The 112,807-nt window shown below is 40.2% G+C and overlaps 3 protein-coding genes across 4 annotated transcripts; 1 reads left to right on the top strand and 2 right to left on the bottom strand.

The window, feature by feature from the left end:
• The first annotated feature begins 7,040 nt into the window (after window positions 1-7,040).
• Window positions 7,041-70,138, top strand: GFM1 (G elongation factor mitochondrial 1). Of its 2 annotated transcripts, XM_064585781.1 has the most exons (20): window positions 7,041-7,252; window positions 8,491-8,643; window positions 9,556-9,688; window positions 10,128-10,332; window positions 12,276-12,392; window positions 14,664-14,814; window positions 18,640-18,797; window positions 19,404-19,488; window positions 22,197-22,334; window positions 23,877-23,978; window positions 25,772-25,828; window positions 28,711-28,848; window positions 30,167-30,249; window positions 40,500-40,662; window positions 42,671-42,815; window positions 47,935-48,095; window positions 48,858-48,911; window positions 49,057-55,712; window positions 61,302-61,451; window positions 61,978-70,138. In XM_064585781.1, the coding sequence occupies exons 1-18, from the start codon at window positions 7,163-7,165 to the stop codon at window positions 49,186-49,188; spliced, it is 2,265 nt and encodes a 754-aa protein (XP_064441851.1). In that variant the 5' UTR covers window positions 7,041-7,162; the 3' UTR covers window positions 49,189-55,712; window positions 61,302-61,451; window positions 61,978-70,138. The 2 variants fall into 2 exon arrangements, with proteins under 2 accessions (XP_064441851.1, XP_045759432.1); XM_045903476.3 differs by having other exon boundaries at window positions 61,302-70,138.
• LXN (latexin) lies at window positions 30,285-36,443 on the bottom strand. The gene is made up of 6 exons (XM_045903477.3): window positions 36,116-36,443; window positions 34,698-34,760; window positions 33,415-33,592; window positions 33,002-33,138; window positions 30,848-30,910; window positions 30,285-30,572 (listed from the first exon to the last, which is right to left on the bottom strand). Exons 1-6 carry the CDS (start codon window positions 36,242-36,244, stop codon window positions 30,456-30,458), a joined length of 687 nt encoding a protein of 228 aa, XP_045759433.1. The 5' UTR covers window positions 36,245-36,443; the 3' UTR covers window positions 30,285-30,455.
• RARRES1 (retinoic acid receptor responder 1) lies at window positions 63,546-112,089 on the bottom strand. The gene is made up of 6 exons (XM_045903474.3): window positions 111,630-112,089; window positions 95,896-95,958; window positions 93,259-93,442; window positions 90,069-90,205; window positions 64,503-64,565; window positions 63,546-63,967 (listed from the first exon to the last, which is right to left on the bottom strand). Exons 1-6 carry the CDS (start codon window positions 111,906-111,908, stop codon window positions 63,821-63,823), a joined length of 873 nt encoding a protein of 290 aa, XP_045759430.1. The 5' UTR covers window positions 111,909-112,089; the 3' UTR covers window positions 63,546-63,820.
• Window positions 112,090-112,807: the final 718 nt, after the last annotated feature.

Here is a 112,807-nt window from a genome sequence, read left to right as displayed (position 1 = left end):
GCCTGTAATTAGTTACCAAAGTAAGATACATACATATCAATTTATTTTTATAAGAAAAAGTAATTGAGCACGTATTAATTAAAGATGTTAACATTTTCCTCTTATTCATACTTTAGTATAATAATAACATATTGGGAAGTTGTCATAAGGCATAAATTCTAAATAATACTTTTGCATAAATTTACTTGATAGAGCAAAATCCCAATAGACAATATTCTTCTTCTGCCTAAATCGTTACACTGATGATAATTTGAATCATTATATTCAAATATGAAAACATACTTTAATAAATAATTGTATTTAAAACAGTATAACTTCGGGGCGCCTGGGTGGCTCAGATGGTTAAGCGTCTGCCTTCGGCTCAGGTCATGATCTCAGGGTCCTGGGATCGAGTCCCGCATCGGGCTCCCTGCTCCTTGGGAGCCTGCTTCTCCCTCTGCCTCTCTCTGTCTCTAATGAATAAATAAATAAAATCTTTAAAAAAAAAAAAACAAAAAAAACCCAGTATAACTTCTACTCATCATATAGCAGTTAGAGCATTTACAGCTATTTTTTCTCCCAATTTATTTACCATAGAAAGTAAATAAAAATTGAATTAAATATATATTTCTTCTTATTCCACAGTGCTTCATAAGGGGACACTCATAAAACTGTGACATAGAGAGATTAAATGTCAATTCTTCATATTCAGTGTTGCTGAAATTGCCTCTTTTCAGAATTATTTTTACCATACTGCTGAAGTCAACCATATAAGAAAGAAGGTTCTCTGTAGCTTGTATACAGTTCATATTATTTTTCCTTTGTGGACAACCGTTGATCTTTCTGGAACCCTGGATCTTTTGGGAATGGGAAGATAGTAACAATTTGGGGAATGTGGCCTTGGCAATGAGGCCAAGTTGCATACTTAACACTCCTTGCTACATTAGAGATTTTCCTGGTACCTGGCAGTCTCAGTGATAGGTTTCCATTACTCTACCTTTATGACTCCATTATCCCTTACGTCACAAGGCAAGGGCAGGAGCACATTGGAACTGAGGGTTGCTGGAGGGAGGGGGGTGGGGGGATGGGGTGGCTGGGTGATGGACATTGGGGAGGGTGTGTGTTGTGAGCGCTGTGTGTTGTGGAAGACTGATGAATCACAGACCTGTACCTCTGAAACAAATAATACATTATATGTTAATTTTTTAAAAAAGAATCAGATGGTGCCCTAAATGTGGTAATATAATGATGATGGTATTTGGAGATGTTGCTTTGGGGAGGTGGTTAGGTCGTGAGGGTGGAGCCCTCCTGAGTAGGATTAGTACCTTTATAACAGAGACACTAGAGAGAGCTCCCTTACCTTTTTTTTTTTTTTTTAGGATTTTATTTATTAGGGAGAGACAGCACAAGCAGGGGGAGTGGCAGCACAAGGAGGGGGAGCAGCATGAAGAGGGAGAGGGAGAAGCAGGCTCCCCCACAGAGCAGGGAGCCTGACATGGGGCTTGATCTCAGGACCCTGGGATCATGACCTGAGCCGAAGGCAGATGCTTAACCAGCTGAGCTACCCAGGTGTCCCCCCCCTTACCCTTTCTATTCCTATTGTTTATAAGCCATTATATTGTTTATGGTTTTTTTGCTATAGCAGCCTGAATGGACTAAGACAGTGGTCTTAGGCTGATAGGGCTAGGAAAATTTAGAGATTCTACTGAAGTGTGACATAGACCCTCACGGCAGTGAATTAGGATCTTCAATTTAGTAATAATGTACATATCTGAGACCTCTTGAGTCCCCTCTGTCCCTGATTACATGGAATTTGCAGTAAATCTGCATTCTGATGATTTCTTTGTCCCCAGCATCATGCTTATTTTCTCTTGGGGATTAGGAGTTCTGATCAGACTTTGGTGCCCTCTGGTGAATTTGACTTTAAGCACCATCTCCCATCTTCTGACTACTTGCCCAACATCTTATATTATTTGTCTGTGAAAACTTCCCTCAGTCTTGTCACTTGTATGAGAAGTTTGCTTTGGGAGAGACCTTCTATCTACCCATGTTGCCTTCTAACCACATGTGTCTCAGGTCAGTAGTCATGTGGCTTAATGTTAAAGCCTGAGACAGACATAAGCAGTCAGTGTTTTACATTTGATGGAACATCAGGCAGTTTTTCATGGGTTTGTCAGCTGATAGACTTGTACTACCTCCTGGCACAACTTTAGCAAGGAATTGTAGTGACCATTTTGGGGAACTTGGATGTGAAAAAAACTTGCACTTGAACAAGGCACTTGCCTTGAGAGGCACCTTGGAAGAACAACACCAAAAAACAACAAACAAAACCTCAGGAGAGCCTTTGTGTTATTTGTCTAAAAGAGACCACTTTGTTTATGTAAAAGACTCTCTGTCTTTTATTTCCATACTTCAGAGCTTTTTAGAATTTTTTTTAAGTAGGCTCCATGCTTAGCGTGTAGACCAATGCAGACCTTGAACTCAGGCCTGAGATCAAGACCTGAGTTGAGATTGAGAGTCGGACACTTAACCAACTGAAGCACCCAAGTGCCCCCATGCTTTAGAGCTTTGTAACTGTATGGTTTATATTTAAACTTTCTCCTCCCTTCTTGAAAGGGGGAAGGTAATTAGCCTTTTACAGGAATACTTTAATATTTGTATAATTAATTAAGGAAGCCATTAGACTGAGATGGCTTTAATGTCTTAGTAGCCCATGTAAACAAACCAAAACAAGCCTGTTATGCCTCAAGGTTAAGAAATTGAAACCTAGGGCGCCTGGGTGGCTCAGTTGGTTAAGCGACTGCCTTCGGCTCAGGTCATGATCCTGGAGTCCCGGAATCAAGTCCCGCATCGGGCTCCCTGCTCAGCAGGGGGTCTGCTTCTCCCTCTGACCCTCTTCCCTCTCGTGCTCTCTGTCTCTCATTCTCTCTCTCAAATAAATAAATCTTAAAAAAAAAAAAAAGAAAGAAATTGAAACCTAAAGACGTCAATCACAAACAGCCAACTAGGCTTTCCCATATAAGGCAACCATTTAAGCTATAGCCAGCCAATCAAATAAATAATTTCCTTGCTTTGCTTCTGCCTCTTCTTTATAAAAGTCTCCCTTAGCTCTAGTTGGTGGAGACCCCCTAACCACCACTTCCTGTTTGGCCACTGCCTGATTGCAATCGATTTTTCCTCAAACTGGAATTTTTTTTATAAAGATTTTAATTTTTTTCAGTAATCTCTACACCCAATGTGGGGCTCAAACCCACAACCCTGAGATCGAATCACATGTGCTACTGATTGGGCCAGCCAAGTACCCCCTCAAACTCAAAATTTTTAATATGCAATCTAGCTCACTGTTTTTCCTGTTCCTCCCAATTTTTTCCTCCCACTTGAAAATTTTTAAAGATTTTATTTATTTGTTCGTTTATTTAAGAGAGAGCATGTGTGAGTCGGAGGAGGAACAGAGGGAGAGGGATGAGCAGACTCTGCCGAGCTGAGCACAGAACCCAACATGGGGCTTATCCCAAGACTGTAAGATCATGACCCGAGCAGAAATCAAGAGTCAGATGCTCAACCCACTCAGCCACCCAGGCACCCCGCACTTGAAAAATTTTAAAGATGAATTAAGAAAAAAGTCATTTGGCATATGTGTAATCTAGGAATATCTAGTCCAAATAGTCTAAAATGTCTAAGAGAAAAAGTCAAACTATTTGTGCTGTTTTGCATAAAATTGTGGACAAGTGCATTTAAATAATAGCTTTTGTGAGTATGATTATAAGAAGAAAGGTTTCAAGATAAAAGGAGCTTTTAAATATGATTTAATGATTATGAATATAAAGTTTATGAAGTATGTTTTAAAAAGTTTTATGAAATACTTCTGATAAATAGGTGGATTTGGGTACAGGAATGAATATATAACTATATGTCTTCTTCCAGGTTTTATTATATAAATTTAATGGTAATAAAATCTTCTAGTTTATATAAAACTAAGATTGAACTCATGATTTAAACTTTCCAAATTTCCTATATCTTATGGGTCAAATAATTTATTATTGACTCCATCAATTGTGTAAGATTACAGAATATAAAATGGTGTTTATCTAAATAAAATTGAAATACAGATGTCTTTTAAAGAGGTTTTAATCTGGGTGCCTGGGTGGCTCAGTCAGTTAAGCACCTGTCTTTGGCTCAGGTCATGATCCCAGGGTCCTGGGATCAAGTCATGCATTGGGCTCCCTGCTCATCGAGGAGCCTGCTTCTCTCTTGCCCCACCCCCACTCATTCTCTCTCTCTCTCTCTCTCTCTCTCTCTGTCTCTCAAAAGAAAAAAAAGGGGTTTTAATCTTATAAGATTATGATAATACTACTAATTATAAGGACTAAATGTGTTAGCTAAAATTGTAATTTTTCAAATCCTTAGTTAACTTTCTCAGAGCTTAGAAAATATTAAATTAGTCCTTGGATACTTGGACAGTTTCTAAGTAAAAACTGGTACAAGATTTTGGTCACCGAAGATAGTTCCAATTTTCTTAGAGATTATAAAATGACTGACTATGAATTAACAGTGTGGAAATGTTTTGGATGATACTGTATATGTGTATTTTGCCACTTAACAGATTTAGGGGTACCTGAGTGGCTCAGTTGGTTGGGTGTTTGACTCTTGATTTTGGCTCAGGTCATGATCTCAGTGTTGTGAGATCCAGCCCACACAGGGTTTCTGCACTGGGCATGGAGCCTGTTTAAGATTCTCTCTTTCCCTCTGCTCTGTGCCCCCAGCAAGCTCTCTCTAAAAACACACACACACAAAACCTTAACAGAGATAATCTATAATATGTACTCATAAAAATTTAGCTAGACAGTTCTTGGTTTTCTGTCTTCCAGTTTTTTTTGGAGTAAAGAAAAATGGATTACTTAAGTTAAAAGTGATTAATAAAAATAATATATTCATAATAATTACAGAAAAATATGAATATATACACACAAGATAATGAGCATGAATTTTTAATTAAGGAAACTATTTGTTAAAGTGATTTTAGGGGTGCCTGGGTGGCTCAGTTCATTAAGCATCTGCCTTTGGCTCAGGTCATGATCCCAGGGTCCTGGGACTGAGCCCCGCGTCAGGATCCCTGCTCCGCAGGAAGCCTGCTTCTCCCTCTCCCACTCCCCTCGCTTGTGTTCCCTCTCTCGCTGTGTCTCTCTCTGTCAAATAAATAAATAAAATCTTTTAAAAAAGTGGTGATTTTAGTGTAGTAGATATACTGTTTTATTTGACATAATTATATCTTAAAATTAAAGTAACCTTAATTTTATTATCATTTGCATAATCATATTTATATATTTTAAACAAATACATAAAAGGCTTATAAAGATGAAATTTTTGAAAGTCTATTAGCAAAAAAGCTTATTGGGTATATTCAACATTAATGGCTTTATTCTTCAAATCAGTTTACAAATCGTTTATTGCAAATTAATACATGGATGACATACAAAAAGTAAATTTGAAATTCATCATTAAACTTTTATTTTTCTTTCTTGTCCCTTGTACTTTGATTTCTATTAATTTGTACTCATTCGTACATTCATTTAATACTTATTGAGCACCTAGCACATGCAAAGGGATACAGAAATTAACAAAACCAAATCAGTCTCCTTATGCAACTTACATTGCCATTGGGAAAGCCTGACAATAAACAGGTATGTGAAATGTCTGGATATATCTAAGAAGTGTTCTGAAGGAAAATGAAACAGCATGAGAAGATAGAAAGGGAGGAACCTGCTGGTTTAGAAAAGTTGTTTAGGGAACATCTCATTGATGAAGCTATTGAAAATAAAGGAAATAGATGGCAGTGTTGAGAGGCGAGGAGAAGGGCAGGTCCTGATCTATTTTTGAAGGTGGTGCCTATAACATATGCCGACAGATTAGACCAGAGGTGTCCAAGAGTGGTGTTGAAGTGACTAACATTTTTGGTCTGGGCAACTTGAACGGAGTTTCCATTTTCAAAATAAAGACTGCAGAAGAAGGTTTTGGGAGGAAGATGAGAAGCTCCATTTTGGACATACTGAGTTCCAAAGACTTTGAGATCTAACTGGAATTCTCAAGGTTGCTGTCTTCCATATGGACTGAATATGTTACGTTTAACATCGAACAATGAACTTTTTTGAAATGAGAAAAAACACTTATAATTGATCATTTTTCCATATTCTTTTCATGTCTTTTTTTTTCTTTTTCTTTTTAAAGATTTTATTTGAGAGAGAGAGAACATGAGCGGGGCACGGGGGCTGGGGTGTTGGTGAGGGGCAGAGGGCAGAGCAGAGGGAGAAGCAGGCTCTCCACTGAGCAGGGATCCGGACGCGGGGTTCCATCCCTGGAACCTGGGATCATGACCTGAGCTGAAGGAGTTGCTTAACCAACTGAAACACCCAGGCGCCCTTCGGGTCATGTCTTATAATTATTTTTTTCCTATTTGTAATAACACAGATAACCATTTTTCTTTTTCTTTTTTTTTTTTTTTTAAGATTTTATTTATTTATTTGACAGAGAGAGACACAGCGAGAGAGGGAACACAAGCGGCGGGAGTGGGAGAGGGAGAAGCAGGCTCCCCGCGGAGCAGGGAGCCTGATGTGGGGCTCGATCCCAGGACCCTGGGATCATGACCTGAGCTGAAGGCAGTCGCTTAACCAACTGAGCCACCCAGGCGCCCTCTTTTTTTTTTTTTTTTTTTTTTTTTTTTACTTAAATTCTGCTATAAACATTTCTCTACATTGCTATAGTGGTGTGGCTGTTCAAGTAGGGCCTTGTATGCACTTTGAAGGGGAGAGGAAGCCATTTCAGATTTTTTAAAAGTTATGAAAAAATTTTAAACCTACACAAAAGTAGACATGACGGCAACAATGAATACGCAAAATAACCACGTTTAAAAGGTTGCATCTTTCCGGGAGCATACGAATGATTAGCTCGCCAAAGCGACTGCACTTTCTCTTCCAAGTCCACAGACGGCGCTAGAGCAGCGGACGGGGCTGCTCTGCTCTGAGGTCCGGAAGTCCCTCCTCTTTCCTCTCCCCTCTCCCGCGTCCTTCGACTCGGAAGCGCTCTTCCCGCACTGATTGCCGGCGTGACTCTGAGCGGTTCGAGGGGTGGGTCGGGTTGCTGAGCAGAACCACAGCTACCGGACCTTGACGCCCGTTCTGCGCTTGCCATGAGGCTGCTGGGAGCAGCCGCCGCCGCAGCTTTGGGGCGCGGGCCGCTGCCGCGGGTCCCCGCCGCCCTGGGCTGGCCGGGGAAGCAGGTACTAGAGCCCGGCGAGGCGAGACGAACCAGGGACTGCATGCGGGACCTTGCTGTCCCTCCAGGGCTAGGGAACAGTGATGCTTTCCGTGGGACCTCCTGACAGCTCCGGATGCGAGATGTCGTTCCTCAGTGCTGAAAAGTTTTTCGGTACCTGCCCATCCTCTCGTTATTCATGAGCTGCGTCGCGGTGCCTTGGGAGAGTGGACGGGCCAGCCGTTTATGGTTCAGCGTCTTTTTGGGGGAAGTGACTGGAGTGACGGTCAGAACAGCTGAAAAATTAGTGTGTTCAGGGTTTGTACCCAGGGCTTCTGACTCATTATCAAGTGCTCTTTTTACTGCACAGTGTCCTTGGGCTTTGGACAGCCCTCTTTGGGCAAACCCTGGGTTGTTTTGGCGTTCGAACTTCTCTGTACTGTACTTTGATCGTATTTCTCCTTTTGCGGGGGTTGCAGAGTGGAGTAGGTTTGGGTAGGAGTTGAGCCTTTGCTAGTATGCAGGCATCGTTTGCTTGCTGGTATTCATGGAATTTCATCTAAGTGCCTGTCCGCTAGAATCCATTTAGTATTTGCCTACCTTTTCCAAGTTCTTCTGTGTCCCTTTCCCCCGAAGTGCTGCAGTACATTTTGGATGTGCAGTCCAATAGAGAGAAGTTTATAATGTGTCTTGATTCCGTAAAATGCAAGATTCTCCCACCTCCACCAAAATGAAATAGTTTTTTAAAAAGTAATTGTTTTTGTGCAGAAGGAATTGGAAACCTTTTGTAGGCTACCTCGGAGCTATCCGCACCACAGCACAGAGCATAAGTGTTTGAAAACATCCTTGCTAGCTGTGAACTACAGTAAGGGGGGGGAGTGAAATTTAAACAAAAACTGTGTTTCCTATTAAAGTAGTTTTTGGAAGTTGTCTTTCTGGTTTTATCAGCCTCAGCATATATTTTCAAACCTGTGACATTCGGAGAAGTATCTGTTCCCTTTTATTTAACTAGCTTATTTGAATATATTTTTCTGATTTATTTATTTTTAAGATTGTGTATGTCCTTTCTGCCCTCGCTTGCAGTTTCTGCTTTAGTTACAGGAATTGCAGGTTGAGGCATTCCCTCTTTTGCCTTTCCAGGCTATTTTACATGATGTTTTGTGTCCATTGAGATTCGTTGGTGGAAGGATACCAACCAAACCAATTCTAGTTGCCTGTTATCTCTTATAAAAAATGCATTGATTTGATCTCTTATTTTTTCAGGTTAATTGGAAAGTTCACCGATGGTGTTCATCAGGAGTGATTCCGAATGAAAAGATACGAAATATTGGAATCTCAGCTCACATTGATTCTGGGAAAACCACATTAACAGAACGAGTGCTTTACTACACTGGCAGAATTGCAAAGATGCATGAGGTATGAGGTTCATGGTTGATTCCGAGCTAGTTAGAGCTTGGTTTTAATTGTTTAGTAGTTATGATTTAATAAACATCACAAAACCTGAAAGATTAAAAGAATGGTTACAGTGGATCTTTATCAAAGTCATATCACAAAGGGGGTAGATAGCTCAAATTGGCTTGCAGTGTTGTTGTGAGGAATCTTTCTAGAAACCATCCCTATGAGTATCCTCAGCAGATTGTCTTTTAGGAATGTTAAGTCTACTCCTGAAACTAATATAACATTGTCAATTATACTTCAATTAGAAAGTTAATTCATATGATATATTCTTAAGCAGCTGTTAAAGTATTATTTACATATTTTTTAATATTATGTAGAGATGTTTATAATGTTAAGTGGAAAAGGGTTTTAAAACTATAGTATGATGTTAATAGTCACAAAATACATGTATCAGGAAAAAAATTTTTTAACTTGAAAGTCTTCTAAAGAAATTACCATTATCATTGAGTAACTTAACTCTTCAGATGAAGGTCATCTTGCTAAATCACATATTTTGAAAGCTGAATCCTTCCCACCCAGGCCTCAAAATCCACATGTCGTAGAGCAGGGAAAATCTGTTCTTTGAGCTTCTGCTCATGGACTACCACAAGGCTGGTGGACAGGAACAGTGCAGAGGAAACAAGACTGAGATGATTGCTCCATGTTAGCTGTTGCTGGGAACAGCAATGGAAAGAGGGCTAGACAGTAAATAGAGGGCAAAACTTGTAATCACTTTTCTGTTTCACAGGATGATATGGTATGGTCTGACGATAGCCTTCTCTGAAAATTGCATCAGTTAACTATCTGTGTTCTAGTTCCATCTCAGTAAAGATTTCTTTCCTTCTTGGGATGCAGGGACGGGGGACTGTGAATTGCTGTGCTTGTGTTTAGGTGAAAGGTAAAGATGGAGTTGGTGCTGTCATGGATTCCATGGAACTAGAGAGACAAAGAGGAATCACTATTCAGTCAGCAGCCACCTACACCATGTGGAAAGATGTCAATATCAACATTATAGATACTCCTGGTGAGTTGAATTCTTGGTTTTATTGTTGCAGCTTGTTTTGACAAAAGCACATTTAGTTCTTTACTATGACCCAGCTCATTTTTGAGTGTCAAATGATACTCAAAAGTGTGACTGTGAATTCCTTTTGGAGAAATCTGACTTGGGACCTAGAGCACTTCATCATTATGTGGTTTCCTTAAAAAATAGTGTAAAGAAATTGTGAGTTGGAAGGTTCTTGCCTCTTGAAAACTGTCGCTGGTTTAAAGGTGCCCATGCTGTCATAGTTTTTTGAAGAGATGGGCCCCTGGACCTTGTGGTGAGTAAACAGTATGGTGTTTTAAGAAATCCGCATTCTAATTAGAAGACTTAATGTCATGAGCAGAGATACAGAAGCTTGTAATCGTGCATGTTATAAAAATTCATACTTTGAGACCCTCACACACTTCTTTGTCTCATTTAGGACACGTGGACTTCACAATAGAAGTGGAAAGGGCCCTGAGAGTGTTGGATGGTGCAGTCCTTGTTCTGTGTGCTGTTGGAGGGGTGCAGTGCCAGACCATGACTGTTAATCGTCAGATGAAGCGCTACAACGTTCCTTTTCTAACTTTCATTAACAAATTGGACCGAATGGGCTCCAATCCCGCCAGGGCCCTGCAGCAAATGAGGTACTGAGCCTTAGAAAGAACATGAGGGGCTGTGATGATTTGGATAAGAAACCTTAATACAGAAGGACAATTAACTCAGTGTCATTAATTTTATTCCTAAAAAAAATTTTTTTCTCTAAAAAATTTATTTATGTGAGTGGCTTATCTTAGCAAAAGGAGCATTGAGGTCAGTATTTGGTTTGTGGTGAGATCTCATCAGCTACCTTCTCTGTAAAATGGGGAAAATGTGACTGAAATTGTAGGGAGGTTTGAGGTGAGTTCAGAAAACAATCTGGCAGTTCACTGCTTTGCTGTGATTAGAGAAGTAATAATCTAGTGTGGATTCTAAAAGTACTTTATATGTTTAGACAAACCTAGAGGATCACCTTCTGTTTTAACCTTTACTTAAGGAATTTTTAATTAATGCCCTTAAGGAGTATGGTGTATTCCCTTGAGTTCATATGGTAACATACTTGCTAAGACAACAGCAACACTCCCTTTCTGTACTAGATGTAACTAAGTCTGGTTGTAGCATTTTACACTTTGCCCAATACTGTATATTTTACATAGCCTTTGAAAAGAGTGGAAGTTTCACTTTTTACCTTTGGTAGATGTGTAAATGGAGCTGTCAGGTCCCTATTCACATTTCCCAGGGCAGAGCTGATGAAAATTGTAAAGTTTGTGGTAGTGGAGAGACCAAGAGTGATGTGCCCGATGACGAAGGATATGGTGTTGAAGAACTTCAAGCGACAGTATTGCTGTGTGCACTGATGGAAGTGATGTATTTGGGAATATAAGCATGAAAGTTAGCTTTATTGGGTGCTTTTAATAATTTCTTGGCAAAACAAAACCTTTTCAGTTTTTGTCCTTTTTATTTATATTTTACTTGTACTTGGCAGTGGATGGACTGTTTTCACCAAGTCTTTGACTGAATTCCAGGAAAATTCTCTTTTAGCATTTATTTGACTACTGCAGTTCTCTCTTTGCTCTACTCCCTTTTATCCACATTCTGTAACTCCTATTAAACAGATTTTAGAACTTCTGGATCTCATCTCCATGTATTAACTTTTCTACCATACACTCTCATACATTTTGTTTCTTCTCATTTTGGGCTGGGTAATGAAAGAATGCTTGAGGTCGGTCTTCCAGCTCACTAATCTGAGTTACCTGTGTCCCTTCTATTAATTTAGCCTGTTTTTTTTTCTTTTTAATTTCTGCAATTATGTAATTGCTTTCCTAAACTTTCTCTTTTATTGCAACGTCTTCATTAATAGAGAGGTAGTTACTTCTCAGATCTTTACTTTTTTTTTTTTTTTTTTTATAACTCTCTACTTGGAAGTTAATACAGTTTCTGGAGCTCGCACCTCTCTTTCAGGCTATTGGTAACCTTCAAATATTTGGTGATTCTTCGTTATCTATCCATAGTTATAGATGGAGGCCTAGAGTCTAGACTAAACAGTGGTAGCCAGAGCATATTTCTTTTTGAGTGAGAATTCTTGCCAGTGAATCCCTTCACTGATTGTGCCTGATTGAGGGAACAGGCTGATAATGAGTGTCTGATTTTTAACGTGCGTGCTAAGAGTTCTCCTGTAAGAACTTCCTCTTCAGATAGCTGTACTCAGCTTTGCTAGAGTTGGCTGATCTAAGAAAGAGAGATGGCCAAGGTGATCCCACTGTCCTTTAAAAATTTTCTGACCAACCACCATTGATTTGTTCTTCCCCCTTATGTTTTGATCCAGGATATTCTGGGGATCTGATGGGAAAACACTAATTTTAGAGTTCTTTTGTTGCCTAAATAGGGTTTTGGCTTCCTGAGCATGGTGAGTTTGGTTGTTCCCAGCTGTTTTATGTTTTCTGTTTGGAGTTCTTGATTATACCCCTCTCAGTTCCACAACATCTGCCATTGATTTATTTTTGTCATTTCAAAGGGATTTAGGGAGGACATATGTATTTTTATTTTTCAGGTCTAAACTGCGTCATAATGCAGCATTTATGCAGATACCCATTGGTTTGGAGGGTGATTTTAGAGGTATAATAGATCTTATTGAGGAACGAGCCATCTATTTTGATGGAGACTTTGGGTAAGTTAAAAATATATTTTTAATATCTTACATTTTAAAAAGCATCAAAGAGAAGAAAAAGGATGATTTCTTTAAATATAGAGAAAACATCTTTTTAAAATGTGGCTGGAGAAATATACTTCAAAATGATTTTGTTTTAATGCCTTTAATGCTAGTTGCTTCCCATTTTGCTTGGTATTCATTCCAAGGGAGAGTGTGTTACTTTTTGGGTAATTTATATCATGTTATGATATGCATGGTATGGTAAAAGGCCATCAGCTTGGGCTAATAATGCATCTCTTTTTCCTTGTTCATTTGATTCATTCTGTAGACTTTTATGGAGCCGCTACTATGTCCTGGGTATGGTGATAAAAACTTGGAAGAAAATATGGATCATGAATATTTGCTCTATCTACTTTGAGATTACAGAGATAAAACAATAATATGTAAAAGCAGTTAAATAGTACAAATGTGGTTTCGATAATATAAGAAGCAAATTGGTAATTTTATGACATGATATTTGATCCATCAATCAATTCTGAGTGACCTCTACATACAAAACACTGTAATTTCCCAGTGGTTATCAAACTTTGACATTCAGAAAGATTACGTGAAAGCTTGTTAAAACACATTCCTGGATCCACCTCCAGAAGAGTCTGATTCAGTACATCTGGAGCCTGGAATTTGCATTTCTGGAAAACTCCCGGGTGATGCTGGCCACTGTAGATCTACAGACCGTATTTTGAGTGGCACTGTTTTAGACAGTGTGGGAAGTCATAAATGACCCTTCCTTATGAGGAGTGGCCTCAATAGCCTAGCTGTTTCTCCAGAGGCAATTCCTCAGAGGTTTCCTTTCTCTGCTGTGAAACTGGGATTGCTAGTCTGGCAGGTGGGTGAAGGGTGTTGTGTTCAATTAACCATCATTTATCCTCATCAGCTGTCTTTTTTTTTTTTTTAAAGATTTTATTTATTTGACAGAGACACAGCGAGAGAGGGAACACAAGCAGGGGGAGAAGCAGGCCTCCCGAGCAGCAGGGAACCCAATGCGGTGTGGGGCTCGATCCCAGGACCCTGGGATCATGACCTGAGCCAAAGGCAGACGCTTAACGACTGAGCCACCCAGGCGCCCCTCATCAGCTGTCTTGTAGGCAGGGAAAGGATGTAGGCTGTCTAGTGGATGAGGTGTTTCTCTCACTTTTTGTGTGACAATAGTGACTATAGCTTATCTACTGTTTCTTAGAATGTAAGGCCCAAGAGGATATGGATATTTTACCAAGTTTATTCAGTGCTGTCCCCAGCCCTAGAAATTGCTGGTACACAATACGGACTCAAAAAATATTTGTAAATGAATGAATAAATCCACTTTCCCAAAGTTACCAGGGCACACATTTGTCTTCTAAAGGAAAGACTCTCAAACTTTGTTGTATGCCCCAACCACAGATGAAATTTCTTAATATACCTGCCCCCTTTCCCAGCCCTAGACCGCTGGGTATATAAATTTCGAAAGGACCCACAGCTGATTCTGACATAAAAGGCTAAGAACCAGGGAGCCTGACAAGAAGGATGAAATTATGATCTGAAGGCTGTGAAGAGCATTTTTGGGGATAATAAGAATTATTTTCTGAATATGTGCAGTTGGCTTCTTTTACTTTTTTAATTTAGGAACGTGTTTTCTGGGAAGCTTATTTTTTTGATATTAGTTTCCATTTTTAAAGAAATACTTTGAAACCTTTAAGACTGATGTTTTTAAATATCAAGTATACCCATTTCTCAGTTGTGTATATTTTATTTGTAACTCTTACCTATCTAGCCCCTAGAGAAATGGAGCCCTGGGGTTAAGGTTGAAGAGTGTGTCATATTTAGTAACCTTTTTTACTATTAAGTATTCTGTGTTAAAATTGTGTAATTGGGTTTGTTATTAATGGAAAGGAATAAAGTCAGGTCTCTATTCCTCCTTGTTAGTGACTGTGATATTCTGATTAATTTGGTTAATAGAATGTTCAAGAGTCATATGAGCTTTGGAGTCAGACTGGCTTTGACTCTTGGCTCTTACATTTACTAGTAGTATAACCTTGGCAGTTTGCTTTGCCTGTTTAAGTATTTTTGCCCGCTATTCTTGTCTACATTTTAAAGATCTACCTTAGTCTCACTTGCCATTTTAATGCAAATATATCAGAGCTTCTTCTCATCTAAAAAAAAATTTAGCCATTAGGGATTATCTTTTTCATTGGTGCTTTATACTGTGTAACTGGATATCCTTACAGTAGTAAAATAAAGCATTTCTTTTCTTAGTCAGGTTGTTCGATATGGGGAAATTCCAGCAGAATTCAGGGCAGCGGCAGCTGAGCACCGGCAAGAGCTGATTGAATGTGTTGCCAATTCAGATGAGCAGCTTGGTGAGATGTTCCTGGAGGAAAAAATCCCCTCAGTTTCTGATTTAAAGGCAAGTACAAAATAAGTCTTACATAACAAGAAAAGAGGGTGGGGTTTTTTGTTGTTTGCTTTTTTTGTGGGTAAGAGATATGATGCTTTTATGCATGGGTTTTATTAATGAAATCTGAGTAAATTTATTTAACGTTGTTTTTTTCAAAAAATACTTGCTATGGCATATTACTTTTTAAGTATGGGAAAGGAGTTATAGTTTGCACTAAGAAAAAAAAAGATATTTAAATATCCAACCTCTTGGGTGTATCTTCTTAAGAAGAAAGAAAATAAATACACAAGTGTTAGAGCAGTAAGACAGATTAAATGACGAGGCTGCTAAATGTTTACAGACTAAATGTTGATACTTGTACTGTTTAGAAGCCTGTATAGATTTCTTCACTTTTTCATTTAGCTCCTTTTTTTTTTTTTTTTAAGATTTTATTTATTTGACAGAGAGAGACACAGCGAGAGAGGGAACACAAGCGAGGGGAGTGGGAGAGGGAGAAGCAGGCTTCCCACGGAGCAGGGAGCCCGCTGCAGGGCTGGATCCCAGGACCCTGGGACCATGACCTAAGCCGAAGGCAGACGCTTAACGACTGAGCCATCCAGGCGCCCCTGTTCATTTAGCTCCTTAAAAATAAAAAAACCTCTGCTTAAGACTGGTATTTATTTTTCAAATAGATAATTTTTCCATGGGAGACGTACAGATGGCCAATAAGCACACGAAAAGATGCTCAGCATCACTAATTATTAGGGAAGGCAAGTCAAAATCATGAGATTTCACCTTATCCATTAGGATAGCTATTATTTAAAAAAAAAACAATTTTTTCCTGTTGATAGTAAAATAACAAGTGTTGGTGAAGATGTAGAGAAATTGGAACTCTTGTGCATTGCTAATGGGTATGTGAAATGAGGCAGTCACTGTGGAAGAAGTATGGCCATTCCTCAGAAAAATTAAACCTAGAACTACCATATGGATCCAGCAATTCCACTTCAGGATAATATCCAAAAGAATTAACTCAAATAGGTATTTGTATACCTGTGTTGATAGCAGCACTCTTCACAGTAGCAAAAAGCTGGAAACAACTTAAATGCCCATCAGTGGATGAATGGATAAACAAAATTAGTACACACACACACACTGGACTGTGTTTTAGCCTTAAAAAGGAAGATTCTGTTGCATGCTGTAGCGTGGATGAACCATGAAGACATGCTAAATGACATGAACCAGACACGAAGGGACAAATACTGTATGATTCCACTTACATGAGGTACCCAGAATGGTCATAATTCTTACAGACAGAAATAGTGGTTACCAGGGGTGGTGGCAGAGGGGTGGGTTCCAGAATAGAGAGTTTAAGGAGTACAGAGTTTCCATTTGAGATGATGAAAAAGTTCTGGAGATGGATAGTGGTAACTGTAGCATAGTAGTGTGAGTGTACCTAATGCCACTGAACTGTATACTTAACGATGGTTAAAATGATAAATTTTATGTTCATTTTACCATTAAAAAAACTGATATTTTGCCAAACCATGTGGTACACTTAGCAGAGATCAGATAAATGATTACTGTGTGTAAGACCTTGCGCAATGGAGTCTATAGTAGGTCAAATGCACAAGGAAAGAACCCTGTCCAAGCTGAGGATGCTTACTAATATTATCTCATAACTTGAGTCCTTTAGTTTTCACAAACTATGTAGGAGGGTATTGGTCAAGCATTGTGTCCTGGGAACCACAACAAGGGTTAGGTTTTTAACCTATTAAAGGTCTTATGTCAGAGGTCCCCTAGACCATTCCCAGGTTCAGTGATTCACAAGGATCACTCAGAGTTCTCAACACCTTTTCATACTCTTGACTATGATTTATTACAGTGAAAGGATACAAAGCAAAATCAAAGGGAAAAGGCACATGAGGTGCAGTCTGGAAGAAACCATGTATACGCTTCCAAGCGTCCTCTCCCAGTGGAGTCATGGCAGGGCATGCCTCATTCCTCCAGCAGTGAGTTGTGACTGTACCTGTGAATCTCATCTATTAGAAACTCAGTGCCCTTGGTTCTGTCAGGGGCTAGTCACAGACATCCCCTGCCTAGCATGTACCCAGATTCCAGACTCCCAGGAGGAAAGTGGGTGTTAGCATCCACCTCATTGTGTAGACTGTAGGCACAGTGAACCATTCTCAGTTCTGGGAATGCTGGGAACCTTCCTGAAATCCAGGTTCCCAGACACCAGCCAGAGGGCCAACCTTGTAAACAGGCGTTTCTGAGCATAGCCGATTCAGTGCTGCTGTGTTTACTGTTTTCTGCAGAGGATACATGGGTGTACTTTCTGTACTGTTGGATATATCATTAGGGACAGTGGAAAGGCGACACCTTTGAAGTGTGAAAATGATTCTTAGGAAAACAAGGGAAATTTTTGGGAAAATAAAGCTTTTGTTAGGCTGGTATTAGGATAGTTGTAATTTTTTTTTTTTTCTGTTTATCTACCACCCTCCTGTTTTTCTACTGTAAAGTAAGTGTGGTAGGATTCTTTTATGTCCCTACCTGCATATAAGGGAGGGGTGGTAAGGCAGAGTTGCTGTCCTATGGCTTAAGGTAGCTTATTAAGTGGTTGGTGACCTAGCCATTTCTGGATCCTAGCAACAGCAAGCTTTCGGGATAATTTCAAATAGTAATTGCTTTCTTGCCATGCACATTTTCCCCCTTTTTATCCTCCCTTTATTGTGTGCAGCTGTTATTCTACTTTTCATCGTGGTGATGTTTCGAAATTGTGGTTGTCAGTTTTTGCTTTAAGCTTTTTTAAGGAGAACTAGTTTTCTAGAGAACTAATTGTCCACTGCTTCCCTACTGCTGCTGTGGCAGGTTGTGGCCACGGCACTGCTGTTGACCTCTGCCCGCTGCGAAGGCCTGAAGTGCCGCTGCTTGCTCTCGGACCTGCTGAGCCAGGAGGAGCACCTGTGGCCCGCAGCTGGGACGCATTCATAGCGCTTGCACCGGGGTTGGGGTGGGGCCTGGAGGTCGGTATTTTAGAGCCTGTTACTCTCATGGCTCTTAATTTATGAGTGATTTGTACTCCTTGGCTCCTGTATGTGTGTTGTTTAAAAAAAGAAAACATCCGTTAATGTGTTTTTTTAATAGATGATATTTTCATAGGTTTTAAACATTTAAAAGTATTCGAAGGTACACAATAAAGAAAAAAAACGCCTGTGTGCCTCCTCCCTAAAACAGGTTACCAGTTAATAGTTTTTGGTGTATCTTTCCAGACATTTTGTGTGTGTGTGTGTGTGTGTGTGTGAGTGTTACTTTTCCTTATGTTTTACGTAATTGTTAGCCTACTGTTTACACATTTCTATGTGTGTGCCTATTTTCTATGTGTATATATATTCTTTGTCATATTGAAAATTAGTGACATTCTAAGAGTGTCGAGAGCAGTTATATAGTAAATAGCTTCCTAGCCCTGAAGAAGGAACCGATTTTTTTCTTGTATTTTGACCTTAAGTTATAGAGGACCTGGTTCTAGTCTCCACTATAGGCTGTACTCCAAAGAGTGTCAATTCCTGGGGCGCCTGGGTGGCTCAGCCGTTAAGCGTCTGCCTTCGGCTCAGGTCATGATCCCAGGGTCCTGGGATCGAGCCCCGCACCCACATGAGGCTCCCTGCTCCGCGGGAGTACTGCTTCTCCCTCTCGCCCTGCTGTGTTCCCTCTCTCACTGTGTCTCTCTCTGTCAAATAAATAAATGAAAGCTTTAAAAAGTGTGAATTCCTTTTATTCACTTATTGGTTTGTAATTGATCTCAAATAGAAAACTTTTTTTAAGGTTAAGTAATTATTAAATTTTTTTCTTTTGTAGTGTGCAATCCGAAGAGCTACTCTAAATAGGTCATTTACTCCTGTCCTTTTGGGAAGTGCGTTGAAGAACAAAGGAGTTCAGCCTCTTTTAGATGCTGTTTTAGAATACCTCCCAAATCCATCTGAAGTCCAAAATTATGCTATTCTCAATCAGGAGGAGTAAGTCTTGGAAATTGAATCTTAGTTTACGCTGAAATATTTTAACATTTATGCACTATGAAAGAACTTAAGAATGGTTCTTTTGATTAAGTTGTGTTTGTGGGGTTCCCCCCCCCCATAATTTACGAAAATCAGTTGCCAGTTTCTGTTTGGGTAACACTTTTGACATATAGAAAACTATTTATTATACCACTTGCCATATCATATTCTGTTTGTAAGTTAGAAGTATGATTTATTATCTACCAAGGTTTACATCATTAGTAAATTTTTTCATTTGGGACCAGCTGTTTTCAGCCACACCAAAAAAAACAAAAACAAAAAAACCCTTAAGCTTTGAAACACAGACTTTTTTTTAAGTTCTCATTGATTATTTTTCTTTTCTTTCTCTGCCATTTTTGTGTTTTTAGTCTGCTCTGGTCCTGTCCTAATGTAGTAACTAAGCCCTGAGAAGTTATTCTTACTAATCTCTTTCAGTGAAATTTCATTTATGTGAGGTCAGAAATGTTTAGCATGTATATGCTTTTTCTCAGATAATACTCTGATGAAACAAATTGCTATAAAAGAAATATCAAATAATGTGTCTCACAGATTTATATTTCTTTTAAGTGACTCAAAAGAGAAAAACAAAATCTTAATGAACTCCGAGAGAAGCAGTTCCCACCCATTTGTAGGCCTGGCTTTTAAACTGGAGGTAAGTTGCTTTCTAATGTATTTAATTGCTGTACATGGAAATTTTCTTTTACGGTGTTCTTCCTGTTACAAAATGACTTTGTTACAAATTTCTCTGCTGAAAGTTACTCCCCCTTTTCCTCTTTCCATACTGCCTCTTTAGAAGGAAGTTACTGTATGCAGCCCACACTTAAGGTGTGGGGAATTATGTTCCACCCCCTTGAGGGAGCAGTATCTACTATTCAGTTATTTGGGATTCTTCTATATGGGAGAGTTGTCTTCTCTCCCCCATTTATCTTTTTATTCAGTCATTTCTTTATATCAGCCTGGCCTCATGGATATTTATTTTGTTATAATGAGTAGTATGTTATTTATTTTGTTGTGCATGTTGGCCAGGTTTGGCCATTGGAGCTCTTTTAGTTGCTCCTGGGTCCTTTTGACATTCTGCAATGTTTTGTTCTTTTGAATCCTTCCTGACTTTGTGGCACTGCAGGATCCTCCACGCTAGAACCTAGAACCAGTCACTTCTCTAGGTGCCTTGGTTCCATTCCTCTTAATCAAGAATGGTATTAGAAACCAAGATTTGGGTACCTGGGAGTATTTTTTGTTAGGTTGTTGCTGCTGCTGTTCATACTATTTTAAGGGGGAAAGAAGGTGGTTAAGTTTGAAGTGTTAAAAGTGGTTATTTCTGGGGCACCTGGGTGGCTCAGTCATTAAGCGTCTGCCTTTGGCTTAGGTCATGATCCCAGGGTCCTGGGATCGAGCCCCACATCAGGCTCCCTGCTCAGCGGGAAGCCTGCTTCTCCCTCTCCCACTCCCCCTGCTTGTGTTCCCTCTCTCGCTGTCTCTATCAAATAAATAAAATCTTTAAAAAAAAAAAAAAAAGTGGTTATTTCTGGGATGGGATTATATTTGGGGGGCTTTTAGTTTTAAAAATTTTTACAATATACTTATTCTAAAAAACGTAATTTTAAGTTAAAAAGTACAAATAACATTGTGGTGACAGTTTTTATGGGTAAAGCTTTTAAAAGTATACATTTAGGAATATCTTCTTAGGATTCCTTGAATGGTGATTACTGAATTAAAGGAATAGAATATTTTAATATTTAATGGGTTTATTGCCAGATTTCTTTCATACTCTCAGAGTTAATGTATTAAATTATTTCAATGAATCTTTATCAGCATTGAGTATTACTTAAAAATTACTACCAGTTTTATAAGTGAAAGTTAATAATTCTTCTTGCTTTAGTTCCTTTTTTGTAAATTTTATTTTATATCTTGCTTTAATTCCTAATGGTAGAGAACATTTTTCCATATATTGATTATGCAGTTATAATTCCTTTTTTGCAATTGTCTCATTTCTTATTTTAAAAATTAGTGTCAAAGTGTTTATTTATTTAAATGATCTTTCTCTAATCTTATTTTTTTTAAACAATCAACAGTTTAAATTTATAGTCAAATGTATCAGTCTTTTTTAGTTCTCTCATTTTTTAACCTTAGAAATCCTCTTTGTATATATTTCATAAATGTTTTCTACTTTTTCTATGGTGATTTTTTTTTTCCATTGTTAATCCAGCTGGAATTTGTTTTGCTGTGTGCTGTGAGGTGGACTCTAAATGTATCTCCTCTGCCTCCAAATAGAGGACCAGTTGTCCAGCTCCCAGTTTTTGAACAATGCTGTACTTTTTCATTGTCATGTCTTTTGTCAGCATTGTCTGTTGACAAATGTATTCTGCATTTTAGATATTTTTTTACTCTGTGTGCTATTCAGTTTAATTTGTCCTACTTCTTTACTTTTTAAGTTTCGAGTATTTAATGTTTTTATATCAGTCATGGTTAGCTTCTTCTCATTGCCATAATAGTTCAGAAATTTCTATTTTTATCCATTCTTCTAAATGAACTTTAAAATCATTAATTATATGTTTAAAAATTCCTCTTGGGATTTTTATTGCTATTGTGTTAAACCTATAAATTAATATGGGAAGAATTGGCAACTTTTGAAACATACCCAGTTGGTTAGTGTTAGTATTGAGGAGGAATTGATCCTTGGTTATTTATTTTATATTCAGTTACTTTAAAGAATGCTTATTTATATAGCTTTCCAGGTGCTTATCAAAGGTTTTTTTTTTTAGATGTACATTCTTACCATTTCTAATTATATTTTTGTTGTCTTTCCAATAATTATAATTTATTTGTGTTTTATATCTTAATTGTATTAAACCAAACTTACGAAATAATAATAGAAGGCAAAAGGATATTTCCTTATTGCATACACAGTTTAAAATTATTTTCTAATTTTTATTTCAGAGGAATCAGAAGTAGTACCAGAAAGATCAAAAACAACCATTTAACTCATATATATTCAAAGCTAGTATTTAAGTATTTTAGACCGTCAACCAAAACGTGTATAAACTGTACTACTAAAATTGATAGGGAATGATTGGAGGATGTTGTGAAGTTTTTCTCTCTCTCTTTTTTTTTTAAAGATTTTATTTATTTGACAAGAGAGCACAAGCAGGAAGAGTGGCAGGCAGAGGGAGAGGGAGAAGCAGGCTTTCTGCTGAGCAGAGAGCCCGATGCGGGGCTCGATCCCAGGACCCCGGGATCATGACCTGAGCCGAAGGCAGATGCTTAACAACTGAGCCACCCAGGCACCCTGATGTTTTTCTCTTAATTTTGATTCTTATGTTTCTTTTTCATCTTTCCGCCTTACCCCATCTTGACTTCTAGGCTGGGCGATTTGGACAGTTAACTTATGTCCGCAATTATCAAGGAGAGCTGAAGAAGGGTGACACCATCTATAACACGAGGACAGGAAAGAAAGTGCGGGTGCAGCGGCTGGTTCGCCTGCATGCCGACATGATGGAGGCAAGTATGGGTCCTTCCTGGCAGATCAGAAATTTCTCTAATGCAGGTGAGATAGATCTACCTTCTTGGTACCCCGAGCCCCACAAGAAAATCACTTCTATTTGAATGTTTCACTAGCTTCTTCCTTTTTACTTAGATGTGCTATAATTTTGATGTAGCTCTTTGGTATGGGCTAAATTAGCAGATGTTAAGGACACATTTTATATACTATTTGTGATTAGCTGTATTTCCTCAATGGCCAAGGTTAAGGAGAAGAGACAGTTCCTTGACTTAGAACCCAAGATTCAGCACCTTTCTCAAGAGCTGTCATTACAAAGAGTATAACAGGTGTTGGGACAGTGGAACTGTGGTTCTCAAAGGTAATTGAGAGTAATCAATTCACACACAGTGTCCCACATTATTCAGTGAATTTACTTTCACAGGTATGGCCCCATGTGAAAGCCCTGTTTAACCTAGAGTTTTTTATTCCTGTTATAGAACCAGTGCCCTCCCCCACCCCCCAAAGGACCATATTGGTGCTAGAATCCATGTGAAGATTAGAACCTTTCAAGGTCATATCTGGGAAATAAACTTTGGCTTATGGCTTGAATTTTTGAATTGGCTCTGAATCCCTTCTAGCCTTCTATATGGCCTTTCAGGGTTAGGCCTTAGTAGAAATGCCACACGTGTGGTATTATCTCCCACTCCCGCTCTTTCCCCAGTCAGCTCTATGTTCCTAGAGACATTTATTAGTCTGAGCAAAATCTTACAACATTCAGAAATTTGTGGTCTCTTCTGGAAGATGAATAAGCAGTCTTTCAAAATTGGATCTTATTGCTGTTTTGTGAGATAGGCAGCAGGGGGCATAATACAGGGATTAGTGATTGTCACAGATGTTTTTATGGGCCAGAGGCTACAAGATGTTTACATCTGTGGAACTGTTAAAGACTCAGGCACACTTGGTCATTCACAGCCACAGCTGTTATGAATGAACTGTCAGTATAAATGGACAAAACCTAGGAAGCTTAAGAGGCACCAGTGCTTTGTTCTTAGATTTCCTGTGTTTATTTGACTGCTTGCACTGTGAGCAATTAAGATTATTTTAAGTACAATGGGCTGAATTCTCCTGCCTTTGTTTTCAAAACTTCCTTTGCAGTTTTTCCTTGTACATCTTTGCCATACATATCTCATTGTTGGACTGTGGCAGCACATATAATATATCCTTTTTAATCCATAGAAATAACTTTAGAAGTGTGAGGCTCTGTGTTCTGTCAGTACTCCAGATCTTCCAACTTAATGATGCCATAGCTCTGAGTTTCCATACAAAGTAAAATCTCGTCAGTTGAGATGTGGTTTAAATAAAGGCCCTATTCAAGGTATATCTTGCCTTGGTTGATTATTGGTATTACATTTGTTCTAGCTAATTCATTCTCTGTAGAATTCACGGTGAGATTCTGCCATGTTCATTTATGTACAACGTGCTCATTGTGTGATTACTTTTCAGTTAGCGTGTCCTGATTTGTATTATTTGCAAGTATTATTTTGTGTGCTTTCTTTCTTTAGGATGTTGAGGAAGTGTACGCTGGAGACATCTGTGCATTGTTTGGCATTGACTGTGCTAGTGGAGACACATTCACAAACAAAAATAGTAGTGGCCTTTCTATGGTACGTCATTTATAGCACTTGGGTTTTAGAAGTCTGTTTTTATGTAGTATATTTAGGACTTCAGAAAAACAGTCACAGTTTTCATTTATTGCCACAGGCATCAGTATAGATTTGTCGTGGCTTTTTGGATGTCAGTTAGACAAGCACGCTGTGTGACCTAACTTACCTGGTTTCTCTTAGTAAGATAATTCCACAGTCCTCTAAGATTGAGCATAGAGGGAAAAATCTTCACTAGATACACCTGAACTGTGTAGCTCTGACTCTACTCTGAGATCTTCTTCCCCATTGCCAATTCCTCTCTAATTCCTGTCACCAGAATCAGGCTAATCCCGGTGGACGGCCACTTACTTAACAGCCAGAGTGGGCCCTTGCCTCAATCCCCCAGAGAACTGTAACATGTAGACTAGGGGATAACAGAATGGAACCTTGCTCGAAGGCAAGGTGCAACTAGACAGTCTGACTTAGCGCACACAGCCTGCCCTGTGGAACTCAGAGGTCCCTTTTCATGACGGAGGGATCCGAAAGGGAAGAGCATGCTTGGGCACTTCCTGCCTTTGAATCCCCTTCATTCACTTCCCTTTTTTGCCCCTGTAGGAGAATAGGCTCTCCGACAGTATGACATCTGTTCATGAGGGTGGTCCCTCTCCTGACTTCAGTAAAGAAAGAATATGAGTACATAGGGGGATGGGTAATTTGAGGTGAAGGAATTTACAGTGGGTCATTTACGTAAGAACTGGTCCAATCCTAACAGATGAGCACTGTAGTAGTCCCTGTATTATGTGGTGAATTTATAATTTTACAATTTAGCTTTTCTGTATAAGATATTCTCTAATTAGTCTATGGGTTTTTTTTGTTGTTTTTTTTTTTTTAAGATTTATTTATTTATTTGAGAGAGCAAGAATGAGAGAGAGAGAGAGTACATGAGAGGGGGGAGGGTTAGAGGGAGAAGCAGACTCCCTGCCGAGCAGGGAGCCCAATGCGGGACTCGATCCCGGGACTCCAGGATCATGACCTGAGCCGAAGGCAGTCGCTTAACCAACTGAGCCACCCAGGCGCCCCTAGTCTATGGTTTTACATGTTGCTTTAAGATACTACAAAAAATCAAAATCTATACAGGTCTTTGGGGGGTCTAGAGAAGGGGCATGGTTTATAAAATATTATTGATAAGGCCTTCTCTAAATACTTGTAATTAGTATATGAGGGACTGGAGGTTGTGGGAAGTGCTTAGGCTTTGAAGCAAATAGACCTTGATTACAGTCTCACCTCTGCCAAGTTATTTTGTCTTTCCAAGACTTTAATGATTTTATTTGTAAAATGGGGATAATAATAACTGCTTGTCAGAGCTGTGACTGATTAAATGAGGTATCGTATGTATAAAGAATCTAGTGTCCTTTCTCTGTTTTATCAGTCATGGCATATTTTGATTAAATAGCTTATCAAAAGACAGCAATAGCACATGTCGCCACTAGCCAATAAGAATTCAAATCTTGGCATTTGGGTTCATTACGATTATGTTTAAAATGAATGTGTCAATCAACTTGAGGGTCTTAAACAGTTAATAAACAGTTTATTTTTGTTATTTTGGGAGAGAAGAGATCATGTAAGTGTATGCATTTATTAATGTATTAATATATTTAATACAAAACAGACCAAGATATATACTGTCTAGCCTAAATGTGTTGACTAGTATTTGTCCTTTGTTCTTTTGTAAGTACCACATTAAAAGTAATCCATCCCTGACCCAAACAGTACTGTATTTGAATTCCTCTCTGTTCTTTTAAAAAATATTTTAGGAGTCAATTCATGTTCCTGATCCTGTCATTTCAATAGCAATGAAGCCTTCTAACAAGGTAGGAGTTTGGTTTCAATCCAAATAAAAACTTGAGCTCTTTTTCATCTTTCTGCACAATGCACATAGTATCTTGTGGTAACCAGCAATCTTAACGGTCTCTATTTCTTCTTTTGGTATTGAGATCACCTTCTAAAACTACCAGTCTCTTGGTAGTAATTAGTTCTCACTATACCTGAAAAAATTGATGGTATTAAAATGGGCACAAGACTGTGCTTTCTAACTCTTTCTAATATCATTGGCTCCAAAGTGGTAAGAATATTTTCCTGTGTTCAGATCATAAAGGAGTGGAAAAGGGGAAACAGGGACATTTATCCTAAGTTGTAGTAAAACCTCACTGAGGTACATTAGATTACTACATAGATTAATTGCCTCATGGATTATATTACATCTCTGGATTTGTGGTAGTTATGAAGTATATGTCTGGTTATAACATGGAAAGCCTGCAAACAAGACTTTTTCTACAAGATTTTATTTATTGATTTGAGAGGGAGAGGGAGCACGAGCAGGGGGGAGAAGCAGGCTCCCCGCCAAGCAGGGAGCCCGATGCGAGGCCGATCCCAGGGCCCCGGGACCATGACCCGAGCCGAAGGCAGACACTTAACGACTGAGCCACCCAGGCGCCCCTCCACTTTTTTTTTTCTTTTAAAGTAGGCTCCATGCTGTGTGTGGATGTGGGGCTTGAACTCACAACCCTGAGATCAAGAGTCGGACACTTAACCACCTGAGCCACCCAGGCACCCCTTTCTCAGTTTCAAATATAATAGTTTTATGGTTGGATTTGATGTCATTTCGCTTTTTATGAAACCAGAATTCCTTGAATAGGTTCTTACTCTCATTACTGCCATTAGAATTAGTTTGTATTAATGCCATATTGTTTGAGTTCTTAAATTGCTTTGACATTCATAACAGTCATGTTAGTATGGTAAATTGAAATGGACTCATTCATGCATCGAGTGAATATTTTATGACCTCTTGTCATCTGGGAACTACTGTTTAGAGAACATACTCTGATGTATTGTCTTGTGGATACATTAACAGGTACTTCTTCCTCTGTTTTGAGGAAATGAGCTTTTCCAGACCCTTCTCAGTATAGAAAAGAGAATGTTTAGGGAGCAAGAAACATTATGTCATACCATCTCAAATTTGAGGAAAGGCAAACCTTGCATCTTACCACACAGCGAAATGCCACAGTTTCAGGTGCTTTGCTAAATTGCTTGCTTTTCCCTTCTGAATAATCAGGGAAAGAAGTTAAAGATACTGTGCTTCTTCATTCCTAATTCAGAGTTTATGTAAGGTATTTAACTCTTGATAGTTCACAACAGTGGAGGAAAATCAAAGGCATCAGTATCTAAAAGGTTTTTTTGGTGTTTCAGGCTTGTCTGTTTGCTGGAGTAAATTAATTTAAATCAAATAATGAAGTCACTGCATAAAGCTGTGAATCTCGATAGTGGGGGCAGGGATGATCTTCTAGTAAGTTGGGAGTACCTGGCTAATGTAGGGAAAAGGCAAAAACTTAGAGATAGACTAACCGAGGTTTCAGTCCCAGCTTTGCCATGCACTAGCTCTGTGGCCTTGAGCAGGTCAGTCAGCCTTTCTAGACCTAGTTTCCTCACCTGTGAAATGTGGATAATTCTGTCTTGCAGCATTGTGGTTAGAATCTGAGGTACATATTCAAAACATGAATATAGCACAGTTCCATGCACACGTGATAACTTAAATACTGGTGATTCAGGGTGTGTTCGTTTTTTTCTGTTGCTGCCATAAGAAAGTACCACACACTTGGTGGCTTAAAGTAGCACAAATGTATTATTTTACAGTGTAAGAAATCTGACATAGTTCTTAATCGACTAAAATGAAGATACTGACAGGACTGACAGGACTGTTCCTTTCTGGAGGCTCTAGGGGACATTTTATTTTTGCTTACTCAGATTGTTGGCAAAATTCAGCTCCTTGTGGCTGTTGGGACTGGGGTCCCCATTTCTTTGATGACTGTCACCTGGGGCCTGTTTTTAGCTTCTAGAAGCTGTCCATTTTCGTAGGCTTTGGCCACTCCTCTTGTCTTCAGTGCTGTCAACCACGCAGTCAACTCCTTTTGTGCTTCATATATCTTCTGCCTCTTCTTCCCTCGTTCCATCTTTCTAACTTAACCCTTCTGTTTTCCTCTTCCTTTTTAAAGGCCCATGTGATTACATTGGGCCAACCCAGATTCTTCATGGTATCTTCCCATCGCAGAGTCTGTAAATTTAATCGTATCTCCACAATCCCCTTCATCATATGAAGTAACATTCATGGGTTTGGGGGGATTAGGGCTTATCCTTAGAGGACCATAATTCTACTTACCACGTATGGAATTATATCTGAGGAGAATAAAGGTGCATGCAATCAAATCCAAGCAGGGAAAAGTCTCAGTGTGACATTTGCCTTACTCTTGGTCTTAACTGTCCTGCTTGAATCTACAATCAAATCTTGGTAAACGTGCTGATTCCTTTGATTATGTATAGAATTTCTAAAATGTAATAGAGTGACAAGGATGCTTTTTCTTCACTGGAGAAAGTTTTCCACAAATGGATAGTTTTCCACAAATGGACAGTTTCTATGTATATCCAAGAATAAAATAGGAAAGGGCATAGTTAAGCCTTAGACTCTTGTTTTGTATCTTGTTGTGGACAGAAAATTCTGTCAGCCAACCATTCCCTGCTCTCTTGATTGTGTGTTGTCCAGGCTCACATACTGAAAGGGTATGTATGGCCTAGGAACTAGATGGGGATCATTGTTACTTCCTAACTGTTAATGTACTTGATTTCATTTAGTAAAGTTCTTTCAACAATCCCATTGCTTACCATGCTTACTAAAATGTGTAATGACTTTCTTTTTTTAAAGAATGATCTGGAAAAATTTTCAAAAGGTATTGGCAGGTTTACAAGAGAAGATCCCACATTTAAAGTCCACTTCGACACTGAGAGCAAAGAGACAATTGTATCTGGAATGGGAGAATTACACCTAGAAATCTATGCTCAGGTAATGAATAACAAGGAAGTTAACTTAAATTCATTTTATTTATGTCTGTGTTTTGTTACAAGTCAGTAATTCTCAGTCTAATGACTGTAAACTAATAGTGGTTCTTCAGACTTCATTCTGGCTTATATCCAGCTGTGGCATACTGTGTTACAAATGTTACTCTCTTACAAATTAATTATTTTTGATTTCTAAATCCTTTTATTTGTAAAACATTTGCAGATTCCTAGAATCAAGACTCCCAAGTATTTGCAATAAGATCATCCATCCATCCCTAGGTAGTGGTTAGTTGGGTCAAGCAAATCCTGGTCTCAACCTTAGGGAGAGAACCTGCAGGGAGAGACCTGCTGAGGAAGTTGGCCCACCAGTGCCCACTCTTGAGGCCATTTCTTGCCTGTTTTCTTCTCAAGTCAGTACTTGAAGATCATTAGAATTTAGATAATAGAAAGAGTAGATGGGCTGTATTTTCCCTAGGAAAGGTCTTCTGTATCTCTGAATGAAAACAAAAGCTATTTGACTTATGATTAAAAATTCTGGTTGTGATCATATTTTTGAAGTTGATAGTAGAAAACTTATTCCAGAGAATATGTAATAATATGAAATAAAGGTGAAGTTTTAGTGGATAGATAAATTAGAGGTAAGTGTAAATTAAACAGTCTAAATTAGAATTCATTTATATAAAATCTCTAAAAGTCATTTATATTACTTAATATCATGTATCTAACCTTTGTAAGGTACTTTGTAAGATACTTAAATGATTGAAGATTTATCATTTTTTTTCTTTTTTTTTTTATTTGAGAGAGAGAGAATGAGAGACAGAGAGCATAAGAGGGAGGAGGGTCAGAGGGAGAAGCAGACTCCCTGCCGAGCAGGGAGCCCAATGCGGGACTCGATCCCGGGACTCCAGGATCATGACCTGAGCCGAAGGCAGTCGCTTAACCAACTGAGCCACCCAGGCACCCGAAGATTTATCATTTTTTATCATATTTATTTTATTTTTATTAAAGGTTTTATTTATTTATTTATTTGAGAGAGAGAGACTGAGAGAGAGAGCACATGAGAGGGGGGAGGGTCGGGAGGGTCAGAGGGAGAAGCAGACTCCCTGCCGAGCAGGGAGCCCGATGCGGGACTCGATCCCGGGACTCCAGGATCATGACCTGAGCCGAAGGCAGTCGCTTAACCAACTGAGCCACCCAGGCGCCCTCATTTTTTATCATATTTAAATGAGTGCTTCAAAGGTAGTTAAGATTCTTATGATTTTTCTTCTTTCAGTTTATTTTTTTTAAGTATACCAAAAAATTATCTCCCCTCTTCTTTTTAGAGGATGGAAAGAGAATATGGTTGTCCTTGTGTCACAGGAAAGCCAAAAGTTGCTTTCAGAGAGACCATTACTGCCCCCGTCCCGTAAGTATGCAACACAATTAAATATACTGTGAGGCCGGAATTGAAGCTTTTTATTATGGGATATACACACCACTTTTACATCATGATAGTGTCTATTAGGGAATCTGTATCGTTCTATACTGTAATGAAGACATTTATACAAAGTGACATTTTGGGATTTGCTCGGCCCCATAAACTAGGTATTGATGAAGATTGGCATACACACATCATTGACAAGCATGTTGACTCGTCAGCTGTGCCTCCTTTGGCAGACGGCTATTATATTTGACTTTAGTACCATATTGTGGATGCCAGAGAACTTGCATTCGCCAAGGAATCATCTCCTGCAAGTAAAGGAAACTAACTAATGCTGTGATAAAATTCAGAAAACATTTAAGAAAACAATGTTGGGTTTAGATTTTGTTAGTGACAAAACAGTCTTACAAAGAACAGCAAAAAAGAAGTTAAATGGCTATCAGTATAATACACTTCAACCTGGTGTCTGTATTAATTTATATGAATTCTGATTTAGAGTCAAAATTAATAAGGCATACACTGTGGCTATAAAATACGTCTCAGTTTTCAAAGTGTCATCAAATAAAGGTAAATGATACTTTACCTGAGAAGCAATGTCATGAAGTAGAATGGTGTAGTCTAACTCAATGAAGTCATCATTTCTTTGCTATCATAAAAAATAAAAACCTGGTGTTTGAAACTTAGTATCTTTGGCAAAAATGATATGTTCATTTTAAAATTCAACTTTCATTACTAGATGATAATACTTCCAATTAATAAGTAAAAACAAAAATTGAATGTTATAATTTATTTAGCCTGATCAGAAAAACTGTGTTCTTGGGGCGCCTGGGTGGCTTAGTCAGTTAAGTGTCCAACTCTTGGTTTTGGCTCAGGTCATGATCTCAGGGTCATGAGATGGAGCCTGCTTGAGATTCCCTCTCCCTCCCTCTGCCCTTCCTACCTCCCCAAAAAAGAAAAACTATGTTCTTATAAAAAAGTTTTCTTTCAAACTACATTTTAAAATCGTGATTTTTTTCACCTGTTACTCTAAAAGTTGTGTACCCTTTTTAGGTTCTGAGTTGTGATAGCTGCTTCAGAGCATTATGATCTAAAGTTTGTCATTTAAGATTCCTGAATGTTTCCATTATTCGGAAAAGCATCATTTTAAGGGATAAACTACTGAAATGAGTGTTTACATTAAAGGAACCAATTTTATAATAGAAATTCTCTTTTTAAAAACAAAGTAGGAAAACAATGAGTGTAGTTATATGGTTTTGCAATTAAAGCTTTCATCTGTGCTGCTTATTGTTTTGGGCATATAAAGTATTTATACCACCAGCTCCACAGAAATACTGCATCCACATAGTTTAAAACTACATTCACCAGAGATTTGCTGTACAAGGTTTTTTAAGGTTTCTAATCAATGTGTTGCAACAAGCCCTGGCCTCCAAGGGGCAGCATGAGCTGCTGTGGCCCTTTTGGTTAACAGCAGTAAACCTTTCCGCTGAAATTTTAATAATGCTTTAAAACTTTGATGAAGGGTTATAGGAGTTTTCTGTCATAAAACTTCTAGCACTGTCTTGAGCATATTTTGCTACAAAGTCATGCCTTGAAAACCATGATTATGATTGTATAACCTCTGTAGTCTGGCCCTGTTACTCAATTATTTGAGCCTCAGTACCCCAACAGGAATTTGTAACCAAAGTTGATGTCTACAGAAATGCATTTAAAAAATCCTCTGTTGGGATACCTGGGTGGCTCAGACTGTTAAGCATCTGACTCTTGATCTCAGCTCAGGTCTTGATCTCAGGGTTGTGAGTTCAAGCCCTGTGTTGGGTTCCATGCTGGGTGCAGAGCCTACTTAAAAATTTAAAAAACAAAAAAAGGGCTCTGTTTCTTAAAATGTTGTTATGGTATTTATGTTAGGTATTGGCATCATATTCTAACTATTGTGATTGGGTATCCTGCCCTCCAGTGCCCGTAGGTGTCTAATAAGCGGTTGCAAAAAAGCCTGTGGAGTAAAGGTGCTCCAGCTTGCAGTTTGTTTCCAGCAAGCTGAAACAAGTCATTTGGAAAGTCCTTTCCTCTGATAGAACTAAAACTGTTTGTTGTGGTTTCTTTGCACTGTTTTTCTACGTATCCATTAGATATCAACGGTTGACTTTTTTTTTTTCTTTCTAACCTCTTAATAAAGCTAAAATGTGAAGTTGACTTTGTCTTTAAAGACTAGAAAGAGGCGGTTCTAAACAGTCGTATCAGACTTAAAAGAATAGGCTAGCAGTGAGATACGAGGTTGTAGATTATGACTAAATGGGTTATAAAAGAAAATAATATACAGCAGGCTTCACAAAGATTAAAAGATGCTAAGATATTTGTTCTAGCTGATCCTTGGGGCAAAAAAATGCCAGCCCCGTCTCTGAGTAGCTCTGGCACCACCATTTCAATAGAGGCAAAAAAGCATAGGTAGTTTCATTCGCATAGCTGTAGAAACTTGAATACAAAATTTAGATCACCAAAGGATATAATCTGTATTAAGCTGAGCACAAAAACGGAATGCCAAATTGTTTATAACTCAATACTCTACTCTCTTGAAACTGCAGCTTCAACTTTTTTAGCCTTGGGAACTGACCTCTCCTTCAAAATACCAGGTTCACTATTTTAAGTGTAAAATGACTAAAGGGGCACTATTTATCCAATTATGAATTATACTTTCAGTAAAATAAAACCGTTAATAGTGTATTTTATAGAAATCACTTACCACTTGCTTGACAGTTTGAATTTTTACCATTTTATACCATGTGTTTTCGGTAGAATTCTGCCATATTATATAACCACAGGCAATCCAGGCTAAGTGTCGAATTGGCTTCATTTCTGGAGATACATTTCCAAAACTGTCTGGTGAGGGAAACATTTATATGGTGAATGGAATTATTTTATACATAGTGTTAACCTTTGAGAAATCTAAATTCTAAGTCCTGTTTTTGTTTCCTTCAAATGTGTACAGAATATAATTTAAGTAAGGCCCTTTTTTGTTGACTTAGACTAGTAATGAATATTTTTGCAAAAACCATTGTATTTCCAACATATTGTTAACATCTAATAGTTTTGAGCACAGATAATTAATATTGATCTTAAAGTTGAAAAAATGTTTTCCATGCCATATTTATATACCTGGAATATTTTGTGCTTCAAGTGGTTCCTTCATGGACTTGAGTCTTTGATAAAATGTGTTATCTTCTTTATCTGGGTTCTTTCCAATTTCTCCTTCAAATGTGAAGTTGACTTCTGGTGCAGTATCTTGTCCCATTAGAGGGTAAAGTACTTCAGCTGTGCAGTTCAGTGTAACTTGCTGTTTGAAACATTTTCCAAAATACCTTTACATGTAAATGGCCATCCATTCCTAATTATCATTCTTGAGATAGAACATTTAAAGTGCTGGCCCCCTAATGGTGTTTCAAACTTGACTTCAGAGTGTCTATTACAGAGGTATCTAATTGGGTGTGGCCTACAGTTTTCTTGAAGGTATCTAAAATAGGTAACTTATTTTATAACTTATAAAGTATCATAATCTTATATTTCATCTCAAAACTTTATTATTTCAGTGTTAATGGGGTGTCCCATTTGTAAGGCCAGATTTTAGTCTGACTTTATGTACTACCTCTGGACTTTGGTTATTTTTAAGTCTATTACTCTACCGTCTGCTTCTGAAATAACAGAAATATTCTCAAGCCTGGATAAATTAATCTGTATCTAGATGTAAAATTAGAAAATAGTAGCATTGGTTCTTCTTTGAAAGATGGCTGTCTACTAGCTCAGATAATCTTTTAATAAATCTCTTGTTAGCCTTGTGTGTCTTCTGAATTATGCTCAACAAAAGGCAAGCTTTTTTTTAAATTTTAAGATGGTTATGGTACAGACTGCAGTTCCTTTTTTTTCAAAGTTTGTCTCGCTAATAATTTGGCAAGTATATAATATTTAAAAATTTCCCTGCCCCATTACTGAAAGATTCCTGTGAACATGTTGGTATCATTTGGTCATTTTATTGCTCATAAATATCTAAAAGCACTGGCTTTCTTTAAATGAAAGAAATCAAAAACAGAATGAGAAAGGCAGACCTAAGAAAGTAATGATGACTGGAGAGTAAATTTTACTTCATTTGTCATATTAGGCATAAGTTCAGACTGCCCTAAGAATATATAACATTTTTAAGGGAATTTATTTGAACTGAAATGTGTAGTCTCTTCTAAATAGCTCAATAGAATTACTTCATGTATCTCAATATATTTTTAAAAGCATATAATCTGACCCTTGTATGTTCATTATTTTTTTTCAAGGCAGGGATTTCACAACTTTAAAAAAAAAAATACAAGTTAATCCTATGACTTGATCAGCAAAGGTGATCTAAAATATTTATAGAGTCAGATTTTATTTCATAATAAAGACATTTCACTTACTTTTTGGATAATTTCTTCCACAGAAAATTTAAGGCAGTACTTGTGTCCTCTTCCCGGAATATCCTGTTAAGAAAATGTGGTGAGTTATTACAAGAATAACTCGGTTCTTTGTGTTAGAAAAATACACTGTCATTTGGTTGGGGGAGAGGGCTGACTGGTGAGGATAAATGATTAAAGCCTTAGACCTTGAAAAAGGCATGTCACCATGTATGTAACATCTAATTCAAGAAGTCCTTTATGAGATTTATTTTGGATGAGAACAGAAGAGTGGGATAAAAGCATATATAAAATGGGTTATAATTCACTTTCAATCATTAGAGGACTTCAACTTCTGGATCTGTGATCCTGAATTCTCTACAAAAGAAATTGAGAAACACCTTTTGATTCTAAGACGAAAAACAGGATATACCTTTGAAAACATTTTCAAAAAGCCCTTTGTACCTTCCAAACCCTGTTCAATGAAGGTGAATTCCATTTGGGGGCAGATTACTGCGAAGTGGTTAGAGATGTTAAGTACTGTTTTTACTTGTCCATTAGCAGACCTGCAAAATGATACTTTAACAAATTTTATAACTGTAAGACAATTGTTTAGGTATTTCACTTTTGAATCAAGATAAAATTAAGAGTGTATACCTAATTATCTGGTGCAGTTTTGAAGTAACATCTACTCCCTGTCAGCTCTTACAGACTGTTAGTTAAATTTATGTCAGATAACTAAGCCACAATCTCAAATCTTAGATTTTAGTAAAACGGAAACAAGCCTGGTTAGTGACAGCTGTAGCCTTAAGCATTTAATTTAACCCTTTGCCAGAGGGAGCATATCTTTTACAGGAGGAGTCAGTGGCCATGGTGTTTGGGTAGTTAAGGCAGAGCTTCAGCCCACAATGCTTTTGTTCTCTGACTTTGGTTGTCAGTTTGTCTGTTTGCTTCCCCCTTCATTTTGGTCAAAGGGTCTGATAAAGATTGTTCCTAAAATTTAGGCAAAGAAGTATTGTTTGGAAGACGGGAGGTTTTGTTGGTTCAGACGGGAGGTTTGTTTCTCATCTACTACTGGAGTAGATGAGAAACGTAGTAGCAGTTTTGAGATTCTTTTGAATGGTTCTACAGGGTTCACTCAGAAAAGGGTAAAATGCCGGCCCACATTTAGAACATTTTCCCGTTTCTTTGTAATAGTGCCCATTAAAAACTGTGTCTATGTCTCTGCCTTTCCAAGAAAAAACAAACAGCCCTGGCTGTCCCGGAGTGTCAGCTATCCCCAGAAATGTTAACTTCCCTAGACCTGACGTCAGCAGCGAGTCCCAAAACAGGCAAGGGTGGAGTGGAAGGGAAGTCGCGCTGAGAACGAGGCTGAGACCCTCGGGAGTGGAGGGCAAGCAAGGAGATGCCGGCTCCCGCCCACTGCCCTCTGCCGGACTCACCTCCATGCTGGCTTGTTTGATAGTCTGCACCAGAAACACCTTGTGGGGGGTCCCCTGCTGGTAGTTGATGCAGTTCTCCGCCACCGAGGCTGCCCTGGAGGCTGGGAAGTGGGTCGGGGGGATTTCCATTCCTGGTGGGAGCTTACGGCTGCTCACGTTGGAAGGGACTAGAAGGTAGCAGTGCGCCGCCGGTTCAGCCTCCTCCTGGGTGGCTGAGACGGAAGAGTCGGAAGAGTCGGCACGCCTAGGTCGGGCTGGGTGTAGGCGGGATCGCCGGCTCGCACCCGCCTCTCTTCCTCCTTCCCTCCTTCCCTCCTTCCCTCCTTCCGAATCAGGAAGCTGCCGCAGGGGCGCTGGCTCCCGCGGCTGCTCCTGTGGCCCCGCCCTGCTGCCGCCCACTTTACCGACTGGTTCCTGCGAGGGGTGAGTCCTGGCCTTTCCGGCAGGCGGGGGTGGAGGTGTAGGGAGGGAGTCGGTGGGTTAGGTTGGCTGGGACTTCATCCATCCTTCCATTAACCTTTACTGAAGTGCAGGGAGGGGCTTTCTGGCTTTTTCCTTTTGGAGTGCCTCTGGGGCCTGCAGTTTGCTCTCCGTGGAAGAAATCTGGTTGCTTCACCTGCAGTCTGCAGCACACCTTCCTTACACCCCGCGCAGTGTCAGGCACAGGGCAAAGTGCAAAGGAGCTCTAGATAGTGAGTCGGTCGGTTGGTTACTTCTTTCTCCTTCCCATTGTGAGGTGCAGAAACGCGCTTGGTTAATGCCCCTTTCTGTGGGATTGGACCAATGCTGCCCAAATCAGGGTATGAGAAACTTCAAAGGATAGCATTAATTTGGAGGATTATGTAATTTGGACCGGGAGAAATAAATACACCTCATCCCCTCTCGCTTTACTAATCTTAGAAAAATGAGGTTTTGCTGTAAAAACCAAGCTTCTAACCTTCTGAATCACTTTGAAAGTTTTACTTTAAGAGTTAAAACATATTTAAGAACTGAACTTCAAGCACTACATGAAGTAACTTCTAACAAAGACAAGAGTTTTTAAAGCTGCTCAAAGCAAGCACAAACTTTTAGTGGGCAGTGCATTTCCATTCTGCAGGTTTCTTAATTGTCTTCTCGTTTTACCTTTGAAGGGACTATAATTTAGGCATTGGATTTGCTCTAGATCAGGAAGCTAAGGTTCCTTTTTATCTGTATGGCCAAACCTTCCCTTTAGCTCTTTGGCTTGGAAAAATAGAGCTGCTTAGCTTTTTTTTTTTTTTTTTTTTTCTCAAAATGGATTTTTGAAAGTTCTTTGGGTGGGCATATGTGTTGTGATTTAAAAAATAAAATGTATTTATAATGTGTTCTCTTCCCCAAATACCCTTCTTAATTTACTAATAAAGTCTTTATTTGGAGTAAGTATATTTTTTAAAAATGTAAGGAATAAGGCATTTCTGTCTTTTCTAGTTATATTAGCCAACCAGCTGTCAAGTAAGAGGATGAAGGGGTTAGTTTCTCCCCTTAAGGCTTTTCTTTAAAAAAAAGGGGGGGGGGGTAGATTTTTCTTTTGGGGCGTGAGAGGGTGAGTCATTCATGTATCAGCCAACCTCTTAGGTTGTCATTGTGTGTGTGTGTGTGTGTGTGTGTGTGAATTGTTCGAATCACGTGTTTCTTTGATAGTGTCCAGGAAAGAGTGGCTGAGTACATTCTGATGATGCTGAAAGAGCTTTTTGCTGATAATGAAATTTTAAGTTTCACAAATAGCTAGTTAACATCTCCTGGTTATTTCCAGTTAGAGTTGTTAGAAATACAATATGTGAGCTTCCTAGATAAAGTCACTGAAGCTTTATGAATACCATCGCTGTAGGTCAAAGCTAGTTAATAGGTTGTGACATATTAGGCATTTACTAAAAGCACACATATTAATTTATATTCTTTTCAAAGTATAATTATTACATTAAAACATTTAACTGCCTATCTAGTTGTTAAGTAAACTGCATTAAGAGAATCTTTTTTTTTAAGAGAATCTTATTCCTATACTTGAGTCCTTGAAATCTTATCTACTAAAGCTTTATGAATGGTTAGTCTAAAGTCTGTTATCCTCAAATTTGAATAATGTATGGGTTACTGTTAAAGTAACAAAATTATTACGGGTCTCTGGGATCAGGTAAATTATTATAATTTTATAAACTTGCATGAACATAAAATTAAAAAGGTCTGGGCTTGCAACTTTGGTACAACTACAGAATCAAAATAAATCTACAAAATAGAGATAAAACCAATAGAGTTATGGGGTGCCGGGGTGGCTCAGTCAGTTAAGTGTCTGCCTAGGGCTCAGGTCATGATCTTGGGGTCCTGGGAACAAGCCCCACATGGGGCTCCCCGCTGGGCAGGGAGTCTGCTTCTCCTTTTCCCCCTGCCCCTCCCCACCATTCGTGCTCTCTCGCACTCTCTCTCTTAAATTTTAAAAATCTAAAAAAAAAACCAACAACCCAACACCATTTTAATTAACATTAGTTTTATCGTGAGAGGTGATATTTTTTCAAAATGAAATTGCCTTTCCAACATGCTAGTGGTCTGATGACCGGGGCATGGGTCCTTTTACCTCCAGCACTCCTGTTCGCTGCCTACCAAGCCATGTCTTAGTTCTTCTACCTTTTGTCTAAGCGACTGTAAAATCTATCTTCATGTACCGCCCTCTAACAGCTTTTCCAGTGAAATCATCATTTTCAGGTTGCATCAGCTTATGTTCTTATTAGCCTTCTAGAAAAATGTTTGATGAAGAGCATTAGTTTTGGTGCAAATCGTGGCTCCGCCACTTACCTGCATCATGTTTGGCCAGTTACTCTCTCATCTGTAAAATGGTGATAGAAATAGTACACACATCATAGTTTGTGGTGAAGAACAAACAAAACGATCCATAAAAACTGCTTAGCACAAGCCTGGCACCTACGTGTTTCATTATTCAGCATCCACTTGATTATGACTCAGACGTGGCCCCTGAAACTTACTGGTCTGTGAACTGGTCCTACCGGGCAGTGCTGGAAATGTTCTCTGTGCTGCCCTGTCCTGTAGCCGCTTCCCCCATTTGACTGTTGACCACTTAAAATGTGACCAGTGCAACTGAGGAACTGAATTTTAAATTTTTTCAAAATTTTAACTTAAATGTAAACATCCCTGGTTAGTGACTACCCTAGAGATAGCACAGATGGAGCGTGTATTTGTATCAATGTTATATTCTTGTCAAATTGAAAACAAAACTGTAAATGTCTTGGAGACCTTGCGCGTACCCACGACTTGGTCACCAGACACGGTTGTGGAGCCCCTGCAGTCGTTCTGTGGTGCTTTGCCAGTTGTTTCCCTTCTACTTTTGTTCTCTTAGTTCCGAGAGAAAGTTCTCCTTTCAGCGGTTGTTTTCCTCAGCCTGTCCTGAATCTCTTGGCAGCTGGAAGATTATTTAAAGGCAGCTCATCAGGCACATTCACACTTAGGCTTTTTATGAAATCCACATATTCCAAGCTGGCATCTCCTACCAAAATGAATATTTACTAATTCCAAACTAGCACAGATGTGTAGGTAGGAACAGGCTTGTTAATGTCCATTTACCTGCAGTTACCTGAGATAATTTTGAAAGTGGCTGGCCTCTTTCCTCTTGAGGTCTTGAGGAAGGTTTCGGTTTAAAGGAAGAAATGCTTTACAGGTAGTAGATACTCATGAAATGTTTTCTTCAGGGAAATAGTGTATGTTTACAAATGTTTAATATCTATATAAAGTGCTTATTCTATTTATGTTGCAATTCGTGGTTTGAAGTAAACACTGACCTGTCTGTATATGTGTCTATTTAAATGACTGACTGATGTTAGTCATCATTTTGCCATTACTGTTTTCAGGTATTAATCCACCTGAAACTCCCTTCCCTCATCTTGCATCACTCCATAAAGTCCAAGTAGTAAACTCAGATCTGAATAAATTAACTGCAGAGCTCCTGTTTTCAAGTAACTGTCTTTAGTTGTAGAGATTTAAGAAGAGAACAACACTATGTCCCGGGGAAGGGAGGCATTCCAAAAGAAGAGGGTGAGCTCTTTGGAATGTAGGTTACTAGAGCACGAACCTTAGACTGACTTTTAACACTTTTACTTTTCTACTTGTGAAGTGAAGAATTGGCAGAATTAAAGAAAACCGTGGATTACTTTGGTGTTGTACCTCACTCTCACCTCCAAGTAAAAACATGAAAGAAAGAATTACTTTTTAAATAAATTTTACAATAAAATTTTATGGCAAGGTATTCAAAGGAACAAGTAATAATGGTGAAATGTGGTTTTTCATTTAAATCAGTAGGAATTATTTCATTTTGCGAATTAACATAATGCTATATTGTTTTTTCCCCCTCCTAAATCACTTTCAGGTTTGAATTTACACATAAAAAACAGTCAGGTGGTGCAGGCCAGTTTGGAAAAGTGATCGGTGTACTGGAGCCTCTGGACCCAGAGAACTACACTAAGTTGGAGTTTTTAGATGAAACATTCGGGGCTAATATTCCAAAGCAGTTTGTGCCTGCAGTAGAAAAGGTAACAACAAAAATAACTTTATTACATTTTTTTCAACCAGTTAATTAGGTATCAAATCATCTTTCTTTTTTTTTTTTTAAGTTTTATTTATCTAAGTAATCTCTAGACCCAGCGTGGGACTCGAACTCACGACCCCAAGATCAAGAGTCTCATTCTCTTCTGACTGAGTCAGCTAGGCGCCCCTCAAATCCTATTTCTATCACATTGTCTTACATGGTTCATTTTAGTTACAGTCTTGCTTCTTTATCTGATTGTTAAACTTTCCATCTGATTTAGAATCTTCCATTAGGTTGAAGAGCTATAAATATATACTATGACAACGAGGGGGAATTCATTCTGTTTCTTTTTGTTTGTTTCTTTTTTCCAAAACAAAGCAGTAGTTCTTTCTCTAAGAGGACTTATTTGCTTTCTCATAGTCCAACCATCTCAAAATTGTAGCCAGCTTTTTAAAGACATGCACTTAGCAAATATTTATTAAGCACTTTTCATATATAAAGCGCTCTTCTAGGGGGCAGAGGGAGAGAGAGAATCTTAAGCAGGCTCTGTGCCCAGTGCAGAGTCTGATGGAGGGCTCAATCTCACAACCCTGAGATCATGACCTGAGCTGAAATCAAGAATTGGGTGCTTAACCAACTGAGTCACTCAGGGTACCCCTCATTCTGTTTCTTAATCATAGTTATTTTATTTCTTTTGATAAATTGAACCTACTTTGTAAGTTGCAATCAACAATTAAAATTTGTAGCAGTTGTTAGGAATTTATGAAAGTTTCAAGTTTACTGTTGTAGTAGCATGATCATTCATCAAGACTCCCAACATCCCTGCTACTGGTTAATGTGCTCTTTGGTAAATCATGTTGTTCAGAGCCAGTTTCTTCATTTGTAAACCATGAGTAAATAGAAGACTAAACTTAAACCCCTCACCAATTTTAGTATCAGATGATACTCTGTAACATTTCTTTGTAAATTGTGAAGTGCTTTGCACATGTAAGAGGTTAGTGTTTTGTTTGCTTTCTAGGTCACTGGCTTTAAGACTGTTGTAAACCTTCAGCAACTGTCTGTTCTCATACATTGAAATTTTTAGGTTTTCATTTACCCTTTTAACTTAGAAATCTTTACTAATAGATTATTTTGGTTTTAGTGGTGGTAGCATTTTTTGTGATTAGTGTATTTCATTCATTATACTTTATTTCAGGACAGTATTTTGTCACTCATACTTTTAAGTTATCTTCTATTCTCCAAGATTAATGTAGGTGAAGGCTAACTTGTGTATTTTTCAACATACTTTAGAGTTTATAGTTTTGCAGTGTCAGAAATATATTGTACTATATGTCAGCAATCTGATTGTTTGCCAAGAAAAACTAAAAACTTGAATTGTGGGAGCTCTACAAATGTTGAAGGGACTGGAAAAGAATTGTACTTTTAAAATATGTTTAGTTTATTGTATGTCAGTCATACATCAATGAAGCTGTTTTTTTAAAAAAGAACTGCATTAGGAAAAGTGAAATTACTTCTGAATTCCAGTTCTTACTGACGTGTGTAACACCAAAGCTATCATGTTGTGGTCTGCCATGAGGCAAAGCAGTGATGTGTGTATAGTGGGAGCTCAAGACATGGCCGTTGAATCAATGCCAAGTTTGATGGAGATACTCTTACTTGCCTTTCCTCTGTTTCCTCCTTATAAAATTAAGAGCATGCCATCTGTATAATGGGTTAGAAGAGGTAAGTAATTCCTGAAGATGTTAAGTGTTAGCATTCTCAGCATCACTTTCAAACCAGCTCACATCTTTAAGTGATATGCTTTTCCAAGGGATTTTTCATCTGTGGGATGCCACAGTAATAAAATTTAAGTAGTTAAGCTGTCCGACTTTTTAAAACTTATTTTTGAGGGGTGAAATGTAGTATTCATAAAAATGCTTAACTTCTGAACAGTATAAATGTGTGAGTATTCTTCTTAATTCATGTGCAAGTGAAATCCACTGACTCCAGAAGTTGTGTTTATTCATTAACAGGGGTTTTTGGATGCCTGTGAGAAAGGCCCTCTTTCTGGTCACAAGCTCTCTGGGCTCCGGTTTGTCCTGCAAGATGGGGCGCACCACATGGTGGATTCCAATGAAATCTCTTTCATCCGCGCAGGAGAAGGTGCTCTTAAACAAGGTATTCTGAGTCCTGGCACTTGCTGCAACACTGTGTCTGTTTTCCCTGATAGACCATCAGAGACTCAGAATGCAATGCAGTGTTTTAGTCTTGTCCCACCAGAGTACTAGACAGCCCACCAGGGAACATGGCAGGTTTTGGGCAAATATTTATAGAATTGAAGTGAGGGTAGATTACTGTGTTCTCTTTCTTACAAACTACCTTGTGTCCTAAATTATCTAGTATTTTTCATATGCTTAAATTTATAGATAATCTGTAAGTTCTGTTTTTTTGCCACTTTTTTTTAATCAATTAATTAGCATATAGCGTATTTTTAGTTTCAGAGGTAGAGTTTAGTGATTCATCAGTTGCATGTAATACCCAGTGCTCACTTCAAGTGCCCTCCTTAATGCCCATCACCCAGTTACCCTATCCCTCCACCCATCTCCCCTCCAGCAACCCTCAGTTTGTTTCCTGTAGTTAAGTCTCTTATGGTTTATCTCCCTCTCTTATTTCTCATTTTATTTCCACACCCTTCTCCTGTGTTCATCTGTTTTGTTTCTTAAATTCCACATGAGTGAAATCATATATTTGTCTTTCTCTGACTTATTTCACTTAGCATGATACCCTCTAGTTCTATCCACGTCGTTGCAAATGGCAAGATTTCATTCTTTTTGATGACTGAGTAGTATTCCTGTGCGTGTGTGTGTGCGTGTGTGTGCGCGCGCACGTGCCACATCTTTATCTATTCGTCGAATCTGGGCTCTTTCCATATTTTGGCTGTTGTGTTTTTAATAAGATAGATGTGCTTGGAGTACTAAGAAATATTTTATAGAAACATTACAGTCATGCTATTTTTAGTGACTTATTCAGATGCCAGGAAATCCATAAGTTTGTAAGTAATTTTTGTAATGTATGACATTGTAGGCTTTTAGGCATTTGAGGATGGCAACATATTTTGAAGGAACTCAGTAAACTTTATTTACAGCGCAGACCCCTTGCTAAACTGGAATTGTCAACCTTTTCCACACAGAATAACCGGTGTATTAAAACCCTGATGAACCAGAAACCTAAACAATTGCAAGTATATGTGATTCATTGCTTTTAAAAGAGAAAAGCAAATAACACAACAGTTTGACATCAGGGTTATTCAACAAAGGAACTTAAAACTTGTGTCCTGAACCCAGAAAATGTATTCTCTTTGTCATCTCTTCCATATTCATTATTAATAATGTCCATAAGTATCTTTACACAAGGGAATTATATTATGAAAAGAAAAGAATTATGATTTATAAAACATTTCAGAAACATTTTTATCAAAGAGAGGGTCAAAATGGACAGTAAAAATTAGATAAATCATATCTTTTAAGCATTCTGTAAATCACGGTTTTATTGATTCTGTATGAATTTTGGACTTCGTGTTGTTTTTCTGTTTGCATCTGCCATCAGGTGTTGGAAAAGGTTGCTCATTTCTTGGCCAGGTTGCTAATTCTTTTTATTACTTAAACTAATGGCAACCGTTAGTAATTTGTGGTTTTAGTTTCTCAGTTGTGAAAGGGAGAGAAAATCCTTCATTTTCTTTATGCCAGCTCTCTGTTAAAAATGCAGTTGAAATCTGTGATCTGGAAATTTTGTCATAATCTGAAGATTGTATTAATAGCAAAAAGGGAAATTAAGTCACAAAGAAAATAAGGTTTTCTTAGGCATGATTCACATTAAAACACCTGCCTCTTTTGCCCTTTAGGGTGTTTACCACTTCAGTAAATCTTAAACTAGACAAATTAGTTGTAATCACTTTTGTACCTTTTTTTAAAGCTTTACTGCAGTGTAATTGACAAAATTGTGAGATATTTTAAGTGTACATGTGATGATTTTATATACATATGATACTTTATACAAGCACAGCTGAATTAGAAATCACCAATTATTCTATCTGGTTCTTGACTGGAAATTAGTAGCTTTCCTGGAGATAGAGTTTACACAAAGCCAGATAATTGGTATGGTTGTCAGTTAACAAAGAGCCTCATCATCTTTTTTAGTTGCTCCTGTATGAAATATAATTAAATGTAGATGTATATGCCCATAATTTACACATATGATTCCATGAAAACAGTCTGTATATCTACTAATATTAACAGGTGACTATGTGCCATTTACTTTTTAATTATTTAAGTGTACAGACATTAAGTATGATTAACTGCCTGGTGGGTGTGCAAAGGAAAAGTACTAGATAGTAATTGAGAATTTTTTTTTGGTTTTTTGCCAGATAAACATGTACAAAACAGCAGCATGCTAGCATGAAAAATGAATTACTTTGCTGTTTCTTCATCTGTTATTCAGTCATCCAGGATTGAAAGACAGAAGTGTATAGGGTGAAAGGAAGTTTTCCTTAATTCAGTAAGAAAATCAGCTTTTCATGCATAAGCCTCTGTTGAGTGCCATATGAGAGTTTTGGGGTGAAAATGTTGATAAATGAGCCCAGTATCAGAATAGTTTAGACTTATGAGCCATTCTCTGTTATCAAAATTGGAAGAAAAATAGTTCAGATTCTCTTTTTTTTCATTAAAAAAATGAAAACTGGAACTGTGTTGGGTCACAGTTTAAACTTTGTCCCTGAGATTAATCAGTGATGTAACTAAAACTGAATCTAGAATTGAATGTTCTGTTTGGGCATGTTTCACCTTATGAATGTTACCATTGCCATCATTTTCTGTGGCCAGGTTTTAGAGCACTATGCTTGGTCTCCCCAGAAACCTCAAACTTGTAGCCATTCCATAAGAGAAATAAAGGCCTAGAAGTAAAGGGTAGCTCATTTAACTTGACAGCACCCCTTTGATCTCTGCCCCGTTATGTGATGGGCTTGGAGATTAAATCCCAGCTCTGTTCCATGCTTACTGTGTGGAAATGTGCAAATCATAGGAATTTCCCCCAAGCTGCTTGGAGATAGTAATTCCATAATAATATATGAGAGAATGTAAAATTAAATATAAGAATGTATTTGAAAACACTTGCACATGCATACTTGGGCAGTGAATGCTAGTCACTCTTTCCTTCATATTACCTTTGACCTGGTACTGTGCCATGCCACCATTCCCAACTTCTTGTCTCCGAGTGCTCATAATAACATTTATTGATCACTTATGTGCTATGTGTTATGCTGAGTACATGAATTATCATATCTTATGTTCACAGTGACCTTAGAGTTGAGAAAATCAGGACTCAGAGTAGTTTATTGAATGGCTCAAGATTACATGATAGTGGTGGAGCTGAGCGTTAAACCCAGCCCAGAGTCCTAGCCCTTGAACACCACCTCAGACGACCTCTTCAACACCTGGCCTGGTGTTATCAACGTTATTCCTAGTGGCCTGATATAAAAATGTTACCACCTCTTCTCATCACTTCAGGCTTAAAAGTGCCTGTGATGATGTTGGTATTTTTACTTGCTATCTTAAAAAGCCATAGACCACATGGATCTGCTTAAGGAAACTTAGCTTTTAGGAGTGGGCTGCCATGTGACTGTTGAATAGGGCAGGGTGAATTCTCTCCAGTTTTGTCACAGTGGGTTAGAAGAAGGCATGGATAAGGACAGGATTCTTTGGAAGTGAGTCAGGAGGTGAATTTAAGGAGAAAGGGGGAGTTGAAAGGAGCAGGATGAGAGAATATGAAACTGAGAACTGGACAGAACATCCTCAGCAATTAAGTGATGGGCACTGTATACCTGGCCCTTTCTTCCCTTTAAAATATGATGACCCTTTCACAGTCTAGCTCTTTTATATTACTGACCTATTGAAAACACTAGGTAATGTGTACTAAATCTTAATATGTCTGCTCACATCTGTCTGTCTGGGTGTCTTCTGCATTGATTGCATTTATTTAGAGCCAGGGAAACTCTGGTATTGTGATAACCCACGACATTACAAGAAACGGAGCTGTTCCTACAGTCCGGAATTGTTAATCTGCTGCTTTAGATGTCTGTGCAGGGTTCTTCGGGGCTTAACTGAGAAAGCTTAGGAGTCTGCAAAGTTCAGTTCTTTCTCTTTTTAGAACAGAATTCACTCACTGAGACTAAGTAGTCAAAGGTATGAGCTATGATTTGAATTAGAAAGTATTTCAAAGAAATCCAAGCATATTAAATTGCTGTTCTTTAATTATTGCACTTAAGCTAATAGTGTCTTTAAGAGAAGTGCTTTAATGAATATACAAGAATGATTGCCGATTAATTTATTATAAACAAACTGATGCCTGGAAAGCTGTGATTATCTTAAAACAATATTTTCTTTGTCATCTTTTCTCTGTTTTGCTTAAAATCTTTATTTAGAGATAATTCATCCAGTCTGAGGCTGAAATATTATTCCACACTATCATAACATACAAATTAAATATGAATGTTTGAAATGTTGTTCTGTTCTCTCCACATTGTTAAATATAACCCTCAGTCAGCATTTGTCACAATAAGAAGTGTTCTGGTTAGGTATTAAGGGGGTTAAAGATGTTTGGACACACAACGTTTTCGTGCTTAGATGTCTCTTCACATCTAAGGCATATATAACTTGTTAGGGTCAGAACAGAAACTAGAAACTTGGGTCTTCTGATTCTTAATCATGTGTTGAAATTGCTTAGCCTAGAAAAGGAAAGACAGAACTCAAGTGTGACTTGATTATTGTCTCCAAATATATGATAGAAGTTACTCTCTTACAGTTAAAAATAACTATCCTCTAGGGACCAACCAGAAATAATTGGTTTACCTGGTCAAAGACTTAACAGTGAGTGTCCTTACTCATCGAAGTATTCAGAGAGGGAGAATAAGTAACCCTCAACTGGATAATTTAGATGGTAAAGAACTTGACTGAATGTTGCTTGAAGACCCCTTTTATATTCTCCGCAGCTTAGTAATGTTTAAGGATAAAAATATAGTAATAGAAATATTAATACTGTAATCATGTGTTGTCTTATTGGAATTTCCATTTAGGAGAGTGACTGTTACTGCTACCAGAAAAAAAAGTCCAGGTCAAATACTTGAACCTCATCACTCATGTGTGTACCTTTGGAGAGCACTCTCCCTTTTGTATATCTGGGTAAGGAAGATTTCCCATTTGTTTAAAGATTAATAAACTGATTTGTGTCTTTTTTTTTAACCCAGCTTTGGCAAATGCAACATTATGTATTCTTGAACCTATTATGTCTGTGGAAGTTATAGCCCCAAATGAATTTCATGGACCTGTGATTGCGGGAATTAACCGGCGCCATGGGGTAATCACAGGACAAGATGGGATTGAGGACTATTTTACACTGTATGCAGATGTAAGTACAATTGGTCACTGACAAACTTGCTTTTAGTAACCACAGATGGAAATGAGAGTTAGTTTTTGTTTTTGGAGAGTTTGTTTTGGAGAGTGTGGAGCAAATTGACACTTTTCTTAGCTATTTGAGTATTGTATTTCTGGCAGTTTCTATAATTTGCTGTCAGAGCAACTCTTAAATGCAAAAGCTAAAAATAAGATTTATGTGGGCCTTTGTGAATATGTCATTTTCTTAGATGTATAAAAGTTATCTTTCTTTCTTGTTACAAGTTTCCTTTGTATAGCTGCTTTATCATGTTATCTCTGATTTACTGGGTAACACTGAGTTCCATTGCCTGTACTTAAATCTCCTGGGAGAAAGTGTCTGTCACATTACATAAGGCCGCCTAGAAGACACTACTATCAGCATATTATTGAGGTGTCCAGAGGAAAGTTGTATTAACATCTTCGCAGAAGAAGCACTTGTCCATTTTGGAGCTTCAGCCAGAGTGTGGAGTAGGTATGGGGTGGGGGAAGGCCGTCAGGGCTGTCCACCCTGTGAAACAGAAAAATTTGGTTTCTAGTTGTGACTGTCACATTAAATTATTTTTAAATAAGATGTTCAGTAAAGCAAAAATATACTTCTCTGGCTTTTAATTCTTTTAAATCAAGAGTAGTTAGTAGAAACTTAAGACTAAAGGAATTAAATGCCTAAGGCTTTTCTGTACTTTCTCAAATATTTTTCAATAAGCAATACGAAAATATCCTCTGTGTTTGTTTTCAGGTCCCTCTAAACGGTATGTTTGGTTATTCCACTGAACTTAGGTCATGCACAGAGGTAAGCAGGTGTTTAAACTTTATTCAAGTGCTCTTTAAGAAACCGCCCTACACAGTGCTTAAATATGTGAAATCCTGTCTTTGCATGACTTTTCCTTGGTAGATGTACCAAAACAAACAAAATCTGTTGTTTTTTAACTCCTTAGGGAAAGGGAGAATACACAATGGAGTACTGCAGATATCAGCCTTGTTCACCGTCCACACAAGAAGACCTCATCAATAAGTACTTAGAAGCTACAGGTCAACTTCCTGTAAAAAAGGGAAAAGCCAAGAACTAACTTTCCTCACTTTAAGTTGACTAGCTGTAACTGAATCTGCGAGATTTATATACTTTAATGGATTCTGGTGGAATGAATTCAGGCTGAAACAAATTTTAGAAGCCCTTCCTATTCTATTCAGGAGCTTCTGTCATATTCAAAGATAATTCTATGTGTATCCCAACTCTGTGGATTGGTTTTACAGTTCCTTGAAAAACATCAAATAAAATATGACTATTACTGAAATATATTTAATATCTAAGGGAAGAAGAGACGGATTTCAGTTATACTTCTAAGCGTAGAATGGTATGTAAACTTCCTTTCCGAATACCTTATGCTAAGAATTTTCACCATATAGAAAAGCTGAAAAAGGCAGTACAGAGAACAGGTCTATACCTTCCATCTAGACTCAATAATGAACAATCTTGTTAACAATTTGTTCATCACATAATAATTTATTTGTGTCATATTTGCCTTATCTGTCTTTGTCTCATACCTCTATATTTAAATTTTTTTTAAATTATTGTTTTGCTGAACAGTAATTTGAAAGTGAATTGCTTATATCATGACACTTCTTAGGAGTGTCCTCTTTTAATAAGCAGGCTTTTGTGGAAGGCAACTGTGCTCACCACTGTACCACCAACACCCACTTGAACAAGACTTTTTTGTTTCAGAGTGGATTTCCCATGCTCTTAATAGAGAACATTTTTCAGATTCTTCATTGGAATATTATGTAATATGGCTAGTAAATTTCTAGCTGTTTTATATATAGGTGATTGCTTCAATTTGTGGCTTCTGCAAATTTGTAAATGCCTATTTTTATGTTAGTTTCTTGTGGACATTTTAAAATGAAAAGCAGATCCTTGCATATTGCTATTCTTACCTATGTTCATTTTAATGTTTCTGCAACTCTGAATAATAAAACATAATTTACATAGTTGCTGCCTGGTCAGTTTCATTCACCTGGTAAACGCTAGTTGAATTTGAGTCTGTTGGAATATCATATATTGTATTCGTTGACATTGTGAAAGAACAAATGTTAAGTTTTTGTTTCTAGAATAGGTTGGATTTTCCTGAACAGTACTACCATATTGTTTAGGATTACTTCATCCCAAATCATCTGATGGGAGAGGCATTTCCTTGTCCTTTCTCTTAGTGGATAATAGAGATAAAATAACAGTTTTAAATTCCTTTCTTTTTTTTGATTATAGGTTTGGCTTTATAACTTAAGCTTTCTATTAAAAGATTTTTTGAAGTATTGAGCATGTTTTCGAAGTATCTGCTAAATGCTTTAAGTGCATTTAATTTAGTTGTCACAACGCTATGAAAGTGGGTACTATTAGCCACTTCTATTTACCATTTTGAAATAGAAGAAGCAAAAGCACGGAGAAGGTAAATAACTTGTCCAAGACCACACAGCTTGTTAAATTTTCAAGTTGGTAATTAGTTGTATTCGTGAAACCGCATGCATTTTCCCCATGAATATGTCTGTTGCTATCGTAGCATCCAGCCTGAATAATATTGGCTGTGGCATTTCATCAGCAGCTCATGCTATTGACAATGACTTTGAAAATTGTTCCTGAGGAGGAAATACCTTCCCAGAATTTAGTACAGTTTCTCTGGCTATTGCCAACAGTTAGGAATATTGGAACTAAGACGGGTAAGTTTTGATGTGTTTTTAACTTGTTAAACATTCTGGTTATAAAGACAGAGCATCAGAAAAAAACCTAGATATTTAATCCAACACCAGCATTTCATAGGCAAAAACACAGGCCTGGCTGGTGGGAGTAACAAGAGTAGGATGACACAGGGATAGATCGAGGACCAGAACCTGCATCTCTTGCCATCTCTTGCTAATTAGTTTGGTTATAACTGGTAAAGACCACGTAGCAACCAAGGTTTGTAGCAAGGAAAAAATTAACGAGAATATTCATAAATGAGGATTTTTTTATATTACTCTTACGAAGGATAATTGTTGGCTAATTTAAAGAAAGACAGTATTGTGTTGGAGAAGAGTAACAGCACTAGGCAGGCAGTATTGCAGTGATTCCCAACCCACTAATTCTGGCTGCACTTTAAAAATCACATGGGGAGCTTTAAAAAGAATTGCCCAGTCCAGTCTCTAGATGCTTGGATTCTTTGGATCAAGATCAAAAGTTTTCCACTTGATTCTAATATACAGGAAAGTTTAAAGAGCAGTATTCCCTGCACCTCCGAGACATGAAATGGAAGATTTATTTATTTGTGTCACATTTTTCATTTTCTCTTGTGTGATGTTAGAGTTGGGCTATATGGGTTCTTAGTTTGACAACTTTGTCTTTAAAGAAATAGGGTCAGTTTTCTGTCTATTCCTTTTCCTCCCTGCTCACTCTTAAGATTATTTAGTTGTAAAATCATCAAAATTAAATCCTGAAGTGTTAGGATTTTTCATATTTTAATATTTTTGAAATCTGGATGGGTTTTAAAATTGATGCCAATGAAAGTAGGCAGCCACCAGGTAGTAGTAAATTGTGACCATGTAGAAGTATATCCCTTTGTAAGAAGACAACTGTTTGCATTGCTAAAACTGTAATTGGTGAGTGAGAGCTTTAATTGCTGCTTAAAGTGTCTTCAAATAACACTGGAATGCACCCTTGAAACAGTTTGTTGTATTTACAATTTATTTATGAGCATTCATTTATTCGTTTGTCCATTCAAATAAGTGCCAGGTAGCAAGTTAGGTGGTTGTAGCACTTTGAAAGCTAGGCAAGGTCACAGAACAGGTCATAGAATTTTCTAAGCTGAGCGAAATTGGTGGAATAAACTCATTTCATGAAGAACTATCATTCAAGGGCAAATATAGAAACTTCCAAATGACTTTGAGAAGAATTTGTTTAATTTCTAACAATTCATAATTCAGGTAGGAAAAATGAAACAGAAGGCAGTGGGATGCAGACAAAATCCTGGTATTATTTTGTATGTCTTAAAATTTTGAAAGTTCTAGAGATTAGGAAGATAAATGTGATGCTATATATACCTGCCATTGGCTCAGTGGTTGAGAAGAATTTAGGCTCCTAATGAAAAGAAGACTTAGGGAATTTAGAGTTTTCATTTTATGTCAAAGCTGATGAAATAATTTTTCTCTGCTGTTAGCTGGCAAAATCAATATTCGTAAAATCAGGTCAGCAATTTTAGAGTTTGTGCTAGAGAAGATGTTCTTATTGTGATATTAGTGAGAAATATTTGGTTTAACTTTAGGGAGTTTTATAGATTTAGACAACTGTGTTTGTTGTCTATGTGTAGAATTCCTCTTCGTAATCTATTGTACTGAAATAAATCTGTAAATTGAATAATGGTCATATTTGTGAGCCTAATCTCATTAATTAAAAAATGCTTTCATGAGGAAGAGGACTTTGAGATAAGTGACAGTAGAAAGCTGAAACCCTTTTCTAGCCCTTAATGTGATACTAAAAAGTTGATTAAAGATCACAGGACAGGGTGCCTGGGTGGCTCAGTTGGTTAAGCGACTGCTTTCAGCTCAGGTCATGATCCTGGAGTCCCTGGATCGAGTCCCGCATCAGGCTCCCTGCTCGGCAGGGAGCCTGCTTCTCCCTCTGACCCTCCCCCCTCTCATGTGCTCTCTCTCACTCTCTCTGTCTCAAATAAATAAATAAAATCTTTAAAAAAAAAAAGATCACAGGACATTGACATTATTACTATAATGCTCTTGGCACCTTTGTATTAAGGTTAAGGTTAAATTAAGATTATTTAGGGAACTTCATTTAAAGGAGCTTATTGCTTGGTTTTGACATAATTTAATCATTGTAGATGGATATTTTAGAAAAAGTATTTTCTTTGCATTATTACGTAGGTGGGAGATCTGGTGTTTCATTTAAATGATTGTTTCCAGTGCTTCAGGATACTTAACAGTTCTTTAAATCAGGTGGATATTGGGAAGATGAAGCAAAGGGCTTTAAAATATATATATATATATGGACTAGATCTAAAAAGTATCTGTTCGTTTTTATTTTGTAATAGTCCATGTCTGTAAAATTTTTCTCTTCAGCATAAACTTTTCTAATTTTCTGACAGTATAGACTTAAGAGTAATATTTTGGGATATTTTAAGGCTGATGCTTCCTAACCAAGGATCCTGGTTAACCGTTTTGAGACACTGACATAAGCATTCCATTAAATGTGTAGGGGCCAAGGGCAGGCCACCCCAAAATGTCCCACTTCGGTATATTGATTATTTTAAATAAAAGTTGCATAAGAGACAAGACTGCACAAGGACACCTGGATCACACCCTCTATGCCCCTGAAAGCAGGAAATGAATCTCTGAGGTGAAAAGGCACCCTCTCTGTACCACAAGGTAAAGAAACATCCTTATTATCAGAGAGGAAATTTAGAGCCAAGAAAGCTGTATAAACAACCCTTGTAACTTGTTACTAATTTAGAATTCTTTACTAATTGAAGGTTAATCAAAGTTAAGTTTTTTTTGTCCTGTCAATTCCTCACAGGTTGTCTCTGTCTATAAAGTATAAAAACTACTCATTTTTTTAGGTCTCAATTGCATTATTGGGCCTCTCTGCACATATAATAAAACTCTTTTTTCTCCTGTTAAATCTGTCACCTATCAATTTAATTCTTAGACTAGCTGGAAGAACCTTGAATGAAATTTAGATTCCTCCCCTATAGTTGGCATATTTGCAGGATCAGCTTCCACGGGATAGTTACTCCGAAGATTCTGCAGTTTTAAGATATTGGGAAATCTGACATACAACCAGCAGAAGGTAAGATTTCTTTCCATGTCTGCCTCCCAGAATCTCTGTCTGCAGAATCTGGTGGAGTGAGAGTAATGAGAATCTTTTTTTTTTTTTTTCCTCTCTCTAAATTTAGATTAGCAAGAAACAATCTTGTGGAACTAATACATTGGACTTAGCAAGTCTTGGTAAAAATGTGGTTGAGTACTGTTAGTGATCCATTTCCTCCCAGAGATGGTCTTTGTTTTCCTTTGTCTCTGTGTTTTGTGTCGTTTGTCATAAAAAGGAATTTCCATGGGGCAGAAAGCAGGCGTAGGCTCTAGAAGCCCCCTGTTTGAGCCAGCCTCACAGACTTATGAATAAATGGCTCTCATCAGACTGGTGTCTGCTCAGACAAACTTGACTGTGAGTTAATGTGCACGTGAGGTAAAGGTTGTTGCCACGGGAAATCTTGGAAGCCAGAGCCTAAAACTGGTGGGCATGGGGTGAGCACTTAAAAGCTATTAGAGTGCTTACTGCCTAACTCAGTGACTCCCATGTTAGGATAAGTTGGTCACAGAACAGGTTAGATTAACAATAGGTCACCTGCCTAACACCACACAGTCTGCAACCCACGGCACATCCCTCGTAGTTATTAAATAGTTTGGCTCTGAGAGACCCAGCAGATAGCTAAAGCTGTTAATGTGTACATCAGAAAAACCAGATGAGATTTTTTCCTTTCATCTTGTCATATGTCCTAAGAGCTTGGCTTCGTGATCAGTAAGAATATTCTCTCTGGTCTTCACCTTCTGGACGGTACACTTACTGGTGTGCAACTTGATGGCCAAATAGACTGGGGTTCCAAGACCTGCAGTTACAAGCAGCCCACTTCGTCTGGGCATGCCAGTTCTCAAGGGAGTTTGTCATAAAAGGTCCTAGCCCATAAGGGGCCTTCGTCATCTATCCTTCATTGCTTGTTAGTGTTGGAAAGTCTAGTAGTGTCTGGCAGCTGTCAGAGATTAGCGGGTCTACTTACTTTTGTGGGAGACTGACAACACCGTTTTCGCTACATCATCCTTACGGCCTATGCAACAAAGTCCTTTGCTTGCCTAGACAGTCTTTGGAGAGAAACTTTTGTATAATGGCAGCTACGCTATCTTCCCTCTCTAGGGACACCTCTTGCGTCTTGGATTACGCCATCAAAGGGCTTACTGGTTTGAGTTGCTACTGGAATTAATAAGATCCTACTTGTCAATAGCTGGAAGAGAGGTCCTTTAAATTGGCCGTATTTGCAAGGAAACATTTATGGAGAGTTCTCAATTGTCTGATTAGTATAATCACTAAACTTAGGGATGCCCCGAATGAGATGAAAGAAAAAAAAATTAGACCTAAGACATTAATGTCCACATCTAACATAAATTCCTTCTTAAAATCCAGCCCCATCTGCCTATTTTAACTTTCCCTGGAAGATTTACAGAGCACACTCTGGTCTAGTCTCTCAGTTCAAAGTAGACAGGTTACTCAAGCTAGTCATGTACATTCTGAAAGCCAGAAAGTGCATGTAGCAGAAGCACCTGGGACAGGCAGTAGGGCCTGCTTTGCTGTAATCAGGCCCTGTCAGCTTCAGGAATTTGTGGGCAGTACCTTCGTAGATGTGTCCTAGACCCCGCCACTGCAAAACCCATGTCTCCTGAACAGCAGCAGATCTTGTGAATTGAAAAGCCTTTTTTCCTCCACTTTCAGAAGATCCCACCAAATTCAGAGAAGAATTAGCTTAATGGCTATTCCCAGGCCCACTCACAGAGACCTTGATTGGCTGCTAAGGTGAGTTCCTCCACCCATGATGATACTGTGGTTATTTGGCCAGACAGGCCCTTGGAGAAACCCTCCCTTCACAGAGTGAAAACAAGACCAAAATGTCTCCTAGCCCTCCTACAAATGAACCGGGGAAGGCCAACATTCAGGCACTAACGGAAGCCAAGGTTAAATTCTGTACTAAGAAAAGATGACTTTTGTTAAAATGCTTGATACAGATTTTATAAAGGCATAAATCTTTTGATTCCTTTTTTAGTTGAAAATCTCCCTGATATAAAAAAATAAATAAAAGTTTTTGGGGCGCCTGGGTGGCTCAGTTGGTTAAGCGACTGCCTTCGGCTCAGGTCATGATCCTGGAGTCCTGGGATCGAGTCCCGCATCGGGCTCTCTGCTCGGCAGGGAGTCTGCTTCTCCCTCTGACCCTCCTCCCTCTCATGCTCTCTGTCTCTCATTCTCTCTCTCTCAAATAAATAAATAAAATCTTTAAAAAATAAATAAATAAAAGTTTTTGGAGTGCCTGGGTAGCTCAGTCAGTTGAGTGTCCAACTCTCGGTTTCAGCTCAGGTCACGATCTCAGCTTGGTGGGATCGAGCCCTGTGTTGAGCCCTGCATCACAAGGCTCCACCCTCAGCGTGGAGTCTGCTTCTCTCTCTCTCTCTCTCCCCCTCTCCCCCCTCCCTCTGCACCTCCTCTTCTTACGCTCTCTCTAAAATAAATAAATCTTTAAAAAAATAAGTTTAATTAAAAAGGCAGAGCAATCCATAAATATTCAGTCTATAATCCATTTCTTTGGGGAAATTGGAAACAACCCTCTTTGTCTTACAAAGCGTTACAAAACCAGAAATGCAACTCTAGAAGTCTTTCAAGCCCACCTTTTTTTTTTTAATTAAGTTTTAAATTTTGATTCCAGTATAGTTAACATACAGGGTTATATTAGTTTCAGGTATACAATATAGTGATTCAACAATTCCATACAATACTCAGTGCTCATTATGATAAGTGGGCTTTTTTTTTTTAAAGATTATTTGAGAGAGCATGAGTGGGGGGAGGGGCAGAGAGAGAGAGAGAAAAGCAGACTCCCCACTGAGCATGGAGCCTGACAAGGGGCTGGATCTCACAACCCTGAGGTCATGACCTGAGCTGAAATCAAGAGTCGGTCCTTTAATAGACTGAGACACCCAGGTGCCCCATAAGTGTACTCTTAATTCCCTTCACATATTTCACCCATCTTCCCACCCACCTGCCCTCTGGTAACCACCTGTTTTTTGACTATAGTCTCTTTTTTGGTTTGTCTATTTTTTCCTTTGTTTTGTTTCCACATGAGTGAAATCATACCGTATTTGTCTTTCTCTGACTGATTTCATGTAGCATAATACACTCTAGCTCCATCCATGTTGTTGCAAATGGCAGATTTCGTTCTTTTTTGTGGCTAAATAATATTCTATTGTGTATATATACATCTTCTTTATCCATTTATCTATGGATGGACACTTGGGCTGCTTCCATAATTTGGCTATTGTAAATATGCTGCAATAAACATAGGGGTACATGTATCCTTTTGAATTAGTGTTTTTATATTTTTGGGGGGTAAATACCCAGTAGTGCAATTGCTGGGTCAAAGGGTAGCTCTACTTTTTAACTTTCTGAGGAACCTCCATACTGTTTTCCATAGTGGCTGCACCAGTTTGCATTCCCACCAACAGTGCACAACCTCTTTTTGCCACAACCTTTTTTGCTACAACCTCTCCAACACGTGTTGTTTCTTGTGTTAATGGATTTTAGCCATTCTGACTGGTGTGAGGTGATGTCATTGCAGTTTTGAGTTGCATTTTCCTGATGATGAATGATGTTGAGCATCTTTTCATGTGTCGGCCATCTGGATGTCTTTTTTTTTTTTTTTTTTTTTAAGATTTTATTTATTTATTCGACAGAGAGAGACACAAAAAGAAAGGGAACACAAGCAGGGGGAGTGGGGAGAGGGAGAAGCAGGCTTCCTGGTGAGCAAGGAGCCCGATGCGGAGCTTGATCCCAGGACCCTGGGATTATGACCTGAGCTGAAGGCAGATGCTTAACCGACTGAGCCACCCAAACGCCCCTGGATGTCTTTTTTGGAGAAATGTCTGTGCGTGTCTTCTGCCCATTTTTAATTGGATTATTTGGCTTTTGGGTGTTGAGTTGTAGCAGTTCTTTATATATTTTGGATACTAACCGTTTACCAGATATGTCATTTGCAAATATCTTCTTCCATTCAGTAGGTTGTCTTTTATGTTTTGTTGATTGTTTACTTTGCTCTGCAGAAGCTTTTTATTTTGATATAGTCCCAATACTTTATTTTTGGTTTTATTTCACCTGAGATGGTATTTTAAAAAGAGAAAAGAGGCTTTTTTGAAATACAGACTGCTAAAAGTGCTGTTATGCCCAGACTAGCAGCTCTGATAAGAAGCCAGTATGTCCCGGGGCACTTGGGTGGCTCAGATGGTTAAGCGTCTGCCTTTGGCTCAGGTCATGGTCCCGGGGTCTTGGGATCGAGCCCCACATCGGGCTCCCTGCTTGGCGGGAAGCCTGCTTCTCCCTCTCCCACTCCCCCTGCTTGTGTTCCCTCTCTCGCTGTGTCTCTCTCTGTCAAATAAGTAAATAAAATCTTTAAAAAAAAAAAAAAAAAAAAGAAGCCAGTATGTCCCAAAAAGTTCACCTTGAAGAAAACTTGGATTCTTCCTGTCTTTGTGATGTAAATTTTCTACCCCCATCTTCTCTGGGACCTAAAAGCCATTCTTTGAAATACAAGTTTAAAGAAGTTTCTCATCAGAAAAACAACAAAAAAAGAGGTTGGAAATCAGGCCTATAATGTCCTCACCACAAATATTAGTAAAAACAAAAGCTGTAAGATTTTTATTTGTATCTGTATGTCTGTCTATCTATCTAGCCAAAATTAGTTTGTAAAAGAGCTCTATTTAGTTGGTTTGAAGGCAAGCCCTTGTAAGCATTGGGCATTCTAAAACTCTTAGAAACTAACCCAGATGTTTTTCAAGTTCAGAAACACATGATCTGAAAAAGTATTCTGTATTGAAGCTAATTTAAGTTTGCTGGTTTAAAATAGACATGTTTTTAACGTTACCAGCATTAAAATTAAAACTTTTATTCTGCGTGGGTTTACTTAGAGTCAAGTAAGCTGATGTTATCTGTTACAAAATGTTTAAAAAAATAATCATCATAGCTTGGGAGGATGACTGACTTTGCTATCTCTTGAAGTTTTTATGGGTGACTTAAGCATACTTGTTAAGAACAAGTAAATTGAATAGATGTAAATAAGAAAAAAGTTTTTAGGTCAACTTTTTAAACAGTTTCCCCCAGATCTTTTTGGTAACCCTGAAACTTTGAAGTTTTGTTAAGTTTAAGTGATGAATTTTGTTGAATTCATTGAATATCTAGGTCATTTCCAAATTAAACAAAATAAGAAACTTTAATTACTAAGCATAAGTTTATCTACTTTGGCTTCCTTATTACAGAGAAACTAAAAATCAATTTGGGTCTGTTAGTAAACATGTTTTGTGCTTTATTAAAAGATTACACTATGAAGAAACTCATGTTTCTGGAAATTATCAAATGCATTCATAAATTTGCCAGTGTAAAAATTACTGGTGTAACAGTAATTCACAATTGCTTACTAGTTTTCCCTAGAGATTAAATTTTCTAAGGGTGAGGAATTCTAATATGTGGTATTAAATGTACTAGAAGTAAGAGAAACAACTCTGTATTCAAGGAAAAAGTAAGATGTTTTTGGTAAGAAAAAGTATGAGATATAAAAAATACATTTTTGTTGAGAGAAAAGAAAACAATTTTGTCCTAAAGTGAGGCTAATTATTTGAAGATGGAAAACTTAGGACAAAATCTGAATGTAAAAAAAGTTGTAGAAGGTTCATAGCAAAGGAGCCTTTGGAAAGGAATTTTATTCGTGGTCATTACTGGCTAAGATTAAATTTATTTAAGAATGAGTTTTGGGGCACCTGGGTGGCTCAGTTGGTTAAGCAACTGCCTTCGGCTCAGGTCATGATCCTGGAGTCCCGGGATCGAGTCCCGCATCGGGCTCCCTGCTCGGCGGGGAGTCTGCTTCTCCCTCGGACCCTCCCCCCTCTCATGCTCTCTCTATCTCATTCTCTCTCTCAAATAAATAAATAAAATCTTTAAAAAGAAAAAAAAATGAGTTTTATCAAAAGTACACTAGTACAAAATTAGAATTTGGTTTTTTTTCTTTTTTTCTGTTAAAAGGAAAACATTTTCTTAGGTTATTGATTTGCTTTTTATAAGAGTTTGTAAACAGTTTTCCTTTACCTTTCATGTAATCTGCCTAGAAACACAAAGATGCTATGTTTTGTCTCTGTTGGGTCTTTATCTAAAAAACCTGAGCCGCCTTGCTCACAACTATATAACCTTCTGTACTTGCTTTTGAAATCTTTTATCACTTTGGTTAAATAGATAAGTATTGTTTCAGAATGATCTGTGAGCCCATTTAATCAAATGTTCAAACCTTTTGATATTTTTTGAGAAACCTGCCAAATTCAAAGTCTAAAATGAAATCTTTTAACCACACTCTGGAATATTCCAGAGGGCCAATGGAACATTTCAAAAGATTTGTTCTCCTTATACAAAGGGAGGTATATTACACTAATTAGGCTTGTTATGTTCAATTACATGGGAAGCATTGGCAATAAGTGATACTAAACACTCTTAAATTATATTTCTATAGTTAGGTTATTAAAATAAGTGTTTAGGGCGCCTGGGTGGCTCAGTTGGTTAAGCGACTGCCTTCGGCTCAGATCATGATCCCGGAGTCCTGGGATTGAGTCCCACATCGGGCTCCCGGCTCAGTGGGGAGTCTGCTTCTCCCTCTGACCCTCTCCCCTCTCATGCTGTTTCTCTCTCTGTGTCAAATAAATAAATAAACAAAATCTTAAAAAAAAAAAATTGTTTAGAAAATTGTATGAAATCTGATATGTCCTAGTATGTTATCTCAATGTTTTATGTGTCACAGAAACAACCAAATTTACTTGTCCACTGCATTATAATTCATTCTAATCAGCTATATCACTGTGGCCATTTTTAAGTCTTTAATCATTTACAGACACATATACTTTTACTCAGATGCTTTCACAAAAGCTTCCCTGCAGATGTGTTTCATCTTCAGTGAGACTCGTGGAAGGAACTCTGAGTACAGGTTTCTTTTGATGACCTTGATTATAAAACTGAATGGGGTAAGAATTTCTGAAACTGTGGAAAAACTAGATTCAAGCAGAACAAGAATTAGTAACATGGGACTGAATGAACTGAAGAGGATGATTATAATTTCTGTGACATTTCTGTTGTAACCATTAATGATTTTTTTTAATATTTTGGGTTTTTTTTTCAGATTTAAGGGAAAGTTTTTCTCTTATGCTATGACTTACAGCAATTTGATAAATATTTCAATTTGTTCAAAGGTATATTTTACCTTTTTCTCCCTACCTGATCTTCCCAGAATTCCTAAACTTTGAGTATTCTTATATTTTCATAACAATTTTTTATTTGCATAAGTTAAATAAAAATTTGTTCTCCTTGTAACAGGACACAATTGGAAACACTGGTTATATTACCACGATTTTCACCGGAATATTGTATTTGAGGTAGACATGAATAGACTCAGACATGGCCATACAACTTTAAGGTTGACTTTATGGAAAGTCTTGCTTACAGGGATCCAAGCAGCCTTACTAGGTGAGTAAGCATGGTCACTACATTGTGGGTACAAGAACTTCAGGATATTCTGGGGACCTCAAGAAGAGAGGAATTAACCCCAACTATAGGTATTATAGGCAAAGTCTCATGGCAAGTATTTGGCTTGGCTTCTGAACTTCAGAGGCTATTAAAAATTCAGTCAGAAGATTCCTTACAAAAAGTTCAAGCAAAGCAGATTTAAAAGAGCCTTTAGGATCAATCACTATTCTTGCTGTACTTATATAAAATAATCAGGCCAAGTTTATTATTTATTTTGCAAACAAATTAGCCTTAATCTGGCTATCTTTGGTAAAAATAAGGGTGATTATACAGAGAAAAATTTTGTTTCACTAACCCTCCTTTGTGGATATTAGATTCTAACACAGTTCATTATAAACTGGGCTAGATCCTGATTTTAGTTTCCTCCAATGCCTGGCTACAACTCTCCAAATGAATGTCTTTGATTTCTTTGCCATTCTTTTGACTTGCAATCATTTGAGAACTAAAACTGGCCTTTTTCCTAAAGCCCTGCGAACTGAATATGAACAACTTGGTGTAAAATTCAGAGAAATCACCACAACAGCTCAATCTTCATGCCTGTTGTTCTATGGGCCACTCAAAACGATCACCAGAAATACCCAAACTACAAAGAAAATCTGTCAGATCGCCATCATCACCCCTAAAAGCACCTATCTGAAGATGCTCTAACCCTGCATCTAGAAGTCCTCTCGACTAACTACCCTCAGTACTCAGAAACTGGTTTATAAATTTGATCCAGTCCTTAACCATTGTTTTTTTTATTTCCATAGAAATGCCTCTTACCTGATTATTTGAACCACAGGCTTAACTTTGAGAAGACACCTACATTACTATGTCCTGAAACGAGTTTAACTGAATTGACCTATTGTCAGAACTAAGAGATTCAACAAGAAGGAACAATCTACAGCTCAGTTTGTAATATGTGAAACTTTCAGGAAAGCTTCCGTGGTAGGGACTGTAGAGGCCAAGGGCAGGCCACCCCAAAATGTCCCCTTTGGCATATTGATTATTTTAAATAAAAGTTACTTAAGAGACAGACTATACAAGAGGGACACTCAGATCCTCTTCTGTCTTCCTGAAAGCTGGAAATAAATCTCCCATGTGAAAAGGTACTCTTTCTATACCATGAGGTAAAGAGACATCGTAACCAGAGATAGGAAATTTAAGAGCTAAGATGGTTACATAGACAACCCTGGTTACTTGTTATTAATTTACTACCTCAGTCCAGATTCTGTTTAGAATTCCTTACTAATTGAGGCTCCCAAAGTTAAGTTTTCTTTGTCCTGCCAATTCCTTATAGATTTATACTGTTTGTTTAAAAAGTATAAAAACTGCCTGCCTTGGTCATTTCTTTGGGTCTCAACTGCATTATTAGGCCTCTCTGGTTTTTTTTCTCCTGTTAATCTGTCTCATATCAATTAATTAAAGTCTTAGACCAGATGGAAGAACCTTGATGGGTAGAAGAAAATTTGAATTCCTCCCTACAAATGATACGAATTTTGAAAGGCAAATGATGGCCACGTTTCCTGGATCACTTCTTCTTGCCTTGGGGAGGTACTCTACTGAATTTGATTATGGTACATACTGTGTTTACTTTTATAAATTAATTTAGGGCAATACTGGGTGCAAACTGTTAGAATTTCAGTTACATCACTATTCCATTTGCAGACACTTGGCTTTATCCATGAAGCACTATATTTTTATCTATAAAATTCGAATTAAGCAATATTAAGTTAATTTTATTCAGTTTAGCACAAATTTTGCCAATGTATACAAATCTCTACAAACACAGTGAACACATTTTATATAGAAATGTAAACATTTATTTAAAAGTAGATATCAAAAAAGAATACTTGCTTGGAATGATAAGAAATAGTAAAGTTCCTCTAAACTGATAACATTTTCCCTACAATTTGCTTTCATTGCGATATATTATCTTTTTTACATCCTAGGTAGAAGGAATTTAGCAATAGAAAATGGTTGGTTGCACTACATTCACAGTAATGAGAAATACAGAGGTGAGACCATCAATTTTTGTTTTGTTTTGCTAAACACTTATTGATCCAATTACAGCATACACTAACTTTTTTAGATTTTAGGGCTGAAACCCTGAGAAACCCGTGGAGGAAACTGTTTAGCACTGAGCAGAGTTCAGTGTATGCCTATGTTCCCAGAATTAAAGCATCTTTTAATTTTTGAGTATTGTAATTGCAGGCTTTCTCAAATATTAGACTACCTTATACCTTACCTATTTTATCAGAGTAATTATTTAGGCTATTTAGTATAGTCATTTTGTTTAGAATTTGGTATAAGCAGATCCTTTTTTCTTTTCAGAAATTAAGCTCTGTTGGTGCCACAGCTGAACCTTCCTCAGTTCCAGAGGCTTCTTCTGGCGTCTGTAGCTCTTGACAGTGGTACTTCACTTTAAGTGGTTTACCAGGGTACCAGACCAAGTGAATACGACAGGGAATGATTTCCTAGAAAATAAGAGTTCTAAAATATTATGATCTGCAGAAATTTCTGGTGAACACAGTTCTGTACTGTAGGAGTGCTGGCCATACTGACTCAGCCTCTGGCCCTCTGTCTTGTTCATGTCCGGGCAGTGACCTCCCTCAGGAACACGTTCCAGGCCCCTCGGAGGTAATGTGTGCCCTGTCCTGAATGCAGGGAGGCTTATTTTGATCACTAGTAGAGATCCCCCCAACCCCGCACAGATGGTGCCATGAGGTCTGTTAAAATATCAGACCCCTGACCGCACCACAATGGCTACTGCACATCCCCTTGTTCTATCAGATCTGTGAATGAACAGTCTGGACTTTGCAGAGAAGAGCTGTGCAGTGCCTCGATCCCTGCCTGCCGACCCCCCTTGGCAACAAGTTACCCTGAATCAAACTCTATGTAAATGTGGAGCTGCCTGCTTTGCTTTTTGGTCTCAAGGGGCCTTCTCAGTTTGGACCATACTTTACTGCCCCCCCACCACCACCGTGTAACATACATTCCATTTTGTTTTACCTGTGTCGAGAATTCATGGAGTAGAACGGTATAATCAAAATCAACTGCATCATCATTTGTTTTCTAGAGAAAGAAAAAAAGAGTGGGTGTAATAAATAGCGTAGATTTATATTAGTTCAGAGTTTGGAAGGCTTATATCTTAAATTCCTATTTGGATGAGTGCCTTGAATCTCCTGCTGCCTCTTCAATTTGAACCTCAGTTCCTCTGGTAGAAGCCTGCATTGAGATATGAAAGTCATGGATTCTGTTTTGTCACCGAGTTAGATGAAAATCTAGTTGAATATCTTTCCATCACTTTTGCTCTCTGATAAGTATGGTTTTGGTAGAGGCTAAGTTCTGTGGGAATAGGGAGAATCTTTTGACAACCTATGGAATCTAGATACTGTCTATGCACCTCCATTTGATATGTTAGCCCTGACATATATATATATGTTTAAAAATTGGTTTTACTTATAAACTTGAAGTGTTTTTTTCAGGAGAGTGCCTTCTTATTCTGTTTTTGAAAATAGCATTTCTGGTGGAAATCATAGCAGTCCCTAGATTTTAGGCAAAAAAGGAAATCCTGAAACAAATGATGGGTTTCCAACTCCATTTGATAAACTACTTTGCTAAATACACTGTTACATATTTTTTAATACAAAAACTTGGGTTATTATAATGTTTGTAAACCCTGTGCCATTTAATTAAGACCTTCCTCAATAACATTATTAAACCTTTCCATTTTTGTTTTTATAGATCCTTCCTCCTCCAGGAGGAAGCACCCTTACACCAACCCAAAAAGCAGGGTTTATTACAAAACTGCAGCAGGGGACACTGCACACTCCAGCCTGGCAAAGTAGCCCAGGCTTGGGCTGCCCTCACCAACGCAAGCTCTGCCAAGTAGTAATTATTTTTAATGTTATTCAGAAATAATCTCCTTGGCTTCTGTTCAAATTATCACAAATGCCAAATCCTTATAATCCAAATTGATGATTTACTGTTACATCTTCCAGTAACTCAGCACTCTAATCTTCCTAGAGACAGACTAGAAGTGTTTTGTTTGTGCCCTTTTATTACTCATGATCCCCACCAGAACCCGTGTGGTTTTAGTAGAGAGTAAGCAGGCTTAAATTATTAATATATACCATCCAAAGTAGACTTCCTAGTCGAATAAATAATAAGGTTGGTAAGAAGCCTTCTATAATGCACCCTTGGCGGCAGGGGGGGCCCTCCAGGCAGGGTAAGGCCTCAGGCTGATTGCTACAGGATAATTTGGGGTGCTGACAGTGTCTGGTATTCTTAAGAGTTGAAACAATGCTCACTTTTACTTTTCTCAATTCATATTAAAGGCTAAGGGTGTGAGGAAAGTCCTCAATCTGTTTTTGTTTTTGTTTTTGTTTCTGTCGCCAGCACATATCTCCCTTGCCCTTGGTACAGTCCTCATGGCATTAGGAATGGCATCTATCTTCAGTTCTAAAGTGATAATTGTGCTGGTCAGTATTTTAGTCTTGTTTCTCCCAGGCCTTGTTCATTTGGAGCTATGAGTTTGTAACCCCGCCCTTCCTTACATTATTGCATTAAAAGGAGACTTTAACCCTGAGTGTAAAGAAAGTAATTCCCACTGAAAAAGCTTTTGGAAAAACTAATCTTTATACCCTTGAGCCACAGAGCACCTCCCATCACTTCCTGCTTCTGTACTGTATTGGCTTTATCAGCCCTACTATCCTGTATCTAGTCTTGTAGAACAGTATATAGATCTGATCTTAGTGACTTTTTAAACATAGTTTCTTGTTTTGCTTGTTGCTGGTTGCTTCTTTTGCTGAAAGATCATGCAAATCCTTAGTGGCTACACAGTAGCAGAATCCAGAAATCTATGTGGATATGTGCATAATTTTCTTTAAGGAAACTCTAAATTGTATCAACTTTGAGACCAAATTTACCAATTGCTTCAGTGATTTAGATTTATGTTAATTTCAAGGACTTCATTAAGTTTCTTAATCCTCATTTAATAGGCCCTAAGAGATGAAGTGATTTGCCTTAGGTGGCCCAGCAAGCCAGTTGTATATTCAATTTTTATTTATCTAAAACCCAAATTTCACAGGGTAAAAAAAGCCAAAGCTTCTACTTAAGTGACCATACTCCCTCTGCATTTTTGTTTTCTTAACTCTACAATTACTTTTATACCAATTTTCCCACTTGTAGGTTGGGTGAGTGATATTGATGGACAGATGAGAGGCATCAAAGACTGGCTAGAACAAGACAGAAATGGAGCTGCTGTATTTGGACCATACTATGTCCTGGTGGTTGTTGGTTTGGTAATGTGTCATGTACAATTGCAAATGAAAAGAAAGCACTGACGTTAAGAGCTCCTAAGGAGTAGGAAGAAGGAACAATAGGAAGATCCCAAGCTCATCTCATTCCGTGGACACAATGAAGCAACAACTGCATGGATTGCAACTAACTCTGAAAACAACCTGAAGACTGGCAGAGATCATTGACAGCTGGTTGTAGAGAGAAGGCCACATCAGAAAGAGGTGGAGACATGGTGGAGAACCAGACCCCTGACAATGCCTAATCACAAATGGGAATGATATCACAAGCACAGAAGAGTGAGAGGATCAGACCTCACACCAGACCCCCTGGCCCTGGGGATCCACCCTGGAAAGAAGAGTCCCCATAATATTTAGCTATGAAATCAGTGGGGCTTGGCTCTGGGAGAGATGGAAGGCTACAGGAAATGAAGCCCTTCAAGAGCCAGGACACTAAATAATAAGGTCCAACACAGTGCAGAAGGAGCACTTTGCAAAACACCTGGGGTATACTTGAAGGGGATTTAGTGACTAATTTTAGGACATGTGCCAAAGGGACAGGGATCTACAGGAGATTTCTCCAGGAACAAAAGTGGTGGATGCCATTTTCTTGCCCTCCCCAGCCTAGGTAGCCAGATGCTTATGGGAGCCAGTTCTAATACTTTCCATCTACCTTGCTAGGACCCTGTGCCCACCCTGGAGTTCCCCTGCAGACCCACCATACCCAGCAGGCAACACTGGTAAGAACTGGTGCCCCTTCTAAGCGACCCCTGCCCTGGGGACAGGAGGCAGAGATAACCCTACAAACCAGCATGCCCACAGTTCTTGGGGCTGGGCCTCTTTGCTGACTGTGCAGGGAGAAGGCCCTGTACTTTGGGGTGCCCACAGCTTTTGCAATGGCTAACTGCATCCAGCCATGCTGAGGACAGGCCCTGCCCACCAGTGATCCCACAGCTGCTGTAGACAGGACCCTCAACAGCATGGAGAGCAAATCCTGCCCTGTATGCCTGCAACAGATGCGCTGAAGGCCATCTGAGGGCCAACCAGTGGCATGCCCACAGCAATCACACCTTATCAAAAACAGGAGAGTACATGCAGCCCACACAGGGGCCATCCCTGGAGCACCCAGCTCTGAAGACTCGGGTGGGGGGATTGTGTACAGGACACCACAGGACTGCTTCTACACAAGGCCACTAATTTCAAGACCAGAAGACTTAGACAAAATGAGGAGACAGAGGAATATATCCCAAATGTAAGAATAAGACAAAATCACAGAAAAAGAGATCAAAGTAATGGCCATAAAGAAACTCACTGTACTTGAAGAAAGTGGATGAACTCAGTGAGAACTTCAACAAAAATGATAGAAAATATAAAAAAGAACCAGTCAGAGATGAAGAATTCAATACCTGAAATGAAAAATACCCTAAAGGGAAACAGCAGACTAGAGGAGGCAGAAGAACGGATCAGTGACCTGGAAGACCAGGTAAGGGGAAGCACCCAAGCTGAACAGCAAAAAGAAAAAAAGACTAAAAAATAAGAGTAGGTTAAGGGACCTCTGTGACCTCATCAGGCATAATTACATTGGCGCATCACAGGGATCCCAGAAGGAGAAGATTATGAAAATAGCTGAAAACTTCCCTAATCTGAGGAAACAGACATCCAAATCCAGAAATCACAGAGAGCCCTAAATAAGATGAACAAAGAATGTCCACACCAAGACTCATAATAATTACAATGACAAAAAGTAATGATTAAGAGAATTTTTAAGGCAGCAAGAGAAAACAAATAGTTACACACAAGGAAAACCCCATAGGCTGTCAGCTAATATTTCAGCAGGAACTTCGCAGACCAGAAGATGGTATGATGCACCGAACAGCTGAAAGGAAAAAAAAAAAAAAAAAAACACCTATAACTAAGAATACCTAACAAGGTCATCATTCAGAATTGAAGGAAAGATAAAGAGTTTCCCGGACAAACAAAAATCAAAGGATTTCATTACCACTAGCCAGCCTTACAAAAAAATGTTAAAGGGAATTCTTTAAAAAGAAAAGGTCATAACTAGGAGAAAATGATGAAAATTTCACTGGTAAAAACAAATAGTAAAGGTAATAGATTAATCACTAATAAAACCAGTATGGAAGTTAAAATGCAGAAGTAGTAAATTCAATAAAGTTAGTCAAGAGGGACGCCTGGGTGTCTCAGTCGGTTAAGCGGCTGCCTTCGGCTCAGGTCATGATCCCAGGGTCCTGGGATCGAGTCCCACATCGGGCTCCTTGCTCGGCGGGGAGCCTGCTTCTCCCTCTGCCTGCCTCTCCCCCTGCTTGTGTTCTGTCTCTCTCTCTGACAAATAAAATCTTAAAAAAAAAAAAAAAAAGTCAAGAGATACTAAAAAATATGCAAAATAAGAGTAAAAATTTAGTGCTTTTAGAATGTGTTCAAACTTAAGTGACCATCAACTTAATATAGATTGCTATACATGAATACCATGGTAACCACATATCAAAAACCTGTAATAGATACACAAAATGTAGAGAGAAAGCAATTCAAGAATAACACTAAGGAAAGCCATTAAGCCACAGGGGAAGAGAGCAAGAAAAGGAAGGAACCCAGAGAACTGCAAAAATAACCAGAAAAAAAATTAACAAAATAGTAATAAGTATATGCCTATCAATAATTAAATTTAAATGCTCTAAAGGCTCCAGTCAAAAGGCAGAGGGTTACTGAATGGATAAAAAAAACAAGACCCATCTATATGCTGCCTACAAGAGACTTGCTTCACACCTAAAGACACACGCAGACTGAAACTGAAGTAATGGAAAAAGACATTGCATGCAAATGGAAGTAACAAAAAAGCCAGGGTAGCAATACTTAGACAAGATAGACTTTAAAACAAAGACTGTAGCAAGAGACAAAGAAGGGCATTACATAATGATAAATCAATTCCACAAGAGCACAGAACATTGTAAACATCTATGTGACTAATATAGGAGCACATAAATACATGAAGCAAATATTAGCAGACATAAAGGGAGAAACACAATAATAGTAGGGAACTTTAACACCCCACTTACATCAATGAATGTATCATTCAGACAGAAAATCAATTAAGGAAACAAGGTTTTATCAACATATTAGACCAGATGGGACTTAAATTTGTTGAAACCTGTTTTGTAGCCTAAAACGTGGTCTATCCTGGAGAATGTTTCATGTACGCCTTGAAAAATGTGTATTCTGCTGTTTTTGGATGGAATATACTGTGTATACAGAACAAAGCCATTAGAAGGAAATAAAGATTAGAGAGAAATAAGACAAAAAAAAAAAAAAAAAAAAACACCAAAACATAGAAAAGATCAATGAAGCCAAGACCTGGTTCTTTGAAAAGATAAAATTCATTAACCTTTAGCCAGACTCATTAACAAGGAGAGAAGACGCAAATAAAATTAGAAATGAAAGAGTAGAAATAACAACTGACACCACAGAAATACAAAGGTTTATAAGAGATAAGAAAAATTAAATGTCAACAAATTGGACAACCTAAATGTGTAAATTCCTAGAAAAATACAATCTCGCAAAACTGAATCAAAGAAAGAGAAATCAGAAAAGACTGATTACTAGTAACAAAATTGAATCAGTTAAAAAAAAAAAAATCTCCCCACAAGCAAAAGTCCAGGACCAAAGGCTTCACAGATGAATTCTACCAAACATTTAAAGAAGAATTAATATGAATTCTTTTCAAACTATTAAAAAAAATAGAAGGGGAAGGAAAATTAGCAAGTTCACCTGAGTCCAGAATTACCCTGATGCCAAAACCAAAGACACTACAAGAAAACTATATGCCAATATGCCTAATAAATATAGATGTGAAAATACTCAACAAAATATTAGCAAACTAAATAGAGCAATACATTAAAAGGATCATTCATCACAATCAAGTGGGATTTATTCCAGGGATGCAAAGGTGATTCAATATTTGCAAATCAATGTGATACCTCACATTAACAAGAGGAAGGATAAAAACCATATGACCAGTTTAATAGATGCAGAGAAGATACTTAGCAAATTCAACATCTGGTCATGATAAAAAAAACTCTCAACAAAGTAGGCTTAAAGGGAATATATCTCAACATAATAAAGGCCACATATGAAAAACCCACAGCAAACATCAAACTGAATATTGAAAAACTGAAAAGTTTTTCTTTAAGATCAGGAACAAGACAAGGATATGCAGTCTCACCACTTTTATTCAACATAAAGTCATATGAAGTCCTAGCTGCAGCAGTCAGAAAAAAAATAAAAGGAAGGCATCCAACTTAGTAAGGAGGAAGCAAAACTTTATATATTTTCAGGTGACATGATACTCTATATAATAAACCCTAAAGACGCGACCAAAAAACTATTGAACTTATAAATGACTTCAGTAAATTTGCAGGATACAAAAGTAATATACAGAACTATGTTGCATTTCTACACACTAATAATGAATTAGCAGAAAGCAAAATTAAAACATTCCATCCAGTAAAAGAATAAAGTACCTAGGAATTGATTTAAACAAGGAAGTTAAAGATGTATACTCTGAAATCTACAAGATATTGATGAAAGAAGTTGAAGATGACACAAATGGAAAGGTATACCATCCTCATGAATATTGGAAGAATGAGTATCATTAAAATGTCCCTACTACCCAAAGCAATCTACAAAATCAGTGCAATCCCTATCAAAATGCCAACAGTATTTTTCATAGTAGTAGACCAAATAATCTTAAATTTTGTTTGGAACCACAAAGGACTCCAAATAGCCAAAGCAGTCTTGAGAAAGAACAAAGCTGGAAGTATCCCAATTCCAGATTTCATGATATACTACAAATCCATAGTATTTAAAACAGTATGATACTAGCACAAATATAGACAAATACATTGGTGGAATAGGATAAAGAGCCCAGAAATAAACCCACACTTATATGGTCAATCTACAACAAAGAAAGCAAGAATATACAATGGGGAAAGAGAGTCTTTTCAAGAAGTGATGCTGGGAAAACTGAATAGCTACATGCAAAAGAATGAAACCTGGATTTTTTTACACCATAAACAAAAATAAACTCAAAATGGATTAAAGAGCCAAAAATGTGAGATGTGAAATCATAAAACTACTAAAAGAAAACATAACCATCAACAAAATGAAAAGGCAACTTACTGAATGGGAGAAGATATTTCTAAATGATTTATCTAATAAGGGGTTAGTATCTAAAATATATAAAGGACTCATTCAATTCAACACCAAAACAACAACAGCAACAACAACAAAACAAAGATACCTCCAACAACCCAGTTAAAAAAATGGGCAGAGGACGTGAATAAACATTTTGCAAATAAGACCTATAGATGGCCAATGGACACATAAAAAGATGGTCAACATCACTAATCATCAGGGAAATGCAAATCAAAAGCACAATGAGACATCACCTCACACCTGTCAGAATGGCTAGTATCAAAATGACAAGTGTTGGCTAATATGTAAAGAAAAGGGAACCCTTGCACACTGTTGATAGGAATGTAAATTGGTGCAACCACTGTGGAAAACAGTATGGAAGTTCCTCAAAAAATTAAAAACAGAAATACCATAAGATCCAATAATTGCACTACCAGGTATTTACTTGAAGAATATAAAAACATTAATTTGAAAAGATGAATGTACCCCTATATTCATTACAGCATTATTTACAATAGCAAAGATATGGATTCAACCTAAACATCAATTTATAGATGAGTGGGTAATAAAGACGTGTATATATACCAGGAAGTTTTACTCAGCCATAAAAAGAATGCAATTGCCATTTGTAACAACATGGATGAGTCTAGAAGAGTACTATTTAAATAAGTCAGGCAGAGAAGGACACATACCATATGATTTCACTTATATATGGGATATAAAAAACAACAAAACAGACTCATAAAAACAGAACACACTGCTCATTGCTAGAGGGGAGGGAGGTGGGAAGGATGGGGATATAGGTGAAGAGGATTAAGTGGTACAAACTTCCAATTATAAAATAAATAAGTCACAGAAATGGAAAATAGAGCATAAGCAATATAGTCAATAATATTAAATAATGTATTATGAAGTGGTGACTATACTGTGATGAGCACTAATGTACAATCTTGTTGAATCACTACATTGTTTACCTGAAACCAATGTAATATATTATGTCAACTATACTTGAATAATAAGATAAATCAATAAAATAATTAAAAAGTGTTTGAAAAAATCCATTTTTTTCCTCTGTTGTGTCTGTATTGCTGTATTCTTGCTGTGTTTTTCTCTCACATTCATTACAATTAGTTCTAAATTATCTTGACATCATTTTCTACACTGTAAACCAAGTTTCCCCTAAACTTTCAGTTAAGGTAAAAGTCTCTTGTGGATGTAATCATCTTGGTGGATAAAAGAGAGAGCCAGAAAGAGGTAGATAAAGTTTTATGTGACATCCTGACTTGAACAATCTATTGTTCAACTAGTAACAATCAATTAAATGGTAGTTTCCAGGGGCGCCTGGATGGCTCAGTCATTAAGTGTCTGCCTTCGGTTCAGGTCATGATCCCAGCGTCCTGGGATCAAGCCCCGCATCGGGTTCCCTGCTCCGCGGGAAGCCTGCTTCTCCCTCTCCCACTCCCCCTGCTTATGTTCCCTCTCTCACTGTGTCTCTCTCTGTCAAATAAATAAATAAAATCTTCAAAAAAAATTAAATAAAATAAAATAAATGGTAGTTTCCATTAAAAGCATTCTATAAAGGGAAAGTAATGTGTTCATTTTGATAATTAATAAAAACCTATATTTCTCAGGGCGCCTAGGTGGCTCAGTTGTTAAGCATCTGCCTTCGGCTCAGGTCATGATCCCAGTGTCCTGGGATCGAGCCCCACATTGGGCTCCCTGCTCCACGGGGAAGCCTGCTTCACCCTCTCTTACTCCCCCTGCTTGTGTTCCCTCTCTCGCTGTGTCTCTCTCTGTCAAAAACCTATATATCTCATCTATTTTACAAGTGGCTTTTGAACAACACACCAAACTTACTGGCATTAATAATGCTTACTTGACATGGTGTGAGGGTCAGAGACCCTGAACTCACCTCCTCCATGGATACACTGAGTCAACACCTCCATATAGAACAGTTCCTCTTAAAGAACTTTGAGAGCTGATGGAAAAGCTTTGGAATAACAAAGGATAAAGGGGTCCCAGAGAGAATAGCAGGAAAGATGGAGACACTGTAACCGTGGGAACCCCAGCCTCAAGGATGCAAAGTGCAGTGAGGCGGATGATACTGAGGGACTGGGAACAAATTTTTCTGTGCCCTGGGCCACAGAAAAACCACGGTTTAAAAGGGCAATTAGAATTTAAAGAAACTAGCCCTTGAGTGTCTTCCAAACATCAGGGAACCCCTGGAACATTCTCTGGGGTTGGAGAGGTTGGTGAGTCATTTATGCCCCCCCCCCACCTTGATAGTGCAGATGGGAGTACTGTCCAGCACCCTAGTTGGCTGCACCATTGCAATCCCTCTGCCCGGTTGACAGAAAAAAAAGCCATGGATTAAAAAAACAAGAGTATAAAGGAAACCGCCCTAGAGGAGCTGCAGGAATGCTCTCCAGGGTCAGAGGGACTGGCACACACTAAAGTTTATATCCCCCTTCCCCCCGCGCCTTCCACCTTGATCATGGAAGGATGGGAGCAGGGTACAGTAACCCTGGCCAGCTGACTGCCTTTACTGAGCCCAGAGCTCCTAGCCACACCAGCCCCAGCTGTCCCCCCAAACAGGCTCCCCCCAACAGCCTGAACTCCAGCCATCCCACCATGATGGCCCCAGTATAGCACATACCAGACACCTCAGGACAGCACCCACTACAGCTCCAGCCATATCACCAAGGCGACAAGGTGCAAAACACCCTGAAACATGCCAGGCCTGCACCTGCTTCGGCTCCAGATGACTTACTAGGGCACCCCTTGTGTAGAACACCCACAGAACACACTGGCATGTGCCCCATCTTGGCTCCAGCCAGAGCACTCCCTGCATGTAGCACCCTGGGACACCCTGGCCCACACCTACCTCAATTTTAGCTGCCCTGCCCGGGTGCCCTATGCTGAGCACCCTGGGACCACCCCCTGGCTTGTACCCACTTCAGCTACAGCTGTCCTGCCAGGATGCCTTCTGTGCAGAAAGCCACTCCCCCCCACTCCAACTTGTCCCCAATTCAGCTGTAGGTGACGTGCCAGGGCACCCTCTCTGCAAAGAGCCTGGGACGTCTCCAGCCCATGCCCACTTCAGCTCCAGCCATCCCACCAGGACAGCCTCAGCACAAAGGGCCTCATACCACAGTTCTAGCTGGCCAGCCAAAGTCACCAGGTACACAGTCTACACAGGGGAAGACCATATACAAGACTATCCCTTAAAGTTTAGAAGTAGCTGTTCTGACTAATTCACAGAAGCAAACACAGGAAGTCAAGCAAAATGGGAAGACAAAGGAATATACTCCAAATGAAAGAATAAGATAAAACCTCAGAAAAAGGACCAAATAAAATGGAGATAAGCATTCTATCTGATAAAGAGTTCAAAGTAATGATCATAAAGATGCTCGCCAGACTGAAGAGTGGATGAACTTAGTGAGATCTTCAACAAATAGAAAATATAAAAATAGAACAAATCATAGTTGAAGAATACAATAACTGAAATGAAAAATACACTAAAGAGAATCAACATTAGATTAGCAGATGCAGAAAAATGGATTGGTGATCTGGAAGACACAGAAATGGAAAGCATCTAAGCGAAACAGCAAAAAGAAAAAAGAAAGAATGAAAATAAAATCAGGATAGGTTAAGGGATTTCTGGGACAACATCAAGTATATTAACATTAGCATTATAGGGATTCCAGAAAAAGAAGACAGAGAATGGGGCAGAAAACTTATTTGAAGAAATAACAGGTGAAAACTTTGGTAATTTGGGGAAGGAAATGGATACCTAGTTCCAGGAAGCACAGAAAGACCAAAAACAGGACGAAGCCAAGGAGGTACACCAAAACAAATAATTAAAATATCAAAGATTAAAGATAGAGAATCTTAAAAGCAGCAGGAGAAAAGGAACTAGTTATGTCCAAAGGAAATCCCATAAGGCTTCAGCAGAAAATTTGCAAGCCAGAAGGGAATGGGATGATATATTCGAAGTCCTGGAAAAAATACCTACAACCAAGAATACTCTATCTGGCAAGGTCACCAATCAGAATTAAAGGAGAAATAAACAGTTTTCCAAACAAAAATTAAAAGAGCTAAACCACTAAACTGGCCTTACAGGAAATGCTTTTCCTTAAGTGGAAAAGAAAAGGTCATAAGAAAAAAAGAAAAGAAAAGAGAAAAAAAAGAGAAAATGTCATAAGTAGAAGAAAAAAATGAAAGGAAATATTTCATGATCAAAAGCAAACTTACAATATAGTAGACCAATCACATGTAACACTAGTATGAAGGTTAAAAGAACAGTAGTAAAATTAATTACATCAAAAAAATTAGTTAAGGGACTCATAAAATAAAAACGTAAATTATGACAACATATACATAAAATGTGGGGGGAGTAAAAATATAGTACTTTTAGAATGTGTAAGAAATAAACTGACCATCAACTAAATACAGACTGCTATATATTCAGAATATTATATACGAACTACATGGTAACCATACATGAAAAACCTATACTAGATAACAAAAAAAAATAAAGAAAAAGGAATCCAAGCATAACAGTAAAAAAAGTTATCACAAAGGGAAAGAAAAAGACGAAGGAACAGAGAAGAAATATAAAACAACCAGTAAACAATTAACAAAATTGCAGTAAGTACATACCAATCAATAATAGCTTTAAATGTAAATGGTCTAATTGCTCCAAACAAAAGACACAGGATGAAAAAATGGATAAAAAAAAAAAAAGACCCATCTATATGTTGCCTATAAGAGACTCAATTCAGACCTAAAGACACATATAGACTGAAAGTGAAGGGATCAAAAAAAGATACTCCATGCAAATGGAAGGAACAAAAAAGCTAGGGTAGCAATACTTTTATCAGACAAAATAGACTTTAAAACAAAGACTGTATAGCAAGAGACAAAGAAGGGCACAACATAATGATAAAGCGATCAATCCTACAAGAGGAGATAATAATTATAAACACCTATGCAACACAGGACCATTTAAATACATTAAATATTAACAGACATAGAGGGAGAAACTGACAAATATTTAGATATAAGGTTAGAAATGCAATAACAGTTGGCCTGAGACACAACACAGAATCTGCAGTTTGAAAAGTCCCTGGGGCATATGTGAAGAACATTTATTTACTAATCCAAGAAAATGTCCTGGAGGAATAGGGATCTTCAAGAGATTTCTCCAGAAACAAAAGTGCTGGTGGGTGCCATTTCTCTTGCCCTCCCCCAGCCTAGACGGTTGGACACTTGGAAACCAGTGTTAGCACTCTCCATCTATCTTGCTAGCACGACAGGCCCTGCCCCATCCAAACACCTGCACCAGCAGGTGTCCCTCCAAAGCAGGTCTTGTCCTAACACACTCTGCAAGCAACTCTGAGCAGGGACTGGTATCACTCCAAAGTGACTCCTGCCTTGGAGAGGTGGGAGATAACCCCACAAACCTGCAAACCCACAGTTCCTGCAGCCAATCCTTTTTGTTACCTGCCCAGGGATCAAATCTTGCCATGTTGGGTGTGCCTGCAGGTGTGACAGAGAAGCAGATTGCAGAGACCTAGTCTGACTGCTGGCCCCATTCATCAATATGCCTGTAGTGGCCTCAGAGAAGCCTCTCAACAGTACAGGAACTAAACCTTGTCCATAGCTGGCAAGGCAGGACATTGTAGTTGACTGGACTGAAGGCAAAGGAGGTTCAGCCATGACACAGAGCCCTCATAAGGGACACACCTGGAGTGCCTGATTCTGGTGACCGGGGGGGGGAGGGGGCGGGGAACTGCACTACAGGGCACCAAACACGTTCTACACAAGACCACTACTTTCAAAACTAGGAGATGTAGCTCACCTCCCTTCTACAGAAACAAGCAGAGAGAGACAATGAGGGGACAGAAAAATATGTTCCAAAGGAAAGAACAACACAATCAAGGAAAAAAAGCTAAATAAAACAGAGATAAGTAATATGCCTGAAAAAGAATTTAAAGTAATGGTCATAAAGATTATTCACTGTTTTTGAGAAAGGAGTGGATAAACTCAGTGAAAACGTCAACAAAGAGATAGAAAATATAAAAAAAGAACCAGTCAAGAGATGAAGAATTCAATGACAAAAAATAGACTAGTGGGAATCAAGAGCAGATCAGAGAATGCAGAAGAATGGATCAACATTCTGGAAGACAGGGTGGAAAGCAAACAAGCAAAACAATAAAAAGAAAAAGAACAGTGAAAAATGAGAATAGGTTAAGGGGACTAAGTGACATCATTGAGCATACTACTTGCATTAAAGGGATCCCAGAAGGAGAAGACAGGATGAAAAGAGCAAAAAAATTTATTTGAAGAAATAATAGCTGAAAACTTCCCTAATCTAGGAAAAGAACTATATCTAGATAGCAGGAAGAACACTTAATAAGATGAATCTAAGGAGGTCCCCACCAAGACACATAACTACAATGCCAAAAAGTAATGATAAAGAGAGAATTTTAAAAATAGCAAGAGAAAAGAGTTACATACAAGGGAAACCCCATAAGGCGCTCTGCTGATTTTTCAGCACAAACTTTGTGGGCCAGAAGGTGGTGGCATGATATATTCAAAGGGCTGAAAGGAAAAAATCTGCTACCAAGAATACTCTACTCAGCAATGTTATTGTTCAGAATAGGAGAGAGAGAATTTCCCAAACAAAAGTCAAAGGAGTTCATGACCACTAAACTAGCCTTACAAAAAAAAAAAAAGTTAAAGAGGAAGAAAAGGCCATAACTAGAGTTAAGAAAATTATGAAAGGAAAAAAAATTACAGGTAAAAATACAAAGAGTAAAGGTAGTAGATTAATTACTTAAAAAGCCACTATGGAGGTTAAAACATAAACATAGTAAAATCCATTATATCTGCAAAAATTAGTTGAGGGATACACAAAAATATGTAAAATATGACCTTAAGTACATAGAATGTGGAGAGGGGAGAAAAAAAGTAGTGCTTTTAGGATGTGTTTGAACTTAAGTGACCATCAATTTAATATAGACTGAGAAACACAGAGGATTTTATATATGAACCAAACATTAACCACACATCAAAACCTATCATGGATACACAAAAAATAAACAGAAAGGAATCCAAGCAAACACTAAAGAAAGCCATCAAACCAGAAAGTAAGGGAACAAGCACAGAATAAAGGAACAGAGAGGAACTACAAAAACAACCAGACAACAGTTAACAAATGGCAATAAGTACATACTTCTTAATAATTACCTTAAATGTAAATGGACTAAATGTTCCACTCAAAAGACACTGGTTGAGTGGGTTTAAAAAAAAAAAAAAGACCCATCTATATCCTAAAAAAGACTCACTTTAGACCTATAGACACATAGAGACTGAATGTGAAGGGATGGAAAAACATTTCCAATTCAAATGGAAGCAAAAAAAATGAAATAAAATAACAACAGCAATACTTAGACAAAAAAGACGTTAAAACAAAGACTTTAGTAAGAGACAAAGAAGGGCACTACAAAATGATAAAGAGATTGATCCCATAAGAGTAGATAAAAATTGTAAACATCTATGCACCCAACACAGGAGCACCTAAATACATAAAGCAAATATTAACAGACATAAAGGGAGAAATGGATAACAATAAAATAATAGTAGAGGACTTTTAACAGCTCACCTACATCCAAGAATAGTTCATAAAGACAGAAAATCAAGAAGGAAACAGTGGCTTCGAACAACACATTAGACTAGATGGATCTAACAGGTAAGTACAGAACATTCCATCCAAAAAGAGCAGAAAACACATTCTTTTCAAAGTGAACATGGAACATTCTCCAGGTCAGAACACATGTTAGGCCACAAAACAAGTGTCAATAAATTTAAGAAGACTGAAATCATATTAATTATCTTTTCTAACCACAATGGTATGAAATTAGAAATCAATTATAAGAAAAAAAAAAACTGGAAAAAACCCGCAAACATAGAGAGGCTAAACAACATGCTATTAAAAAACCAGTCAATAGGCGCCTGGGTGGCTCAGTTGGTTAAGTGACTGCCTTCGGCTCAGGTCATGATCCTGGAGTCCCGGGATCGAGTCCCGCATCGGGCTCCCTGCTCGGCAGGGAGTCTGCTTCTCCCTCTGACCCTCCTCCCTCTCATGCTCTCTGTCTCTCATTCTTCTCTCTCAAATAAATAAATAAAATCTTAAAAAAAAAAAAAAACAGTCAATAAAGAAATCAAAACAAACCAACAACAACAAAAAAAACATATGGAGACAAATGAAAGTGAAAACACAATAGCCCAAATCTTTGGGACCCAGCAATAACAGTTCAAAGAGAGAAGTTTATAGTGATACAGGCCTAACTCAAATAAGAAAAATCTTGGGACTTCTGGAAAAGATGGCAGAGTAGAAGGATCCTTAGCTCAACTCATCCCAGGGATACAACTAGATAACACCCACATTAGTATAAATAACCCAGAAAATGACCTAAAGACTGGCAGAAGAGACTTTCCACAGCTAAATGTAGAGAACAGACTACACTGAGGGTAGAAAAGGTGGAGATGAGGTGCGGAGTCAGACCCAGGGGACTGTCCATGGGGAGGTATGCAGTGGACACGGAGAGGAGAGAGGAGTGGGGCAGATCCCCACCCCAGGCACCCCAGGCATGGGGGACCCTCACAAGGAAGATGGATTCCCATAACATTTGGCTTTGAAAACTAGAGGGGCCTAAAAATTAGTGGGGCTTAACACCTGGAACTTTAAAAATCAGTAGGCTTGGCTCTGGGAGAACTGGGAGGGTGGAGTCCCGGCCCTTAAAGAGACACCACAACAAACAGCCCCACTGAGATACGACATGGAAGCAACAGTTTGAAAAATGCCTGGGGTATATGGGAAGAAGTATTTGCTAATCTCAGAACATGTGCTGGAGATGCAGGGATCACGGGGAGACTTCTCCAAGAAGAAAAGAGCTGGCAGGCACCATATCCCTCTCCTGCCCCCTAGCCTAGATATACAGACACCTGTGGGAACCAGCATAGTGCCAACACTCTCCATCTAGTTTGTTAACAGCACATCCCACTACCACATGTCTCCATGCATCTGCCCCCTCCAGCCAGGCCGGGCTCAGCAGGGGTTTTTACAGGTGGCTGCAAGACCGCACCCATGGAACCACACAGACCTGGCTGGCACTGCATACCCTGCATCCATGTTTTCTTGCAGACCTACCCCATCCAATGCGCCCTTCACCAGAGCCCATCCAAAGTGGTGCCACAAGTCTGGCAGTGTGCAAGCAGCCCTCACAGGGGCAGCACCACTCCAAGGTGACTCCTACCCTGGGAGGGAGGGGAAGATAACCACACACACCAGTCCAACTGCAGCCCCAGCAGCGGACTGGGGGAAGACATATGGTCTGACTACAGACCCCACCCACCAATGAAAGCTTCCTGGGGGACAACACAGGGACTGCCCTGCAGTTCAGTGCTACTGCATCTTTGGTAAATGCCTAATCAGACTCAACTCAAGCCCACTAACAACACAGGGACAAAACCCTGCCCACAAACTGGCAAAGAGAGCTGTTGCATGATGTAACTGACTGGCAAGATGTAGCTGACTTTCCTAACATAAAAACAGAGAGTTAGACAAAATGAGGAGACAAGGAATAGGTCCCAAATGAAAGAATAGGACAAAATCACAGCAAAAGAGCTAAATGAAATGGAGATAAGTAATATGCCTCATAGAGAATTTAAAGTAATCATCATAAAGATACTGGACTTGAGAAAAGAGTGAAGAACCTCAATAAGACCTTCAACAAAAAGATAGGAAACATAAAAAAGAACCAGAGATGAAGAACTCAATAACTGATATTAAGAATACACTAGACAGAATAAATAGTAGACAAGAAGAAGCAGAAGAATGGATCAGCTCTGGAGGATGGAGTAATGGAAAGCAATCAAGCCTAACAGGAGAGAGAAAAAAATAATAATAATAAATGAAAATAGACTTAGGGAACTCAGCGACACCATCTAGTATAGTAACATTAGCTTTATAGGGATCCTAGAAGAAGAAGAGAGAAAAAAGGGGGCAGAAAATTTATTTCAAGAAATAATAGGTGAAAACTTCCCTAATCTGGGGAAGGAAAAAGAAATCCAGATCTAGTAGGCACACAGAGCCTCTAACAATAACAACCCAGGGAGGTCCATGCCAAGACACATAGTAATTAAAATGGCAATAAGTAGTAAATAAGAGAGAATTTTAAAAGCAGCAATTAAAAAGAAAATAGTTATGTACAAGGGAAACTCCACAAGGGTATCAACTGAGTTTTTAGCAGAAACTCTGTAGGCCAGAACAGAGTGGCATGATGTATTCCAAATGCTGATGGAAAGAAACCTGCAAGCAAAGTATTCTATCCATGGGCGCCTGGGTGGCACAGTCAGTTGAGCATCTGATTCTTGGTTTTGGCTCAGGTCATGATCTGAGGGTAGTGAGATCGAGCCCCACCTCGGGCTCCATGCTCAGCCCAGAGTCCGCTTGGGATTCTCTCTCCCTCTCCCTCGGCCTCTCCCCACTGTGCACTCTCTCTCTCTCAAATAAATAAATAAATTTTAAAAATATATATACTCTATCCAGCAAGGCTTTCATTCAGAATGAAGGAGAGATAAAGAGATAAAGAGTTTCCCAAACAAAAGTCAAAGAAAATCCATCACCATTAAACCAGCCCTATAGAAAATGTTAAAGGGGACACTTTGTGTAGAAAGGAAAGACCATAAGTAGGAGTAACAAAAGTAGGAAGCACAAAAGTGGTATTAAGTATATCTATAAAAATCAGTCAAGGATTCACAAAATAAAAGAATGTAAAATGTGACACCATATACCTAAAACGTGGGGGAAGAGGAGTAAAGAATGGGTTCAAACTTAAGTGACCATCAACTTAATATAGTAACCACTTAATATGGTAACCACAAATCAAAAATCAGTAATAGATATGCAAAAAATAAGGAGAAAGGAATCCAAGTATACCACCAAAGAGCAATGAGAGAAGAGATCAAGAGAAAAAAAAGGAACAGAGACAAAATACAAAAACCATAGAGCAACAAAACAATAAGTACATACCTCAATAATCAATAATACTATGAATGTAAATAGAGTAAATACTCTAATCAAAAGACCTCGGGTGATGGATGAATAAAAAAGCAAGACCCATCTCTATGCTGCCTACAAGGGATTAGTTTCAGTCCTAGACAAAGGCAGACTGAAAGTGAAGATATAAAAAAAGTATCATACAAATGGAGGGGAAAAGAAAGCAGGATAGCAATACTTATATCAGACAAAATATATTTGAAAGCAAAGACTAACAGAGACAAAGAAGGACAGTATGTAATCATAGAGCGAACAATCCAACAGGAAGTTATAAAAATTGTAAATATTTATGCACCAAACATGGGAGCACCAAAATACATAAACCAGCTAATAACAAACATAAAAGAAGTAATCGATAGTAATACAATAATAGTAGGGGACTTTAACACTTAACTTACATAAATGGATAGGTCATCCAAACAGATAACCAACAAGGAAACAGTGGCTTTGAATGATTCATTGGACCAGATGAATCTAACACATACATTCAGAGTATTTCATCAAAAACAGCAGAATACACATTCTTTTCAAGTACATTCTCCAGAATAGATCACATAATAGGCCACAAAACAAGTCTCAACAAATTCAAAAAGATCAAGGCCATACCATACATCTTTTCTGACCACAATGTTATGAAACTAGAAATCAATCATAAGAAAAATCTAGAAAGAGCACAAATACATGGAGGTTAGAGAACATGCTCCTAAACAACGAATGGGTCAATCAAGAAACCAAAGAGGAAATAAAAAAAAATACATGGAGACAAATGAAAATGAAAACACAACAGTCCAGTATCTTTGGGATGCAGCAAAAGCTGTTCTAAGAGGGAATTTTATTGCTATACAGGCCCACGTCAAGAAGCAATAAAAATCTCAAACAACCTAACCTTACATCTAAAGAGCAAGAAAAAGAACAAAACCAAAAAACAGTAGAAGGAAGGAAATTATAAATATTAGAGCAGAAATAAACAAAGTAGAAACTAAAAAAAACAATAGAACAGATCAATGAAACCAGAGCTGGTTCTTTGAAAAGATCAACAAAATTGATAAATCTTTAGTCAGACTCATTAAGAAAGAGAGAGATTGAGGGAGATTGAGAGAGAGATTGAGAGAGAGATATATATAGGACTCAAACAAAATGAAAACTGAAAGAGGAGGAATAACAACCGACACTACAGAAAGACAAGGATTGTAAGAGAATATTATGAAAAATTATATGCTAATAAATTGGACAACCTAGAATTAAATTCCTAGAAACAGAGAACCTCCCAAAACTGAATCAGGAAGAAATAGAAAATTTGAACAGACTGACCACCAGCAATGAAATCCAATCAGTGGTCAAAAACTCCCAACAAACAGGACCAGAAGACTTCACAGGTGAATTCTACCAAACATTTAGAAGAGTTTATACTTATTCTTCTCCAACTATTCTGAAAAAACAGAAGGAAAGAAAGCTTATAAATTCATTTTATGAGCACTACCCTGATACCAAAACCAGATAAAGACACTACAAAGAAAGAGAACTACAATAATACCTTTTAAAAAGCATTCATCACGATCGAGTGGGATTTATTCCTGGGATGTAAGGGTGGTTCAATATCTGCAAGTCAATCAAACTGATTCATTATATCAATAAGAGAAAGGACAAAAACTGTACGATCATTTCAATAGGTACAGAAAAAAACATTTGACAAAGTACAACATCCATTCATGATTAAAAAAAAACAAAACACCTCAACAAAGTAGGTTTACAGGGAATACACTGCAACATAATAAAGGCCATAAATGAAAACTCACAGTTAACATCATACTCAATGGTGAAAACCTGAGAGCTTTCCTCTTATGGTCAGGAATAAGACAGATGTCCACTATAACCACTTTCTTCAACATAGTACTGCAAGACCTAGCTGCAGCAATCAGACAAGAAATAAAAGGCACTCAAACCGGTAAGGAAGCAGTACAATGTTCACAATCTGCAGATGACATGATACTATATAGAGAGAAAATCCTAAAGCCTCCACCAAAAAAAAACTACCAGAACTGATAAATTAATGCCATAAGGCCACAGGATACAAAAATCAATATACAGAAATCTGTTGCAGGGGCACGTGGGTGGCTCAGATTGTTAAGCATCTGCCTTCGGCTCGGGTCATGATCCCAGGGTCCTGGGATTGAGCCCCACGTCCAGCTCCTGGCTCAGCGGGGAGCCTGCTTCTCCCTCTGCCTCTCCCCCTGCTCGTGCTCTCTCTCTCTCTGTATCTCTGTGTCTTGAGTGAATAAATAAAATCTTAAAAAAAAAATCTGTTGCATTTCTATACACTAATAATGAGGCAGCACAAAGAGAAATTAAGAAAACAATCCCATTCATAATTGCACCAAAAAGTATAAAATACCTAAGAATAAAGTTAATCAAGGATGGTAAAAGTCCTATTCTCTGAAAACTATAAAGAATAAGTGAATGAGATTGGGGATGCCAGATACAAAAGTAAGGATATTCCATGCTCACAGATTGGAAGAAACAATATTGTTGAAATGTCTATACTACCCACAGCAATCTACACACTTAATGCAACCCCTATCAAAATACCAACAGCATTTTTCACAGAACTAGAACAAACAATCCTAAAATTTGTATGGAACCAAAAAAAAAAAAAGACCTTGGATAGGCAAAGCAATCTTGGGGGGAAAAAAAGAACAAAACTGGAGGTATCACACTCCCATATTTCAAGATATACTACAGAGCTGTAGTAATCAAAACAGTATGGTATTGACACAAAAATAGACACATAAAGCAACGGAACAGAATAGAGAGCCCAGAAATAAGCCCATGATTATATGGTCAATTAATCTTTTATAAAGGAGGCAAGAATATACAGTGGGAAAAAGGCAGTTTCTTCAACAAATGGTGTTGGGAAAACTGGACAGCTATAGATAAGAAAGAAACTGGACCACTTTCTCACACTATACACAAAAGTAAATTAAAAATGGATTAAAGACCTAAATGTGAGACCTGAAACTATAAAAATCCTAGAAGAGAACACAGGCAGTAATTTCTCTGATGTTGGTTATAGCAACATATTTATGGTTATGTCTCCTGAGGCCAGGGAAACAAAAGCAACAATAAACTACTGGGACTACTTCAGAATAAAAAGCTTCTGCACAGTAAAGGAATCAATAACACTAAAAGATAACCAACTGAATGGGAGAAGATATTTGCAAATGACATATCTGATAAAGGGTTAGTATCAAAAATATATAAAGAACTTCTACAACTCAACACAAAAAAACAAACAATCCAATTAAAAATGGGCAGAAAACATGAACAGACATTTCTCCCAAAAAGACACCCAGATGGCCAACAGACACATGAAAAGATGTTCAACATCAGTAATTATCAGGGAAATGCTAATCAAAACCATAATGAGATGTTGCCTAATAACACCTCTCAAATGGCTAAAATCAAAATGCCAAGAAACAACAAGTGTTGGCGAGCATGTGGAGAAAAGGAACTCTTGAGCTCTATTGGTGGGAATGCAAACTGGTACAGCCACTATGGAAAACAGTATGCAGGTTCCTCAAAACGTTAAAAATAGAATTACCATATGATCCAGTAATTCCACTACTGGGGATTTACTCAAGAAATACAAAAAACAACTAATTAAAAAAGATATATGCACCACTATGTTTACTGAAGCATTATTTACAATAGCCAAATTATAGAAGCAGCCCAAGTGTCCATCGATAGATGAATGGTATATATACACAGTGGAGTATTATTCAGCCTTAAAAAGGAATGAAATCTTGCCATTTGTAACAACATGGATAGACCTACAGGGTATAGTGCTAAGTGAAGTAAGTCAATCAGAGAAAGACAAATACCATATAATTTCATTCATTTGTAGAATTTAAGACAAAGCAAAGGACCAAAAAATAAAATAGATGCACCAAAAAAGACTCTTAAGTCTAGAGAACAAAGTCATGGTTACCAGAGGGGAGGTGGGTGGGGGTGGGTGAAATACGTGATGGGGATTAAGAGTATACTCATCATGATAAGCACTGAGTAATGTATAGAATTGTTGAATCACTACATTTTATACCTGGAACTCATATAACACTGTTAACTATACTAAAATTATGATTTAAAAAATACAAAGAGCTTTCAGAGTAAGCTAACTACAAAGAATACCTGCATAAACAAATATCTGAGATAAATTCAATTGGTATCTCTTGAGTAACTTCTCCTGAAAGAAATAATTTATTTTGGGGGTTAATAAAGATAAGTTTGTTTAGTGTTATTAAATGGCATAAAGGAAATAACAAAATGACTGTACAAGGGAATGTCACACATTCTTTAAAAAGTTTTATTAAGTTTTATGACTCAGTTTCCTACTGTCAATAAAATAACAGACCATCCTTTTTGATAAAAAAAGGAAATTCATATGGAAAATAATTTTTAAAACAATGATAAAAAAATAAGAAAAATCATAAACAACAAGCGTACCCCTACAGGAGTTAGAAAAAGAACAAACAGGGGCACCTGGGTGGCTCAGTCATTAAGCATCGGTCTTCAGCTCAGGTCATGATCCCAGGGTCCTGGGATCGAGCCCCACATCGGGCTCCCTGCTCAGCAGGAAGCCTGCTTCTCCCTCTCCCACTCCCCCTGCTTGTGTTCCTGCTCTTGCTATCTCTCTCTGTCAAATAAATAAATAAAATCTTCAAAAAATTTTTAAAAAAAGAAAAAGAACAAACAAAGCCAAAGCTAACAGAAGAAATAATAAGGACTAGAGCAGAAGGAAATGAAATAGAGACTAAAGAAACAATAGAAAAGCCCAATGAAACCAAGGGCTGGTTCTTTGAAAAGATAAACAAAATTGATAACTCTTTAGATAAAGTTATCAATAGAGGACTCAAATAAAACAAGAATAAAAATATAAATTATTGCTGTAATAAATAAATAAATAAAACCAGAAATGAAACAGAAACACTACTGACACCACAAAAACACAAAGAAGCAGAAGAGAATATTACGAAAAAGTATGTGCCAAATATTAGATAACCTAGAAAAAATGGATAAATTTTTAGAAACATACAATCCTCCAAAACTGAACCAGGAAGAAACAGAAAATTTGAACTGACCAATTACTAGTAATAAAATTGAATCAGTAGTAATAAAAACTCCCTACAAAAGTCAGAACCAGGCCAGCATTACCTGATGCCAAAACCAGATAAAGACTGTACAAAAAAAGAAAACCACAGGCCAATATTTCTAGTGAATATACATGCAAAAATAGTTAACAAAATATTAGCAAACTGGTATCAACTATATATTAAAAGGATCGTTCAACATAATCAAGTGAGATTTATTCCAGGGATGCAACAGTGGTTCAACATTTGCAAATCAATCAACGTGATACATCATATCAACAAGGGAAAGGATAAAAACCATATGATCATCTCTGTAGATGTAGAAAAATACAACAGCAAACCAACTCTCTTTCAACACTGTGCTCACCCATCCTGCAGCTACAGCCCCTTACTTTCTTGTACTCCCCTTTACAGCTCAATTCCTTGAAAGAGATGGAGTGACCACTTCCCTTCTCCCAGTCTTTCCCAACATACTTCACTCAGGTGTTTGCCCGCACTGTACCAGTGAGACAGCTCTGGACAAGCTCTCCAGTCACTTCCAACCATACTAAGCCAAATGCTCAATCTCAGGCCTCTTCGTACGTGATTCTCTGGCAGCACTGGATACAGTCAAGCTTCATCCTCGAAATACCTTCTTTTCTCATATCTGCAACCTCTGGAGTTGCAAGTGTTGCAGGACTCCATACAGAACTTCTCTTCTCTATCTACACATTCTCTGTGATGTCATCCACTCTTGTGGCTTTAAATACCATCTACATGGTAATTTAGTAGAATTTAGTCTGCCCCAAATCAAGCTCATGTCTTCCCAAATCTGTTCCCCCCTGGAGTCTTCCCCAATCAGTAAATGAAAACTCTACCCTTCCAGTTACTCAGGTCAGAATCCTAAGATTCATCCCTGACTTTTCTCCTTCTTGGATAGATCTACATCCAACCCATCAACAAACAGTGTTGGTCTGACTTCAAACTATATGAAGATTGCAAACACTTCTCACCACCTCCACTTCTACCACCGGTCCCAGTCACCCCCAGGCCTTGTCTAGATTATTGCAACACTTCCCTGGTCTCCCTGCTTCCACTGTTGTCTCTCTCTGGTCTGTTCTCAAAACAGCAGCCAGAATGATGGTATTTTAAGTCAGATCATGTCACTCCTGTGCTAAAAACCCTCTAAAGAGTAAAAGACAAGGTTCTTCTACTGGCCTGTGAGGCCTTACAGGAACTGGTCCTCTCCATTTGATTTCATCTTCTGGTGCACTCTCCTTGCTGACTCTGTTCCGGTCACAGTAGCCCTATACCCCACTACTATTTCTCCAACCCATCAGCCACACTGCTGTCCTCAGTTCCTTTTGCCTGAAATTGTCTTCCCTTATGGAGGCAGGGCTCACTCACTTCCCCTAGGTCTCTGCTCCACTGTCACCCCTGCTCAAATGAAAGGGGTCTTACCTGAGAAAATATAAGTAGCAATTCTATCAATCCCTTGCATTCCCTTCTCCCTGATTTTTTCCATAGCACTTACTACCACCATTTGATACCTATTAACTATTTATTAGTCCACTGTCTTTATCTTCTCTCACCAGAATTAATTTCAGTGAGGGCAGCTACACTGTGTTTTTTGTTCACTGCTAGGTCCACGGTCTCTAAAACTATACCTGGTCTGTTGCAGGCATGGACATATTTACTGAATGAATGAAATGCAAGTAAAACTGTGTCCATAAAACTAAGAAATTCACATTAATTTAGTCTTAGAACACTGCATTGGTTGTATCTCTTATGACATAAATTGACTTTCGGGATTTTCTCTTACCCATTGGTTAACACTGCTGATCTGTGCCATGTAGTAGTGTAAGAACTGGGTTGTCTTTTCCCACATCACGTAAGAGCTGCCAAGAAAAGCCAAATCCCAAATGGGTCTCAGAGAGGGATCAATATGTCCATGACTGTCTGAGAGGAAGAAAAAAAAAGGACATTTTCATTATGGCATTTTGGAGACACAATTTCGTATGTTTCAGGAACGTAAGCTCAGCCACATCAGTCCTCTCTTACAGCAAGACCTTGTGCTGGACACGACTTGTTCTTACCTGTTTCTACATCATATGCTGATTTATGTGCTTCAACGTGTCCTGCTGAGTAAAGCTACTATAAAAAAAATTAAGGGCTCTTTGCTGTACCATATTAACGCAAAGTAACAGCTATAATGATACTCAAAGTTAATCTAAAGTCTTCTTAGTTGAGAAGCATTTTAAAATTAGATTGAAAAGTCTATCAGTTCTCTTCTCCACATTACCTTCTGGTCCGGGTCTGCAGTCCTTGCAATGGTCTTTACCAATTGCCAAATGTCTGTCCTCTGATCATTGGCTTTAAAGCTAATCAATGAATTGGCAGTATCTCGGTTACTGATTTTGAACACATGAAGAAATCAAGCGAGTTTTTTCTGTGGTATTGTTTTTGGAACTGCCATCTTTTCATTTTAGCATACATTCATAAAAACCTACTTCATATCAGACACTGCTAGAGGTAGGGATACAATGATAAGAAATTACCTTTTGTGACTTTCAGGAACTCAAATTTTAGCACATAATTAATCTATGAGATAACTGCTCATGGACCATCATTTTATGCAATTTGGTGGAGATATCCTTAGTTTAAATAAAGGCTAAATAATAGTATAATATGTGAAGGATAGGAACAAACTTATTAGGAAACTAATCCTCCTCGGAAAAATAATCTTTAGCACAAATTCTTCTCTGTACGGGTGGAACTTGACTTGGCTGGCTTAGAATGATGGTCGATTCAAGGTGCCGCAAGAGACCCGAAGATGGGTCCCTACCCTCCACTTGCTGACACTGCAGAAACACAGCTGATACCTTCCTCAAGAGGAGGAGGATCAAAATGCTGACAGAGCACAGGGAAGGGAGAGGTTTCTTTAGGCTGGAGAAGTCTGGGGAAAGCTTCACAGAGAGGAGGTTTGAGCTGAGCCTCGGACTCCTGTGGTGTATGAGAGGGTGGGAGTGAGAGAGAGTGAGAGCTTCCTTCATCCAGCTACCCATCACGGGCTTCACCTTACGTGCCACTGTGAGCTCAACAAAGCCCACTGCTAGCAGGCGAGTTTGTTACACGAAATGCTGGGAATAACAGGGACAGCTGAACGTAAAAATGTGGGCAGCACTGCTAGAGAATCACTCAGGTGGCTGGACTTGGGCTGGTTCTTCCCAGGTCTTCAGTCTTTTCTTCTGTAGTGTACTTGGGCTCATCTAAAGGAGGCTTGTAAATTCATTAGAAAAGTGAAAATTGTACTCATCATAAAGACCAAATGACCACTTTTTTAGGGGAAAAACAGTGTGGAGCAAGGATATCCTGAAACGGATTAAATGGTCTCACCTATCAATTGTAGAGAACGTTGCCCTACAGAGCCCAGAGCCCCGGACTGACTACATGTTGAACTGAGGCTGCTGAGATGCGAACTGGCCAATCCAAGGACAGCTCCACAGTTCTGACTCACTTCTGTCTAAAACCAAACCTTTCCAGTTTTAATAATTTTGTGTACGCAGATAGGCTATAAATAGTACCATTATATGCCTCCACTGAACTTAAAGTGACAACAGAACTTGTAAATTGTTAATAAAAAGGTGTCTTCTATTAAAGAAGTTCTTGGAACTTCATGCCACACTAAGTTAGATTGTTACAGAATGATCCTTGTGGGCATGTAGGACTTACTAACTGAACATAAGGCAGTTTACCTTCACTATTAAAAAGTGTCCAAAATCTAGTGATCCCAAAGCAAATATTCAAAGAAAAGGTCTTATATAATTTCTAAAATTTGTCTTAAGGAGAATATATAAAATCTTATTTCCCCAGCTAATGCAAAAGGGGGGAAAATTCCTAAATAACTGTAGATTGTAAGCATCAGTCATTATCCCATTTATTTCAGACAGTACTAAATATAAGCAAATTCTACTACAACGTAAGATTTTGAATTATCCCTCATAATTCTTTGGAACAGGATTTAAGCTGAGTTGTCAAAGAATTACTATGAGAAACATCCAAGCTTCTGAATTCTAGAAAGGCAAGGAGCAGTATTCTGCCTGCAGGTTTTTAAGACTACTTAGTCTCGACAAATGGAGGGGGCACAGATGCACTCAGGAGTGGAGACCACAGGTCCCGCCATGTGGACATGGGTCCGTTACAGTCGCTGGTAAATGTCCCTCGCAAATGAGGGAGCTGGAGAGAGTGTGGGATGTGGAGTGCCACAGTGGCAAGATGTCAAGTTTAATACCCAAGCACAAGTCCAGAGATGACTTTTGTGGTTTTGCAAATTGGATTTGCCAGTAAGTGCTGAGTCTCACTCTGCCCACACACGCACTCAATAGTACTGAGCATAAGAAAAAATGAGCCCTGCTTCACTTCAGCTGAGTCACTTGGGAGGGCAGGGCTCATTTCTTATTAAAGACGGCACTGCTGCCCATTAGCTCTTGACCTAAATGAGACAAACTTGATTCCGCGGCAGCCTCCCAGCAAGGCCCGGAGACAGCTGGCTCACCCAGCCCTGCACCCAAGTCTGCAGTGGGCCCCGTGGGGCTCTGGCGATGGTGTCTCATCACGTAAGTTTCCAAGGCCAACACCACAAATCTTTAGAAATGTCGCCTCAGGCGCTGGACTCAGCCCTGAAAACTGCCCCCCCTCCCCTGCCACGTTCTTATCCTGTGGCAACTCTACCTCTTCTTTGAAGGTTGAGCTCTTGCCCTGACCCTTGTCTGGGATGGGAAGTGGGGAGATTAAAAGGGCACAGAGAGCTCTTGATGGAGTTACCATACTGTCCTGGAGATGAAGAACAGGAAATTGAGACTTCTGAGTTCTGTTTGAATAATGAGGTGTACCACATTCTATAGATGAATTAAAGTGCCACTTTGGGGATAAAAATGTAAATGATAATTCTATTTAAGATTCAGTCATTACATACATTTCCTAATACAGAAATTCCAGACACTAGTTCGTACCAGGTATGCTGACTACATCCAACGGGGTTTTAAGTTGCTTCATGTGCGTGTAAAGCAGGTAATCCTCTTGTTGTCTTTTGTTCTTCTCGATGAGCCGTGTACAAGTTACATTAATGGCCGGTCTGGGTTTCTGATTCCTGAAAAACACTCGAGCAGAACATTTCCCCAAACGTTCCTCACCATCCTGAAATAAAGATTTTGGAATTAAACAGAATGGCTACTTATCACTCCCCACCGACCCCAATTACATAGGTACACACAGGATTGAGAAGTTCCTCGTATGTGGCAGGATGCATTGGCATCAATATAGAGGCAGTGGTCTTGGCTTTGTGGAAAGTGATTTTTGTGCTCACAGCTGAACACAACAGTCCTTCACTATTTGCTGTCATTTAAACTCCTGCTTTCTGACGATGCCCTTATACAGTAATGCTGGGCATATTCGAAAGAAAGATAAGATTGTTGATGTCTGTTGAGTACTGCTTGGTTCAAACCTCAAGGACAGTAGGTACTTTACTCTCCACTGTGGACCAACACAATGCTCAGCTGGACCTCACACTTGCTAACTTGAACCAGAAGATGAAGCTGGTTCCCATTAACAAAAGTGACAACATCCTCATACTGCCTTATGAATTCAGTTCTCTTATACCAACTTTACAGATTAAGATACTGAAGTCTAAGGAGGAACCTACTCCAAGGTCTCACAGCTAGTAAATGCTAAGCCCGGAATTGAGCTCACGTCTGTCTGACACCAAAGCCTGGCTCTATACTAACTCCATCTCTCTACTCCAAGATCTCATCTGGAAGGAATGGAGGCAGATGTCACCCAAAATAGACCAATCCAAGGGATGTTTGTTTGCATTTGTATTTAAATGCAGACATACTGAGTATTCTGGGATCACCCTCGCTTTTCTTCCAATCCAGAGACACCTGGAGGTAGACAACTGGATGCTTCAATGCATGACTCAACCATAGGACAGTGCTTCTCCATCCTCATAGGTCACAAATTCCTTACCCCAACAACAACGACAACAAAAAGCCAGAATCTATTCCCAGAAAGGTGCACGTATGCTCAGACCCTCACCACTGAGCCTAGAATTGGCGGAAGTTCGTGGGCCTCTAGTCATGGCCCCACCCAAACCCACCCATGGGCCCCTAGTTAAGAACTCCTGTTACCAAGTGGTTGATTGAGCAGTTCAGTTCTTTTCACTTTTACAGTCATTGAAACTGGATGACAACAACCAAAAAGAAACTTTAAACAAAAAAGCCCACAAGGAAACAAATTTTAATGAAAGTTGGATCTGCTTAGTGAGTCCATGTCTAGCACTAACTCAAAAAACTGAAGTATGCTTTCCAACGGGAGGCTCTACCTCCTGTGAGTGCTACTTGGAATGAGAGGAAATTTCAGTAGTGCATTAAAATCCCAGTTATCGGCCCGCAACAAAGAAGGTGAAGGGTGCATCCCAGAAGAGGCTTTATCAAAGGCAGAATAGAGAGCTGGCACACAATCTCCTTTGATGTCTAAGCCGTTTCCAGGAAAGAGAAAAGGAACTGGGTATTGTTCCCTTTTGTTTTCCTTCCCTTTTGCCCCCCCACCCCAAAACAGCTCCACAGAATCAAAGCAAAGCACTCTCCTCATCCTCTGAAATGGAACATTTCAATTAGCTAGCTGTGCTCTTCACAGAAACACTGTTAGTCAAAATAATCTAGTAATTGTTTTCCCTTTAGCTTTAATCTAACACTTTCAGTTTGTAACACTAGAAATCAAAGGGGTCTTCCTTATGCTTTAAGAAAATGTTTAATTCTTAGGTGAAGTAGCAAAGTCAGAATACACCGTTATCTTGTTAGCACTTGTTTCTGTGTACTGGTAAGCATTCTTCCAGAAGCCTCCCTCTGGGCTGGGGGGTGGGGGTCATGCCTTCCCCTCGGAAGCTCTGCCCCCCGAGATACTTGAATGCAATGCTGCCTACTTTGACTCATGCACCACACAAAGAGCATCTGGGCTGCTCTCCACCCAAGTTCCAGCTACTGACTCCCAACTCAGCCCAGCACACGGCAGTTCATCTGGCTCTAATCTGTGTATGAGTCTTCTCTTTACTCTCTTCCTAAGAACGGGTAAAGGAAACTTGACAACCATGACCTGGCTTGGTCAGGATCGTAGAGACATTAATAATGTCTGTGGCATACATTGGTACCGCTCTGTGTTTTCTAGAATACTTTTGTACGGGAGCTCCTGGAATCGGCCTCATAGGATGCCAGCCTGCTAACGAGAAATGTCAACAGCTGACAGGAAGAGGAACGGGTTGACATTTGGGAGTGAGTCATTCTAAGCATTCAGAGGTGCTAGAAGGGGTACCAAAGGGACTGTGAAATTCCCTCCCAGGGGCAAAGGAAGGAGGGGACGGTGGCTCTGGGGACTGTTTTAAATGCAACCCTGCATAAGGCCATGAAGTTGAAGGAGTTCCATCGTGGGTTCCTGTTAGTTCTGTTCTTCAAGTCTTGAGAAGAGAAAACAAAGCATAAAAAAAACCAAACCAGAAGCTAACCTCCAGGTTGCTATATATTCAGATTTTCACTTTTTAAAAAAATAAATCCACATGAGCTGCTAATTTGGATACTTCACCAATTACGGCAGCTTACCTCTCGGTTATAGTGATCTGTGGTAAACACCAGGTCAACTTGACATTCCTTCTTTGGATTAACCTGAGACATAGAAACAGAATCTTAGCCTAGTAGAAGCTCTGTTAACATCGTCCTATTGAAGAATCACTCTCGTGACATAGCATGGCATGCAAATGGTAGCTGTAGCATTTATAATGGAATAAAAGCAGTCCTTTTTTGCAAGGAGAAAAGATCTCAAATTTTGCTCTGATCATGATATTTTTTTTTCCTTTTTTTTTTTTTTTTAAAGATTTTTATTTATTTGACAGAGAGAGATAGCGAGAGCAGGAACAAAAGCAGGGGGAGTGGGAGAGGGAGAAGCAGGCTTCCTGCTGAGCAGGGAGCCCGATGTGGGACTTGATCCCAGGACCCTGGGATCATGACCTGAGCCGAAGGCAGACGCTTAACGACTGAGCCACCCAGGCACCCTCTGATCATGATATTCTGCTTGCTAGTGGGACACATACTCACAAAGGGGAGTTCAGAAGGGAAATGGTTGTATTGAGGGGGCCAGTTGGCTTTGTGAGAGCAGGCACGTGCAGGCCAGGCTGGCAGGAAGCACCTCTCCCTGCCCCACCCCGGGCGCCCGTGCATCCGTGCATCCGGGAGGGCGCTGGCCAGGGAGAGCCCGCATGCTGCTCACGGTCATGGTCAAGAGGGAAGACGGCGGCAATGGTGCACCCCATTATAGATAATGGGTTTTCAGATGGTGGTAAATGAAGAAGGGGGGATGGGCATTAGTGGCTACTTCCACCAAGGTGGCCGAGGAGAACACCCTGAGGAGGATGCCTCAGCTCCAACACACAGTAGGGAAGCAGCCACCCCTCAGACCTTGGGGCAGAGGGGACCCGCCACTGAGGCCGGAGGTCTAGGACAGGATGGAGTACCGACACTGAAGATCCTCAGATGTATGGCCTCTCCCTCGCTGGCAGCTTTCACCAGCGGGTGTACTTCTAAACTCTGGAAATGCACGTGTAGCCTTTTAAACTTGTCATCGATTCCAATGCATAGTTTTAGACTTGACAAAGCCATATCACTGAGGCAATTTCAACTGTTTAGAAGAACTTCATGCTATTTGCCATCAAGTTGGAAACATCAATTTTCTTTGAATCTTAGCCCAGGAACACAACAACCAAACAGGATAGTTTTGTTTTGTTTTTTTTTAAAGATTTTATTTATTTATTTTGACAGAGAGAGACAGGGAGAGAGGGAACACAAGCAGGGGGAGTGGGAGAGGGAGAAGCAGGCTTCCTGCTGAGCAGGGAGCCTGATGCGGGGCTCGATCCCAGGACCCTGAGATCATGACCTGAGCTGAAGGCAGACACTTAATGACTGAGCCACCCAGGCACCCCACAGGATAGTTATTTTAAATAGGCCAGATACCATCCATTCCTATTTTAGATCCTTAAACAATTCTGAAAAGCTGGAGAATGGAGGGCTAGGATTCTCTGGCAATCATTTATGCAAAGAATATTTAAACATGTGAGTGTAGAGATGTCACTGTGGTGGGGGAGGGGCTGAGGGGTGGGGAGCACCCAGAGCACAGCGCAGGGGTAGTTTGCTTAGGACTCATTTTCAATCTTGAAAAAGTTCTGGTGTAAGCTGCAACACAGATTTCAATTTACAGAATTCACACGCACCAGTCTGACTTCTCCTTCCTTCACTGTTCACCACCCACCCTGCCAAGCACGGTGTGCAGGATGGGATACAGAGAAATAGAACATCCAGTCCAGCCTTACCAGAGACCCCCTTCTACTGTGGCAACAGGCAAGTCACTAGAGACAGAGTGTTCATCAGTGTGGCCGAAAGCTGCACGTGTGCAGCGTGCTAAGTGTGGGGAGGGTACAGCAAGGGAGGCCTGAACTAGCTCTTTGAGGTGTGGGAATAGAGTACAAGGGCTGGCATTCCAGGGGAGGCAATGAAGCTAGAAAAAAGAATGTGGGGAGAATGGCACAAGGTCATGGAAAGCTTTTTTTTTTTTTAATGAAGAGGACTTGGAACTTGATCCTGAACTCAGAGGGGGAGGGAGGCCCCAGTAAACATAACTACAATACTTAAGGTGTTGGAAGGATAAGATATGGCATTAAAAGGGCTTAGACAGGGTCAGGGTAAAAGTTCAATGTATGGTCACTATTTTTATCATTAGTAAAATCTATAGACCTGAGGGAGAGAAAGAACTATGCTGGAAATTCGAGTCTGGCCCAAGTTCCAGGTTAGGGAAGAAGGGCAACACAGACTCAGGTTTGCTTTTACTTTGGTTTACTCCTGCCTGAAGCTCCCAATGAGTGGTTAACGGGTTTGAGATCTGCTCCAGGGTCACTGGATAAGGCTCTCTATGGCCTCAGTCTCCGAGACTCCTGAAGTTTGGGGTCTTTGCTTCCCGAGTCAAAGGAACACAGGAATGATGGGCTTGCTGCCTGTGACTCCCCCACCACACTGGGACCCACCAAGAACTAGTACTCACAGAATGCAGCCCCTCTGCTTGCCAGTAGGTTCTAAGCCTTGAATCACTTGTTGCACCAGCCCTGGGGCCCTCTCACCTGCTACATGCAGGACCTTTGCTTGCATCCACTTCAAGGCCCCCCTTGAGTGTAGGCCTCCTACACAGGAGTCAGGGACCCCCTCAGGCTGCTAGTTAGGGGGTGGGCAGGATGGGTAGTGTGACCATTCGTGAGGAGAGAAGGGGGAAGCAGAGTTGGTAGGTACAATCTCTGGTGCCCAGGAACGAGGGAGAGAAGTCCAGAAGGCAGCTGGATGTTATAGGAGATTCAGTGGAGTGGTCGAAGCCACAGAAATGGATGCAACCCCCCAGGGAAGATCTACTTGTACATAGAAAAGAATCCTGAGGACCACCAACCTTCATATCAATAATACATTGCGGAGGGGGGGGGTGCTTACTTGCCATAGACAAGGATTCACAAAAGTCTTCCTCATCCTTGATACAACTGGGCGTATTTTAAATAAACTACTTAGGATAGTATTTGAAAACAGTTTTTTGAAAACACACAGAGGCAAAATGAAGCATCAGTATGTACTCTTTGTAGGGAAAGAAACAGAACTCGATTAACAAAGGCTGTGAGCTGAGTCAGAATGGAGCCTGGCCTTTTGAAGAGTTATTTTCCTTGCTGATTTGATTTCCTTATTTTAATCAGGCACCCTTAAAAGCATCTACATTTTGTCCAAAATAAGATTTTTGTATTTTGGGTTGTGCTTTATCAGTTACCAAGACGCAGAGCTTTTATCTCCCACAGGGGCCTCTCCCTTCTTCCTTGCCTGAGTCACAAGCCCCTGTGAGGCCGCTTTGCCGGTCCTCCCGAGATAAGGCCCGCGAGCCGCGCCAGCCAGAGTCCGCTCCGACTGGGACGGTGTCTCGGTGCAGGACCGTGTTCCCCTCTGGCTATCTTTGATTACAACTGTTCTGCAGTAAAGAGGCCTCGGCGGTTGGACACCCCTCCGCAGTACTGGTGGAGCTCAGAGAGCTGTGCTAGGTGCTGGAACACGGGGCGACCGGACAGTGGTAGCCTGCACCCTCCGCACAGTGGGGGGGGAGGGGCGCGGGGAGAAGGACTTCAGAGAGATCCCTGTGGGACTGAAGATTTGATTACAGATGACTGAAGAGCTAGGAAAGGATAACTGGAGGACTGATCCAGTCTCAGGACCAGGGTCAGTGACCCCTAAACTGAACTGTGAAGATTAAGAAGGAATTGACTTGGGGGGTTGGGGGGGGTGGGGACAGCGGTGCAGGCAAATCATTCCACAGGGAAGGAACAGTGGGGAGGAAGTTCCCCGAGGAGCTGCCAGTGGGGCCAGAGGGCGGAGAGACAGACCAGGATAAGGAGGGCCCGGCTCACAGGCGATGGTGAGGATTTTATCATAAGAGAAATAGGAAGCCACAGACAGGAGAGATTTTTAAGAGTCCTCTAGCTGGAGTGTGGAGAGCTGGAGCTGGAGTGAGGAGGTGTTCAGAGTGAGCACAAGGCACAGAGACTGCAGGAGGCGAGCGGAGGGCCATGGAAATGGAGAGAAGTATACGGTGGACAGATAGGAGGGCTACAGAAGGTAACAATGAATGTAATTCAAGGGCAGAAATAACCTCTAGAATGTAAGTTTTATATTAGGACATTATTACACCAACCATCATTTAAATGATGCTTCTATTTAGAGAACAACAACAGATACCCTAGTGGGTCTGTGCTGGGTACAGTTCTGAGCACTCCACATGTCCTAACTATGCTAACAGAGCTCCGAAGGCCGGTTCAGACTCATGAGCAATCCTCTGACTAATGCAAATTAAAGAAGCCCTGAGGTATCGCTGTACAACTATCAGAATGGCAATAAATTAGAAAGTGGTTAGGGCCAACTGTGGGCCAGGTCTGGGGGCTGATGGAGAGTAGTCCGGTGCAGCCTGGCTGACGTGGTCACATCAAGCTTACATACGCCCTGCAAGCTAACAAACCCACCGCTGGGTACGTATCCCAGAGAAACCATGACGCTGGTTCCAGGGGACTCATAGGAGGAGGTTCCTTGAGGCACCGTATGTGTAGTGGGAGTTGGAGGCAATCTGGTGTCCATCCCTGGAGGGTGGGCAGGTAAAATGGGGGTGCCGGCCACAGAGTGCCATGGGCGGGGGGGGGACAGGTAGCAAACTAGCTGACATACAGCAATGTACATAGATCCTAAAGGCTGTGAGTGAAAACAGAAACAGACAAAATGTATAGCATAAAACGATTTACAAAAAATTGTTTAAAAGTTTGCACACAAACCCAACAATATCTTTTATAAGAATACTGACAAACAGATGAATACACATCAGACTTTTTTGAGTGGTGGCCCATGGGAGGGTGGGGGTGGAATGGGAATGGGGATAAAAGAATAAATTCCAGAAGGAGCCTCCATGGACCAAAGACAAAAATGGTCCCCGAAATGAGGCGTGGTCCTCCCTCAGCTTTGCACCTGGGACCAAGACCACATGAACAGGCTTTTAAAAAGATAAAAAGTCATTTAAAAATGTTAAGTCTAAAGTAACTGAGCATGGATGTCTTGACCCCATATCTTAGATTTAGGTCCTTGTTTTTTTCCCAGTTAGTGGGATTAGCTTTGAGGAGTGTGCTAAACAAATGAGACCTGGTTTCGAATCTAGACGTTCTACTCCCAGGATGGAGCCAAACTCTCCAGGTCAGGTGGCCCTCCCTCTGCGCTGGCTCTTGGTTTGCTACAGCTGCATGGTGCAGAGCTAATCCATCCATTCAAAGCTATGAAAAAAAAAAAAAGTAGATACTTTTTGAAAGAGCTTACTCTAGTTCTGGGAAAGGTGACAACAGTTCTGGCTTCCCTGAGGGAAGAAGTGTTCCTGGAATAGCAGGTCACGGTGCTTACACCCTTTCATCTCCCTTCCCCCCACCCCCACTCCCAAGTGTCCAAATGGGAGACAGATTAGGAAGTCTCATACCCGTTTCTTAAAACACAGCAAGAGGTACCGCACTGCTCTAATACTTTCCAGAACATTGGCGCTTTATATAAAAGAAAAGTCTGCAAACAGAGCAAATGACTGTGTGACTATATAACCTGAAGGGATGAATTAGTAGCTCTTTGCTACAGATTTCTTTTTAATTATGTATAAAAGAGGATTTATGGGCTATAGCCTCGAACACAATGCTTTACAATCAGGGACCACTAATCATATGGATTATATTCTAACCTGGCTTCTGTGTGTGTTTTGTTTTCCAGGTTTCTTGGTTTTGCTCCCACTGGCCGCGAGGGAAGGCAGCCCCCTCCCATGTGTGCTTTCCACACACCGAGCCTCACAAGGAACGGGCTCTTAGGGGAATGAGCAGCACTTTGATTGGGGCTTCCCCTGCAGTAAGGAGGGAAACCGGCTGCTTTTAAAGTCCTGTTTGAGAAAGTGTTCAAAGGGAAGTGTACAAAGGATGACTGAACTCAGTATATTAGATTTTGGGGGAGAGCGTAAGAAACATGCTCCTCACATCCTTAGCAAATCAATATCATGCATTTATTTAATGCTTGTACGTAAAGCATCCTGCTAACCACTGGGAAAGAACAAATGATAAAGTTAGAATACATATAATGGGCTCTTGCTACATGCTTCTTGTGGTTCTACACAGTGCCTGTGGATTAGCACATCCCCCCGGGAGCCGTTTGAGGTAGATACCATCATTGCCCCATTTTAAGGATGAAGAAGTGGAGTCAACCACCGCAAGTCACAGAGCTAGTAAGTAATAAAGCCTGGCTTCGGACGGCTGCTTGGCCCTTATACGGCACAGAAGCTGTAAGACAGAACCAGCAGCCTCTGAGAGAGGGTGGAAAGAAAGCTGTTGAATGCGTGCATGGGGGGGTGGGGGAGGGGAGGGAGACTGACGGTGCTTATAACCATGGTACTACAGACAGGACCACCCAAACCCTCTGGAAGGAACTGGCCAGGCCTGTGTCTAGGGCAGCTGTAACTAAGTACCACAAATCGGGTGCCTGAATAGAAATTGATACTCTCACAGGTGTGAAGGCTAGAAGTCCAAAATCGAGGTGTTACCAGGGCTGTGCCCCCTGGCGACTCTGCGTAGGATCCCTCCTTGCCTCTCCCTGCCTTCTGGTGATGGCCGGCAGTCCTGGCGTTTCCTTGGCTTGCAGCTGCAGCATTTCAACCTCTTCTCCGTCTTTAGGGGGCATCTTCTCTCAAGTGGTCTTCCTCTAAGGACATCAGTCGTTGGATATAGGGCCCAAGCTAACCCAGCATGGCCTCATCTTAACCTGATTACATCTGCAGAGACTATTTCCAGGCAAGGTCAGGATCACAAGTGCACGGGTTAGGACTTCGGTGTATCTTCTTTGATGGTTGATGGCACAAGAACCCCCAAAAGCATGAAAGTGAAGACAATCTGAGATTTTGTAAGGAGCCTCGGGTGTGTTATTTCAGGCGAGGCACAAAGGGGAGCATGAGCCAGTGCAGGTGAGGAAATCTCCAGGGAGGACCGGGACTGAGAGAAGCCGAGAGAAAGGGAGAGGCGCCCAGCACAAGGAAGGAGGTGAGCAGCCAGGTTGGGAGGTCCGCGAGTTAGTGGAAGGATATACTTGGAGTGAAGGTTAAGATGGTGGATTGGGGCCAGATTTGAGAAGGCCTCTTACAGAGAGGTTACTCTCGAGTTGGTGGATCTCAAACTTAAGCGGCAATGGAATCTCCCGGAGGGCCTGCAGAGACACAGTGTGGTGGGCCTTCCCTCCAGAGTTTGGGGTCGGCAAACTGGGGGCCGGCCCCGGGAATCTGCATTTTAAGGAGTTCCAAGGGGGCTCTTCTGCTGGTCTGGGGACCACCGTTTGAGCCCTTCTCCTGAGGTGCTGGGTGGAACAGCTGAAGTTCTGAGGGAGGCGCAGAAGTGACAAGTAGCTCCAGTGACCGTCACTAGCATACAGCTGACTGAGAGTCCAAGGACACGACAATTCGGAGGGCCCAAGGCTTTCATGAGGACTGAAGGAAATGGAGGAACGTAATTCAAAGTTTGGTTGACATAGGGTCTTTGGCAGTTAGGTCATGGGGCCTCAGGAGGTTAAGGGGGCAGGTCTGGCCCCTGCTCCAGGGAGTGCCGTCAGTAAACTCCATGGCAACCCAGCGTGGGCTCTTGTGCAAGCAGGAACCTTTGAAGGCGGCACTCCGGACTGAAACAGTTCAAATACATACAGTGTTGAGGAAAATTCACTCCTAGCTTCCTATTACATGGAGAGCTACTTTGCTAAGTAAAGACATTTATATATGCATCAAGAAGTTAAAACTGGGGCGCCTGGGTGGCTCAGTCGGTTGAGCATCCGACTCTTGGTTTCAGCTCAGGTCATGATCTCAGGGTCCCGGGATGGGGAGCCCCACATTCGGCTCTATGCTCAGTGGGGAGTGTGTGTGAGGATTCTCTCGCTTGCTCGCTCTATCCCTCTGTCCCTCCCCCCACTCATGCATGCGCTTTCTAAAGTAAATGAATACATAAAAGCTTTCAAAAATTAAAACTAAACTGAAAAAATAAGTTAAAACTGCCCATTCTAATAGCACCTCTACAAAGTCATGGTTTATTTTCAGTAAAAAGCTGTGTACTGTAAAACGTAAAGGCTTCTTTTCATGTCAACGCGTCAAAGATTCTTCCACCACATGTCTGGACTATATGTATATTAGATACGATACAATGTTTGTTTGAAGTCAAGTCACTGAAATATCGGTGTGAATACTGGAAATAAACCTGAGGACCTTCATGAGGGAGAGACGATAGGTATTTATTTCCTTTTAGAAACCTAACACCCCCTTTACACTCACTCAAAAATTGGGAACCGACAAAAGAGCAGGAACGGCCGCAAGAAGCCCTGCTGTCGGCTGTCACAGGGGGCCATGAAAATGCCGTGACTCGGGGGGGTTCCAAAGACACAATTCTGCCAAAAGCTAATCTACAGAAATAAAACCCTGTGCTCTGGGGAAATGCTGTCTTTGCTTTTCCTCTCTTTGTGGATGGTTGCTCAGCACAATCCCTTCATGTTGCCTTAGGGCTGGTGGTGACAACATTAAACTTCATGCTTTCAGCCTGAGGGGACGGGTGGTGGGGACAACTCCTGTTGTCATCGAGTTCCCAGGTGATTTTTTTTTTTATTAAAGATTTTATTTATTTGACAGTGAGAGATACAGCGAGAGAGGGAACACAAGCAGGGGGAGTGGGAGAGGGAGAAGCAGGCTTCCCGCCGAGCAAGGAGCCCGATGCGGGGCTCGATCCCAGGACCCCGGGATCATGACCTGAGCCGAAGGCAGACGCTTAACGACTGAGCCACCCAGACCCCCCTCCCAGGTGATTCTAATCTCCCTTCCCACACACACTGGGCCCCGCTGGTCTGACAGACTCAGCTTCTAAATGTCCCCTCCAGCCTTCACATTTGGTAAAAAAAACATAAATGTCATGCCATTTCAGTAAAAGCAAACTCCTTCATTTTGTAAGGTTAGCTTTATGAGTCAGGCTCGGTGGCAGAGAAGTAAAAGAATCATTTGTGGATAAAAATTGCTGTGCTGTTCTTATGTTCTGGACAGAGAGCTTCAGTGTATTACATTATACCCGGGAATTATCTTCCTGCGTTTTCCTTCTCTTCAGCAATGCCAGATAAAGCAGAGTCTATGGAACGAAAGTCCGTGACCTTTGGATCAGGCCCCATCCCGTGGGGTCCAAGGAGACCTTTGCACGTGGACACTCTGCTTTATTAGGTTAAGTAGCAGTGGACAGAAAGACTCAAGAGTGCTGTTTAGCCAACTCTAGTTCCAAGTTCTCGGCCCTTGGAAAGAAGCTAAAGTGGACATGGCCCGAGGCGGTGTTACCCTCGGCTTCCCCTCTAGCTCAGGGTGGGGCTAAGTAGAAAAGGCTGGCCGTGAGAGGGATAAGAGGTGCTGGGTCTGCCGCATTCCTCTAGAAGGGCTGGGCCCGGCCCAGCTTGTGTTCCAGATGCCCCAGGTCCCAGCACCCTTCCAGCTATCTTTACGTTCATTGAACAAATAGCATTTGTTTCTTACAGAGCCTGATGTCAGAGGAATGGAGGAACAAAGAGGTCTGAGCCCTTCCACGGTAGAGCAACAGACCTAGCCCTGTTGAGGAGCAAGCATAAAGCAGCCCCCAGTCAAGCACCGAGACGGTGTGCGGGGGGCAGACGTGTTTGGCGGTGAGGAGGTTACCAAGGCTGCAGAGATCAGCCAGACAAGAGGTGTGGGCAAGAGCTGCTATTTCTTGGGCACAATCACGTGTCCAGCAGTCTGGGGAGTACTTGCATGAGCCCATAGCTACCCCAGAAACTGGGTGAGGTAGGCCGATTAATAGCCCTCAAAGATGCCCACGTCCAGTTCCTGGAATCTCTAAGTATGTGGCCTAACAAGGCAAAGGGAATGTCCTCAGTGTGAAGACTGAGGATCCTCAAGTTAAGGATCTGGAGATTGGCAGACAGCCCGATGATCCAGGTGGGCTTAATGAACGTATTTACAAGAGTCCTTCTGAGGACTCATTCAGGAGACTCTGTGCTGCTGACTTTGAAGATGGAAGATGGAAACAGGAGCCAAGGGCCTGGAAAAGACAAGGAAACAGATTCTCCCCTAGAGTGTCTGGAAGAAAGGCAGCCCTTCCAACACGCTGATCTAGACTCATTTGGACCACTGACCTCCAGAACTGTAAGAGAATAAATCTGTGGGGTCTTTTAACCTATAAAGTCTGTGGTCATTTGTTACAGCAGTGAAACTAATTACAGATGTTAGTGATTCTTAATGTTGTTCTCTGTGTGGGCAGGTCCTCTGGGGGCCATTGTGGGTTTATATCCATCTTGCTCACAGCTACGGTACAAGACCCCCTTTGATAACTTGACTTTACTGGGTAGAGACATGCTGAACAAGCACAAGAAGTAACCTAGAGTGGACACTTGCTATGGTTACTATCCCCAACGTCTCCTGTGGGACCGGCCCTGTAAAAACCTCTCCAGCTGAGGCATTACCGCAAAGGCAAATAAGTAGCGAGGCTGCATATGTGAGGAAAATCTCTAGGGCGACTCACTGTCCATACAAGGAGAACTAAGGTCAGAAGCATTCCTACTTACTATCTCATCTGGGGGCAGCTGGTTTGGGTGACTGGGGCTAGGTGCCAAGGAGGCCAAGGCCTAAGTTTATCATCAGGGCCAGGTGGCCTGTTCCCGTCCCGTGCTCGACCCAGACTCTGCAGTCAGAGCGTGCAGACCAGATGGGTGCTATGGTGGAAGGCTGGGCAGAGACCTTGGGAGCACCTGGGCCTTTTCAGCACGAGCAATGCCTGGGAAGGAAGGAGAGTGTATCTGTTTTGCACTCTCGGGATTGTTAGGTTCCATCCCCAGGGCAGTGTGAGGGAGTGTTCATCTTGCAAATCCCACCCCTGTTCTTCTGTGATGCCTGGGAGGCTTCCTTGAGTGAAAGTAAAGATTGGAAAGTGATAGAGGAAGAAGGTTTTTTTTAGTAGAGGAAGTGCTGTCCTAAACGCTTGTGACTCAGCAGACAGGCTCCGTTCCGCTGTCAGACACGTGGCCGGGTGCCTCCAGTAGCCCAGCCTGTCTGCCCTGACGGTGGCCTGACGCTTGCCAGAAGTCCACTGTTTTGCTCCCAAACTCGCTCCTGCCAGGGGTACCTATTGTCTAATTGCAAACTAACGGTCCCATAAACTGTGAAGAGTGGAAGCACAAAAAAAAAAAAGTATCATGGTATCATGTCCACAAAATCCAAGTTAAATTTGTAGAAGAAATTAAGTCTCTCAAACTCTTGCTGTTGAATAGGGTGTGGATGAGTCAAGACTGAGCAAGAAAGAAGAAAAAAGGGTAAAAGCAGAGGACTGTGCTGTATTCTTTGCAAGTGCTCCCAGCACTGTAAGTAAAGCAAAATAGAAATCACAGAGGATCCATAACGGCTGAGTTTTCTTGCCAGAAAACTGCAAGGGGTGACAATGAAATGGCCTTGGCCCTATACCCAAAAATAGGTGATAGATTTACATTTATTGATTTTAATTTAAATCGAAGCATTTTGAGGCATGGGTATATAACCTCCCTCCCCCAAACACAGGAGCCAAGAAGTGCAGCGGGCACTCACCTTAAGTGACCAATCCCCAGGCAATGGCGGATTCCGGAGTGGGTTGCCTTTCTCATAAAGTACGCGCATGCAAAGATCTCTAAATGTCAGGGGAGGGGCTGGCCTCTCATCATCTGCTAGGGGCAGTGGTCTCAGGACTTGCTAAGACTCGTCTCAGTGTAAGGGGCAGCCTCTTAAGGGAAGAAGGAATTGGGAGTGGGGCTGGTCCAGGATACCCTGGGTATCAACACCACCCATCATCTCCCACCACTCTGCACTGTGGGTCATGAGGCTGTGCCACATGCTAAGTGGAGGGGAAAGCCAGGAAAAAAGACGGCACCGGGTAGGACAGTGAGGGGACACAAGCTGTGGTCTGCGATCTCTCCCTATTATTTAGTAAACAAAAGGAAACAGAATGCTCGCTTGGCTCTTTCAGCAGCTAGCACGGATTTCTTCCCAAAACTTGGCTACATTTACTGCCACAGCTCTTACTGGATTTCACCACAAGAGGGCGAAAAGGTTTCTAAAATGAGAGATTCTTGTACAGCTAGGAAATCAAATCAATCAGGGCTGGGAGAGGTCTTAAAACACTTGGTTCACCGGTTTTCAAAATCTTTTTAGCTGAAACCACAGCAAGAACTGCATTCTTCATAGTGAACCAGTTCAGGAACATATATATATATATATATATATATATATATATATATATATATATATATATATATTTTTTTTTTTTTTTTTTTTTGTGAGAGAGAATGAGAGACAGAGAGCACGAGAGGGAGGAGGGTCAGAGGGAGAAGCAGACCCCCCGCTGAGCAGGGAGCCCGATGCGGGACTCGATCCCGGGACTCCAGGATCACGACCTGAGCCAAAGGCAGATGCTTAACGACTGAGCCACCCAGGCGCCCCATGAACATATATTTGAAACACATTGTAGGTACTAATTACTCTTATTTTTGAAACACACTCCACTAGTTTGTACGCCAACCAATTTTGTTAAAAATTAACCAACAAGCCACAAAACATCGGCAACCTACTAACTTGATTTCCTACCCCACCAGTGGGCCATTACTTTGAAAACCGCTGACTTGGCTCCAGCCTCTCATCTTACAGAGGGGTGCATGGGCCCTTAGGGTGAAGAGGGCTCCCCAGGAGCTACACTTTGCACACACGCCCAGCCACCTGCTCACCCTAGGGGCAGTCCTGGATGAGTGACAGACATTGTGCAGCAACTGAGCACTCACCCTGGAAATGCACCAATTTAATAAAGAATGCAGACCCAGGGGCGCCTGGGTGGCTCAGTCGGTTGAGTGACTGCCTTCGGCTCAGGTCATGATCCTGGAGTCCCGGGATTGAGTCCCGCATCGGGCTCCCTGCTCGGCGAGGAGCCTGCTTCTCCCTCTGACCCTCCCCCCTCTCATGTACTCCCGCTCTCTCATTCTCTCTCTCTCAAATAAAAATAAATAAAATCTTTAAAAAAGGGCGCCTGGGTGGCTCAGTTGGTTAAGCGACTGCCTTGGGCTCGGGTCACGATCCTGGAGTCCCGGGATCGAGTCCCGCATCGGGCTCCCTGCTCGGCGGGGAGTCTGCTTCTCCCTCTGACCCTCCTCCTTCTCATGCTCTGTCTCTCATTCTCTCTGTCTCAAATAAATAAATAAAATCTTTAAAAAAAAAAAATAAAAGAATGCAGACCCATTTGGGGCTGTACCATTTTTCACTTCTTGTCAATACTATGTTCTTGTAAGTACAGCAGAAATTCCTTCAGCCACTACACTGAAAGCTCCACTCAGGTGAGGTCTGCACTGCTCATTCAGGTAGCCAAGAAACTGCTTCAAAACTGAATGAATATCAAAGAGGCTTTCCCGATGATCCCATCCCAATCTGAATTAGGGCCATAATATCTAGCCCAGTGCCAGGCACATAGTAAGTGCTCAAGAAATAACTCATGGATAAATGGATCACCCCTCAGACAGTATAATGGTGACTCATATTTTTTATATTTTACAACTGGTACTTCTATCCTCTTAAAGAACTCTTAAAAACACCTAGCATGGTTGGCGAGGTCATGGATCATGGATTATTTCCACCCCAAATAAGGAAATAATCAGAAAAGACATGATCTTTCTTCTCTAGGTTGTGTGGCTCACTGGAGGCAAAGCAGGGGCTAGAATCTGGGTTCCCTACAACACCACACCAACCAGCCCATGGCAGCTCCCCAGTAGGAGACAGCACCCCACTCTCAGGGCGCCCCCCCCCAGCCCCAAGGATCGTGGCAGGCCACGGCCACAAATTAAGATATACCTTGCCCTAGGCTGCCTTGATCACCCTTGAAGGTGGGCCCCCATTTAGTGGTGATGTTTGAAAGTGGTAGAGGAATGGAGAAAAAATTTCACTGAATTTCTGGGAAAAACTGAAACCACTTTAGTGTCTAGAGTCTCTTGGTCCTGAAAGTCACTGAGCTCTTTTTCCTGGCTCCTTGATTTAAAAACATTTATAACTATTTTCAGGAGAAATGTAAAGGTAAACCAAATGACAATAGGTTATCCTTTCTTAGGGTCAATACCCTGCATTCCCCTACTTATTAACTACCACCCTCCCCCCCACCACTCCCCACATGCATATCTGCCTCCAACTTATTGATTTATTGCCCCACCCCGTTTTGGTTTTTTTTGTGTGTGGTTTTTTTTTTGGTCACAAGGAAAATTCCTTTAAAATTCAGGAACATTATACTATTACAAATGAAAAACACTAACTGAGCTCTTTGAGGAAGAGCAGGGGAATTTTTACTTAACTCATTTGGGTTTTGAGAACTTAGTTATTTTGTGAAAGATGCCAAGTATTTAATGTTCTTTCAAGGGGATGACTAAATTCATAAAAAAAGCAAAGTATTATTAGTTTTTTATGGTCTTGGAAGGAAGAAAAGAATTCCTGGAACTTGAAAACTGAGTTTTCTGTAGGCAATGCTCCTCAATGATAACCAGGGAGCAAATCTTCAGGGAGACTCTCTGGGAGGTGGCTACTCTCCTACTTTGATAGAAAGTTCTCAAGCTCTGTTTCTGCACTTCTCTCTTGAACTAGTAAAACTGCACTTTTCTCCCTGAGACAGCAAGGATCGTTTAAAAAGGTGAGAAGAGTAGGTTGCCTTTTTCTAGGAAAAATTTGATTTCATCAGTCAATAAATTTAGCCACCTTAGCTACAGGATTAAGTCTTTGAGGAACAAAGTCTGTGTTTCCAAAAGGCCTTCCCCACCCCTGTATCTGACACCAAGACTAGAACAATCTTAAACAAAAATCCTACTGCCCCTCTTTAAAACTCTACACTCAATTCTAGATTTTGTGAGGCTGAGTCCGCAGGCTTTGTGGAATATTTGGGGGTTACTGGAAAGAGTGTCGCTGCTCTTGGGACAGAGTGGAGTTCTGTAACTTTGCAATCTTCTGTTTGATGAAGCAAGCAATGTAGCTCCACACACACAAATAAGGTTCCAACAGCCAGTGCCTGGAAATCAGCAACCAAATCAGGAGCTGCCAAATTCTCATTCATTCCATTCACATGGATAACAGCCCTGGTCCATTCCCATTAAAGCAGACGCCAGTATTAGGAAGGTGCCTGCACCCTCGGCCAGCGCACCGATTCCAACCACTTTATCCGGAAGCCCTTGCAGGGTCGCCTGCGGTGGAGACAGTCCGTCTACGGTCCGCAGGGGAACGGGCGCAGATTTTAGAAATCCCGCCCAGGACTTCTGCTGGAGCCATGGTGGGTCGCGCAGTGACCACCTCTTTGGCAAGCACCTCTGGATACCCCCAAACAAGATCGAGCCTCGCCTTTGGGGCCTGTTCCTCAGTTTCCCCATGCACCTCTCTCCCAGGAATGGGAGCTGCCCTGTGAAAAATCTACGGCCTCGTAAACGCCGAAAGAGCCAGCCAGCTTCCCGGGCACTCTGCGCAACCACGGGCCGCTGCACGGCCTGACCACTTCGGAGGCGCCGAGGCACTAGCCCGATCTCCCCCAACGTCGTACTCCTCACAGACCCCGTCTCGGATCGGCCGCGGGGCGGGCGGACGGGCGCGCGCGCACAGGTGTCGCTGCCCACGCGGTGCGCGGCCGTGTCACTCGGGCACTCACCGTGGCGCGGCCCTCCAGCACGGCGGCCAGCACTCGCAGGGCGCTCGGCGAGCCCGCGCGGAAGTTGAAGAAGTGCAGCGCCGCGCGCGCCGCCTGCTGCAGGAGTCCGCGCTGGAGCTCGGCGTCCTGGAGCCCAGGGGAGTCCTCGGCCCCTCCGGGCGCCGCGGGTGCCGCCGCCACCCCTTGGAGGGCCAGCAACAGCAGCGGCGCGAGCAGCAGGACGGCGGGGCGCGGGCCCCCAGGCCCAGACGCGGCTGGCGGTTGCCGGCGGGGCGGCATGGACGCGGGCGGGCGGGCGCGGGGTTCGACGGTTCGGGCTCCGGGCGGGCTGCGCTGGCGCTGGAGGAAATAAGGCCGCGGCGGGCCACTCCCCTCCGCCCCCGGGGCGGCCCGCTGCCGGGAGCCCGGGTCCCCGCTCGGCCGCGCCCTCTCAGCGCTTCCTCCAGCCCCGGGGCCCCTCCGCCCCGCCCCACTCCGCCTGGGCCCCAGCTGCTCCGGCTCGAAGCCGGGACGCGGCGGCGCCTCCGTGGCGCGGGGCCGGGGGTGTCTGGCCCGGGCTGCGCTGGCAGAGGGACGAGGGGGGCAGTGGAGACTCCTCCCCCGAGGGAGCGCCGCGCCCCCAGCCCAGTCGGGGACCCGGCTGGAATCCCTTGGAGACTTGAACCTGGGCCAGGGCTCAGAGTCCCATCCAGAGATGATGGAATCAGTGGGGTGGATGGAATATTTTGTAAAGGCCTGAGTACTCTATTGATAACTTAGTTTTCTCCCTTCCCGTCACCCCTGGTCTCTCCAGTGCAAGCACCCACGTAGGGCTTGGAAAGCACAGATGGTAGCAATTATTAGAAAACCGGTAAAAACAACTATTTATACGTGAGAGAGACCACACGCTGTAACACAACTCCCTTTCTACATGCTGATGTTTGCACAGACCGTCTGGAGGGACAATCAGAAACCGGGAACCGTGGTTGCCTCTGAAGAGGGAGCTGGGGGTGGGAGGAGCTTACTCTAACTGCAAGACTTTGATTCTTTGCTATCATCTCTTACTGGTAGTAACAGCAGCTGGGAGCGTGGGGGCGGAGTCAGACCGCAGGGGTTGAAGAGCAGCTTCACCAGCGTGTTCCTGGACTGCTCCGCACTTTTGTGGTGCCTCCTAATGGTTTGCATGTGCTAATATCTAT

The sequence above is a fragment of the Mirounga angustirostris genome, unplaced genomic scaffold, assembly GCF_029215605.1.
Source record: "Mirounga angustirostris isolate CCGP_5_RB_7025 unplaced genomic scaffold, mMirAng1.0.hap1 SCAF_1, whole genome shotgun sequence".
Classification (NCBI taxonomy): Eukaryota; Metazoa; Chordata; class Mammalia; order Carnivora; family Phocidae; genus Mirounga; species Mirounga angustirostris.
This window is presented reverse-complemented; position numbering and strand designations above follow the sequence as displayed.

What these genes read in the sequence shown, in the direction of transcription:
- LXN (XM_045903477.3), bottom strand. Translation starts at nt 36,244, where the DNA reads ATGGAAATCCCCCCGACCCACTTCCCAGCCTCCAGGGCAGCCTCGGTG. An exon ending in TGGAAGAAATTATCCAAAAA is followed by an intron (nt 33,593 to 34,697) that starts GTAAGTGAAATG and finishes TGTTTCAAACAG; the next exon opens with CAAGTTACACTGAACTGCAC. An exon ending in TTCATGACATTGCTTCTCAG is followed by an intron (nt 30,573 to 30,847) that starts GTAAAGTATCAT and finishes CTTTACTTGCAG; the next exon opens with GAGATGATTCCTTGGCGAAT.
- RARRES1 (XM_045903474.3), bottom strand. Translation starts at nt 111,908, where the DNA reads ATGCCGCCCCGCCGGCAACCGCCAGCCGCGTCTGGGCCTGGGGGCCCG. An exon ending in TGCTGGAGGGCCGCGCCACG is followed by an intron (nt 95,959 to 111,629) that starts GTGAGTGCCCGA and finishes TCTATGTCTCAG; the next exon opens with GTTAATCCAAAGAAGGAATG. An exon ending in CAGATCACTATAACCGAGAG is followed by an intron (nt 93,443 to 95,895) that starts GTAAGCTGCCGT and finishes TCTTTATTTCAG; the next exon opens with GATGGTGAGGAACGTTTGGG.
- GFM1 (XM_064585781.1), top strand. Translation starts at nt 7,163, where the DNA reads ATGAGGCTGCTGGGAGCAGCCGCCGCCGCAGCTTTGGGGCGCGGGCCG. An exon ending in GAATTGCAAAGATGCATGAG is followed by an intron (nt 8,644 to 9,555) that starts GTATGAGGTTCA and finishes GCTTGTGTTTAG; the next exon opens with GTGAAAGGTAAAGATGGAGT. An exon ending in GCTATTCTCAATCAGGAGGA is followed by an intron (nt 18,798 to 19,403) that starts GTAAGTCTTGGA and finishes ATTTCTTTTAAG; the next exon opens with TGACTCAAAAGAGAAAAACA.